We start from the raw sequence: 131,821 nt of genomic DNA, 5'->3' as shown, positions 1-131,821 counted from the left end.
GTCCCACCCCTGGCACAACATATTTACCTACCTCTATGACCACGACGTAACACCACCAGTGGGAGGCAGCAATACTCTGACAAGTCAAGAAAAGATCTTTTAACAACCGCAATGGAGGAGATGGCGGACGTTAATGCAGACAGAAGGCTCCGAAAGATGGCTGAAGAGAGAGAGCCCTGGGAGATCGAATGGGACAAGGCTGAAAGGAGCGAAATACAAACAGGAGGAAATGAAAAGAAAAAGAAAAGGAGGATTGGAACTAGTTCATCAAGTGACGAAAGTCAGTTGGAAGAGAACAAGGGAACCAGGAGACCTGGTACTGCCAGATGGTACTCGCATGACGTGTGTGCAGAGGAAAAGAGGGACAGACCGACAAAGCCTTGTGTAGGCCGACCCCCTGGGTCTGGCAATTATGCAGCTAGTAAGAATCCCACTGAGCATTTTTCGGGGCAATTAGGCATATAAAATACGTCTAAATTGTCCCCAGATGGCTAGGCTAAAACCGGGTTATAATTGGCCTAACAGTGAAAGTTTTTCTAGGTCTAGGTTTAGCCTAGCCGTTGAAACATCTTTTCAACGTCTATATATATACACACCAATAAACAATAATCCTATTGACGAAAAAGACATCAAGCCGGTACTCTGCTGCGACTTTTCTCCTCATGGTTGTCAGCAATTTGCTGTAAGCTTGATTTGCATTGGAAAATTGTTTGTAGCAAACTAACAACAACAGCGATTTCCCGACAACATCCTGGTTAATTTATAGCATATTGGAAAATATAAACTACATTTCAGCATTAGACGGGAAAATGCCTTGAATGACACATTTTAATTGAATTGAACCAAACAGATTCCAAATACATTAAATCTAGCATTAAAGACGCACTCCACCCACAACAATCGTGTTTCTTTAGTTAAGTTTTTGAAGCTTATCTATGAAAATCAAGGTGGTTTTTAGGACTCTGCTTTTCTGCAAAGCATTAATATGGATTTTTAAAGGAGGTGTGGCATATAATGCAGGTACTGAGTTAGCGTCATCTGATAAACATCTGACGTAACTGCTCTGCCTTGCCTCTGGAAACACCAACCCCCCCCAAGCTCTGTACCATGGGCGTCCGGGCCTTCTGCTTGGCCGCTCCTCGACTCTAGAAAGCCCTCCCTGACCACCTGAGACCAATCTGTTGATGCTTTTAAAAGAGACTAAAGACCTACCTTTCTAATAATTTTGTTGCTACACTTATAATGACTAGATGTGAGGGCCGCTTCGCGGCCCTCACATCTAGGCCCGATCAGCTACATCACAGCTATACAGCTATAAAGTAGGGGGAAAGAAGCCTAAGTATTAGCCAGAGCACTGATCAACAGTCTGTGGCAAGTTTGGAGGCAGGTGGAGTGATCGTACGTACTTTTACCCCGGACGTACTTTTGGAGGTCATTTCAATTGAAATGGTTACAATGGGTACAACGGGTGTTGCATAACTGAGCGGGGAATGCGTTCCCAGCCTGCACCGTCGGCCGCTGCGGTCTAGTTTTGTGAATTCATAAAGTCAGAATCCCAATCCCTGCCGATCCACCAAATCATGATACTGTACATATTTGGACGTCAATATGATGTCATATTGATGTCAGATATTATCTGGTGGAGATTTAAGAGGGAGTGTTACTTGACTTGGCCTCGTTCCTGTCTTAAGCAGAGTATTATTTTTTTGCTTCTACATGGCTCTCCAGCTGTCTTTTTCAGAGGAGGATTTTTCCTGTCCTGCGTGTCATGAGGTATATGAAGAACCTGTTCTCCTGTCATGTAGCCACAGCGTCTGTAAAGCCTGTCTCCAAGAAGGTTTCATACTAAGGGATATAAAGTATTGTCCAGTTTGTAGTAAAATACCTTCAACGGATGATCCAGCCTGTATTCGGGTTCTGAAGCACCTGTGTGAGACCTTCTTGGAGGAGAAACATAGGAAAATAGATCCCAAGGAGGAAGTCCCAGAATCATTGAAGCTCTTACAGGAGAAACTCAAAGTCTTTAATAAAGTTAAAGCAAACTGTGACCAAGTAGCAGAACACATTAAGGTCCAGACCCATAACACAGAGAGGCAGATTAAGGAACAGTTTAAGAAGCTTCATCAGTTTCTACAAGAGGAAGAGGAAGCTAGGATCACTGCACTGGGGGAGGAAGAGGAGCGGAAGATTCAGATGACGAAGGAGAAGATCGAGGGTCTGAACAGAGAGATATCAACTCTTTCCAACACAATCAGAGCCATAGAGGAGGATCTGAGAGCTGAACACGTCTCATCTCTGCGGAACTACAAGACCGCAGTGAAAAGAGTCCAGCTCACACTGCAGGACCCACAGCTGGACTCAGGAACACTGATAGACGAGGGAAAACACCTGGGCAACCTGACCTTCAGAGTCTGGGACAAGATGAGGGACATTGTCTCCTACACTCCTGTAATTCTGGATCCCAACACGGCCCGGCCAGGACTGATCCTGTCTGATGATCTGACCAGTGTGAAATGTGGCCAGGAACGGCAGCTTCCTGACAACCCAGAGAGGTTTGACTACTTTTACTGTGTCCTGGGTTCTGAGGGCTTTGACTCAGGGATTCACAGCTGGGATGTCGAGGTTGGAGAAAGTCAGCGCTGGGCACTAGGTTTGACAGTTGCTTGCTATAGGAAGGGATACCATTACCGAGACAGTCAACATTGTCATTGGGCATTAAAGTTATACGATGGTGAATACACAGCGGACTGCCGAATGTCAGGGTCAGACACTGACCTGATTCTGATTCTTTCAGGGAAACCTAAACCCCGGAGGATCCGAGTGCAACTGGACTGGAACAGAGGAGAGCTGTCATTCTCTGATGCCGATACTAACACACACCTACACACCTTCACACACACTTTCACCGACACAATCTTTCCATACATTCATATCGTTGATCATGAAGTCCCTCTGAGGATATTGCCGCGAAAGATCAGTGGTTTTAAAGGTGATGACCACACATCTGGTTCTTAAACGGCAGTACCACCATGTTGTCTAGGGCAGTCAATATGAACTAGTATTTCCACTCTAATCCAGGGGTTTTCAGGCCAAGGACCCCTTGGCTGAGAGATCAAGCAGGGGCCCCCACTACATATTGGATTCATTGTCTCCGCCAGGCCGAAGGCATGGTGGAGAGTATGTTTTACGTCTTGTGTGTGTGTCCGTCTCAGCCAAGCTATCATTGGTCAAGCTTCATGTGACATCACAATATGTAATATAAATAGGTAAGACAGGATTAATCAGGAACAGTACTCGCCTGGCGGAGACCTGTGCTCCGAGGAGCACATTTTCTAGTGTTAAATATGTTTTCAGACATTTAACTATACTAAACCCTCAATACTTTGTAAACTTGACCTTTGGCTCTGTACTTGGTCTGCTCTTTTTTACCCTGTACACCAGACCCCTTCGCTGAAAACAGACGTCTGTGACGCGTTGATTCTGACTTTCAAATGTACATATTTTTTGTTTTGATTGTATTGCTGTATTGTTGTATTATGCTTTCTGCTTTGGCAATGTAAACGTATGTTTTCTCATGCCAATAAAGCCCTTTGAATTGAATTGAATTGTGAGCTTTTAGATCGTATATTTTCGGCTCATGTTCCCCCCAGAATAGGGATGCGAGGGTTCAAGTGGTTTATGTAAAAAAAAAATATATATCACTCAAAGATTTGGCGGCCCCCCTACTGTATCTCCGAGGACCCCTTGTTGAAGACCCCTGCTCTATGGCAATGATTACTATCAGAATAGAGCTCCAGGGTGGGGGTGGGGGTCGTTATCAGTGAGAACCAGTAAAACAGGTTTATCAAGCTGTGGGCTAGCACACTCCCGTGTCCCCTAACGTAGATACCCTCACAAAAACATGCAGTAATCCTGGTCTCTATACTGCCTCCCCCTGGTCAGCCGGGGCACCTGATGGAGGGGAAAGGAACTGGTTGGAATAACGTGTTCCTTCCACGCGCTACGTCCTACCGGGGAAACTCCCCCGTCAGGTGATAAGAAGCGGTCTGCTCACTCCTCATGCATTGAAGGAAGCATGAGCTCAGTTCGGGGCTCTCCCCAGGCTGGCAGAGGGAGAGTAGCACCCAGGATTACAGCTTAAGGCAATTGGCACTGGGTGAAAAAATGGGTTACAAAAATCGTGGGATAAAAATGTTATAAAAAAAAGAGAATGCATTGAAATGGCTGGGAAGGGGGGGGGGGTGACATTAACATTGAAGTCAATGAGACCACCTGGGTGCAAATACATTTTTGCACCCAGGTGCCCCATGACTACACGGGACCCAAGAGGCAAATAGCAAGAGTCACATTCTCCGGTTTACTTCCCGTTTCTGCGTGACGTAGGTGGACGCCTGTTAAGGAGACAGGAAGCAGCTTGGAGTCTATTGATTCCAATGGAAGAGTGAACGTGAACACGACCATTCTTTAGCTCCATGGTCACTGAACTAAATATTGGACCCGATCGTCACAAGACACACAATATGTACAAGATTTTCATACTAAAATAGCTTTTCTTTAAGCCCTCTCCAGACCAATCTGAGTCGGCCCGATTTTGGGCCGAATTGGCTTCGGGAAGCGTCGGCCAGTCGGTTAGGGGTCCGTCGGGGGGTCCGTCGGGACCTTTTCGGCCGACCCAGAGCCGACCGAACATGTTCAGCTTTTTTGCCGACTGGTAGCGCAGTGGCAGTGACAACAGAGGGCTGTCGGTGTTGCCAGATTATGTGAGAGAAACAAGCGACCATGTCTATGAAAACCTACATTCACTGTTTCTTGTTGTTGCTCCCAGAGAGAGAGAGATTGATTGATTTGCCCTACTTTTGCGCTGTGGTGATTGGGAGCAGGTGTGTAAATTTGTCCAGTGACGGAGTCACATGCATCCGTGTTTATGTATAAATATGTAATGCGCAAGTATGTAAACATGTCCTTCTGAGTGGGAGTTCAAGCATTGCATGAATAGGCTCGTAAAGCAGGGAGATAGTGACAGAGGAAGAGTGGTAGAGGGGGAGAGAAAGAGGGGGGAGAAAGAGAGAGAGAGAGGGAAAGAGAAAGAGAGAGGGGAGGAAGACAAAGAGAGAAAGTGGGTGAGAGAGAGGGAGATACCAGGAGCGAGGGAGAGAGAGGAACGGAGAAAGCGGGAGGGAGAAAGAAAGGGAGAGAGACGGAGAGAGAAACGGAGGGAGGGAGAAAGAGGGAGGTAAAAAGGCAGAGAGAGAAGGAAAGAAAGAAAGAGGGAGAGTGAAAGATTGAGAGAGAAAGAGCGAGCGAGAGATTGAGGAGACGGAAAGAGGGAGAGAGAACGAGCAATTAAGTGAATTTCTTTCACCTGCTGCTGCTGCTGTGCGGAGTGTGCTACAGGGCATATCTCCGCCAAGCCAGGGTGACCTACCCAGGCTCATGAAATTCATATTCAGGCTAGCAGCCAATTAGAATGAAATCTTCAAAAACGGACTCATATACTGATACAGAACCATATATTGGCTATATATTATGGCTGTTGGGTGGAAATCTTGTATGTTCCTTTTTTTATTATTATTTAAAAACAATTTAAAATCGTGAAAATAGCCAATCTACAAGCTGTAATTATTAATAATTAAGAAATACTATATTTTAAAGAGTGAAAAATCAACTAAAGTCATTATTAGTGCAAGTTCATTCACATTTCATTTGAATGAAAATAACTTGTGGGTAAAATACATTCTGTGAATCTAATGTGATTAATGTGACCGCTACTTCAGTCAGTGAAGTCCAGGGCTGAATGTGACATATTGAGACCTATATAACTAAATATTGGTCATTTGCCAACACATTATTTTGTGAAATAAATGGGTAATATTTCACAGATAGTTATACTATTCTTATAATATATTAAAATACAATCATCCTTAACCTTCAAGCTAAATGCATTATTTCCGTGGACTTAAAAATCATTTTTGGACTTAAAAATCTTTATTATTTTTTTGGATGGCCTTCCTGCCCTGGCAGGAAGGCCGGGCAGGGCCTTTGTGCCCTCCAAAAAATTACAACACCAAAGGCCAAGTGGCCTTGCCCCTAAAATGACGAAATTCCAGGCTTGAATGCAATAGATGTACTCTGAGTCTGTTACAAGTAAAAGTCCGGAATTCAACATTTACTTGAGTAAAAGTACTAAAGTATTGGTATAAAAATGTACTTAAAGTACCAAAAGTAAAAGTACAAAAATGTTTGAAAATAGCAGATCTACAAGCTCAGAACGCGTGCATCGCAACACGTTGTGAGCTTGTAGATCTGCTATTTTCAAATAGCTTAAAAGTATAAAATAGGGCTAAAGTGGTTAATGTATGTTTCATAATGATTTATATCTGCAAAGTAACTAGTAACTAAACATTTCAAATAATTGTTGTGGAGTACAAGTATAGACAATTGGAAATACTCCAGTAAAGTAAAAGTACCTCAAAATTGTACTTAAGTACAGTACTTGAGTAAATGTACTAGTTACTTTACACCACTGCACGTCAGTGAAGAAAAAACGCTGGGAACATCCCTAAGTGGCTTTGCAGGGAAACAAGCCCAAAGTCGCTTATAATAAGCAGACCTGGCAACGCTGGCACGCTAAAAGTCAAATTAGCACATGAATGGCCAGTCGGCTGACAGACTAAAGCCCTCTCCAGACCAATCTGAGTCGGCCCGATTTTGGGCCGAATTGGCTTCGGGAAGCGTCGGCCAGTCGGTTAGGGGTCCGTCGGGGGGTCCGTCGGGGGGTCCGTCGGGACCTTTTCGGCCGACCCAGAGCCGACCGAACATGTTCAGCTTTTTAGCCGACTGGTAGCAGTGGCAGTGACAACAAAGGGCTGTCGGTGTTGCCAGATTATGTGAGAGAAACAAGCGACCATGTCTATGAAAACCTACATTCACTGTTTCTTGTTGTTGCTCCCAGAGAGAGAGAGATTGATTGATTTGCCCTACTTTTGCGCTGTGGTGATTGGGAGCAGGTGTGTAAATTTGTCGAGAGAGAGAGAGAGAGAGAGAGAGAGAGAGAGAGAGAGAGGTAAAAAGCGGCAGAGAGAGAAGGAAAGAAAGAGAGAGAGGTAAAAAGCGGCAGAGAGAGAAGGAAAGAAAGAGAGAGAGGTAAAAAGCGGCAGAGAGAGAAGGAAAGAAAGAGAGAGGGAGAGAAAAAAGGGAGAGTGAAAGATTGAGAGAGAAAGAGCGAGCGAGAGATTGAGGAGACGGAAAGAGGGAGAGAGAACGAGCAATTAAGTGAATTGCTTTCACCTGCTGCTGCTGTGCGGAGTGTGCTACAGGGCATATCTCCGCCAAGCCAGGGTGACCTACCCAGGCTCATGAAATTCATATTCAGGCATAGTAGCCAATTAGAATGAAATCTTCAAAAACGGACTCATATACTGATACAGAACCATATATTGGCTATATATTATGGCTGTCGGGTGGAAATCTTGTATGTTCCTTTTTTATTATTATTTAAAAACAATTTAAAATCGTGAAAATAGCCAATCTACAAGCAGTAATTATTAATAATTAAGAAATACTATATTTTAAAGAGTGAAAAATCAACTAAAGTCATTATTAGTGCAAGTTCATTCACATTTCATTTGAATGAAAATAACTTGTGGGTAAAATACATTCTGTGAATCTAATGTGATTAATGTGACCCCTACTTCAGTCAGTGAAGTCCAGGGCTGAATGTGACATATTGAGACCTATATAACTAAATATTGGTCATTTGCCAACACATTATTTTGTGAAATAAATGGGTAATATTTCACAGATAGTTATACTATTCTTATAATATATTAAAATACAATCATCCTTAACCTTCAAGTTAAATGCATTATTTCCGTGGACTTAAAAATCATTTTTGGACTTAAAAATCGTTATTATTTTTTTGGATGGCCTTCCTGCCCTGGCAGGAAGGCCGGGCAGGGCCTTTGTGCCCTCCAAAAAATTACAACACCAAAGGCCAAGTGGCCTTGCCCCTAAAATGACGAAATTCCAGGCTTGAATGCAATAGATGTACTCTGAGTCTGTTACAAGTAAAAGTCCGGAATTCAACATTTACTTGAGTAAAAGTACTAAAGTATTGGTATAAAAATGTACTTAAAGTACCAAAAGTAAAAGTACAAAAATGTTTGAAAATAGCAGATCTACAAGCTCAGAACGCGTGCATCGCAACACGTTGTGAGCTTGTAGATCTGCTATTTTCAAATAGCTTATAGGTACAAAATAGGGCTAAAGTGGTTAATGTATGTTTCATAATGATTTATATCTGCAAAGTAACTAGTAACTAAACATTTCAAATAATTGTTGTGGAGTACAAGTATAGACAATTGGAAATACTCCAGTAAAGTAAAAGTACCTCAAAATTGTACTTAAGTACAGTACTTGAGTAAATGTACTAGTTACTTTACACCACTGCACGTCAGTGAAGAAAAAACGCTGGGAACATCCCTAAGTGGCTTTGCAGGGAAACAAGCCCAAAGTCGCTTATAATAAGCAGACCTGGCAACGCTGGCACGCTAAAAGTCAAATTAGCACATGAATGGCCAGTCGGCTGACAGACTTAAATGGTAACTTTTGCCAACCGAATACCAGTCTGTTGCAGTCTGGAGTAGTCTGCAATAGTCTGGACGAGTCTGTTTGGTGCGGAGTTGCCTTTAAATGGCAACTTTTGCCAACCGAATACCAGTCTGTTGCAGTCTGGAGTAGTCTGCAATAGTCTGGACGAGTCTGTTTGGTGCGGAGTTGCCTTTAGAGACACAAATGAGGGGAAAATCAACCTTGTTATCGACTTTTCTCTATCCCAGCAACACACTCTTGCCAGGGCCGGACTGGGACCAAAATTCAGCCCTGGCATTTTGGTCCGGGGGGAGCGTTTCACTGTTTCAGCCCAGCCCTGCACATGAACTCTGCAGCCGCACTGAGGCCCCTGCTGGAAAGCATCCCAGCCCAAACATTAACGTAACTAATAATTGGGCCACGCGACCCTGAAATGACCGTAATAATCCTAAAACGGGAACGAAAATATTTGATTTTTTTTTTTTGGATGGCCCAGTGGCCCACTGGGCATTTGGCCGGTACGGCAAATGGCCAGTCCACCCCTGACTCTCGCGAGATTTGGGAAGCTATCTGAAGAGTCCATCTGCAGTCTGACGGACGAGACAGAGGGCTCTGTCCCGATACGATGTTCTAAAAACTGATTAACTGAGATTATATATGTGAATATAGAACGTGAAATCATTATGGACATATTAAAAATTAAATAAAATGTGTGTTCCAATGCTCAATATCATTTTCCATTATTAACTGTCTTGGTTGATGGGGTATGATTTGGGAATCATGACATTTTGCTAAACATACAACATTCATGCTAAACATAAATAAACAGGAGCACATCTAGCATAAGACTGAATAATATGTGTGTGTTTGTGGGGGGAATTTCATAGGTTTCTTAAAAGCATCTTTTCCAATAACAAACATGTAAAGCATTGATTTTCTTTAATTAAGAAAATACACAAATACACATCCATATGACGTTGTCAGCCAGGGAGAGGGGAGGGGGAGGGTGGTGGGATGGTCGGGGGAGAAGCAAACCCACGCCTACTTAGGAGACCATTTGTAGGATTGGTGTACTACTTCGCCTCTAGTGGCTCCAATGGAGATTGCGTATCTATATTAACAATCTTTGACGGGACTCTTGACCCTGATTGTGACATTCGGTAGGTGGTTTGAAGACACCACTTTTGGTATAACACCTATACAATGGCCAGTAACAGCTTTTAGAGTGACATGGTTTTTCTCTTTCTTTCTCCCATTTAGTGGGGGGCGTCGCCCCATTGTTGCACGTAATGGACGAGCAGTCACTTTATCAAACACACATAACATGCATAGCTCAAGCACAATAAAATAATGTGCCTTTGTCACAATACTGTAGCTTCACAGAAAAACGACACATACCTTCACAGAATAAATAAATATATCTTTATTTTTGGATATGGTTTACACATTTGGCATCTGTAATCGGAGATGTGATCAACATCGATTCATCTATTTATATACGCTGTGGTATTTGAACCTATGGGCCAAAATTGTGAGTGAAAGATATAATAATTATATAGATGCCTACAGCAAGTTGTCAGTCTATTTACTAACTATGTAAGTGCTCACACTATACTACAGATGGCAGTGTTGAATACATGATTTGTGTGTGAACTTTCCCAATACAGCAAGGACTAATATTCTATAAAAGTGATTTCAGTGACTTTTATTTATACTAAGTGCAATCATATTCGATTAAAACTGTTGCAATTTTACACGAGGCAAAAGTCCACCGTGGAGATAAAACCAAGGCACAAGCACCTTTTAATATATCATATGCATATTATACAACTGCTTAACAAAATGTTCTTGCAAAAACTTGCGTTTAATAGCCTTGCTATGTTACTAACTAACAGAGATCTCCATTTCCCCAACATGATGATGTAACATTATACGTTCAGTCCAAAAGCTACACAACTATTCCCATACAAAAAAAATGTACATGTGGTTCCATAATCCAATGGTTCTCAACCTGTGGGTCGGGACACCCCAGAGGGTCCCCACATGATTTGGGGGGGTTGGGGGGGGTGACAGTGAAGTGAAAATTTAACCCATTAAGACCTGGGACGCATCTGTGTCATTTTTTTGATTTGAGCTAAAAAAAAAACATTATTTTACTCTTTGGCTATTCAAAAATAGCAGATCTACAAGCTCGTAGCGCGGCACTCGAAAAATCGAGAAAATGTGCAAATTAAAGGGATATTTCACTTAAAAAAAAACGTTGGGTCATTTTATCGTCTACTCAAGCCTTTGTGAACCCCCCAGACTGTTTTTAAGTTGCTTGATTCAGTATTTAGATATTTGATATACATTTTATCAGACACGCCCCCTTCCTATACAAACCCATTATAACTTCAAACTCCATTTTTGACATGTTAGATTCATCAAAAACACCCGTCCTTGGTTCTGGTGACTCACCCTGCTCTCCTAATACGCGAGGGGGCCGTGTTTTTTTGATAACTTTTCATTTATTTTTAATATTCTTTTGGGAAAATGAAAAAAAAAAAATACAATAAAAACATTAAATAAAATAAAATAAAAAAGTAATCGAAAAAACACGGCCCCCTCGCGTATTAGGAGGGAAGGGTGAGTCAGCAGAACCAAGGACGGGTGTTTTTGATGAATCTAACATGTTAAAAATTTCGTTTGAAGTTATAATGGGTTTGTATAGGAAGGGGGCGTGTCTGATAAAATGAATATCAAATATCTAAATAGTGAATCAAGCAACTTAAAAACGGTCTGGGGGTTCACAAAGGCTTGAGTAGACGATAAAATGACCCAAAGTTTTTTTGAAAGTGAAATATCACTTTAATATATTTATATTATTTTAAAGCGAACATTTTTAACTCAAATCTTTGCTTCTGGGGGGTCCCTGGAACAAAATATTTTGAGATGGCGGTCAGCGGCCAAATACATATAATTTTGGGGGGTCCTTGACATGAAAAACTTTTGAGCACCACTGATATAAAAACATACGTTTTTTCAGAAAACTGTTGGGATTTATAGGAGACATTTGTAGAATCGGCTTCAGGTCTTAATGGGTTGAGGACTTTTAAGACATTTTTTATATTTTATACCTAAACAAAAAATAAGGAAAGACAGACAAGAAAAAGACCATTACTGCATCAAAAGTAATCAACAAACTATTGTCAAATAATATAAGAGGCAAACATTGTGAAAATAGCCGATCTACAAGCTCACAACGCGACTATTTTCACAATGTTTATCTGTGGAACCGAGTCAAACTAAATGGAATGCCTCAACTCCTACAATTCCAAGTGCTTATCAGGGTGGGGGGGTTGAAATATGATTATGTAAGGGGGGTCACGGCCTGAAAAGGTTGAGAACCACTGATGTAACATTACGTTCAGTCCAACAGCTACACAACTATTCCCATACAATAATGTAAATGTGGTTCCATAATCTAACGATGGGAAAGTCTAGTGCCCTGAAATAATTCACTTTCAACAATGGCCATTTTTCATTTCTGCACATCTGGGTGTCTGGATTACAATTTGAATTATTGTCAGTGTCAGGCAGAAAACCAGCATCGTCATATCTCATTTATATATTTTTTCATAAATTAATGCCCTATTTTATACTTCATCACATGACCATGTCACGCAAATGTAGCGGAAATAGGCAAATCTCAACGCGCTGTGAGCTTGTAGATCGGCTATTTTTGAAAGATTTTGAACGATTTCAATTAATGACAAGTGGTTAAGTGTGTGTGTGTGTGTGTGTGTGTGTGTGTGTGTGTGTGTGTGTGTGATACAGCCTGATTTTGGCTGATAATTCTATTCGTGGTTAAAAATCAACCTCGTTTTGGGGGGAAAATATGCATGGCTTTATCGCTGCATTCCTTGTGGCGCTCGTGACGACACAAACAACCCTTCGGAAAACATATTTTTTCGGGCGAAATTAATCGAAGAAAAAAAAAACTCTCCATTGTAAAGGACCTTTTAGGCCAGAGGATCAGAGTAGCAGAAGTTATCAGCAGTTTCACACCGTGAACTCAGAAATGAAAGCAGGCACGTTGTCCTTTCCTGCCTGTCAATATACTGTATCTATGTATCAAGTATCCACGACAGCAATTTCATGAATAGAAATGAGAATAATATTCAAAAGGCTCATCACACTGCACAGAGCAATGACTGCGCTCAGCACAGCCGTTAATGTTCTATTTGTCTAACATGAAATACACCACATACACCCACACATTGCTAAAGTCTATTTCACCGTCATGTCTGAAATGTAAGGCTTAATGTACAGTATACACCATCGTACGATGGAATATAAATCAGGCTGAACCCATAGACCATATATTCACACGGCGGCCATTTTGGATATTTTACCTTGAAAGTTCCACCCCGTTGCCGTGGCAACCGGGGTGGAACTTCATTGACTTGATAACATGGCCGCCGTGTGAAAATTATGGTCTATTCCCAGGGATGCGTCCGAAATTCCATACCAACATACCATTTCCTACGCCAAATGCAGTATGAGAGACTTTTTAGTATGTATAGTACGTGGAATTCATACTCAATTTGGGAAATTACAGAAACGGCAACAGTGGACACTATGCTGGCAAGATTGTCCCACAATGCAATGCGGTGACAGCGTACACGGCGACCAAACGTCCGGCGTGATGTCAATTACAACCCGTTTAGAGCGGTTTAACCGATGCGTCTTTACACCGTTCAATCCAGGACGGCGTCTACTTCATTTTAGATGTTGCTATATCGTCTCTAGTCGGGCAGAAAGCGCTTGTTTTTGAATTTGAATCCTGAAAAGTAACACTTTTGGACGTCCCACCCAGCAGAGATGATTTATAAATGATTACAGCAAACATAATTATCATTTTGTATTTATTTAAAAGAACGACGCTTTTCAGAAGACGGTCTCAGAATGGCCCTCGGGTATAAATGGGTAAAACGAGCGTAGAACGTACTTAAGTTGTTGAAAGCGAGAACGCGTCCCATAAACGAGGTTTAAACTGCTCTGTCTACAACAGTGGTTCTCAACCAGTGGTCCGGGGACCACCAGTGGTCCTTGAGGGGAGTACCAGGGGGGTCTCCCCAGCGAGATTAGTTAATAGCGTCACAATCATTTTAACCACTTAGCTTTGGGCTATTCAAAAAATAGCAGATCTACAAGCTCATAGCGCGGCACAGAGTGCCGCGCTATGAGCTTGTAGATCTGCTATTTTTGAAAATCCTTGAAAAAGTGTGCATATCTTCGAATATTTGTATTTTTTTTAAAGGGAAAATGTACTGATATCTTTGCTTCTGGGGGGTCCCTGGCACAAAACATTTTCAAATGGGGGTCTGTGGCCAAATGTATATCAATGTAGGGGTCCTTGGCATGAAAAAAGGTTGAAAACCACTGCTCTACGACACAGTGATGAAATAGGAACCTGCGCGTGTAGTACCCCCGCTTTGTCACAAGATGGGGCACTTTTCCTAACATTCCGCCCGGTCCATCTGAAATGAAACCTACTGTTGTGTATGCACTATGCAGAGAGGCTCACAGAAGTATGTGGAAAAATACCATTAAGATTGTTATGAAGCTACCGTAAGGGACGGGACGACATGAAAATTACACGTCACGATTATTGTGGCAGAAATTATTGCGATCGTGGTAATCCAAATATGCTTAAAACTTAAAATGCCACTTTTGTTAACCACTTGAACCCCCCGAGCATCCCTATTCTGGGGGGAACATTCGCCAAAAATAGCAGATCTACAAGCTATGAGCTTGTAGATCTGCATATTTTTTAAAACATTTCGTGAAAATGTGTGCAAATCTTCTGAATATATATGTACACATATACTATAAATGTTTTCTAAAACAGTTTTCTGAGAAAAACTTATGTTGCTATAATATCAGTGGTTCTCGATCTGTTTCCAATGATACTAATGAAGGCTCTGCTCCATTCTGGTCAGACAGAGGTTGACTCACTGGAAACACTCTGCTACACCAGTGGGTCTCAAAGTGTGGTCCAGGGACCCTCATGGTTCCTTGGGGGTAAAGTTCTAAATGTCCCCTTTAAAAAAAAAAGGTATGTAACTCTGGGAGTGTAAGAGGTGTTTTTCAGAAAATCCCATAGTCAGGGGGGATGGATGTGACGTTTTTTGGAATGATGTCACATCCACATACTTCTTCTCTGAGTGACGATGGATCATCACAGAGCTGTGTTACGGTGCCTAAAACAGCGTGCCAAATCTTTCGAATAGAACGACTTTACGCGTCTTGGCGGGCAAGTGGACTATTTAATAGAACGACTTTATGCGTCCATGGCGGGAAATGAGTTAAAAAGGTTTGAGAACCACTGTGCCACACGAAATGGAACAGAGCCTTCATTAGTGTCATTGGTAACACCTGTGAAGGAAGTTAGGAAGAGGCCCAATTTCTTTCCAATATGGCTGCTGTGCAGAGAGCCTATTCCGGACGCAAGCCCCCGCGTATCTCACCAAATATATCACTGAAGGAAGAAAAAAAAAAAACCAGCAGATAACCAGCGACCGGTTGCCGTTGATCCTAACATGATCCTAACATGATGCTAACATGATGCTAACATGATGCCAACATGATGCTAACATGATGCTAACATGATGCTAACATGATGCTAACATGATGCTAACATGATGCTAACATGATGCCAACATGATGCTAACATGATGCTAACATGATGCTAACATGATGCTAACAGGATGCTAACATGATGCTAACATGATCCTAACATGATGCCAACATGATGCTAACATGATGCTAACATGATGCTAACATGATGCTAACAGGATGCTAACATGATGCTAACATGATCCTAACATGATGCTAACATGATGCTAACAGGATGCTAACATGATGCTAACATGATGCTAACATGATCCTAACATGATGCTAACATGATGCTAACAGGATGCTAACATGATGCTAACATGATCCTAACATGCACATTTGCTCCTGTCCGAGGCCTCGGCGAGGTCGGGGTTGCCGCCGCCGGTCCCGTTGGCTCCGCCCCCCCCGCGGACCGTCCCGTCGGGGATCCAGGACTTGTCCACGCAGCGCTCCATCCGCTTCATGATGAGGTCCAGCAGCACGTCCACGGAGCGGATGACGTTCTGCCCGTTCGCCGCGCTCGTCTCGAAATAGGGGATTCTGAGACGAGAGAAAGAAAGGGGGGAAATGATGATGAAACCAGTGTTTAACATCCATTAAGACCGGGACAGCATCTGTGTCATTTTTTTATTTATTTGGCTATTAAGAAAATAGCAGATATACAAGCTATAAGCTTGTATATCTGCTATATATTTTTTTATCGTGAAAATATGTGCAAATCTTTGAAAGTATATGTACACAAATGTTTTCTAAATCCTAACAGTTTTCTGAAAAAAACGTATGTTGCGATAATATCAGTGGTTCTCCATCTTTTTCATGTCAAGGACCACCCAAAATGATATGTATTTGGACCCCCCCCCCCCCCCCCCATCTCAAAATATTTTGTTACAGAGACCCCCAGACGCAAAGATTTGAGTTACAAATGTTCGCTTTAAAAAAAATGATTTGCAAAAATGATTTTTCAAAAAAGGCAGATCTACAAGCTACGAGCTTGTATATCTGCTATTTTTGAATAGCCAAAGTGCAAAATAATGCTTTTTAGCTCAAATAGAAAAATGACACAGATGCGTTCCAGGTCTTAATGGGTTAAGACTTTTACAAACATGTGTTGAGGCCTCCAACAAACAGGTGAAGTAAAAATTCCGTCTGTATTCATTACAGGTGTGTCCAGTACTGTAGCTCTACAGGTGTGTCCAGTACTGTAGCTCTACAGGTGTGTCCAGTACTGTAGCTCTCGGGAGGGAGCAGGATATTTCACAGAGGCGTATAAATATTTGCCTTTCGAGGAGGACCAATCCAGTCCCAACACTCTGCCCGCACGGACCAGGGCAAACAGGACACGCACAGCCACACGGCCCGGGGCAAACAGGACACGCACAGCCACGGCCCTCTTGGCAAATGTTAACAACAGGGAGAGGTTTGGAGACGGACACCTAGCCATACTTTTATCCATCTATGTATCTATCCGTCTATCTGTAGAATAATCAATCAATCAGTCAGTCTATGCCAGTGGTTCTCAAGCTTTTTAGGGCACGACTCCCCAAAAATAATCATATTTGAACTGGGGACCCCCCCAACCTGACAAGCACTTGGAATTGTAGGCGTTAGATTTAGTTTGACTCGGTTCCACAGATAAATATTGTGAAAATAGCCGATCTACAAACTCACAACGCCTCGCAACGCGAGGCGTTGTGAGCTTGTAGATCGGCTATCTTCAAAATGTTTGCCTCTTTCTTATATTATTTGACAATTTGGCCAAATGTTTGTCTTTTTTCAATTCTTATTTTTTTAAAGGTATTACCTTGTGCCAGACTTATTCCTGGCTGTGTTGTCCCAGTGACAGAGATTTTTCAATTTATCTTAGATTTTTCAAGTAGTCACAGAATATTTATCTCCAGTATGATCGATCCCCTGGTGGTTGCTAATCACTGAGGGTTATACTGTGTGGTTTCACAAAATGTCGACGAGGTCATCGCGACCTCGTTGACATTAATTGTCTGATGTTGAAAATAACACGAGCAACAAATCTTCAGATCATGATATCTTGGGTTCTGAACGTTTTTTGTACTTTTTTTTCAAAAACACGTCAAACACGTCATTGTCACTTCACTGTCATCTGGGGACCCCCCCCAAAATCAAGTGGGGACCCCCAGGTTGAGAGCCACTGATCTATACAGTATATCGTTGTCTCTAGATCAAAAATTGCTGTCAAAATCAACACTCCGTCCATCAGAGAGAGGTTGATGGAGGTAAAACGGGTACCTACCCATATAAAACGGGTACCTACCCATACTTCTCTGCCAGCTCGCGAGCCTCCGTCTCGCTGACTGCCCTCTGCTCTGCCAGGTCACACTTATTACCACAGAGGATGACGTCTGGATTCTCGCAGTACGCATGGACCTGCAACTGGCCTGGAAAAACACACAACCAGTTCAAAACACATTTAGACCTGAGGCCCATTTTAACACTTGGGGTGCCAGAGGTTTATTAAAACAGGGTTCGTCTGGTGCCAGCATTCTTACCGTTTACGCCGCGCTGTTTACGGGCTGTAGACGCCACGAGGTGGACGCAGATGTAAACAAAAGCTGCGTGCACGATGGTCGAGGGTCCCGACTAACGCCTGGAACAATAATATTTCTAACGCGATCCTCCATTGCAGAGCGAAGGCTATCGGAAACGGCTCGTTTCCACCACGTTAAAAAAGAAATGGAGATATGAAGCTTTTTGTCAAGGAGTTTTAATGGGACATGGATCCACATCCGGCCTCTCCTTCCTAGAGACTCCTTGGATGATCCCAAAGTTGCTTAGAGCGCCCCACGTGGAAAAATAAATAAATAAATCTCTTCACGTAGATCTACGGTTTTGGCACTCAATGTGACTATTTACAAAACCGTAGATTTACGGTTTTGGCACACACTGTGTTCAAAACGGCTTCTGAATCCTAACTTAAAATCCTGTTGCTATAAACATAGCAACAGGATTTTGATTGATTTTGACTCTGCTCTCTTAGCATTTTGTGTGAGTCCTCTTCCAGTAAAGTCATATTTTTCCGTTATTCAGCATGAAATCCCTCCATAACCAAGGGGTTGTTTACGTTAAGCAGGGACCAGGGAAATGACATGAAATGCACCTAAATCGTGCCAACAGAAGCATTAACTCTTCACTTCAACACATACACTGAGGTACCTAGCAGTCAGTCTCTACTTGACAGAGCATTCTGTCAACACAAATGGAACTAGAAAAGGTGCGTCTCCGCCAGGTCAGGTAGGTTATTGTGGCCTCCTGGTGGCGCTATAATAGGCCAATGTGAAAAAGGTGTCAGGCCCTCAGGTCTTCAAGTGCTGACCTGCTCGAGGTGCCTACAATGACATATAAAAAATACGGTGTAGCAGCATTCTGCTTTTACGGACCGACAGTGTGGAATAAACTCCCATTACACTTAAGACAGGCAGCCTCTGTCGATAGCTTTAAAGCACAGCTCAAGACCTATTACTTCACTCTTGCTTTTAGCTGATTCTTTGGTTGATTTTTAATTCCTCACTGTATTGCCTATTTTAGTGTTGTTTTATGCCTTTGCTTTTATTTTATTTAATTTTTGTTTGCTTTATTGTTAAATTGGTTCTAACTGTTATTGTATTCTTGCTCTGTAAAGCACTTTGAGCTGCATTTCATGTCATGAAAGGTGCTATACAAATAAAGTTTATTATAATTATTATTCTTTCACAGCAATCGGACACTGCATTCATGATTTGAGGCATTTTGTTCCAAAAATGTGTTTTGCTAAATTAGACCTGCTGGTGGCGCTATAACAGGCCAATGTGAAAAGGGTGGCATTTCTTCCTCGGCCTAGTGGGAATGTGCGTGTGAAAATTCACGGAAATCGCACGCTGCGTTCATGATTTGAGGCATTTTGTTCAAAACGGACCAATCCTGCAAACTTTGGAAGCCAACCTTAGCCAATCAGGATGGAATATGGAAAATCGGACAGATCCGTATTGATCACATGACTATAGACATACTGTGTACCGATTTGCATGACGTTTGGATGTATCTGTAGGAGTAAATGGGTTTTGCACAAATCGGCCTCCTGGTGGCGCTATAACAGGGCTATGTGGAAACCGTTGTGTGCACCGTTTCGGAGCGAGCGGGCCAACGGTGCCGGAGATTAGCCGCTCACACACAGACGGACACACGGACGAACACAGACACGGACACACACGGACGGACGGACGGACGGACGGACGGACAGGGGGTAAAACATACTCTGAAGCCTTGACAACAGCTCATGTAAAAATTAATTTCTGCAGTCATCTGGTAAGGCAACAGTGGTTAGACCAGTGGTTTTTAAACGTTTTTGTGTCGAGGACCCCCAAATTGATATGATGAGATTTATGTAATTGTAATAATTAAAAAAAAATCGAACACTTATTCAACATTTGACATTTTTCTAAAATGTTCAAAAAGAGCTCGTAGCAGATCTACAAGCTCACAGCGCGTCCCACCTTTGGGAACCAGTGGGTCAGACTACCCCAGAAATGAACAATTGCACATAGAATTCTCGCAAAGGCACTTACTATAATTTCAACCTTTTCCATGCCAAGGACCCCTAAATGAATATACATTTGGCCGTGGACCCCCATCTGAAAATGCTTTGTGCCAGGGACCACCCAGAAGCAAAGATTTGAGTTAAAAATCTTTGCTTTAAAAAAATATACATTCAAAGATTTGCACACATTTTCAAGATTTTTCAAAAATAGCAGATCTACAAGCTCATAGCGCGGCACTCGCCATGTTAACTAATTTTGCTAGGGACCCCCGGTACCCCCCCAAGGACCACTGGTTGAAAACCACTGCTCTATACGTAAACAAATACTTGGTTGACTGGGGTCGGCTCTGTACTTGGTCCGCTCTTTCCCCCCCACTCTACACCAAATCTCTTCACCGAAAATAGCAGATAAAGAAGCTCCCAACGCGTCCTCCTCACGTTGAGAGCTTGTAGATCGGCTAAGTTAGGCATATGTTCACGAAGACCTGAGGCCCATTCTACAAATGACTTCTAAATCAGTAGTTCTCAAACTTGTTTGTGCCAAGGGACCCCCAAATTGATATGCATTTGGCTGCGGACCCCCATCTGAAAATGCTTTGTGCCAGGGACCCCCCTAAAGAGAAGATTTGTGTTAAAAAAAAAATCTAAATTATTCAAACTTTTTCAAACACTTTTTTTCAAAAATGTTCAAAAATATCAGATGTACAAGCTTGCAGCGCAGCACAAAGTGACATGCTGTGAGCTTGTATATCTGCTATTTTTGAGAACTACTGTTCTAAACCAGTGTTCTAAATCCTAAGAGTTTTCTGAAAAACATGTTTGCTATATGTAAAGCTAAAATGCTTTCCCGGTTTTAATGGGTAAATAAACAAACAGAGAAACACATAAATAAAAGGCCTTACTCATCCAGTTTCTGACGTTGAGAAAACTCTGCTCATTTGTGAGGTCAAAGAGCAGCAGGAAACCCATGGCATCCCTGAAGAACGCTGTGGTCAAACTGCGAAATCTAAAAAGACACCAAAACATCAACCTCACCATGAGTCAAGATCTGATTCATTATGAATGAAAACATTTTGTAACCCATTGAAGGTACAGTAGGGTAAGTGATTTTCTTTGGTTAAAATACGTGTTAAATAGCTCTATATTCTGATAGTACTCATTGCTATAGAGTGTTTGTTCAGTAACAGGAGTCTCCATTAAAAAGGCTCTTTATTAAACAGAAAATGCATTTTCAGGACAGGATACCAATTTTATCCAATCAGGATAGAGAACTCAAGACAGGATACAGATTAAACAAGTGAAAATGGAAGTGATAAAACAAAGAAATGAGCTGACACAACATTGGAACTGGAACACTATAAAAATGAAGCTGATAAATGGGTACTCTCTCCTGATTGGCTGAAATGATGTCACCTACCTGAACATTTATTTTCTGTTTATTAAAGAGCTGGAGAGACATGGAGACTCCTGTTACTGAACAAACACTCTATATACAATGATTACTATCACAATATAGTGCTTTAACGGTAACCTATTAACATAAAGTTTTTTGTATTAACCAAAAAATATCACTTACCCTACATCTAAGACCTGAGGCCGATTCTACAAATGTCTTCTAAATCTAAACAGTTTTCTGAAAAACTTATGTTACTATATCAGTGGTTCTCAAACCTTTTTATGTCAAGGACCCCCACAATGATATGTATTTGACCACGGACCCCCCCCCTCCCCATCTCAAAATATTTTGTTCCAGGGACCCCCAGAAGCAAAGATTTGAGTTAAAAATTTTTGCTTTAAAAAAAAAAGATATAGTTAAAGTATAGTTTGAGAACCTATTGGGAGATCCAATACAAACAATAACGCCGTGACCCAGGGGGAAAGCGCCCTCTTAATGAGAAACATCGTGGTTGTACCTCTCCTGTCCAGCCGTGTCCCACAGCTGGATATGAATCTTCTGTCCTTTGCCTGTGGTTCCATCTGGACCACTAGATTTGTATACCTGGGTGTGACAAGGGGATACAAGGGGCATGTATATTATGTATAGGCATTCACACATAAAATGTATATTCTTTATACTCCACAGCAGCGGTGCTTTGCTCATGCTGTATGGGGGGGAAAACGTTTTTTGATGCATATATGTTGTATTGAATGCTATATTGAATTGTCAGATCTGCAAGCTCGATGTCTGCTACTTTTGCCACTTTTTTATTCGAATTTTGGCTTCCACCCGACATAAGACTATATGGCATTACTGTAAACCTATTAGACGGTGGTTTAGTTTTTCCTGTCTCGTGTCATACTTGCAGGGGCTACGATCCACTTAATGCTTCACAGATTCAAGATTCTAGCGTAGATTCTGCTCTTTGCAACAAGAGCTGCCTGTGTGTCACCACTTCCTTCTGTTTAAATGCAGACTGTGGAATCACACACACAACCTGCTCAACTGCCGTCGAGATTACAGTCAATGGCAAAACAGAGCCATGCTATTAAGCAATATCTGTGATGGTTATAGTGACAGAAGCATTAAAAGGGATATTTCACTTTCAAACATGTTTGGGGTCATTTTAAACGTCTACTCAGGCTTTTGTGAACACCACTGACAGTTTTTAAGTTGCTTAATTCAGTATTTAGATATACCCGTCCTTGATTCTGGTGACTGATATTGTCATTCTAATGAGTGAGGGGCTGTGTTTTTCCAATTACTTTTTTCATTTATTTTTCATATTTTTGGGGGAAGATGATTTTTTTAAATTAAATTAAAAATAGAAATTAAATAAATGAAAAAAGTAATTGGAAAAACACAGCCCCTCACTCATTAGAATGACAATATCAGTCACCAGAACCAAGGACATGTGTTTTCGATGAATCCATCATGGTTAAAATGGAGTTTGAAGTTACAATGGGTTTGTATAGGAAGGGGGCGTGTCTGATAAAATGAATATCAAATATCTAAATACTGAATCAAGCAACGTCAAAACTGCCTGTGGTTCACAAAATCTTGAGTAGACGTTAAAATTACCCCAAACATGTTTGAAAGTTAAATATCCCTTAAACTATTGCCAATGTTCCATGACAGCTCAAGTGACATTTATGTCCCAAAGACACTGTGTGACTGCATTTGCTGTCACCTTAACCCTTTGTGGTCAAGGGAAAACCCTCAATTTGTGGTACAGGATAACATTTCAGGTTTTATAGGTTTTAACAATGAAAAACTAGCTAAGAGGTTCCACACAGTGAATACTGTGGATCAGTTTCCCAAACAGTGGGTCAGGCCCGGAGCAATTTTATGGGTTTTTATGAGTAAAGTTTCACAGCTAAAACTTAAAACATGTTTAAATTAGCTTTCAGTGGAACTGGTTTATTTATATATTGTATGCATCAAAAGGGATTGCAGCATTGTAAATGTATTTTCCGATAACTATTCCTACTCAAGCCGACCAATGTATGCTTTATTATTTAAAATAGGCTTTACATTTCAACTTTGAAATTGCACTATAAATCAAGCGTGCAGTCTCCAGAATATTCCTCCCATAAATCAGGGTCTCGGTATAAAAACATTTCAAAACCTCGGTGCTACCAGTATGTAGCAGGCCTGACCTCGACTAAGTCGACTGGTTAGTCGCGGGGGGTCCGAGTCGACTGCGTGTCTCTTAGTCGAATCTAGTCGGGCCAAAAATGATTTTAATTGTTTTTTGGCCAAGTCGGGGGTCGTCTGTCTAACGGGAAAATAGTGCTACCTCCTTTTTTGGCCTCCTGAAAAAATAAATTCAGGGCTGTTTTAAGAGAGCCCTGCGAACTGCACTTTTTGAGGGAAGGGGTTAGTTAGGCTATTCCATACCTGGGTGGCAGCGCTGTAGAAGGAGTGCTGATATACGGTATACGGCGGTGGTTAGTCGGTTTGTGCCGCTTTGTGAGCTTGTAGATCTGCTATTTTCACCCGTTTTCACTAGTTATTTTCAACTTATTTTACTTATGAAAATCCTTTTGAAAAATGTTGCAATTGTTTTTAATTGATTAAAGTGTGTAATTGTTTTGTTAAAAAAAAAGTTATCTTTTGAAATCATAATTTATATTTATATATATATATATATATATATATTTTTTTTTAAACGTAGGAAAATAAAAAAGGGGACGTTTACTCACGACCCCCCCAAAAGAATTCCGCGACCCAAACATGCGTCCCGACCAGGCCCGAAGAGACACTGGTGTCTACATATTGACAAGAAAGAGAGGGTTGCCAGATCATGTGCGCATATCCCCCCACGGGTATGGTCTAGTATTGATAAGAAAGAGACACTGGTGTCTAAATATTGACAAGAAAGAGACACTGGGGTCTACATATTGATAAAGAAAGAGACACTGGGGTCTACATATTGATAAAGAAAGAGACACTGGGGTCTACATATTGATAAGAAAGAGACACTGGTGTCTACATATTGATAAGAAAGAGACACTGGTGTCTACATATTGACAAGAAAGAGACACTGGTGTCTACATATTGACAAGAAAGAGACACTGGTGTCTACATATTGATAAGAAAGAGACACTGGTGTCTACATATTGATAAGAAAGAGACACTGGTGTCTACATATTGATAAGAAAGAGACACTGGGGTCTACATATTGATAAGAAAGAGACACTGGGGTCTACATATTGATAAGAAAGAGACACTGGGGTCTACATATTGATAAGAAAGAGACACTGGTGTCTACATATTGATAAGAAAGAGACACTGGGGTCTACATATTGACAAGAAAGAGACACTGCTGTCTACATATTGATAAGAAAGAGACACTGGGGTCTACATATTGATAAGAAAGAGACACTGGGGTCTACATATTGATAAGAAAGAGACAGAGGACAAAGTGGTACAGTCAGTCAGCTGGGGCATTAAGGCCACTGTGGACTCAGGGCATGACATTTTTTTTGACATTTTTCTTAAGGCCAAACTGAGGGTCATCGGCGGCCATGGGGCCTTCGTGGCTTCCCTGGAATTCCTGCCCTGGTGCCGACCCACCGTTTGGGAAACAGTGGCGGTATACAGTAGTGTTGCACAGTATATAAATGTATACTGAGTGACTACTGTGTGTTTGCCAATAAGGTATGAAGTGTTTGTTCTTAAGGAGGGTGCTGCTGTTACACACCATTAGTCATCCATCCTCCTAACACGTCTTTTTCCCTTCCTTCCTCATTCCTTTGTTCAGCAGCATAGTATAATCCTCTGTTGCAAGAGTCCTACTTAACGGATAGAGTGTAAGTTAAGGCAGTTAAGACTGCCACAGCGTGCTGCTGTTCGCATCAAAGCACACCAGCAGGCAGCAAGAGTGTAATATGCTTAATTAATTTATATACTCCATTGTACACATGGGATTAAAGCTAAATAAAAGATCACCACTGAAAAAAAATGTGTATGGCCAAGTCCCATTATGTGATTTTGTGAAACAGTGTCAAAGGAGCGCCCCCCCTCCCCCCCCCCCCCACACACACACACACACACACTAGCGCTGATTGCTAAACAATGAATACAATATGTAAGATTATGATATTTTAGTACTATTGTCCCTGCTGTTCTACACAGTGTTGATTTCGTATACTAGAACTATGACGAAAAATGTTTGTCGATTACCTTTTTTCACTGACGAAAACCAAATGAAACTAAGCTATGATGACTAAAACTAAGACTAAATATATTGACAATTTCGTCAACAAATAAAAACTAGACAAAAATGTTAGTGAGGGATCTAGTGGAGAAGAGATCCAGTAGAACTAAAAGACAAGTCATTTCATGTTTGTTTGCGCTCGGGTGTTGCGCTCTGAAAATAGCAGATCTACAAGCTCTTGAGCTTGTAGATCTGCTATTTTCAGCATGCAACCAAGTATAAAATCAGTCATTACGACGCCATCAAGGCACCGCCAACATACATGTTAGTCGACTACATCAACTGTAGATTTAGTCGACTGTAATCTTATGATATTTAGTCGACTAAAACTAAAGCATTTCAGATGACTAAAATATGACTAAAACTAAATGGAATTGTATTCAAAAAGACTAAAACTAGATCTGCTGTCAAAATCAACACTGGTTCTACATACTGCCAACCAGGTGAAGAAATCACAGATTGGGGCTTTAACCCCCCAGACCATTAGGGTTTTATGGAAGATGCTTCTGGAACATGTTGCTAGTTTCTTCAAATACTCTAATCTTTAAAAAATAAAAAATAAATAGCCAATCTACAGTAGCTCTCAATGCAGGGGTCTTCAACAGGGGGTCCGGGACCCCTAGGGGGTCCTCAGAGTTACTACAAGGGGTCCGCCAAATCTTTGTGCGATTTTTACATTAACCACTTCAACCAAGCATCCCTATGCTGAGGAGAACTTTAGCCAAAAATAGCAGATCTACAAGCACACAACGCCTCGCGCTGCGAGGCGTTGAGAGCTTGTAGATCTACTATTTTCGGCAAAGTGGTTGGTAAAGGGGGGAAAAAAGAGCAGACTAAGTACAGAGTGAAAGGTCAGGTTTATTAAGTATTGTTTAAGTGCATGGTTACATGTCTGGAAATACACATTAAACATGAATCCAACGTGATAGTGCTGTGAAACAAGTCTATGAAGCTGCCTATGAAATCTATGGAAAAATAAATATTTGATACAATATATAATGGGGGGGTCCCTGCTTTATCTCGCTCTCAGCCAGGGGGTCCTTGGCCTGAAAACGTTGAAGACCCCTGGTCTGTGGAATCCAAATGACTTGAAGTCAGTCGTGGCGACTGGGACCTTTAATCCACAGTAAAGTATAGTGTCACACGCCAGAAATACCAGCGTTCCCCAAGCTCACAACGCAGTGTGCTAGCCTGCAGCACGTCATGAGCTTGTAGATCTGCCATTTCCGGTTATGTGACATCAGTGTACAATAGGGGTGTGCCGATATATCGTCCCGCGATATATCGCGATACGTTTTCGTGACGATATGTATCGTTTTGGGGAAAAGAAATCGGATTTTTTTTTTCTTTTTTCTTTTTTTTTTTTACAATAATAATTATCAGGCTTGAAAACAGCCCCGAGGTGAAAAGGGTGACAACATGTTTTTTTTTCGGGTCAGTATATTAGTATATATATACACTAATGCCCTATTTGGATTCAAAACGGCTATTGTAGCTGAAAAGCTACAAGTTTGCGTCTGAATAATGCAAAAACAGAATTATTTTTTGCATTTTCTCTCCCCCATATATTTTCATAATAAAAAGGTGCGTATCGTATCGAAATCGTATCGAAGTTGTGAGCCAAATATCGTATCGTATCGTTTGGTGAAATTAGTGTATCGGCACACCCCTAGTGTACAACGACGTTGGTATCAGACGGCAAATATACACCGGCTGTGTCCCGATTTTTAACCACTTCCATCCGTTGCCAGATCTGCTTATTATAATTTCCCTGAACAATTTTATTTGAAAATAGCCAATCTACAAGCTCACATCTACAAGCTCACGTTGTGAGCTTGTAGATCTGCTATTTTCAAATAGCTGATGTATATGTTAAAGTGCACATGTGGCCGATAGCCGCTTCTTTTGGGCTGGTTTTCCTAGACCTGGTTGCTTCAACTTGCTTGTTTCTCTCACAGAATCTGGCAACACTGCCAACCTGGCGTGACCAAAGATATGTCTGCACGGTAGCCATATCCAGGTCAAATCGCTAGCATCAATCCAATCAAAGTCTGGCTGTCATCCTGTCTGAGCCGGATTTCCAAACGTCACCAATTACGTTACGGCACAAAGCAAGTCAGGAAGTGACTCGAATTTGACATTGGAAGGCTCTGACCCGCCCCGCCCGCCCACGGACCTTTACATCGGAAGCCACTCTGGTCCCGCCCCCACACCACAGACCAATCAGAAGCCACGTCTCCAGGGTTGCCTGTCCCGCTCCTACGTAAATAGCATGATTTCCAGACCGCGAAGCGAAGTGAGAGAAAAAGAAATCTGCCGAACAGATAGGGCTGTCAAATGAATATTCGAATATTATTCGAATATTGGGAAAATATGTATATTCGAATAAAAAAATATATATTCGAATTTAAAAACAAATATATATATATATATATATACACAGGGGTTGACACTAAGGTCTCGGAGGCACTTGCCCGTCGGGCAAGTACAGGTCATTTTCTACTTGCCCACAGGTCTTGCCCACTTGCCCGAAAAGTAAATCGTCCTTTATAAAATGATAGGTTAAATTTGAATTACCGTTCAATTAAACACTTATTTTTTACTTTCTACTTGCGAATTATGGGGCTGCACGATAAAAAATGGCATACCTCAATATGTATGCCAAATATCTAAATAGCTATGAATATGACTATGGGCTGAAGGTAGGGTAAGTGATATTTTTTGGTTAAAACAAAAAGGGGCTTGTTATGGGTTAAAGCGCTATATTCTGATAGTACTCATTGCTATAGAGTGTTTGTTCAGTAACAGGGGTCTCTCTGTCTCTCCAGCTCTTTGATAGACAGAAAATACATTTCCAGTTAGGTGACACCATTTCAGCCAATGTTCCAGTTCCAATTTTACATGCTCATTTCTTTGTGTCATCACTTCCAATTTCACTTGTTTAATCTGAGTTCTCTGTCCTAATTCGATGAAATTGGTATCCTGACCCGAAAAGGCATTTTCTGTATAATAAAGAGCTGGAGAGACAAAATGTGCACCTGCCCGTGGGGCAACCAGATAGCAAACTTCACCTGCCCTACCATTTTATTTACCTGCCCCGGGCAGGCGGGCAGGTGTTAGTGTCAACCCCTGTATATATATATATATATATATATATTTTTTTTTTTTTTGACAGGGACAATACAAAAAACAATGTATCAAGTTATAAAAACAAACAAAAGATATGTTTTATTGGATCCGAGCACTCTATACGTCTTTTTTTCTATGGTTGAAAAGAAAAGTTGAAAAAAAAAAAATCGGGATTTTTTTTAAAATAATATTATTATTATTAACACATTGGGTGCCAGAGGTTTATTAAAATATTATACGCCGAGTGCCTGCATTTCTTCCATCCACTTGCGTTATACGTTTCATGCTGTAGAAGCCCCGACGCGGAAGTGCATGTAAACAAAGCGTGCGTGCGAGACGGCGGAGGGTCCCGACTAACGCCTGGAACAATAATATTTCTAACGCGATCCTCCATTGCAGCGTGATCGCCGATCGAAAACGGCTCGTTTCCACCACGTTAAAAAGAAATGGAGATATTAAGCTTTTAGTCAAGGAGATAACATTGAAAACGCCGACCGGAAGGATTTTTGACATGGAGCCAGATCCAGCCTCTTCTTCTCAGAAACTCCTTGGGTGATGTCAAAGTTTCGTTTTAGCGCCCCACGTGGCCCACATGTATAAAAATAGAATTGGGTCAAAAACGGTCCGGACCGTTTTCGGCACTTCTCGTTTGGATCCTCAAAAACGGTCCGGACCGTTTTTGGCATTCAATGTGTTAATAATATTCCAATAATATTCGAATATATTCGAATATCTGCCAACTTTTAAGACCAATATTCGTTGACAGCCCTACGAATGGAGCGAATGAGTCTGGATTCCAGGCTATATCCAAATGGCAGAGTTGAAAATAATTTCAGCTCTCGCCGGTAAGCAGATAACGGCAAACGTGAACGCGCGAGCACAGCATAGACTCTCATAGGCGCCTCGTCACGCTGCTAAGGGTTTCAAAAAACGTGCTCGCTGCAATTTCAAACAATTAAAAACATACGCTGCATTCAGGAAAAATAACTTTTTTTCTTTTTAACTCAAGAGAAGTATTCCAAAACATCCCAAATAAAAACGTGAGGCTTGTAATTTCAGTAAAGAGAGGTTACGTACCACTCTCCTTTCTCTGAAGTCTATTCCCACTGTAGTGATGAACTTGGAGTTGAACTTTCCGTCTGTGTACTGGTAGAGGAAGCTGGTCTTTCCAACGCCCGAGTCACCCAGCGCCAGGAATTTGATGAGGTAATCATATTCCCCATCAGACATAGTGAACGCTTATTTCTGACACAAACACAAAAATAAAACAAACAAAAAAGAAAATAAATATCTGCATTTCTTCAAATGTCTTTGAAACTAAATATGTGTCATTAATACATGCCAATACATTTATAATGTTGAGATTTAGCCTAAGGGTCTCTTCACAAATTAAACTAGAAAGAATTCAAGCACAACTCAGTAGTAATCATTTGACCAATGACAACATCGGTGGAGTTTCCAAGCTAATAGAATCAACAGTTTCTCTCTTGCTGGAAAGTTAGCACAAAATAGAAAGAAAAAAATCACCAATTAAAAACATTTATTAAAAACTGTGCTTGCAATTACCACCAGTGGACCACAGTGGTTCTCAAAAATAGCAGATATACAAGCTCACTGCGAGCTTGTGGGCCTACAACCACGATTTGTGAGAAATCTTGAAAGTGTTAGTAATTTCCACTGATTTAGAAGGCATTTGTAGAATCGGCCTCAGGTCTTAAATGGGTTAAAAAATAATAATTTTAAATCAGTTTGATTCAATATTTTGTCTGATTTGTGCAGAGAAGAAGAAAGCCAGCACTCACGGAAGAAGAAAAACGTCCCATTTCCTAATCAAGAGCCCCAAACAACCCGCATAGAAAAACTCCACACCGCATGCCTCTCTGTATGATAGTACACTTCTTTATGATAAAACTCCACACCGCATGCCTCTCTGTATGATAGTACACTTCTTTATGATAAAACTCCACACCGCATGCCTCTCTGTATGATAGTACACTTCTTTATGATAAAACTCCACACCGCATGCCTCTCTGTATGATAGTACACTTCTTTCACAACACCGATGTCCTCTTATGTCATCATCAGGCTCTTGTAATTTAACCCATTATTCAAACCCGGCTATTCAAAAATAGCAGATATACAAGCTCATCTATGAGCTTGTATATCTGCTATTTTTGAGAAATCGTAAAAATGTTGTGCAAATCTTTGAATATGTATTTTTTCAAGCAAACATTTGTTACTCAAATCTTTGCTTCTGGTGGGGTCCCTGGAACAAAATGTTTTGAGATGGGGGTCCTCGGCCAAATACATATACATTTTGGGGGTCCTTGACATGAAAACGTTTGAGAACCACTTTAGCCAAAAGATTGCAGATCTACAAGCTCACAACGCCTCGCACTGCGAGGCGTTGTGAGCTTGTAGATTTGCTATTTTTGGCAAAGAGGTGTTTGGTGTAGAGGGAAACAAGAGCAGACCAAGTAAACAAAAAAAGTTGAATCTGAAACACAATTGTATACAATATAGAGGGGGTCCCTGCTTCATCTCTCTCTCAGCTAGGGGGTCCTTGACCAGAAAACGTTGAAGACCCCTGTCTTAATGGGTTAACAGTAAAAGAAAGAGGGTCATATTACAGCATGGGATAGCGAGTAGGCCTACCGTATCCCTATCAAAAACTATAGGCCTATATACCTAACTATTAAGTACCGTGGCTTAACAGAATGGCCTAGTACGTATATTCAATACTATAGAATTATGCACTATAATCCTTCAAATATTTACTGGGCATAACACTTTGATGTGGTAAAGAATAGGGATGGGTAACGGGCCGGGTTTTATCCGATGCCGGTGCTAAACCGGTATTTTTTAAACTGTGCCCAAAAGGTGCCAGAACAGAATACAAAAACGGTCAATGCCAATTTGAACAATGTTGTACTAAATCCCTGCTAAACTGTTAGTTAAACGGTGCCAGAACTGATACTGTTCCATAAAGATTAAAAATTAAAAAATGAATGATTTTTTTTTTTTAAACAATGTTGTACTACAGGGGGACACTTGGTTTCCTTAAGAGCCTTTGTGCTGGTTCTAGATGCAGCCTAAATCACACACACGTTACACAGCACTACAAAACGGTGCCAATTCGGGTACTATACTAGTATACGGTAGCATCGGTATCTAGTATGGTACCGGTTCTCGGTACTCAACCCTAGTAAAGAAAGACTAAACCTACATCACTTCCATGTTGGAGTATAAATAGTATTGGAGTATAAACTTAATGATGACTTTGTCAACATGTTATCAAAGCAATAGAAAAAAAACTAAACAAAAGGCAAAGACGATTGCGCTGTGATTCACAAAGATGACAGATGTCTCCAGTAACCAATGTGACAATATTCAGGAATTGAGGTTCATGGCCCGCTGGCAGCATGCACAAGAAATATATTGATCAGACAAGTTTTATGTGAGATCGACTGTGTGTCGATCACACACACACACACACACACACACACACACACACACACACACACACACACACACACACACACACACACACACACACACACACACACACACACACACACACACACACACACACACACACACACACACACACACACACACACACACACACACACACACACACACACACACACACACACACACACACACACACACCTCTCCTGGCAGAGATTAAGTGTAGATACAGTAGATAGAAATGCAAGCCTGTTCCTGCATGTCATTTGAACCGCGTCATGCTGACACACACATTAGCAGGAAGCATAAAGTCACTCACACCAAACCACCTTATTTTTTATCTACTGTGATCAAACTAGCAGCAAGAATGTGAGCCCGACTCAAGATGCAAGTAATCAAGTGTGTCATTCAGGTACTTCTATTCAGATCTGAATGGGCCCCAATCTGCCCACACTTTACAGAGTAAAGTCATACTTAGTAAAGTACACCTTTACTAAGTTCTGGCACTTTACTGTGATGATATACCAGTTCAACTCACCGTCACTTCCCAGTTAACTTCCCCCCTGATTAGCGGCAAGACTTTTCTTCATATTTTGGGGTTGATTACGGATTGACACGATGACTGAACGCTTATTACATAGTTGTATAGTCTAAAGGATAACATCTATGAGACAGAAAGTGTGAAATGAAAAAGGAACTTTTCACGTTAATTTAGTTCAGTGAGTAACCTAATGTTACACTAACGCATAGGTTTTACATGTAGAATAAAGGGACAGGTACATACACAAACACAATTATACAGATGCAGCAACAAACAAAATGAAATAAAAACCCTTCCCAAAGAAATTAATAATATGTAAAGCCCAAATATGTCTCGATTTTGGAAAGTCCTATACGACCAATTAACAATATTTTTTTGACCCATATATTTTTGTACTTTGAGCAAAGTTGTTAAAAAATCAATACATAAAGATTTGTGTTGCAATGCGACGTGTTGTGAACTTGTAGATCGGCTATTTTTGAAAATGTGTGAAAAAGGTTTTTGGAAACATTTGAAAATGAAACAATTACAACACTTGTAACGACAAGCCCAAAACAGTTAACGCTAGGTTGAAGGTATCCGCTGTATAATTGCCGATAGTGATAGTCATGAAAACAGTCAAATAATTGAATAGGCCTGTCACAATTGTTACATAATCGTCATATCGCAATTATTTTATATAGTCGCAATTATTTTTGCCTAATCGTCATAATCAATTCCATGTTAAAAAAAATCATATATTTAAAAAAAAGTAAAAAAAAGCAGATCTATAAGCTCAAAACGCGTCCCAAAATTTAAGTAATTAAATATGTGTTATTTGTCATATCTGCCCTGTGCAACTTTTGTTTACGAAAACTAAAAGCCAAACAGAAATGTCTTTTTTATTCATAACGTTCCATTCATTCATTTTCAACGACAAGGAAACACAATTAAATCGTTAATCGCAATTATTTGAGTGATAATTAATCATCAACTTACATTTGTACCTAATCGTGACAGCCCTATAATTGAACTGATGATATTTGAGTCTGTGGCTCCAATAACAAATGCAGTCAAATGATGCATTCAGTCAAATGATGCATTCAGTCGACTGGATGTTACATTATTGTCAGCATCAAGGCTGTGCTGTACATTGAGTGAAAAAGGCAGAATACGGCACATGACCCTAGCATGAAATGTCCAACATTCTTTCACAGTGGCCAGCACTATAAGCCCTTCATCTTAGGCAATAATAAGCAGCTTTAAGATCTTGCGCAAAAAAACACCAAGATCCATGATAAATATACTGTGACATAAATGGTTCCTAACGGCTTCATAAAGATACGTATGTACGCTCTCAACACACAGCTGAGAGGTCTGCTAGAGCAGTGGTTCTCAAACGTGTTAATGTCAAGGACCACACAAAATGGTAAAATGGTAAAAGGTGCATTTATATAGCGCTTTTATCCTAAGCGCTTTACATTGATTGTGCCATTAACCCATTCACACACACATATCGTGAATGGGTTCACACACACATATCGAAATCGCGGTAAAATCCGCTATTTCTACCCGATCGCTTTGAAAGGTATCACTAGTCTGTTGGCTTGTGTCTAATGTAAATGTCAAATAAAGATGTATAAACAATCATATTTTGTTAAAACTGTTGTGAAAGGTATCTTTGTTAAGTCCTCCTGGTCACTGGAACCAGCCGGTTCCAGCAGGGGGCAGTGGCAAATGCTTGGTCTCAGCGAGCATACATAACAAAGAGCCTAACCCTAACCATAGAGTTAAAAATAATAGAGAGGGCACCCGAAATCCCCTCCCATCCACTTGCATTGAGTTGCTCACTCAGCGCATGAAGCGAATTCACCCCTTCTTCCGGGTTGGAAAGTGTGATGGGCGTAGCCTATTTGGGGCCACTGTGATACGTTCTGCGTCACAGAAGTGACACGTTTTACGTCACAGAGGTGCGCGGCCCCGTGCGCAAGCTTGTGAGTCTTGAGGATCTGCTATTTTTGAAAAAGCTTGTTTTTTGTTTTTTTTCCAAAAACGGTTAGGATTTAGATTTGTTTTAGAATCTTAATGGGTTAACACATTTTGCTGGGGACCCCTTGGAACCCCCCCCCCCCCCCCAAGGACCCCTGTCTGGAGCAACATGTCAGCACTATTTATGCTGCATTAACTTTAGACACACGTGGTTTATTGGTGGACTGAAAGGTTCTTCACACCTCAGGTTAGAAAAAGCCCCTACGCTCACAGTGTCAGACTGAAAGTAACAACCACAACTAACACGCTGGAAGAGCTTTGGGTCGTGTTGTGTAGTTACCTTGCCATGATGATGCAACTCCAAAGGTGGGCAAGAAATCAGAAATGGTCCATTGACTAGTGATTGATCATTCAAATAGCCTTTGTACAGTGAAACAGCTCTCAAAGCTCTAATCCTTCTCTAGAGCAAGGGTTCCCAAACTTTTCAGGCCCCCCCCCCAAAATAATCATATTTGAACTGGGGACCCCCCAAAATAATCATATTTGAACTGGGGACCCCCCAAAATAATCATATTTGAACTGGGGACCCCCCCACCCTGACAAGCGCTTAGAATTGTAAGCATTACATTTAGTTTGACTTGGTTTCACTGTAAATACCCTATAATAAAACGGGCGGACCTCTTGACGTCCCAATGCAGCTACGCCCAAATATGGACAGTGTTGTCTAACCTCAATGTGTCGTCATGGCATCAGGCGCAAATAAATCAGTCAAGCTCAAGGGGGCATGCCCACATATGGGCATATACTGATGACGGTGCGACGTATGTGTGAGGGCCGCTGCTTAGTGTCCCGAACCTCTAGCTGCGAAAATAGCCGAACTACAAGCTCACAACGCCTCGCACTGCGAGGCGTTGTGAGCTTGTAAATCGGCTATTTTCTTTTACCATGTTTGCCTCTTTCTTATGTAATAATTGACAATTTGGCCAAGTTGGTATTAAAATGTCTTAAAGTCCTTAAATTGTCACTTTAGAAATTGCAGATACCCTGTATGCAAGGGATAATGTATGGGGAGGTAGTCATTATTGAAATTTAAAGCCCGACAGGGTGATAATGCACCGAGGCGGAGCCGCTTATTACACGGCTACTTACTACATAAATAAATAAATTGACTCAAAAGTAACAACAAAACGAAGTATTTCCTTGCTTACGGCAATGGAAGTATTCCATAAGTATTGGGCTGGGCGGACAAGTTCGCCTCGGAAAACAAATGACAGTATTGTAACGGGCAGACTCGCTCTAATACCGCCGGATTTGCCCCGGGGCGACTGTGTTTTGGGGCATTCCCCCGTTGTTGCGCCAAAATAAACAAGGAAGTGCAGTGGATCAAATAGAATGACTTTTCTGTCATTGCATCGTCTATTTCTCACTTCAAATGTTTTCAAAAACATTCTTGAGAGCAACGTTTAGTTGTAAATGACATTGTTTGTTTGTTTACATGGCTGTCATGTTGGATAAAGCATAAAACCAAGCAGCGTAGGTTGATACGAGCAGGTGCTCTGAGTCTCTGATTAGACAGGTTGATATGAGCAGGTGCTCTGAGTCTCTGATTACACAGCGGTCCGTTATAGAGCTCATCGGTCATTATCCAGAAATAATGACCGATGACTGACCAATCAGAATCGAGCATTCAACCAAGCCGTGTAATAAACACTTTATACTGTATGTTGGTTTGTTTACTGTTGAGTGAGAAAACAATGTTGCACATTAAGCTAATCATCTGGGGACCCCCCAAAATTATTTGGGGGTCCCCCTGGGGATTCCCACCCTTAGTTTAGGAACCACTGCTGTATAGTCACAAAAAACATCTCCCTTTCAGTTAGTTGTTGTTCATGTGGATGAAGATAAAGTGGGAGTAGACGCTCCTCCACAAATGTGAAGCAATCAGCCTTGAAGACAGTGGGTGCGGTCACTCTCACATGGTACACAATGAAAAGCCATGATTAAAGCTACAATCCATAACTTGTATCTCTCCCGAGTGCCGACTGAAGCTTAATTCATACTCCACAGCAGCTCACAACGCCCACGTTAAGAGGCGTTGTGAGCTTGTGGATCGGCTATTTTCACAATATTTATCTGTGGAACCGAGTCAAACTAACTGCAATGCCTCAACTCCTACAGTTCCAAATGCTTGTCAGGGTGGGGGGGGGGGGGGTCCCCTGTTCAAATCTGATTATTTTGGGGGGGTCCCTAGTTCAAATATCATCATCACTGGGCGGAACCACTGATCTAGACCAATGGTTCCCAGGTGGTGTGCCGTGAGATAAGTCCAGGTGTGCACTGGGCACAACAAGTTTGAAAAGCACTACTCTAGATAAAACTCCTGCTATCACACCTCCACTAAAGACAACATTTCCCTGCAAACAACATAGGATGCCATTTTTAAACCTACTGATGTTATTAGTGGAAAAAAAACAGTTTCTAATGTATTCCTTGATAAAGGAAGTCCTCTCTAATGGGACAGTTATTAGCAGTGGATTAGCCCCAAAAATACTACATTAAATGGCCCTCTCTCACTCCTCTAGTCCAAAGAGCTCAACTTGTATGAACACAACAGTCATATCACACTAAAGCCAGACTAATATATCAGTCTTTACAATATATTATAGGCCATACATAATGGCCATACATAATGGCCATACATAATCGGCAATTATTCAGCTGTGTCTCGATTATGAATCACATTCAACATGGTGGCCCTAACACGTGACACGTTGAAGTTGTGAGCTTGTAGATCTGCTATTTTCACAGCTTTTTGTCATTGCATTTTTATTGATGGAATATTTGATTTATTTTTCATGAAATTCCTTGGAAAATGATTTCTTTATTTTATTTTTTTGTTGAAAAAATTAAAGAAAATACAAAAATTGGAAACGAAAAAAGGCGATATTTACTTGCGACCCATAAAAATGGGTCCGCGACGCAAACATGGGTCCCGACTCACTGTTTGGGAAACCCTAGGACTCTGCGTTTGACATGGGCCGGGCTCCATATCACACTTTTCAATCTCATCTCAATGACGAGAGGAAACGGCAAAAAGACAAGATGCCAAGAGCTAGATCTTCCGCCTGCATTAGGCAACCAAACACTGTCAGTGTCACCACTGCACTGAACAATGGAGCAAACAGTTAGGAGGAAATGTCAGCTAGAATCACCATTATGAAATTGTACATGATTTATTGTCACACAATTGCGATTGGCGATTTTAATTGTGTTTTTGTCGACCAAACTCAACAAGCTTGAATTAACCCATTAAGACCTGTGTATTTGGCTGCGGACCCCCATCTCAAAATATGTTGTTCCAGGGACCCCCAGAAGCAAATATTTGAGTTACAAATGTTTGCTTTAAAAAACATATTCAAAGATTTGCACGATTTCTCAAAAATAGTAGATATACAAGCTCATAGCACGGCACTCGGTGCCGCGCTATGAGCTTGTAGATCTGATATTTTTGAATAGCCAAAGTGTAAAATAATGCTTTTTAGCTCAGAGGTCTTAAAGGGTTAAAATGAAGACCCTCACCCGACTTGATTTTCAACCTCATCCATCTACGGTGTCCTGCAGCCCACTAGCTTACAAAGACATGATAATGAGACGGGTCTGACCTAGTCTCTGGAAGCAGGCTATCTCTTCACACAATCTTTCAACGCTACAGACGTGAGAGTCTGTCATTCTGCCCCGTGAAAGTTCACAAGAGGAAGCTGTCATCTGCTCTTCAGACAGGAAGGGTAGGCTGATTTTGACCCAAAAATCACAACACGGTATTCCCAAAAAAAACTAATTTTAGAATATCCTTAAAATATATTTTTGAATTTAATTTTCTACTGCTTAAAATATATGTTTGAATTTAAATTTAAATTTCTGCTGTTAAGCAGCTAGCTATAGGCTCCTACTAATTTGTTAGTAGAGAGAGCTTCCAAAGTAAGACGGTTAGGAGGAAGCACTTGAAAATTGTGGGAGACAACAAGTTAACAAGACGTCTTTCTGGAGAGATCAGGTCTCACCTATTCACTTAACCACTTAAGCCCTACTTACTATATACTTCCCAACGTATCATATGACGGTGTCACGCCAACATAGCCAATCCGCAAGCTCACAACGAGTCACGTGACTGTGTGTTGTGAACCGCTGTTTCCGCATGCCGAAAATGTCAGGACGCCAGGTTGAATGTGTCAAAACACTGCGTATTAAAAATGCTATGAATAATATGTAAGAATAGCTCTCCTCTAAGCGCGCACACACACACACACACACACACACACACACACACACACACACACACACACACACACACACACACACACACACACACACACACACACACACACACACACACACACACACACACACACACACACACACACACACACACACACACACACACACACACACAGCAATGTCAATAGGAAGGTGGTTGGTTAAATGGTTTAACTCCGTTCCTGGAACCTGAGACTTGTAACTCTCGGAGTTAAAATCGGCCCTCACTCGTCCATTTGGTTCCATTTGTACACTCTTCAACGTGCAGCCAGACCTTAGAAAGGTCTGGCTGCACGTTGCTATCTGTTTCTACTGGCATTCCTTTTTGTTGCTTCTTAGTATGAAGGAGTGAGGAGACTTTGGCCTTCTAGAACAAATACGGACTTTAAAATGTCTTCAACCAGATGTCAGAGGAGGAGGTGCAGCAGGAGCCACCCAGGGCAGTGGTCCAAAAACATGATGCCACCTCCTCAGGGAGAAGTGCATATGAGATAAACTTAAAACAAACGACAGTCAAATCCTCACGGTTAACCTCAGGCCGTTAAGGCCTGAGGTTCCGATTCTACAAAATGTCTTCTAAATCCCAACAGTTTTCTGAAAAACGTATGTTTCTATATCAGTGGTTCTCAAACTTTTTCATGTCAAGGACCCCCAAAATTATATGTATTTTAACCGCCGACCCCCACCTCAAAATATGTTGTTCCAGGGACCCCCCCCCCCCCCAGAAGCAAAGATTTGAGTTACAAATGTTCGCTTTAAAAATATATATTCAAAGATTTGCACAAATCTTCTAGATTTTTCAAAAATAGCAGATCTACAAGCTCGTAGCGCGGCACCGAGTGCCGCGCTACGAGCTTGTAGATCTGCTATTTTTGAATAGCCAAAGTGTAAAATAATGCTTTTTAGCAATGTCTAAAAATGACACAGATACGTCCCAGGTCTTAATGGGTTAATTAAAACTATGTTTATTGATAAAGGTTAAAGCTAGTAATCATTACTATAGTGTTTGTGTACAGTAACAGAGGGGGGGGTTAGGGTCCCTGTCTCTCAGTCTCCATCTCTTTAGTAAACAGATAATACTGTACATTTTCAGGTGGGCTACAGATTTCGTCCAATCAGGAGAGAGAAGATCAGCTTGTGTTCCAGTTCCAATCTTGTCTGCTCATTTATTTGTGTCATCACTTCCTATTTCACTTGTTTAATCTGTATCCTGAGTTCTCTCTTCTGATTGGATGAATCTGGTATCCTTACCTGATCTGTTTACTAAAGAGCTGGATAGAAGAGACTCCCGTTACTAAATAAACACTAGATACTAGCAATAATTAATTCAAAATATAGAGCTATTTAACACTATTTTTAAATGTAGGGTAAGTGATTTTCTTTGTTTAAAATATGTGTTAAATAGCTGTATATTCTGATAGTACTCATTACTAGAGAGTGTTTGTTCAGTAACAGGAGTCTCCATGTCTCTCCAGCTCTTTGTTAAACAGAAAATGCATTTTCAGGACAGGTCAGGGATACCAATCTTATCCAATCAGGATAGAGAACTCAGTCAGGATACAAACTAAACAAGTGAAATTGGAAGTGATGACACAAATAAATAAGCATTGGAACTGCAACACTATAAAAATGAAGCTGATAAATGGTTAGTATCTCCTGATTGGCTGAAATTGTGTCACCTACCTGAACATGTATTTTCTGTTTATTAAAGAGCTGGAGAGACAGAGAGACTCCTGTTACTGAACAAACACTCTATAGCAATAAGTACTATATCAGAACATAGGCTAGTGCTTTAACCTTTTAACAATAGCTTTTTGTTTTAACCAAAACATAATCACTTACCCTACATTTTATAAAGTTAGTGAATAGAGGGAGGCCACCATGTTAATCTATTAAGACCGGGAACGCATCTGTGTCATTTTAGATTTCTTTGGCTATTCAAAAATTCAAAAAAATATACAAGCTCATAGCTTTGAGCACCACTGACATAGCAATATGAGTAAAAAATACAAATAAACTGTTAGGATTTAGAAGACATTTGTAGAATGGGCCCTCAGGTCTCAACAGGTTATTACGGTAACAAACCAGACAAAATATCAGCCAAGTAGAAGGTCATATTATTAGAACGCTCGGCATGTTGAACTTGTGCCTACTGTCTGCCTATTGTACTGAGGTCACTATCAAATGATTAGAATGCCTCTGTGTGTGTGTGTGTGTGTGTGTGTGTGTGTGTGTGTGTGTGTGTGTGTGTGTGTGTGTGTGTGTGTGTGTGTGTGTGTGTGTGTGTGTGTGTGTGTGTGTGTGTGTGTGCAGAGAGCATTGATAGCGATGCCAAAGAGAAACAGGCAGTATGATGATGATGATGAAGGGCTGACAGCATCATGACACACAGCAGAGCACAACACAGACATTTATGACACAAAAGGCGGTTTTATGAAGTGAAACATCTCCTCATCTAATAACCCTCAGCTGGCCCTCATGTGCTTGTTGTCCTGCTGGTCAGATGACCCCCCCCCCATAAACACCCCCCCACACACACACACACACAACCCCTCCCCCCCACACACACACACACACACCCCACACACACACAACCCCCCCCACACACACACACACTCACTCCCCCCCACACCCACACACACACCCACGTACATACACACACACACACACACACAACTTGATGTATTACTTGATGAATTGAATACACAGGACCACGATGGAAACAAGCCATTAAGGCTTTTTGTGTTATCATTTAAAAGGTTTTAGCATCATTGTATAATCGTACCACTGTACTATTTGCAAACTGTTAATAAAGTATTCAGTCAACAACTAAAAACACATTTTACATCATTATGAAATCTTTCAAAGAGTGGGGGGGGGGGGGCCACAACTTTTGGTTCTCAAAGTGGGGCCAGGGGTACTTGAGGGGGTTCCAGGGGGTCCCCAGCTAAATGATGGACAGGAACCAAATGGACCCTTATGGGTCTGTAACTCTGAGAGTGTACAAATGTGTGTAAAACATTTGTACACTCTCAGAGTTAAATTAACATTTATTTTACCATATGAATTGGGGTCCCAGAGATATAAATGCCAATAAATGGGGGTCCGCAGCCTCTAATGCATGTCAAACTGGGGGGTCCTTGAAATTAAAATGGTTGAAAATAGCCGTAAAAATCTTTTCTAATGGGGGTCCCTGGCTTATCTTTTCAAATGGGGGTCCGCGGGCTAATAAGTGTCAATTTGGGGGTCCTTGACATGAAAAAGTTTGAGAACCACTGAGATAGACTACTATTCAAAATGTCTCTGTCTGTGAAGACAACCTGGCGATCAATTATGGACATTATTATTGGGTGAATTATGGTGATATTTATTATTACTGCAATAAGGTGTTTTTCATCCAGTAATTGTGCTGCTATAAAGGACTCACTAAATGTCACACGTGTCACAATAAGGAACAGAAGAACATCATCCTTTACGTCTCTTACCGAAAAACATCAGATCTGCAAGCTAGCCTGGATACAGGATAGGTGGGCACTAGGACATCTGGGCACCTCCATGTAAAAATGGGCTATTTTTTCCACAATGTTAAAATATTAAATATTCGAAAAATGGTCCTACGTAAAGTATGGTAGATCATTATCAGACTTAATTTGATCCTTCAACTTCTTATTTATGCCCCAACATGACTGGATATACAGGTTTCATAGCAATTTGCTGCAATTGTAGAAATATTAGACCTTAATTGTCAAATGTTTATCATGTTCTAATCATGTAAACTTTACTTTAAAACATTTTCCATATATAGATAGCAGTGGTGGAAAGTAACTAAGTACATTTACTTAAGTATTGTACTTAAGTACAATTTTGAGGTATTTGTACTTTACTTGAGTATTTCCAATTTCCAATATTTTTACTTCTACTCCACTACATCTCAGAGGCAAATGTTGTACTTTTACTTTTTTACTTTTCCACTACATTTATTTGAAAACTTTAGTTACTTTTCAGATATAAACTATGATATTATGAAACATACATTAACCACTTTAGCCCTATTTTATACATAGGCTATTTGAAAATAGCAGATCTACAATGCGACGCGTTGTGAGCTTGTAGATCGGCTATTTTCAAATATTTAGTACTTTTACTTTTGGTACTTTAAGTACATTTTTATGCCAATACTTTTGTACTTTTACTCAAGTACATTTTTTATTCTGGACTTTTACTTGTAACAGAGTATTCTTATATTGCAGTATTGGTACTTTTACTTAAGTAAAGAATTTGAGTACTTTTTCCACCACTGATAGATAGATAGATAGATAGAAAGATAGATAACATTTTGGACAAAATAGCCAATTTTACATGGAGGTGCCCAGTTGTCCCAGTGCCCACCTATCCTGCAAGTTTAGTTCTTTTTGGCAAGCGACACCCTCGCACGATGCAATATATACCGTTGGTGATGCAAAAAGAAACTTTTTGAGAACGTGTTGTTTAGGTCAATCACTGTAGTATACAACCCTCGTAGACGTATTTATGATTCCGACGTTTTCAATCTACGAGAGTTGTAGGGTGCACTTCCCATGGAGAACTGGACTTTCTGCACTATGCCCCGTAGACACTCCAAACATTGTACAAAATTAAAATAAAGGTGCTTAACGCTGAGCCCCAAATGTTAACTGGGTCTACGGGGTAGTAGTGTAATGTAATAATCCATATCTTTCAATAAAGAAGTGTTTTAATGCAGTCTATGGCCGAACGCCATTTTTTCACCCTCGTTTACTTTTAGTGTAATTCCGGGTTCCACCAGATGCGCCCCGTCACTACCCGTCACTACCACCCATTGGGAACTTCCGACAGAATCGGCCACAGACGGCATTAAAACACTTCTTTATTGAAAGATATGGATTATTACATTACACTACTACCCCGTAGACCCAGTTAACATTTGGGGCTCGGCGGTAAGCACCTTTATTTTAATTTTGTACAATGTTTGGAGTGTCTACGGGGCATAGTGCAGAAAGTCCAAGTCACTATGGGAAGTGCACCCTACAACTCTCGTAGATTGAAAACGTCAGAATCATAAATACGTCTACGAGAGTTGTATACTACAGCTAGTAAATCACGGTGTTACTGCAAAATATGTGTTTTTATTTTTATTTTTTTTAGAGTAACTTGTGTTTGAGTTGTCAGGCAGAACAGAAGATACAACCAGGCTGTTTGTTTTGTTTTTTTAAACCCCGAATGACATTTCCTGAAAAAAGCCTGTAACTTACCAGATGAGCTGATCTTCTCTGGGTGTTTGTTGGTGGATTATTTAATGTAATAAACAACAGATTATATACTGTCACTAAACTGGCCCTCTGGATCACTGTGTCATCATGATGGTCGCTTGGAGATCCGTTTGATCCATGAGTTTTAATGATCTGTTGATCTAAACATGAACGTATGTTTGTTCAACTTCTTCTCTCTCTCTCTCTCTCTCTCTCTCTCTCTCTTCCTAGTGTTGCCAGGTTGCGCGAGGGGAATAAGCAACCAGGCAGTGGTGGAAAAAGTACTCAAATTCTTTACTTAGGTAAAAGTACCAATACTGCAATATAAAAATACTCTGTTACAAGTAAAAGTCCAGAATTCAAAATTTACTTGAGTAAAAGTACAAAAGTATTGGCATCAAAATGTACTTAAAGTACCAAAAGTAAAAGTACTAAAATGTTTGAAAATAGCAGATCTACAAGCTCACAACGCGTCGCGATGCGACGCGTTGTGAGCTTGTAGATCGGCTATTTTCAAATAGCCCAGGTGTAAAATAGGGTTAAAGTGGTTAATGTATGTTTCATTATATCATGATTTATATCTGAAAAGTTCTAGTAACTAATGTTCTCAAATAATTGTAGTGGAGTTAAAGTACAATATTTGCCTCTGAGATGTAGTGGAGTAGAAGTAAAAGTATTGGAAATTGGAAATACTCAAGTAAAGTACAAATACCTCAAAATTGTACTTAAGTACAGTACTTAAGTAAACGTACTTAGTTACTTTCCACCACTGCACTTTAGTTTAAACCAGTGGTTCGCAACCTTTTCAGGCCACGACCCCCCCAAAATAATCATATTTGAACTGCAGGGGACCCCCCCCCCCAAAAAACTGAAACTCGCAACTACAGTAGCAATATATATTTACAAGCGACTTTACAGAACAAACAAGCCCAAAAGTAGCTTATAAGAAGCAGACATGGCAACACTGCCAGCAGCAGCTCCTCCTCCCACCAACTTCAAGCACCTTCTGAAAAGAATGTATATTAGCCTGCCCTGCCGTACCACGGTGTCGCTCACCGACAACAAGTGGTGGTGGGGGGGGGGGGGGGGGGGAGTTAAAAAAAAGTAGTAAAAAAGTAGCATTAAATACAGCCCAATGTAGAAATGATCTGTTTACAAGTAAAATAACAAATGTGAAACATTTTAACAACACAAATCTTGTCATTGTTATGGCGGTTAACCTGTGGGTCGACTGGGGGTCCCCACACATGGTTGGGAGGGGGGGGGGGGGGGTCCCAGATGTCAGTGAAGTGACACTTTAAGGACTTTTAAGACAAAAAAGAAAGAAAGAAAAGAAAAAAAGACCATTACTGCATCAAAAGTAATCAACAAACTACTATAAAAACTGGTCAAACATTGGCCGAATTGTCAAATATAAATAAGAGGCAAAATTTGTGAAAATAGCCGATCTACAAGCTTAGGCGTTGTGAGCTGCTAGATGGGGGGTCCGCCGTTCAAATATGATTATTTTGGGGGGTCCCCAGTTCAAATAGGATTATTTTGGGGGGTCCCCAGTTCAAATATGATTATTTTGGGGGGTCCCCAGTTCAAATAGGATTATTTAGGGGGGTCCCCAGTTCAAATAGGATTATTTTGGGGGGTCCCCAGTTCAAATAGGATTATTTTGGGGGGTCGCTGCCGGAAAAGATGGAGAACCACTGCCTTAGGGCGGCACAAGATATATATTTTCATATGGTGGTCCACAGCCAAATACATATTAATTTGGGGGTCCTTGACATTACAAAGTTTGAGAACCACTGCTGTACAGAATGCTGGCCCCCCAAAGGGACCACCTGTTCAGTCAATAGACAATATCTAACATGTTTGAAAATAGCAGATCTACAAGCGATGCGACGCGTTGTGAGCTTGTAGATCGGCTATTTTCAAATAGCCTAGGTATAAAATAGGGCTAAAGTGGTTAATGTATGGTTTATAACGTAATAATGTATATCTGCAAAGTAACTAGTAACTAAAGTTTTCAAATAATTGTAGTTGAGTAAAAGTACAATATCTGCCTCTGAGATGTAGTGGAGTAGAAGTAGAAGTATTGAAAATTGGAAATACTCCAGTAAAGTAAACATGCTTCAAAACTGTACTTAAGTACACGTAAATGTACTTAGTTACTTTACGCCACTGGTTATAATGCAAGGCATACTGTTGGTTGTCTCATCTTTAGTGCAGCAGATATGTACAGTTTTTGCGTCAATAGAATGAAATGCTTCCCTCCTAAATAAACAGCTTTGTCATGGCACATCCCACACTTTGTAGTGGGATGTGGCATCCACCAGGGTTCCAAATGAACCCTTATCATCATGGGTCTGTAACTCTGAGATGGTACAAATGGAACCAAATGGATCCAAACAGACCTGTTCTATTTGTACTTTCTCAGAGGGTTGTGTAGTGTAGATTCGGGTACCAGAGATAGAAAAAACAACAACAATGATATCAAATGGGGGTCCATATCAAACTGGGGGTCCTTGGAATAGAAATAAATAGGGCTGGGAATCAATGCGTTATACAATGTTATTTGACCTGTTATCTTCCTCTGTAGTTTATAAGAGTTTGAGAAGGTTTGAGAATTGCTAGACATACTGTACCTTGGAACATAATTTGCTGGAATATGGAGCAAAAGAGGTGTTAGTGTGGACTCTTCTTTTTACATTTTAGAAATGTAACAGATGTTTTAGTCATGAGTCAGTCATATAAGCCCAAAAAATACATTTTTTTTAACAACATTTTTATCCCGCGATTTTGTAACCCTCATTTTTCACCCGGTGCCAATTTTCTAAGTGATCCTGGGCGCTACACTCCCCTCACCAGCCTAGGGAGGCCAGGGCCGAGCTCATGCCTCTTTCAATGCACGAGAGCCAACTGACCTTCTTGTCACCTGACAGGGGGGAGTTTACCCGGTTAGACGTAGCGCGTGGAAGGAACACGTTATTCCAACCAGTTCCTTTCCCCTCCATCAGGCGCCCCGGCTGTCATGGGGGAGGCGGTATAGTGACCAGGATTACTACATGTTTTTGTGAGGGTATTAACTACCCTGAGAGACACGGGGAGAACATGCAAACTCCACACATGCAGAGTAGGCCCTTTCGCCAACCCAATACGTTTTTAAGTACACACAGAACAGTAAAATAGTTAATAGCTACACGGGTCAATTCAACACACGGTGACTTTCCATTTTAGAATCTATTAAAAGAAGTGGCCTACGTACGCTGAAACAAAGAAAGTTGATATTGAGACGATAATTCAGTTAAAGGCAATTTATTAGCTATTTTAGTTTTGCACACAGAAAAAAGCAACCGCACAGAGCAGCCCAAAATCAGAAGACATTAAAAACACTTAATATCCAGTACAATTCATCTGGTTTCTGTTTGCCCTGAAGAAGGCCACCTGAGTTTTTATTGTTAAACTATATATATATATATTGTTAAAACTAGACCGTTTTTTAAACTTTGAGAAATAGTTGCCTTGGAATCTTTTTTATTCATCTGGTTTCTGTGTCGATAATTCAACTCTTTGTCTCCTCTGATGGACTCTGGTTCTTCGGCGCATTATCTTCATGTTGTGGTGGTTGTTGTGGTGGTTGTGGTGGTTGTGGTGGTTGTGGTGGTGGTTGTGGTGGTTGTGGTGGTTGTGGTGGTTGTGGTGGTTGTTGTGGTGGTTGTTGTGGTGGTGGTTGTGGTGGTTGTGGTGGTGGTTGTGGTGGTTCTCCTGGGCTCCTCCTCTGCTGGGTCTCAAAGTAAGGTCTGTAAATGTACACGCCACCAGCGACTCCAAGCACCGTGGCAAACGCCACCTGATTGAAAGGGATCCTTCGTCGAAACATTGGTCCTGTGTAGGAGGTGACCACCGGTCCTGTGTAGGTGACCACCGGTCCTGTGCAGGTGACCACCGGTCCTGTGTAGGAGGTGACCACCGGTCCTGTGTAGGTGACCACCGGTCCTGTGTAGGTGACCACCGGTCCTGTGTAGGAGGTGACCACCGGTCCTGTGTAGGTGACCACCGGTCCTGTGTAGGTGACCACCGGTCCTGTGTAGGAGGTGACCACCAGTCCGGTCCCTCTTTGTCCTCTGCTCTGCGTCACGAGACGGACCTGAAGGGACAGAGAGGAGGCGTTACCTCGGACCTTGAAGGTGGAGCCAGGAAAAGCCAAATAATGGCAGATATTATCGACCTAAAATACAATATAATATCTGCCATTATTTGATTTTTTTTGGGGCTTTTTTATGCCTATATTTAGAGAGGGATAGGGAAAGTAGGATGACGGGAAATGAGGAGAGAGATGGGGGGAGGTGACACGCTGCAAAGGTCGTCGGGAACGGGAGTCGAACCCACGACACGCGGTCAGGCTGGCATTGCAGCCCAGGGTGCCTGGACCGCCACGCTACGGCCCAGGGCCTATTTGACTTGTTTTGACCACTTTCAACATGCCGCCCTTATTTTGTCCTTATCGTGTCATTATAGGAGAAACAATTTGTTTAAACAATTGTTTACTTAACCCATTAAGACCTGAGGCCGCTTCTAAACATTTTCTAAATCCTAACAGTTTTTCGGAAAAAAATGTAAAAAAAATATTTTTCACGATTTTTCAAAAATAGCAGATCTACAAGCTCGTAGCGCGGCACTCGGTGCCGCGCTACGAGCTTGTATATCTGCTATTTTTGAATAGCCTAAAGAAATCTAAAAGTGACACAGATACGTTCCAGGTATTAATGGGTTAAGTATAAGTACCAATACTGCAATATAGAAATACTTTGTTACAAGTAAAAGTCCAGAATAAAAAAATGTATTGAGTAAAAGTACAAAAGTATTGGAATCAAAATGCACTTAAAGTACCCAAAGTGAAAGTACAAAAATATTTGAAAATAGCAGATAAAAGAAACGCGTTGCGATGCGATGCGTTGTGAGCTTGTGGATCGACTATTTTCAAATAGCCTATGTATAAAATAGGGCTAAAGTGGTTAATGTATGTTTCATAATATCATAATTTATATCTGAAAAGTAACTAGTAACGAAAGTTTTCAAATCATTGTCGTGGAGTAAAAGTACAATATTCGCCTCTGAGATGTAGTGGAGTAGAGGTAAAAATATTGGAAATTGGAAATACTCAAGTAAAATACAAATACCTAAAAAGTACATGTATTTAGTTACTTTCCGCCACTGTGCCCGGGTCATACCAAAGACTATAAAAATGGTACCCATGCAGTGCCTCCCTGCTCGTCACTCAGCATCAAGGGGTTGGGTTGGGTGGGGGGGGGGTAAGTCCCTGTGACATACTAGCGTCATGTCCAGACATCAAGCTGGGCCTCACACTACAGAAACAGGATAGGCTCCGAATGGGCCACAACATGGCTCGGTAACCGTTGGTTCCCAAGGCTATGCACTTACTGTACTTACTTTTACTTGTTGTTGAAAGGTGCTACAATTTAAAAAGGTGCCTGCCTGGCACCCAGTTATTTAATTATCTACTGAGTAAATGCTCTACAAGTTCACACAAGATCTGAGGTGCAACTTCTAGCCAACCGTTCAGCCCTCCCAGTTGTCAATCACACAACAATGGACCTATAGTATAATCTGCTTCAAGCATGGAAAGCAAAGCACGACACATGTGGGTTATTATTATTATGGAATAAAAACGACAGCAAACTTCCACAAAATACTGACATTAAGCAAAAGGTGTGTTTAGCAATATTGTGACGAGCTGGGATTTTAACTTGCAACTTTGCCACAGTACTGGACACACACAGGCACAAAACATCTCTGAAAAATGCTGAAATGTAAACATCATCTAGACTATTATAGTGTTATGACTACTTTAGGTACCGTTAGATTTATCAAAACTATTTTGATAATACATAATGATAAAGGGATAAAAGGTGGTGTACGTGATATGTTCTTGTTCAAATAAGTGTTAAATATCTATGACAGTAATCTACAGACTCAATGTTCTATAACACAGTGGTTATCAACCTTTTCAGGACGCAACCAACCCAGAATTATCATATGAACTGGGGACACCCCCCCAAATAATCATATTGAAACTGGAGACCCCCCAAAATAATCATATTTGAACTGGGGACCCCCCCCACCCTGACAAGCACTTGGAATGTACAGTAGGAGTTACCCCTACTGTAGGAGTTAACTCTTACTGCTGTACATTCCAAGTGCTTGAGGCATTACATTTAGTTTGACTTGGTTCCACAGGTAAACATTGTGAAAATAGCAGATCTACGTTGTGAGCTTATAGATCGGCTATTTTCACACATTTTGCCTCTTTCTTATATTATTTGATAATGTGGCCACAGTTTGAGCAGTTTTTATAGTATAGTTTGTTGATTACTTTTGATGCAGTGATGGTCTTTTTCTTTTCTTTTTTTAGGTATCAAAAATGTTTTTTAAAAGTCCTTAAATTGTCACTTCACTGTCATCTGGGGACCCCCCCCCCCCCAGAAATATGTGGGGACCCCCCTGGGTGTCCCGACCCACAGGTTGAGAACCACTGTTCTATAACATAACAGGGGTTGACCTTGCAGGATTATGCAAAGGCTAAAATGCAACTTAGATAGAATGTTCTGTAGACAGACCTATAGTGTGTATAGTTTCAATGTACAGGCTGATGATAGGTTCTTGGTTTACGTATGTATTAGTTATTATTAGATCATTGGTTTACTTATGTATCACTTTACTATTACTATGCATTTGCTGTATTACCTTGTGTTGTCCTTGCTTACTGTAAATCGCTCTGGATTAAGAGCGTCTGATAAATGCCTACATTGTAAACTGTGTCATTGGTTTATGTCCAAAATATAGGCAAGGTTCACATGACGCTCGTCTGTCAGAAGCGTCATGGCGCTACTTGTTCCTGGTTTTTAAAATGTCTACATTTACAACCGCTACATCTACATAAACGTTCACATTTCAAATATAAAGTGCTGACCCCACGGCCACGGATGTATCAAGTTAAAGCGCCCGGGTGTAAGTACCCGTATCTTCTGTATAGTTCAATCAAACGCATTTTAATCCGATCGGTGGCCATATGTTTAGAATTTTCTCCATATGCGTTCATCTATGCGATCCTATCGGTTGGGAGGTGTATTGCACTCTGATACATTATAACTATGAAAAAATGGCCTAAAATCGGATTTAAATGCGTTTTATTGAACAATACAGGAAGATACGGGTACTTAGACCCAGGCGTTTTAACTTGTTACATCCATGGCCGTGGGGTCAGCACTTTATATTTGAAACGTGAACGTTAATGTAGATGTACGGGTTGTAAATGTAGACATTTCAAAACACAGGAACAAGTAGCGGGCTAGTCCAAAATAGAGACAGCATGCAGGCAGAGTGAACGTGTTTAAACGTTCCTCTTAGATGTTATTGGAATTCATGCATTACAAACACACTCACCTTTTCATCCAAACCGCCTTTTACGACCCAATAACATTCAAGTATTTCTCACAAGTGATTTATAAACATAACAAACATGTGGAACAACAGAGGACATCCACCGACCACGGTGTGACGATGGGAGAAGTCACGTACGTCATGTCCGGTAGCATCGTGGGGTGTGGCGCCTGCGCAGAGAAGCATATCCGGTAATGCGTTACAGCGCATGCGCAGAGATGATAGCGTTTAAACAAAGCCAGAGCGTCGCAGTTCCCGCCCACTTCCTGTTTTTTTTGGTGCCGGAAGAAAAAACTCAATGCATTTTTCCATTGACATTTCCAAAAATATTTATATCTATTAATTTAAGCCTCGAATCAAGCCATCACGAGATGACATGAATCATGACCATAAAACGTTTTTTTCTGTGATTTTTTTTTATTTTATATTTAATTATATGATATACTATATTTAATAAATACCCTTTGTTTTGCCGTTTTCAACAAAAAAAAATCACAGAATCAAACGTTTATGGTCATGATTCATGTCATGTCATGATGGCTTGATTCGAGGCTTAAATTAATAGATATAAATATTTTTGGAAATGTCAATGGAAAAATGCATTGAGTTTTTTCTTCCGGCACCAAAGAAAACAGGAAGTGGGCGGGAACTGCGACGCTCTATATCTGTGGTTTAAGCCAGTTATATTTATTGTAAACATGTTTGTATGTCATTGCTCAACCCATACCGATATATTGTATATAACTCTATGGATGGCAGGAAATACTATATTGAGAGGAGTCAGTCTTCTGTCACTAAGAAAAACAAAACATGTTTTGGGATTACTCTCACATTAATTTGTTTGTAAAGTAACCTTATTTATTCAAGATATTCTATTTATTTTATTTCTTATGCTATTATATTATATTATATTACATTGCATTACATTACATGATATTACATTACATTACATTACATTACATTACATTACATTACATTATATTACATTACATTACATTACATTACATTACATTACATTACATTATATTATATTATATTACATTACATTACATTACATTACATTACATTACATTACATTACATTACATTATATTATATTATATTATATTATATTATATTATTGTGCACCTGTTCTACACTCCAGTCCTTAAGGTGGCGGTAATGCACCACGACAACGCTGGTTGCCTCCAGCTAGTTAACGAATGAAGAAGAACATTGTTGTCATGCATGTCATCCTATCTTGAAGTAAATAAATATACAAGAAAACAGCAACAGCTGTTTATAGAGTTGTCCGATCTGGGCTTTACAAGCTCTCCTTTCCAGACAATATTTTGGACAGAACAGAACAAAACAGAACTTGTAGGCAAAGCAGCAGGGCTGAAATATCTCCACTTTATTGGACTATAATTATGTGAAAATATTAGCCCTGAAACAACACTGTCATACCATGACAGTCATGGACCCACTTGTTCCTGGTTTTTTTTTTTTTTTTATTTACAACTCTCACATGTACATAAACGTTCAGATTTAAAATACAATGTGCTGACGCCCATGCCACTGATGTAACAAGTTGAGCCGGCCCACGATAAGTACCCGTATCTCCCGTATTGTTCAATAAAAAACATTTTAATCCAATCGGCGGCCATTTTCTATTTTTTGTAATGTATCAGAGTGCAATACACCTCCCAACCGGTAGTGTCACATAGTTAAAAGTATCTGAGAAAATTCGGAGAAAATGGCCGGCAATCGGATTAAAAAGCTTTTTATAGAACAATACGGAATATACAAGTACTTAGACCTTTAGCGGCTCAACTTGTAACATCCGTGGCCATAGGGGTCAGCACTTTATATTTGAAATATAAACGTTTATGTAGATGTAACAGTTGTAAATGTAAAAGAAAATCAAAAACCAGGACAAGTGGTTCCATGACATGTGAACCATGGCTATGAAAATATAAGAGCCATCGTCGGCCTGTAGAGGGCAGCATTACCCTTCAGCCTACAGCCTGGGCCCCGAAACCAACAGAGGAAGCAGAAGAAGAGCGTCGTCATGTCATTGGTTCCTGCAGTTTGTTGTGTCGCTGCGAAATAGTTTGTCTGGGCTGGGTGGAAAAATATGAATAATATGATACTAAATATAACTACAATATGAACATAGTGTCGGTCCTCTTATCTGTGGCGAGTTAGAGAGCGATCAGCCGCTTTATGGAGACATTTAAATGTTTTATTAGTGACTTTTATCTCATTCATTCAGATCAGAGGATCCATCTATAATAATATCATATCATAATACAGCTCAATGGGTTTGGATGGATGGAACTCAATGGGTTTGGATGGATGGAACTCAATGGGTTTGAAGAACGCAGAGGGTAAACTACTAGCCTTTGATCCAAGGCTATGATCCTCTGATCTGTTCCACACTGATCCATAGATCCTCTGATAGATCCATAGATCCTGTGATCTGTTCCACACACATGGAGAAGCTTCGTGCTCGGCTGAACTTTGGCCACAAAGTCGAACCGGTGAAGCTGAGGAAACGAAAATCACAACTTTACATCAACGAGGAAGCGTCGTCCCTAAACACTGGTAAGGAGGAAGTAGTCATGGTGCCGAGTCCCCCTGGTCTAAAGTTGTGTTCTATTTTTTCACATTGCCTCTCTCACATAAACATAAACGTTCAGATTTCAAATATAAAGTGCTTACCACCGAGCCACGGATGTTACAAGGCGATGCGGACCGCGATGAGTACCCGTATCTCCCGTATTGTTCAATAAAAAGCATTTTAATCCCATCGCCGGCCATTTTCTCCAAATTGTCTCCGATACTTTCAACCATGCGACACTAATGGTTGGGAGGTGTATTGCACTCTGATACATTACAAAAAAAATAAAAATGGCCGGCGATGGGATTAAAATGCTTTTTATTGAACAATACGGGAGATACGGGTACTTATCGCGGTCCGCATCGCCTTGTAACATCCGTGGCTCGGTGGTAAGCACTTTATATTTGAAATCTGAACGTTTATGTTTATGTGAGAGATGGCAATGTGAAAAAATCGAACACAACTTTAGACCAGGGGGACTCGGCACCATGACGCTTGTATACAAGCGTCATGTGAACCATGGCTAGTAAGGAAGTAGCTGTAGAATACTAGCCTCGCATGGCCAGACAATATCACACGACACACTGCGTGGATATTAATCTGCCGAGGGCTAAAGTGCGATGCAATTTTGCAAAGGCAGATTCGTCTGGAACCAGGCTAGTAGAATACAACTCTCGTAGACGTATTTATGATTCTGACGTTTTCAATCTACGAGAGTTGTAGGGTTCACCCCCCATGGACACAGGGACTTTCAGCACTATGCCCCGTAGACACTCCAAACATGTACAAATTGAAGAATAAATGTGTTTACCCCCAAGCCCCAAATGTTAACTCTTTCTACGGGGGTAGTAGTTTAATGTAATAATCCATATCTTTCAATAAAGAAGTGTTTTAATGCCGTCTGTGGCCGAACGCCATTTTTTCACACTTGTTTACTTCCTGTTTACATTTAGTGTAATTTCGGGTTTCACCAGATGGGGCGCGTCACTACCGCCCATTGGGAACTTCCGACAGAATCGTCCACAGACGGCATTAAAACACTTCTTTATTGAAAGATATGGATTATTACATCAAACTACTACCCCGTAGAGAGAGTTAACATTTGGGGCGTGGGGGTAAACACATTTGTTCTTCAATTTGTACATGTTTGGAGTGTCTACGGGGCATAGTGCTGAATGTCCCTGTGTCATTGGGGGGTGAACCCTACAACTCTCGTAGATTGAAAACGTCAGAATCATACGTACGAGAGTTGTATTCTACAGCTAGTAAGGAAGAATGGTAACAGGATAGGTGGGCACTATAGGGACATCTGGGCACTATAGGGACATCTGGGCACCTCATGTAAAATTGCCTATTTTGTCCGAAATGTTAAAAAATAAAATGTTGGGAAAAGTTTTATACATGATTAGAACATGACACATTCGACAAGTATTAGGTCTAATATTTCTACAATTGCTACAAAACCTGTATATCCAGTCATTTTGGGGCAGAAACAAGAAGTTGAAGGATAACATTAAGTCTGGTAATGATGTACCATCATGTTCACATTACTTTATAGGACCATTTTTCTAATATTTGATTTGTGGTGCCCAGATGTCCATAGTGCCCACCTATCCTGTATCCGGAACAGGTACTCGCATCTTTTACTTGAGGTAAAAGTATCAATATTGCGATGTTAGATATACTCTGTACATGTTTTTGTTTTTGTTTTCAAATTGTTTATATGATGTTTTACATAGTAGTGTATATCTGTCTGTCATTAAATGTGTAGATGAATTGAGTACAAAGGACCACAATGGAAACAAGCCATAGGCTTTCCTTGGGTTTAAAATCCTCTTAGCAGACCTTGTATTGAACTGTACTTCCCTGTGCTTTTTCTCTGCAAACTGCTAATAAAGTATTCAACCAATCAAAACTCTGTTACAAGTATAAGTAGTATAAGTATAAGTCCCTGTATTAAAAATGTACTTGAGGTAAAAGCACAAACGTTTCGGCATCAGAATAATACTTAAAGTGCCAAAAGTAAAAGTACACAAGATCAAAATGTATTACTTCTTTAAAAATATATATATATATACTGTATGTACTTGGTTACTCTACATCACTACTGGTAAGATAACAATAACATAACAATGTGTCCTTTTTCACCGTCGAGACACAAAGGATAGATTTATGGATGTAGCTGGTGATTGAAACCAGGTACAAAGCTAAAGATGTTAATGTGTGATATTGTGTTGAATTCCACAGGTGTGTATGGAGTTAACGTGACGGTGTTTTGCGTGCTGTTCCGTCTAGTCAACTGTTTCCTGGTTCAAACCAGCTTTGTGCCCGATGAGTACTGGCAGTCCCTGGAAGTGTCACATTACATGGTTTTCAAATATCCTTTTACAAAATAACAACATTACATTACTGTGTGTGTGTGTGTGTGTGTGTGTGTGTGTGTGTGTGTGTGTGTGTGTGTGTGTGTGTGTGTGTGTGTGTGTGTGTGTGTGTGTGTGTGTGTGTGCAGGGGTGTAGTGGAGGGGGGACGCGGGGGAGCGGCGCTCCCTCACTTCTCTAACTGCTTAAAAAAATAAAAAATAAAAAAATATGATTTTTAATTTTTGTAATTTTTTTTAAAATGATTTAAAAAAATATCATTTGCACATTTAAAAGCAACAAATTTGTAACAACAGCATAATATTGGGTTGTGCAGGTGAGATTTAGAAAACCCTGTGGGGTGGTCCACAGGCCAAATAAGCAGACTTGGCAAGAGTCAGACTCAAGCTAAGGGTGGATCAGAGGTTAACCCTAAAACCGAAATAAAGTAACAAAAAAAGACCTCCAATCCGCGCAAGACCCGAGAAATTGCTACGCATGCATGCAAAAATTGCGCGCATGCACGCGCGCTGCGTGCGCGTGCATGTGTCAAAGAGGTGCGCTCCCCCACTTCCAAAATTAGCACTACAACACTGTGTGTGTGTGTGTGTGTGTGTGTGTGTGTGTGTGTGTGTGTGTGTGTGTGTGTGTGTGTGTGTGTGTGTGTGTGCGTGTGCGCGCAATACACATAGAGTTATATAGTTATATTAGGCTCTCTTGTTGCCTATAATGACATGACCAAAATAGGGTGCCAGGTTTAAGGTGGTTAACAGCATTACTGATATTCTGTTAAATTGATCATAATGATGTGTGTGTGTACTCAGTTGTAACCTTGACAGTTTCCACCTATGGTCACCTGACATGGGAGTGGAGTGCAGGCATACGAGGATTCACCTTCCCATTGTTCTTTGCATCTATATACAAGATATTACACTTCATACGTTACGACACAGTGTTTCTCTTGGTAAGTCAATGCATTTTTTTTAGTTCAGTGATTCTCAACCTTTTTATTTTTTTTATTTCAAATTCCCCCAGTTTAATATGCATAAGGCCACAGACCCCCCGTTTGATATCATTTTTAATCTCTCTGTCACCCCAATCTACAGTGTGAAAACCTCAGTGTTAATTGTACTCTGTCAGTCAGCTCTCATTCAAGGCACACATTGCAGCGTTCACTCGATTCTATAGGTTTACACTCTATAACAGGGGTGATGCAACTTTGATGATGTAGAGGGACACTACATTTCCACACTCACTCCAGAGGGCCACTACATTTACACACTCACTCCAGAGGGACACTACATTTCCACACTCACTCCAGAGGGCCACTACATTTCCACACTCACTCCAGAGGGCCACAGTGCATATACTGTCGGGCAATTCTATGTCACACAAAAGTAGCAAAACTAGCAGATCTACAAGCTCAAAACTGTGACGCGCTTTGAGCTTGTAGATCTGCTATTTTTGCTTTCTGAATTGGAATTCAGATATATATTTTTGCAATGTTTTAAGGAATCCTGAAAATATTTGTATTTTTAAATTTCAAATGCATTTAGTTATAGTTATGTTAACTATGAACTTAAATACAAATACATTGGACATAAAATAGACAATAGAATTTTAATACTAGTCATTCAGCTATTAATATAGATAGACTGAAGTAATTAAAACGGGTCATGATTGCAATTGTAACAGCTGAAATCAATAATATATCACTATTCCGATTTCCGATATTAACCTGCGGGCCGCATTAAGTGAAGGTGGGGGCCGCATGTGGCCCCCGGGCCGCCAGTTGCCCATGTATGCTCTATAACATTGAAGGATCAGACCCTTCCTCACCCAGGAGTCAGCCCAGCTCCTTATCCAGACCTCAGTCATATCAAAACTTGACTACTGTAACTCGCTCCTCACTGGCCTCCCAGCATGTGCACTTAAGCCTCAGACGCAGCACGCTTGGTCTTCAACCAGACAAAACGTTCACACCTCTCCCCCCTTCTCCGCTCCCTCCATTGGCTCCCAGTTACTGCCCTCACAGAGTACAAAACACTGATGTTGGCCTAGAAAGCAACCAAAGGTATGACACCCCCATATCTCCAAAGCCTGATCCAACCCTACAGCCGCTCCCGCTCACTCAGATCTATAGTTTGTATAGTTTCAATGTACATATTATTTATTGATATTATGATGTTTAAACGGATGATAGGTTCTGGGTTTACCCATGATCCTAGATTACTGAGGCACAAGAGTCTCTATGTATTTGTTGTATTACCTTGTGTTTACCTTGTTTACTGTAAATCTCTCTGGATTAACCCACATTGACTGCCAGAATTATTACATATTGTTTTAGCCAGTGCCAGAGTTTTTCATTGGAAAAAAGAAAGTACTCAGGAGCCGAAATACAGAGTTTTTAAGTTTTAAGTTAACAAGGAAGTGGATAGGAGTCTAGATCTTCAACTAATCATATCTCCTTGGTCTTTGGGTGAAATTGAAAAAAAAAAACATTAACATTTTTTTTTATATATTTTTTTCACTTCACGTAGATCTACGCGATTGGCACGTGGCGGCTTTTAAGCGGTTCGCGTAGATCTACGTGATTGGCAGTCAATGTGTTAAGACCTGAAGCCGATTCTACAAATGTCTTCTTAATCCCAACTGTATTCTGAAAAAAAACTATGTTTCTATATGAGTGGTGCTCAAACTTTTTCATGTCAAGGACCCCCAAAATTATATGTATTTGGCCGCGGACCCCCATCTCCATTTTGGACCCGTGGTGGTCTCAGGACACGGCGATGTGAAACAGTATTTTAGTATGATCTTCTTTCTTGAGCTGCTGTTGTTTTTCTAAAACTGGTTCCGGTGGGTTTTTACAGATATGGCTTCCACGAATCGCTCAAGCACTCCTTGCTGCGCTGGCGGACGTCAAACTCTACACCCTCATCCACACGTTGGAACGTCCTGATGTTGCCAAATGGACGGTAAAGATTCAGCTCGTCTGTAGACAGTGCTAATGTAGTTATTATCAACGTTTTCAGGCCAAGGACCCCCTAGCTGAGAGAGAGATGAAGCAGGGACCCCCACTACATATTGTATAAAATTGTGTTTCAGATTAAAACCTTTTTTTGGGCGGTTAAACCGCCCCTATAAGTGAGGTTTGGATATTTGTACAACAAGTCCTGCGCTGTGATTGGCCAAAAATGTACAAAAATGTACCCCGCCTAAACCTGCACCGTGATTGGCCAATCACAGTCTATTCAGGACTGTGATTGGCCAGTGTCACATGATACATGTGCATAGCCCTATATAAGAAACCATAACTTTAAAAAAAACATAAGTTTTTTTTTTTTAAAGTTATGGTTTCTTCCATCATAAAGAGTGTTTCAATAAATGTATTTATTTTTTGTACATGATTGGTTGACTCCATTCAGTATTGTGATTAGCTAGCAAGACACCGCCCACTTCACACAGGGTGTGATTTTTTTACTTGGTCTGCTCTTTTTTCCCTCTACACCTATACCTCTTTGCCAGAAATAGCAGATCTACAAGCTAGAGCGAGGCGTTGTGAGCTTGTAGATCTGCTATTTTTGGCTAAAGTTCTCCTCAGAAAAGGGATGCTAGGGTTCAAGTGGTTAATGTAAAAAAGAAAAGTAAGAATCATATGACACAAAGATTTGAGACTCACAAAGACTGAGGACCCCCTGTTGAAGACCACAGATCTACACACATTGTGAGCTTGTGGATTGACTATTTTTGTTCATACGTAAGTGTTTTATTCCCATAACACAAGAACAAAACCCATAATAAAAACGTTACAGAATTAGAATACAGACATATTTTTTTATATTAATCCATGAAAAGTGGGGGAAAAAAGCTAATTTGTCTTTATAGTTTATAGACCGAGGTTGAAAAAAACAGGATTTAACCACTTAAACCCTGTATACTTAGTTGACCGGTGTCCCCCAGGCCACTATACGAGATCCACCTCTTTTCTCCCTCTACACCAAATCTCCTCGCCGAAAACAGCCGATCTAAAAGCTGCTTATAGATCTGCTATTTTTTGCCGAATGCCCCCCCCCCCCCCCTCCCAGAATAGGAACCCTTAGTGTTCATGATGTGGTTTATGATATTTCTTGTCATGTTCCCGATGCACCTGCCAGCTACGATAGGACAATGGTTCTCAAACTGTTTCATCTCAAGGACCCCCTTAAAATGATATGTATTTGGCTGCGGACCCCCATCTCAAAATGTTTTGTTCCAGGGACCCCCCCCTCCCCACAGAAGCACAGATTTCTTTACAAATGTTCGCTTTAAAAATGTACATATTCAAAGATTTGCACCAATTTTTACGATTTTTCCAAAAATAGCAGATCTACAAGCTCATAGCGCTATGAGCTTGTATATCTGCTATTTTCGAATAGCCAAAGTACAAAATATGGATAAAGGGGTTAAAATAATAGACGCTTTATTAACTAATTGACCCCCTGGTATCCCCAAGGACCCCTGGGGGCCACTTTAAGAACCATTGCGATAGGAGATGTTTGACTTTGCCTTGCTCCCCCCCCCTCAGCTGTTCTGCCAGCTGTGCTCCTGGTTCACTTGGTATTGTTGCACCAGAACGCTGACCAACAGCATGGAGACCACTCTGACCACACTGGCTCTGTGCTACTACCCTCTGCCTGGATCCAAGACACACAGCAGGTCAGTGCTATGTGTGGTGTGATGTATTGATACTTTTACTTAAAGGAGAATTTTGGACTAAAGTTTTCTTACCTTTTCTATGACGTTATGATATCTTAGGATGAATGGTACAGTAGAACATTTTCATAACTCCACCCCTGAGCCGCCACAGCTTAAAAGGTGCGCGGATAGGCCTTAGGTTAGATCACATATTTTAATAGCTTTTTTTTTTTTTTTTTTTTGATCTGACGTTCATAGTGACAGAACACTGTCCCAAAAAAAAAAGAAGAAAAAAAAAACAAGTCTGCTAGACGAGATCTTTTTTTTTTTTTTTTGGGTTGCATCGTGTTCTGTCACTATGAACGTCAGATCTCACCAAAACAATAATAAAAAAAAGCTATTAAAATATGTGATCTAACCTAAGGCCTATCTGCGCACCTTTTAAGCTGTGGCGGCTCAGGGGTGGAGTTATGAAATTTTTCTACTGTACCATTCATCCTAAGATATCATAACGTCATAGAAAAGGTAAGAAAACTTTAGTCCAAAATTCTCCTTTAAGTAAAAGTATCAATACCGCAATGTAAATATACTCTGTTACAAGTAAAAGTCCGGAATTAAACATTTACTTGAGTAAAAAGTACAAAAAGACCAGTGGTTCTCAATCTTCTCAGGCCTCGACCCCCCGAAAGAATCATATTTGAACAGGGGACCCCCCCCCCCCCCCCCTGACAAGCACTTAGAATGAAGGAGCTGAGACGTTACGTTTTCTTTGACTCGGTTCCACAGATAAATATTGTGAAATACGCCTCGCGTTTCGAGGCATTGTGAGCTTGTAGATCGTCTATTATCAATTTTTTTTGCCTCTTTCTTATATTCTTTGACAATTTGGCCAATGTGGCCAATGTATAGTTTATTGATTACTTTTGATGCAGTAATGGTCTTTTTCTTTTCTTTTTTTTTGGGGGGGGAATTAAAAAGGTCTTAAAGGGATACTTCACTTTAGGGCCGGGGACACATTTAAAAAAAATATTAAAAATAAATGAAAAAAGTTATGGAAAATTCATGGCCCCCTCACGCATTAGAGTGTCCTACTAATGTGTGAGGGGGCCATGAATTTTCCATAACTTTTTTCATTTATTTTTAATATTTTTTTTAAATGTGTCCCCGGCCCGAAAGTGAAGTATCCCTTTAAGTCCTTAATTGTCACTTCACTGTCATCTGGGAACCCCTGCAAAATCATGTGGGGACCCCCTGGAGGTCCTGACCCACAGGTTGAGAACCACTGCTGTAGACTACAAAACCCCAGTAGTGTCTCAGGTTAGATTGAGATTGAAGACATACATGTTCCCTCCCTAATCCTCCATGTCCTCTTCTATCTGACCAGCCAAAAACACTGTTGTTGTTGTTGTTGTTGTTGTTGTTTTTTTTACAGTACAAAATACCTGTCCTTGGTTGCCTTGGCAGTCATCGTTCGCCCGACAGCCTTGATTGTGTGGCTCCCTCTACTGGTCAGCCACTTCTGGCGGGAAGAGGACAAACTAAGACTCATAAGTCATCGCTGCGTTCCCATAGGGTTAGTGACGTCTTTGTGTTGTTTACGACAGAGTCTCGCGAGCCAGACCGTTGCCAGGCCCCCATCTCACTGTAGATTGTTCCAGGGACCCCCCAGAGGCAAAGATATAAGATTTTTCAAAAAATAGCAGATCTACAAGCTCATGGCGCGGCACTCGGTGCAGCGCCATGAGCTTGTAGATCTGCATTTGGTTACCAACTCTCCATCCATTTAGCTTGGGACCCCCTGGAACCCTCTCAAGGACCCCAGGGGGTCCCCGGACCCCACTTTGAGAACCACTGTACTACATCACTACTTACAGTCATTTGCTTGCTTGCAGTTAATTGCCTAATATATAATTCTCCTCACTTGCAGGGCTTTGACTCTGGTGATTTCAACTATAATTGACTGTGCGTTTTATGGGAAGGTAAAAAAAAAACAATAATTCTGGAAATGTTAAAAATGTGCAAATTGATGTCTGTAATATAGTTGTTATAGTTTTGAACTATTCATTAGTTTGGTGTTTGATTTTAGTGTAGTTTTAGTTTGTTGCACTTGTGCATGAGAAGTTTTAGTCTCACAGTTTTAGATTAGTTTTCATTAATTTACGAAAAAACACAAAGTCAGAATCTAGAGATAAGAGGTTTTTTTTGCCCCGACAGCAAACAATATTCATGTTTATTTTCTCTCTCTCATCTCATAGTGGACTCTGTTCTCTCTCTCATCTCATAGTGGACTCTGTTCTCTCTCTCTCTCATCTCATAGTGGACTCTGTTCTCTCTCTCTCATCTCATAGTGGACTCTGTTCTCTCTCTCTCATCTCATAGTGGACTCTGTTCTCTCTCTCATCTCATAGTGGACTCTGTTCTCTCTCTCATCTCATAGTGGACTCTGTTCTCTCTCTCTCTCATCTCATAGTGGACTCTGTTCTCTCTCTCTCATCTCATAGTGGACTCTGTTCTCTCTCTCTCATCTCATAGTGGACTCTGTTCTCTCTCTCTCATCTCATAGTGGACTCTGTTCTCTCTCTCTCATCTCATAGTGGACTCTGTTCTCTCTCTCTCATCTCATAGTGGACTCTGTTCTCTCTCTCTCATCTCATAGTGGACTCTGTTCTCTCTCTCTCATCTCATAGTGGACTCTGTTCTCTCTCTCTCATCTCATAGTGGACTCTGTTCTCTCTCTCTCTCATCTCATAGTGGACTCTGTTCTCTCTCTCATCTCATAGTGGACTCTGTTCTCTCTCTCTCTCATCTCATAGTGGACTCTGTTCTCTCTCTCTCATCTCATAGTGGACTCTGTTCTCTCTCTCTCATCTCATAGTGGACTCTGTTCTCTCTCTCTCATCTCATAGTGGACTCTGTTCTCTCTCTCTCATCTCATAGTGGACTCTGTTCTCTCTCTCTCTCATCTCATAGTGGACTCTGTTCTCTCTCATCTCATAGTGGACTCTGTTCTCTCTCTCATCTCATAGTGGACTCTGTTCTCTCTCTCTCTCATCTCATAGTGGACTCTGTTCTCTCTCTCATCTCATAGTGGACTCTGTTCTCTCTCTCTCATCTCATAGTGGACTCTGTTCTCTCTCTCTCATCTCATAGTGGACTCTGTTCTCTCTCTCTCATCTCATAGTGGACTCTGTTCTCTCTCTCTCATCTCATAGTGGACTCTGTTCTCTCTCTCTCATCTCATAGTGGACTCTGTTCTCTCTCTCTCATCTCATAGTGGACTCTGTTCTCTCTCTCTCATCTCATAGTGGACTCTGTTCTCTCTCTCTCTCATCTCATAGTGGACTCTGTTCTCTCTCTCTCTCATCTCATAGTGGACTCTGTTCTCTCTCTCATCTCATAGTGGACTCTGTTCTCTCTCATCTCATAGTGGACTCTGTTCTCTCTCATCTCATAGTGGACTCTGTTCTCTCTCTCATCTCATAGTGGACTCTGTTCTCTCTCTCATCTCATAGTGGACTCTGTTCTCTCTCTCTCATCTCATAGTGGACTCTGTTCTCTCTCATCTCATAGTGGACTCTGTTCTCTCTCTCATCTCATAGTGGACTCTGTTCTCTCTCTCATCTCATAGTGGACTCTGTTCTCTCTCTCATCTCATAGTGGACTCTGTTCTCTCCCTCTCATCTCATAGTGGACTCTGTTCTCTCTCTCTCTCATCTCATAGTGGACTCTGTTCTCTCTCTCATCTCATAGTGGACTCTGTTCTCTCTCTCATCTCATAGTGGACTCTGTTCTCTCTCTCATCTCATAGTGGACTCTGTTCTCTCTCTCATCTCATAGTGGACTCTGTTCTCTCTCTCATCTCATAGTGGACTCTGTTCTCTCTCTCTCATCTCATAGTGGACTCTGTTCTCTCTCTCATCTCATAGTGGACTCTGTTCTCTCTCTCATATCTCATAGTGGACTCTGTTCTCTCTCTCTCATCTCATAGTGGACTCTGTTCTCTCTCTCATATCATAGTAGACTCTGTTCTCTCTCTCATCTCATAGTGGACTCTGTTCTCTCTCTCTCTCATCTCATAGTGGACTCTGTTCTCTCTCTCTCATCTCATAGTGGACTCTGTTCTCTCTCTCATCTCATAGTGGACTCTGTTCTCTCTCTCATCTCATAGTGGACTCTGTTCTCTCTCTCATCTCATAGTGGACTCTGTTCTCTCTCTCTCTCTCTCATCTCATAGTGGACTCTGTTCTCTCTCTCTCATCTCATAGTGGACTCTGGTTCAGTTCAACTTCATCAAGTTGAACATCTTCCACGGAGTGTCAGAGTTCTACGGCTCTCACCCGTGGCACTGGTACCTCACACAGGGCTTCGCCGTGGTCGTCGGCCCCCACCTGCCCTTCTTCCTCCATGGATGCACTCTGGCTGCTAAGAGATACAGGATATTGTTGGTGGCGGTGGGCTGGACTGTAGCGGTTTACAGGTACGTTGGTGTTGTTGTTGTTGTTGTTGTTGTTGTTGTTGGCAGTGGTGGAAAAAGTTTTTTTTTTTAATTACTTAAAGGGACATTTCACAGATTTTGCATCAAACCCCTATTTTTTATCTAAGTCTAGGACCCATAAACATGTTTTTTGTGTTTTATCTGTATTTTTAGATTTGTATCCATATCCTCAGAGACTATGAGTCATTTGACTCATAGTCTCTTTATCTCACCTTATTTCCTGACTACAATGTAGACCACACCCCCACGCAGCCTCCCCTCCCCACAAGGAAGGGCAGTGCCCCAAAGCATTATGGTCATTGTAGTAATGCAGCAGTCCAGTCAAACCCCAGTCAAACACACAGACTTCTATATTTTTCTGGCCATAGGGTGCAAATTTCAAATTTTGCTACTGTTATCTACTACAAATATTATTAACATTGAGTGACTAAGTTCTTCCAGGGGTGAAATACTCCTTTTTAAAGCGATATTTCACTTAAAAAAATTATAATTGGGTCATTTTATCGTCTACTCAGGCTTTTTCAGTATTTAGATATTTGATATTCATTTTATCAGACACGTCCCCTTCCTATACAAACCCATTATAACTTCAAACTCCATTTAACAACACATTCCATGCCAGACGTTAATCTCATAATGTACTCACCAGTGCCAACGTGTTATTGTTGTTTTTTTGTTTTTTTCACGTCGCCATAGACCTTGTTAAAATCCTTAAGATTGAGCTGTGCACTGTTTGTAAACATCGCGGACATCTCCCTGCTTCTACCAGTGAAGACCACGTGTCAAACGGGGCATCCATGTTGTAGTTGGAACGGTTTACGTTAAACAGTGATATGCGAGGAGAAAAAACTACAAGGAGAAAATGGAGTTTCAGTTTCGTCATTAGAACGGGGGCCGACGGGATCGGCAAAACCGGATCCCAAATAATTCCGTTTCCGGTGGTGCTACAATGAAATGTGCCGTACCAAAAATTGAAAAAAGTATTTTTTTTTGAAAAAAATGAAAAAGCACCGGTTCGCGTAGATCTACACGATTGGCACGTGGCGGCTTTAAATAGGTTCGCGTAGATCTACGCGATTGGCACTCAATGTGTTAACCATGATGGATTCAAATTGGAAACACCCGTCCTTGGTTCTGGTGACTGATGTTGTCCTTCTAATATGTGAGGAGACCGTGTTTTTTTCAATTACTTTTTTCGTTTATTTTTTATATTTTTGGGGGAAAAGGAAAAAAAAAATACAATAAAAAAATGTAATTAAATAAAAGGAAAAAAAAAGAAAAAACACGGCCCCTCACGTATTAGGAGGGCAGTATGAGTCACCAGAACCAAGGACAGGTGTTTTCGATGAATCTATCATGGTTAAAATGGAGTTTGAAGTTACAATGGGTTTGTATAGGAAGGGGGGCGTGTCTGATCAAATTAATATCAAATATCTAAATACTGAATCAAGCAACTTAAAAACGGTCTGGGGGGCTCACAAAAGCCTGAGTAGACGACAAAATGACCCACATTTTTTTAAGTGAAGTCTGGAAATCACATTTTACTTGAGTAAAAGTACAAAAAGTATTGGCATCAAAATATACAAAAGTAAAAGTACTCATTATGCAGAATGTCCTGTTTCACAAAATGTATACAAATCTTTTGAAAATAGCAGATCTACAAGCTCACAATGTGCCGCGACGCGTTGTGAGCTTGTAGATCGGCTCTTTTCAAAAAGCCAAAGTTTAAATAGGGCTGAAGTGGTTAATGCATGTTTTGTAGTAATAATCGAACTCTACAAAGTAACTAAAGTTTCCAAATAATTGTAGTGGAGTAAAGTTACAATATTTGTCTCTGAGATGTAGTGGAGTAGAAGTATTACTTTTATTTGACTTTTATTATGTCAAATCGTACAGTACCTGAGTAGATGTACTTAGTTACTTTCCACCATGGGTTGTTGGTTACATATATCGTTGTTGTTGGTTGGAAACCTTATATGACCAAAAGTTAAAGGAATAGTTCACCCAAGAAATTACTTTATTTCTATGGTTTACCGTCTTTGACACACGCAGAGTTTTAAGACCTGAAGCCGATTCTACAAATGTCTCCTAAATCTCAACAGTTTTCTGAAAAACGTATATTTCTATATCAGTGGTGCTCAAACTTCCACATGTCAAGGACCCCCAAAATTATATGTATTTGGCCGTGGACCCCCATCTCAAAATATTTTTTTCCAGGGACCCCCTAGAAGCAAAGATTTGAGTTAAAAATGTTCGCTTTAAAATAATATATATTGAAAGATTTGCACACATTTTCACAATTTTTCAAAAATAGCAGATCTACAAGCTCGTAGCGCGGCACTCGGTGCTGCGCTATGAGCTTGTAGATCTGCTATTTTTGAATAGCCCAAAGTGTAAAATAATGCTTTTTAGCTCAAATCTAAAAATGACACAGATGCGTTCCAGATCTTAATGGGTTAATGTTGATATCGTTTCGCTGTTGTTAATTTGGGTCTATAGCATTAATCAGTTTTCATTCATCAGTTTTTTCCTTAATTCTTTGGATTCTGGATTTCACTTTCAAAATGTTGCAAAGAAAATTGCCAATCTGCAAGCTCACACGTTGTCCGTGACAATCGTACAATGAAATATGGAATTAATTTACGGAGATACAAGGTTTCTGTTCGGTGATAATAAAGTGTCATTTATGTTTTGTCGTAACTGTACAACAAAGAGATGAAAAGGTGTTCCTGTTCTTATTCCAGTTTGCTCGCTCACAAGGAGTTCCGTTTCATCTACCCCGTGCTGCCCTTCTGCATGGTGTATTGTGGTAGGTCAACTTTATCTACCCCGTGCTGCCCTTCTGCATGGTGTATTGTGGTAGGTCAGCTTTATCTACCCCGTGCTGCCCTTCTGCATGGTGTATTGTGGTAGGTCAACGTTTACTTGTCCATGGAAACCAATGCCCAACAATTGTGTTTTTTCTTCTAATTAACCACTTTAAACCTGGTGTCACTATTTTGGGCATTGGTCATTAAAGGACATGTTTTTTTCGAGATCTACAAGCTCACAACGCGATGCATTGCGAGCTTACGGATCAGCTGTCTTTGCTGGTCTTGTGTCTCAATGAAAGAGCAGGGTTAGTTATGTTGTATTAACCTACTCTACCATAGACACCATACAGATTGTTTTAAACAATTAAAACCGGAATGCATCATGTGTCATTTTAGATTTTTGTCAAGGACCACCCCATTTTGGGTGGTCCTTGACCTTGTCCTTGTCCTTTTATACGTATTTGGCCGTGGACCCCCATTTCAAAACATTTTGTTCCAAGGACCCCCCAGAAGTTGTAACAGAGTTAAAAATGTTCACTTAAAAAAATATACATATTCAAAGATTTGCACAAACGTTCATGATTTTTCAAAAATAGCAGATCTACAAGCTCATAGCGCGGCACCGAGTGCCGCGCTATGAGCTTGTATATCTGCTATTTTTTAATAGCCCAAAGAAATATAAAAATGACATTCTTTCCCGCTCTAAATGGGTTTAATGTGGTTAATCTTTGCAGGGATATCGTTGGCACACCTCAAAACATGGAGGCAGACGGCTGCGTATGGCCTGGTTCTGTCCAACCTGCTGCCCGCCCTGTACACGGGTCTGGTCCACCAGAGAGGCACGCTGGACGTCATGGGTCACCTCCACCAGCTGTGTGACACCACCTCCTCCTCCTCCACCTCCTCCTCCTCCACCTCCTCCTCCTCCTCCTCCACCTCCTCCACCTCCTCCTCCTCCTCCTCCACCACACAGCCTGATGTCCTGTTCCTCATGCCCTGTCACTCCACACCATTCTACAGGTACACTGTGCCCACTAGGGCCGGTAACTTTCCTCAGAAATTATATTCGAATATTGGTCTTAAAAATGTGTAGATATTCGAATATATTCGAATATTACACAATATTTTTGTATACTATTACAATATTTTTGTATTGTTCCATTCAAATAAACATGAGAAAAAAAAGAAAAAACTTTTTAAACTTTTTATTTTGAATATTAATTTTCATATTCGAATATACATATTTCCCCCATATTCGAGGAATATTTGAAATTCAAATATTAATTTACCAGCCCTACTGCCCACATCCCACAGCTTAACCCTTTAAGACGGGAAAGCATCATCTGTGTCATTTTAAGATGTCTTTGGCTGTTCCAAAATAGCAGATATACAAGCTCATAGCGCGGCACTATGAGCTTGCATATCTGCTATTTACAATTTGCGTTTCCTTCCCGGCCTTAATGGGTTGTTCACACTGGCAGAGCCAAGTCCAGTTTTTTGATTGGAATCGGATTGGATTCATTCATATATGAAGCACGTTCCTATGTGGTTATCAGGGCTGTGACTCTTCTGCTATCTCACCATTCGATTGGGGACACGATTCGATTAAAAGATTTTTTTTTATTCAAAGCAATTCTCGGTTCAAAAAACGATTCTCGTTTAAAAATGATTCTCAATCAGTTTGATCTATTTTAGTTCACAACAGTCATAGTGTTGTCGTCTGGACTTTAACTACCAAGTGTAGCCTAGTTATTTCCAACAGCTCAAACAAAAAAATCTTGATGGAATCTTTAGCTGTAGTTCTATTTGATGCAGAAACACAACATAATTGCCTTGATTCAAGTAACATTAACGAGAGTCAGCGAGCGTCAGCTGGACACAGACACGGGCAAAGATTTGAGTTAAAAAAAATGCTTGAAAAAAAAAATATATATATATATTCAAAGATTTGCACAAAAAAAATCTCAATCAAAATAAAAGAAAATCAGATCTACGCACTATGAGCTTGTAGATCTATTTTTAAATAGCCCAAAGTATGAAATAATGGTTTTAAGAGGTTACACATAAAAACCATTCATTCATTCATTCATCCACTGTCATTTCAGCCACATGCACTGTCCAGTGAGGATGAGGTTCCTGGAATGCCCTCCTGACCTTGGAGCCGAAGGCTACAGTGACGAAGCAGAGCGCTTCTATGAAGAGCCTCTGCACTGGCTGAGGAACGCCTTCCCATACAAGACTTCACTGCCAACGCACCTGGTCCTGTTCGATGTCCTGGAAAAGGTCATTTATACACTTTAGACATATTATTATGTATAGCTATAGGGTGACCAGACGTCCTAACCCGACTCCGCCAGGTGGAAGAAGCTTTGCGTCACAGTTGTTTCACTGTATTGTGAACCCGTGAAGTCAATACCGCCCCCATCTGGGGCGGAGTCAGGTTACAGACGTCCTGGTTTGGCCGAAATCAGGACCAGGCAAAAAATGCAAAATTATTCAAACGCTTCAATTTTTTTTCAAAAATGTTAAAAAATAGCAGATGTACAAGTGATGCGCAGTGAGCTTGTATGTCTTCTATTTTTGAGAACCACTGTTCTACGTAAATCCTAAGAGTTCTCTGAAAAACGTAATGTTGCTATTATATACTTTTTGTATATAGCTCAAATCTAAAATGACACAGATGCTTTCCTGGTTTTAATGGGTTGAAGAATCCGTACTTCTTTCACCACTGTTTTTATGCATCATAAAACACATGGTTTTATATTTTAAATATTTGTTCTTGTGAACATTCCAGGAGATCTCTGCCTTCCTGGACGGGAACAGATACAGGAGAACGGCGGAGATATTCCACAGCCACGTTCCTGAAGGAAGAGTTGGAGGAGAAATATTTATCTACGAAAGACACTGACCAAAAATACTCCTTTATTCACTGTTTGACTGTTATGTCTGATTAGCATTTAACTCTGTAATAAATTATTCTATTTTTTAATGCCGAGATGTTTATGGTTCTTTAAAAATGCCACATGCATGGATTAAAGCAAAGTAAAATCTCACAACAGATTTTTCTGTTTGTTTGGCCTATGTCCCTAATTAGACCCTTCTGAAAAACGCGGGCAAAAATCCTTGATTATGCGATGAAATATGCTGGTTTTTTTTGCAAATTTATGCAGTGAAATTGCGAGAAGTTGCGAAATATGCAGAAAGTTGCAAAATATGATTTTCTACGATCGCATAATCGCATTTTTCTGGAGGGTCTACCTAATATGTGATTTATGAAACAGTGTGAAAGGAACCCCTCACACACTAGCGCTGTGTTTCATAAACAATTAGCACAATATGTATAATTATGTTTTGATGGCCATACAGCCAACCAGTTGAAGAAATACCATACCAGCCCTGCCAAAAAAAAGGATAATTTTGTATTTTATAGCACAATTTCAGACTCCAGAGGGTTAACCTTTGCTTATATGAATATCCGAGATAATTAGTATTTTCTGGAAGATTGAACTATGTATTATATTGCTAGTTTGACCACTTCAAATACTCTTTAATCTTACTATAAAGAAAACATCACATGGATGCACCTGGGACGTATCATCAGTGTTGTAGCCTGGGGTCATCGGGTGTTTGGGGTCTCGCAACAACATACACCCTCGCCTCGCCCAGGTGACCCAGCCGGGGTTGATCAAGCCCCGACTTACGTCCCAGTAGCTACTGTACCCACGGTCAGTCCTCTTAGGGAAAGACAGGGCCACTCAGTCTGCTTCTCCGGAACTACTCTGCCGGGACTCGGGGAGGCTCTGGCACGTGGAGGGACTAGGCTCTGTGGGTTGTCTCCTGGCCGGGCTCCTCCTCCGTCTCACCAGGTCCAGGACCTGAGCGCTGCACCAGATCCTCTGCACCACCCCGATCCAAACATTTCCTTCTGACGTGATGGTTCCTTGGGCCGTGGTGGTACTGCAGGCTCCACTTAAAATAACGAATAACCCAAAATAAGTATCTACAGGCTTACAACATGTCGCTCTGCGATGTGTTTGTAAGCTTGTAGATCTGCTATTTTCGGTGCACGACATGCTTCCATAGAAGACATAGATGTTGGCTTCTATGGAATGAACATGTCAAGTCAGAAAAGTTGAAGGAGTCTGTTTTTCATGTTTTCATTCCGTTAAGATGAATCTTTATTGGGAAGCAGCAACTCTTTCTCAACAACACATCTGAACAAAATGAAATAATGTTCTATTAAAAAACAAAAAAGTCAATGTTGGAATGTTGAAAACAGCATTTAACCACTTAAGCCTTATTTAAAAGAAATTTGCGAAAATAGCCAATCTACAAGCTCAACGCGTGAGCTTGTAGATTGACTATTTTAGCTATTCTTTGAAAATATTCTCTTATGACATGCCCAAAACTTGCAACTACAACAATATGGAACATTGATGTTGTAGCAGAAAATAAAACATGAAACAAACATTATTTTAAACACCCAAACATGATGCATCATTGAACTTCAGTGGTTTGTCTATTTGTGAAAGTTTATTTGGGGTAAAACTTTGTTTTTTAATCTGTCTTTTTTTTAATGTAATAAGTGCTTCAGCATTGGAACCTTATGCAAGCCCTTATTGTTTTGGTCATTACATTTCCTACACGTCTGTTGGGCAGAAATCTTTATCTATATAATCTCTTATGATTTTTCACAAATGAATGGCCTATTTTATACTACTACAAAATAACAGAGCTTGTTGCTCTGTTATTTTTGTAAAATATAGATTTTTGCCAATTTTGTCCTATACTGACACGCCCAAATAGGTACAACAGGTTGAAAGTGGTTAAGTGTGTTCGTGGGGTTTTATAAATATGAAACCAAATAATGAAAAGTATCAACAAGATGCTTGTTACTAAATAATAACTACATTGGATCCATTGGAACGCCGGTTTCTTTTTTTTCCCCCATTTCCTGAAAAGAAACCATTTTGGACGCAGGTTTCCACTAGACAGTGACAATGCCTCCATTGCATCATCACATAGAAAGAAAAAAAAAGATGCTAATCTGATCTACCGCCTGATTCGGATGCTATCAATGCATTGAATGGGACATTATCACCTTTTATTAGACCATTGAATGGGCGAAGTAGGCGACATACTGACCTACCCGCGATTTATCAGACCATTCATTGGGTGTTATCAAGACATACTGACCTACCAACGGAGATGACTTAAATAGTTCAGTTTCGGTTTTGGTTTTGGTTTCGGACCATGACGGAGGCGCGCAGTCTCAGGCGAACTGTCACCCCGTGAAGGACCACCGAGGGAGCTAAGGCGACCGAGTTGCCGTCCTGAACGGTGTGACGTTCGCCTGAGCCTAACTCAGCGCCGTTGGAGTTATGTACCGATAGGCACAGAATGGTAAATCATGTTGTGGGGACTGCTCCGCCTCCAAGTAGGTCAGTAGCTCCTGCTTACGCCCCATGAATGGTCTGACAAATCGCGGGTAGGTCCGTATGTCGCCTACTCGCCCATTCGATGGTCTAACTAGGCAACTACCGTAACATGTTTTTATATACTGTACGAACCTCTAGCTTCATATTTTAAGACAATAACTTAAAGGTAGGGTAAGTGATATTTTTTGGTTAAAACAAAAAGTATTTTGTTAAAAGGTTAAAGCACTATATTCTGATAGTAATCATTGCTATAGAGGGGTTTTTCAGTAACAGATGTCTCCCTGAGTCTCCAGCTCTTTAATAAACAGAAAATACATTTTTCGGTAGGTGTCAAAATCTCAGCCAATCAGGAGAAAGTACCCATTTTTAAGCTTAATTTGTATAGTGTTCCAGTTCCAATTTCTTAGTGTCATCACTTCCAATTCCACTTGTTTAATCTGTATCCTGATTGAGTTCTCTGTCCTGGTTGGATAAAATTGGAAATGAAACTGAAACTGAAACGAAAATGCATTTTCTGTTTAATAAAGAGGTGGAGAGACAAGGAGACTCCTAATACTGAACAAACACTCTATATCAATGAGTACTATCAGAATATAGAGCTATTTAACACTTATTTTAACCAAAGCAAATCACTTACCCTACCTTTAACGATGACGGCTATTCTTTGTGCAGGTGGAAGAAGATGGAACATAAACGCCACAATTTCAGCTGAAAACTAAAAGGCTAGAGAGGACATTCAGTAGCATTTGGAATAGTCAACGTTGTGCAAAATAACAATAACGGAAAGAAGTTAAACTTTAAGCAATACAAGACGGAATGTATAACTATGATAATAAGGTTAAATCACTGTACAAATGTGTTAACCACTTGAACCCTAGCTTCCCTATTCTTGGGGGGGGGGGGGGGGCATTTGCTGAAAAATGGGTGATCTTCAAGCTCCACAACGACGCTGCGACGCAACACGTTGTGAGCTTGTAGATCGGCTATTTTCGGGCGAAGAGATTTGGTGTAGAGGGGGGGGGGGGGGGGGGGAAGGAGCGGACCAAGTACAGAGCCGACCCCAGTCAAGTCAGTATTTCGTCTTTTGTCGGGTGGAAACCTCATATGTCCAAAACGGTTACTTTTCAGGATTCAAATACAAAAGTAGCAGATCTACAAGCTCGAAACGCGTCGCTTCGCGCCGCGTTTCGAGCTTGCAGATCTGCTACTTTTGACACTTAACTCTTATACTGCCAAAAACGTTTATAAACGTTTTTTATCAAAAACAAAATTAAAATAAATTTAAAATTATTATTATTTTTTTGTGTTTTTTTGTTTTTCTGTTCTTCACAAAGAACCAGGAGATAACATTTTCCTAAAAGTTTCCGCTCCATTCACTTCAATGTTAAAAAATAAACAGAGGAAAAAAATAACGTATAATGTTTTACCTGGAAACATGCTAACAGAGGTGGCAAAGTATTTTTTTAAAAACCCTGGCAGTTTAAGAGTTAAGTGTGTAGTATGATCAAGTATGGCGTTAATTTACAAAAACACAAAAAGTTAAACTAGGAGATGAGAGGTTTCTGCCCGACAACCGAGGATTTACTAAAACATGGAACGTTTTGAAGTGGTTAATATTTAGGATCAAAGGGCATGGGGCCTAACTCTATTTTAATATTTAGGATCAAAGGGCATGGGGCCTAACTCTATTTTAATATTTAGGATCAAAGGGCATGGGGCCTAACTCTATTTTAATATTTAGGATCAAAGGGCATGGGGCCTAACTCTATTTTAATATTTAGGATCAAAGGGCATGGGGCCTAACTCTATTTTAATATTTAGGGTCAAAGGGCATGGGGCCTAACTCTATTTTAATATTTAGGGTCAAAGGGCATGGGGCCTAACTCTATTTTGACGTCGGCCATTTGTCTGTCCGCGGTCCTCCCCGACCGGCTCCACTTCCTGTTGTCTCTGTGCTGTCGGGTCCTGGCGGCGCGCTGCCGCTTGCACCCTTGCTGCTTCCTCACCGCCTCCTCTTTACCGCCCGGGGGGTCCGGGCCCTCAAACGGCCTGCTGTGTGTGCGGACGGACGGACACAAAGGAAATGCAAGGATTATTAACACATTCCATGCCAGAGTTTAATCTCATAATGTACTCACCAGTGCCAGCGTTTTATTGTTGTTTTTTAGTTTTTTTCATGTCGCCACAGACCTCGCTAAATAAGTTAAAAGTGCGCGTTCATTTGGTTCCAAACACACAGCGGATCCGTGAGAAACGGCCAGCGAAAACAGTTTCCAAATCCGTGCGGCCATCTTGAAGATACAGCCGATCAACGGTAAACAGTGATCAGCGAGGAGAAAAACAACAACCGAGAAAATCGAGTTTTAAACAGGATCCCAGACAGGAAGCGGATACGATCGAAAAAACCGGAACCCGAATAATTCCGTTTCCGACCGGAAACCGGAAACGGAAATGGATCAAAAAAATTCGGAAAGTGCACCTGGGGCGATTACAATGGGAATCGGCGGTTCGCGTAGATCTACGCGACTGGCACGCTGCGGCTTTAAATAGGTTCGCGTAGATCTACGTGACTGGCATTCAATGTGTTAAGACCCGAGGCCGATTCTACAGATGTCAAGTTTTCTGAAAAACCTATGTTTGATAACACTAGGTAAGGTTGTCTCCAATGCTGAAGACCTTCATGTCTATTCAGGAGTTTTTACTTGCCCAAAGCTACCCCTTAACCCATTGAGACCTGAAGCCGATTCTACGTGTCTCCTAAATCCCAACAGTATTCTGAAAAACGTACAGTATGTTTCTATATCAGTGGTGCTCAATCTTTTTCATGTCAAGGACCCCCAAAATTATATGTATTTGGCGGCGGACCCCCATCAAAATATTTTGTTCCAGGGACCCCCCAGAAGCAAAGATTTGAGTTAAAAATGTTCGCTTTAAAAATATATATATTTCAAAGATTTGCACACATTTTCACGATTTTTCAAAAATAGCAGATCTACAAGCTCGTAGCGCTATGAGCTTGTATATCTGCTATTTTTGAATAGCCCAAAGCGTAAAATAATGCTTTTTAGATCAAATCTAAAAATGACAGTTCCAGGTCTTAATGGGTTAACTGATAAGAGAGATGAAGCAGGGACCCCCTGATACATCGTATAACATTGTTTGGCATAGTATTACTACTGTTGGCCTCAGTCCCTCCATCTTCTTTTTTTTTTAGAAACCGGGTGGGTGGCTACTCAGTTGAGTTTCCTACCGGATAGCCTCAGCCGGTCATCAAATTATTGACCTAGGAATGCGACCAACAACAAAAAAAAAGTCTCCATGAATTCAAGGCTTCATGGGGTGAGTAATTGATAAGAGAATAAGATTATTTTTGGGTGAACTACTCCTTTAATGTCTCACTGTACCACATGACATGCTGTTTACATTTCAGACTAATTAGGTATTCAATCAATCAGTCAATACTGTAACTGTATACTATATGGAATATCGTTGCTGTCGGGTGGATCGCCGATCTACAAGCTCAGTAGACTATTTGTGGAAACATTTTGATAAATGTTGACTAATCCTCTCTTATGGGGGTCCCCTGGCACAAAATCTTTTCAAAAAAATTACAGATCTACAATCTCACTGCGAGCTTGTACGTCTGCTATTTTTTTTTCTTTCTTTCATCTTGAAAGTATTGGATAATTGAATAATTAAGGTTTCTTCTTTACACAAATCTTCTCTTCTGGGGGTCCCTGTCACAAAACCTTTTCAGATGGAGGTCCACATCAAATACATATCAATGTGGGGGTCCTGGACATGCAAATGTTTGAGAAACACTATAAGAGACATTTCGTCTCATATGTCCAAAACTGTGTCTTTTCAGGATTCATATTCAAAAATAGCAAAAGTAGCAGATCTACAAGCTCGAAACGCGACGCTTTGCGCCGCGTTTAGGCCTTGCAGATCTGCTACTTTTGTGACGGAGTAGTATGATCAAGTAGGGCGTTGATTTACGAAAGAATAAGACGTTTTTTCATTCTGTCCGACAGCAGGGATTTGAATGAGCGTGTATAACCGTCACCTTGGCCCGTACTGTTCAGATCTACTGTCTCCGAAGAAGTGCTTGTAGACGTAATCGTCCAGGTCCTCGAACAGGTCGTCGCCCAGGCCGTGGTACTCGTGCATGTCCTCCAGGTAGTCCTCCACGCCGCTCACAAAGTCGGTGAACAGCATCTGGTCGTGGATGAACACGCCGTTGCGGAAGAAGCCGTTGACGAACTTCTCCAGCTCGCTCCAGTGGCGGAAGTGGTCCACCTGGGTTTATGGATTCAATACCTTATTAGTCACACATGTAAACCGTGCGTGGTACAGTCAGACATTAAAGCTAAAGGGGTAACATTAAAAAAAAAGTCCTGGGGACTTGTTTCCATTGTGGTCCTATAAGGTATGTATTCAATTCATCAACAAAGAATACAAAATTAACACAATAATACATGTCATCAACAAATACAAACACTATGTACAAAATAGATGGGAAAATTACATCTACCTCCCCTTGTGGTCTCCTGATAGATGATTTTTTAAGGCCAGTTTAGAAATAACCCAGTGTTACACCTCCTTTAATGGAGTGTGTCAGGACATTCCACATTTTGGTGTCAGAGCAGTAGAATGAGAACTCTCCCATGTTTGTTCTAAATGTGGGTGGTACCAGATCATGGTGGCTCCCTCTAGTGGTGTGGCTGTGGATGTCACTCACTTTGGAGAAGTAGTTAGACAGGTATGAGGGTATTGAGGTCTATTTAACTATCTTAAATACCAATCCCAGTGATATTTGCTTAACCCTGTCTTCTACCCTGACCCATCCCAAACTAGCAAAGTGTGCTGGAATCAGGTGGGTCATGGGCTTAAGGCCGAGAAGTAGTCGTATCAGTTCGTTTTGGGAGGTCTGAAGCTCAGTTTTTTTGTGACATTGAGATGTCGGAGAACCAGTGGTGTAAAGTACATTTACTCAAGTACTGTACTTTACTGGAGTATTTCTAATTTTCAATACTTTTACTTCTACTCCACTACATCTCAGAGGCAAATATTGTACTTTTACTCCAGTACAATTATTTGAAAACTTTAGTTACTAGTTACTTTGCAAATATAAATGATTATATTATGAAACTTACATTAACCACTTCAGCCCTATTTTATACCTAGGCTATTTGAAAATAGCCGATCTACAAGCTTGTAGATCTGCTATTTTCAAACATTTGGTACTTTTACTTTTGGCACTTCAAGCATATTTTGATGCCAATAAATACTTTGGTACTTTTTTTCTCAATTTTTTTTTTAACCCAGGCCTTTTACTTGTAACAGAGTATTGTTATGTTGTGGTATTGCTACTTTTATTTAAGTAAAATATCCGAGTACTTATTCCACCACTGAGGTGCAAGCATGATCAAAACGTCATCGGCTAAAAAAAATACCTCTTGCTGCAGGTAGCTCTGCAGGAGCTGGTGGAACTCGTCGGCTCTCACGGGCCCCATGGCCTTGTTGAAGAGACTCATGGACTCCTGGTAGGCACAGTCGAAAACTCCCGAACAGCTCTTGGGGTCCGCCGCTCCCGCTCCTGCCCTCTGGTGGTCCGTCTCTCCTCCTCCTCCTCCTCCGTCGTCCTGGACTTTGGCCCCCGACTTGCGGGTGTTGTGAGGGCCGTGGCGGGAGGAACCGTCGTCGCTGCTGGGTTTGTGCGGTGGGTGTGGTTTGTGGTGAGGCTTGTGGGGCTTGTGCTGCCACGACTCCCCCCCAGCGTCTTTCTGGTTAAACCTCCTGTGGGGGTTGTCACGCAAAATGATTGTGATTCATATTTTTATTGCAGTTTTTTTTGGTATTTGACTTTTGAAAGGATTCTAAATAAGCCTGCTGGCTTCTTCCTTAGTTTAACTTGTTTTCGTTGAAATGTATCATTTCAATTTTTTTCAATGTGCTAATGAACTATACTAAACTAGACCTATGAATACTTTTAGGTGTTGTAAACTAAATACTACATTTTAGGCTTTGTAAACTAACTACTAAATTCCACAGGGTGGATATGACAAATTACTGAGATATACCAAGAGAGGACTGACAATGACCGGTAACAATAATCTAAATGAATAATGTACCATGGCCAAAACAGGCCATATATTTATACTTTAGAAATGTTTAAAAAATAGCTAAAATAGCAGATCTCCAAGATCACAACGCGTCGCAGCGCCACGTGCTGTGAGCTTGTAGATCGGCAATTTTCGCTACTTGACTATTTATGGAAATATATGAACTTTTCAACATTTCTGAAAATGTTGAAAAACATTTTTTGCCCTAAATGTCAAAATGATGGACACTAGGGGTGGGACGATATGGGTACCTCACGATACGATATATATCACGATATTAGGCCCACGATAACAATATATATCACGATATTCGACGATGTTCGATATATTGCGATATCACGATATTCGATATATATTGCAAGAAATTTCACCAAAGATATATCACGATATCCGAAAATATCGATATATTGCGATATCACGATATATTGCATGAAAATTCACCAACGATATATCACGATAGTCCTTGTATTCAATTCATAAACACATAAAATAGCACCAAATGGTTCAAAATCATCATTACACAAATACAGAGTAGGAAAAACAACGTATCACAAACTAAAAAAAAAAAATTAATCGATATTTTTCGGCAGTATATCGATTATTTATCGCGGGAGAAAGTATCGCGATAAATCGATATATCGTCCCACCCCTAATGAAACACCAGGTTGAAAGCAGTCAAAAGAGCATGGACAATGATGTGGAAATAATGATGGAAATATGACATTTCTGTTCATTTCTTCCAAGTGTTTTTATACAGATGAATGAACACTAAGTATAATAAATAATAATAGTATTACTATGTCGTCCCTGTCGGGTGGTCCAACACGGTTACTTTTCAGGATTCAAAAGCATCACAAGTAGCAGATCTACAAGCTCAAAACGCGGCGTGAAGCTTGCAGATCTGCTGCTTTTGATGCTTTTGTGTGACGCTGTAGTAGGATCAAGTAGGGCGTTAATTTATGGAAAAAAAACACAAATACGGAGATAAAAGGTTTCTGCCCGACAGCAACGTTACGTAATAATTGCGTCAGGCCTACCTACCTGCAGTGGTAGATTTTACTTAAAGGGGTAGTTCACCTCCAAAATAACTTTTTTTCTATTGATTACTCACCCCATGGAGCCTTGAATTCATAGATTTTTTTTTGTTTTTGTCACATTCCTAAGCCAATAATTTGATTATAATAAATGTGTCCCCATTGATTCCGGTAGGAGACACAAATGCATTTGTGTCTCCTACCGGAATCAATGGGGCAAAATTTATTATAATCAAATAATAGAGGAAGGAATGCGACAAAAACAAAAAAAAATCCATGAATTCAAGGCTCCATGGGGTGAGTAATCCATAGAAAAAAAGTCATTTTGGGGGTGAACTACCCCTTTAAGTAAAAGTATCCATACTGCAATGTAGAAGTACTCTGTTACGAGTAAAAGTCTGGAAGTAACAAATTTACTTGAGTAAAAGTACAAAGGTGTTGGTATCAAAATGTACTTAAAGTACCAAAAGTAGTATGTACTCATTATGCAGAATGTCCGGTTTCACAAGTTTTCAAATGTATAAAAATCTTTTGAAAATAGCAGATCTACAAGCTCACGATGCGTCGCGATGCGACGCATCGTGAGCTTGTAGATCTGCTATTTTCAAATGGCCAAAATGTATATAGAGCTGAAGTGGATAATGTGTGTTTTGTAATAATAATCAAAATCTACAAAGTAACTAAAGTTTTCAAATAATTGTAGTGGAGTAAAAGTGCAATATTTGCCTCTGAGATGTAGTGGAGTAGAAGTAAAAGTACTGAAAATAGGAAACACTCCAGTCAAGTAAAAGTACCTCAAAAATGTGTACTTACGTACAGTACTTGAGTAAATGTATTTAGTTACTCTACCTGTTGTCCGTCGCTCGGGCCTTGTTCATGAACGTGGAGGCCGAGTCCTTGAAGTGGCGGAACGTGGACTTGACCGAGTCGGAGAACTTCCTGAGGTTCTCCTTCACGGCGTCCTTGGCCTTCTTGATCTGCTCCTTGTGGTGGTGCACAAACTCCTTGGTGGAGTTCTTCACCGCGTCCAAGGTCTCCTTCACCTTCCCGATCACGCCCTCTTTGGCCTTTTCATGGGAACCAAAAGCAGAACAAAACGTCATGAATGAAACGTTTTCTGTTAGAATTAAAGTTACGGTATTATCATTCTAAAGCAGTGGTTTTTCAACAGGTGGTCCGGGGACCACCTGTGGTCCGGGGACCACCAAATGGACCCTTACGGGTTTTACCATTTGGTTTCATTTTACGCTCTCAAGAGTTAAATTATTGTTAAACATCTGCGTTACTTAATTAAATAACTGTTATTTTTGATCAACGTTTGCCTGTTATCTCTCCTATTGGTACCAACATCAATACAGTAGGGGTGTGCCGATATATCGTCCCGCGATATATCGCGATACGTTTTCGTGACGAGATGTATCGTTTTGGAAAAAATTAAAAAATTAAATAAATAAATAAATAAATAAAAAAGTTTTCTTTTTTTTTTTTTACAATAATAATAATCAGGCTTGAAAACAGCCCCGAGGTGAAAAGGGTGACAACATGTTTTTTTTCGGGTCAGGTGTCACACTATTGCCCTATTTGGATTCAAAACGGCTATTGTAGCTGAAAAGCTACAAGTTTGCGTCTGAATAATGCAAAAACAGAATTATTTGTTTGCATTTTCTCTCCCCCATATATTTTCATAATAAAAAAAGTGCGTATCGTATCGTATCGAAATCGTATCGAAGTTGTGAGCCAAATATCGTATCGTATCGTTTGGTGAAATTAGTGTATCGGCACACCCCTACAATACAGCATGTGGAATTGTGGACAAAATCGTATCCAACATGTCGCAGCGCGACGTGTTGTGAGCTTGTAGATCTGGCTATTTTCGGTGCAGGACAAGCTTCCATTAGAAGACACGCTGGCTTCATATGGAATCCAAAATGACATATATCAGTGGTACGTTAATCCGTGCCTTCTTGACTTTGGGCTGCGTGTCTCCTTTGGCTCGCTCCTCTTTGGTCTCCACGTACAGACGCTCCCACAGGTCCGACCGCTGCCGCTCAAAGCCCAGCTTCCTCTCCGCCTCCGACAGGCGAGACTGCAGCTCCCCCAACGTCTCCGAATCCGCCTCTTCCTCCCCGACCCTGTTTGTAAGAGTTATCATAGTTAAAGGGATATTTCACTTTCAAAAAAACTTTGGGTCATTTTATCATCTACTCAGGCTTTTGTGAGCCCCCCAGACCGTTTTTAAGTTGCTTGATTCAGTAATTAGATATTTGATATTAATTTTATCAGACACGCCCCCTTCCTATACAAACCCATTATAACTTCAAACTCCATATTTAACATGTTAGATTCATCAAAAACACCCGTCCTTGGTTCTGGTGACTCACCCCGCCCTCCTAATATGCGAGGGGGCCGTGTTTTTTTTATTACTTTTTTCATTTATTTTATAGATTTTTTTTATTGTATGTATTTATTTTTATTTTCCCCAAAAAATATTAAAAATAAATGAAAAAAAGTTATCAAAAAAACACGCCCCCCTCGCATATTAGGAGGGCGGGGTGAGTCACCAGAACCAAGGACGGGTGTTTTTGATGAATCTAACATGTTAAATATGGAGTTTGAAGTTACAAAAGCATGAGTAGATGATAAAATGACCCAAAGTTGTTTTGAAAGTGAAATATCCCTTTAAAAAGGTAAGGTAAGGAGTGATTTTCTTTGGTTAAAATAAGCGTTAAATAGATCTATAATGCTGATGGTACTCATTGCAATAGAGTTCAGTAACGGGAGTCTCCATGTCTCTCCAGCTCTTTGATAAACAGAAAATGCATTTTCAGGTCAGGATATCAATTTGATCCAAATCAGGACAGAGAACTCAGTCAGGATACAGATTAAACAAGTGAAATTGGAAGTGGTGACACAAAGAAATGAGCAGACACAACATTGGACCTGGAACACTAAAAATAAAGCTGATCAATCGGTACTCTCTCCTGATAGGCTGAAATTCGGTCAACTACCTGAACATTTATTTTCTGTTTATTAAAGAGCTGGAGAGACAGGGAGACTCCTGTTACTGAACAAACACTCTAAATAAAACTAACCAAATGAACACGAGAATTTTATAAATATTTTTTGTTAACTCATTCACTGCCACTGACGTAAAAAACGTAATTTGTCCCGTTTACCAATCCTGCCACTGACGTAAAAAACGTATTTTTTTTTTTTTTTTTTTTAGTTTTTTTTTCAAATTTGACCCAAAGACCAAGGAGATATGATTGTTTAAAGATCTACACTCCCATCCACTTCCTTGTTAACTTAAAACTTAAAAATTCTGTATCTCGGCTCCTGAGTACTTTTTTTTTTGAATGAAAAATCTCTGGCAGTGGGCAAACGCGGCCAGCAATAATTGTGGCAGTGAATGAGTTAAAGGGGAAAGAAAAAAAAAGAGAACTGAAAGTGTATTGTGTTTTTTTTACAAAATGTATTAAAATATACTACAATCAATCATAGAGAAAATATCCATAGTGTTAAATCTTTGCATAAGCCTAGTATTTTGGGGTGATCTAACACTAAAACTAGTAAAGAAAACTAAAACTAAGCCTTTGAAAAAAAAAATTGAGAAAAAAAAGAAACCAAGGCAGCCAAACCCTCATAAAAAAAAACGGAATAAATAACGAAACAACGGAATAAAAACTAATGCAAAATTCTAAACTATTGGTTCTCAAACTGGGGTCCGGGGACCCCCAGCGGTCCTTGGGGGGGTACCAGGGGGTCCCCAGCTAAATTAGTTAATATAGCGTCACAATCATTTTAACCACTTTAACCATATTCTATACTTTGGCTATTCAAAAATCATGACAATTTGTGCAAATCTTTGAAAACATATATATATATTTTTTTTTAAAGCAAACATTTTTAACTGAAATCTTTACTTCTGGAGGTCCCTGGCACAAAACATTTTCAGATGGGGGTCGGCGGCCAAATATATATCAATTTGGGTGGTCCTTGCCATGAAAAAAGGTATGAGAACTAACTGTTCTAAAGCAGTGGTTTTTCAACCCCTAAATTGATATACATTTGGCCGCGGACCCCCATCTGAAAATATGTTGCGCCAGGAACCCCCAGAAGCAAAGATTTGGGTTACAAATGTTCGCTTTAAAAAATATATATATTCAAAGATTTGCACACATTTTCAAGATTTTTCAAAAATAGGTGCCGCGCTATGAGCTCGTATATCCGAATAGCCAAATGATCGTGACGCTATGTTAACTCATTTAGCTGGGGACCCCCTAGTATCCCCACCAAGTACCCCTGGGGGTCCCCGGACCCCACTTTGAGAATCAATGTTCTAAACCATAATGACCTGCTGTGACTGAGGTCGTCCAGCTCCGTCCTCAGCTGCCCGGCGGTCCTCCTCTCTTGGTCCAGCTCCGTCCTCAGTGTGAGGGACTCCGCTGCCATGGCCTCTCTCTGGCTCCTCACGCTGGTGAACGCCATCCTCTCCTCCTCCAGTTCACCTTTCAGTAGAGGAGTCATCATACACACATTTAACCATACCATCCTCTCCTCCTCCAGTTCACCTTTCAGTAGAGGAGCCACCATACACACATTTAACCATACTCTTTTTTTATTCTATTTTTGGGCGGTGAAACCGCCCCTATATGTGAGGTTTGGATATTTGCACCCCCCAATTCTGCGCTGTGATTGGCCACCAATGTACCCCCCTAACTCTGCACCGTGATTGGCCAATCACAGTCTATTCAGGACTGTGATTGGCTAGTGAAACATGACACATGTGCATAGCCCTATTAATAGGACTATGCACTTAAAAAAAACACATTTATGGTTTTTTTTAAGTGAATCACACATTGTCACACAATCAGTATTGTGATTAGCTAGCAAGACACCGTCCACTTCACACTGGGTGTGATTTTTTTTATTCCAATTATCATAAAAAATGTATCATATATTATATATATATATATATTATATTATACAAGCTTAACCCATTAAAACCGGGAAAGCATCTGTGTCACTTTAGATTCTAACCACTTTAACCATTATATTATACTTTGGCTATTCAGAAATAGCAGATCTACAAGCTCATAGCGCGTCACTTCGTGCCGCGCTATGAGCTTGTAGATCTGCTATTTTTGAATAATCTTGAAAATGTGTGCAAATCTTTGAATATATATATATATTTTTAAAGTGAACATTTTTTACTCAAATCTTTGCTTCTGGAGGTCCCTGGAACTAAATGTTTTAAGATGGGGGTCCGGGCCAAATACGTATAATTTCGCGGGTCCTAGACATGAAAAGCTTTTGAGCACCACTGATTATAGCAACATAAGTGTTTCAGAAAACTGTTAGGATTTAGAAGACATTTGTAGAATGGGCCTCAGGTCTTTAAAGGGTTAAGGGACATAAACCTCATAGTCATATTGTTGTAATCTCTGGTTCTTAAAGGGTTAAGGGACATAACCTCATAGTCATATTGTTGTAATCTCTGGTTCTTAAAGGGTTAAGGGACATAACCTCATAGTCATATTGTTGTAATCTCTGGTTCTTAAAGGGTTAAGGGACATAACCTCATAGTCATATTGTTGTAATCTCTGGTTCGGGAGGACGCTCTGCTTCCAAATTCCGCCGAATTTCGCCGTTTTTTTTTTCACTCACGCTGTTTGGTGAACAACGCACCTGTATGTATGTCTGTCTGTTTTTTTGAAAAATGTTTTAGCAACCCATATATTTGAACGGAAATGTATATTTTTATCCTGTGCTTAAAAAAAAAAAAATAATAACTTTTTTTTTTTTTTTTTTTGACCATGAGGGGGCCGCCAAGACGCTGCGATCGGGCCGCATGCGGCCCGCGGGCCGCGGGTTGAGTAGCGCTGTTCTAAGTGAACAGGGTGTGGCAGTCAATGTACTAATGGCTCATTGGAGAGCACCTGGGGCCGGTGCCTCCAGGAGGCTATAAAAGCCAGCCCATGATCAGTCCATGGAGAGATCCAGAGGAGAGAGGACTGCCGTCCTCTTCAGCTGCTCCCCATGCTTTTGTCCTGTTCCATTTGATTATTCTTTTCATCCATACACACACCCTGCACTACACCATGTTTCACTCATCCACACTTACACTACTGATTTACTGACTCCACACCTCATTCCTTTATTGTTATGATTTCCTTGTATGTTCAGTTATTCCTCAGTTGTTGGTTAGTTTCTTAGTTAATAAATATCTTTGTTATACTTTCCGTTGGTCTCCCTCCCCTATTATTTGTCGTGGCAAGAGCCAGCCATGACAGTAGTGATATAATGATAGATAAATAGCAGCCGGTCATTGACTGCCCCCAGTCAACTTCTGTGTTTTGGTTCGATTGGGTTTCACCAAGATTAACGTGACTATGGTAATCTCACACTTCATATCACACACAATACAGTAAGAGCTCCTGTAACTTTCACCAGCTAAAACATTTGAATAATAGCGTAAAAACACGTTCTTCTAACCCATTAAAACCGGTAAAGCGTCCGTGTCATTTTGGATTTTAGCATTGGCTATTCAAATATAGCAGATCTACAAGCTCGCAGCGCGGCACTAAGTGCCGCGCTGCGAGCTTGTACATCTGCTATTTTTGAACATTTTAGAAAAATCTTGAAAGTGTATCATTTAGAGAACTACTGATTTAGAAGTAGTTTTTAGAATCGGCCTCGAGTCTTAAAGGAGGAGTTCACCCAAAAAATGACTTATTTTCTATCAATTGCACACCCTATGAAGCCTTCTTTTTTGTTTTTGTCGCATTCTTAAGCTAATAATTTGATTCCCGTCTCCTATCGGCTAATGTATCCGGTAGGAGACACAAAGTAGATTATTTGTGTCTCCTACCGGAAATACACACGGTCATCAAATGATTGTCTTAGGAATGCCACAAAAACAAAAATAAATCTATGAAATCAAGGCTTCATGGGGTGTGTAATTGATTGAAAATAAGTAATTTTTTGGGTGAACTCCTCCTTTAACATCGCGATAGATGGTGGGACGATGTATGGCGACGCCCCCTACCTTTCAGTCTCTGGTTCTCCAGCAGAATGGCGTCTGTGCCGCCGCGGGCCTCGAGGTGGGCGACCTGAGAGCGCAGGGTCCTCAGCTCGTCCTGGAGGCCGGACAGAGAGGTCTGCTCGCGCCCCAGAGAACTCTTCAACAGCCCGTTCTCCGCCGTCAGCTTCTGCCGCTCGTACTCCATGACGGCCGTCTTCTCCGAGCTCCGTTTCAGCTGCGAGAGCAAATCGTCTCTCTGGGCCTTTTGTTTGTTGTTGTTGTTGTGGAAATGCAGACAAGAAGAGACTTAGATCAGGAGTTGGACAACTTTGATGATGCAGAGGGCCACTATATTTATATTTATATATGATGATGTAGAGGGCCACTATATTTATATTTATATATGATGATGTAGAGGGCCACTATATTTATATTTATATATGATGATGCAGAGGGCCACTATATTTATATTTATATATGATGATGCAGAGGGCCACTATATTTATATTTATATATGATGATGCAGAGGGCCACTATATTTATATTTATATATGATGATGCAGAGGGCCACTATATTTATATTTATATATGATGATGCAGAGGGCCACTATATTTATATTTATATATGATGATGTAGAGGGCCACTATATTTATATTTATATATGATGATGCAGAGGGCCACTATATTTATATTTATATATGATGATGCAGAGGGCCACTATATTTATATTTATATATGATGATGTAGAGGGCCACTATATTTATATTTATATATGATGATGCAGAGGGCCACTATATTTATATTTATATATGATGATGTAGAGGGCCACTATATTTATATTTATATATGATGATGCAGAGGGCCACTATATTTATATTTATATATGATGATGTAGAGGGCCACTATATTTATATTTATATATGATGATGTAGAGGGCCACTATATTTATATTTATATATGATGATGCAGAGGGCCACTATATTTATATTTATATATGATGATGTAGAGGGCCACTATATTTATATTTATATATGATGATGCAGAGGGCCACTATATTTATATTTATATATGATGATGCAGAGGGCCACTATATTTATATTTATATATGATGATGTAGAGGGCCACTATATTTATATTTATATATGATGATGCAGAGGGCCACTATATTTATATTTATATATGATGATGTAGAGGGCCACTATATTTATATTTATATATGATGATGTAGAGGGCCACTATATTTATATTTATATATGATGATGCAGAGGGCCACTATATTTATATTTATATATGATGATGTAGAGGGCCACTATATTTATATTTATATATGATGATGTAGAGGGCCACTATATTTATATTTATATATGATGATGCAGAGGGCCACTATATTTATATTTATATATGATGATGTAGAGGGCCACTATATTTATATTTATATATGATGATGTAGAGGGCCACTATATTTATATTTATATATGATGATGTAGAGGGCCACTATATTTATATTTATATATGATGATGTAGAGGGCCACTATATTTATATTTATATATGATGATGTAGAGGGCCACTATATTTATATTTATATATGATGATGTAGAGGGCCACTATATTTATATTTATATATGATGATGTAGAGGGCCACTATATTTATATTTATATATGATGATGTAGAGGGCCACTATATTTATATTTATATATGATGATGTAGAGGGCCACTATATTTATATTTATATATGATGATGCAGAGGGCCACTATATTTATATTTATATATGATGATGTAGAGGGCCACTATATTTATATTTATATATGATGATGTAGAGGGCCACTATATTTATATTTATATATGATGATGTAGAGGGCCACTATATTTATATTTATATATGATGATGTAGAGGGCCACTATATTTATATTTATATATGATGATGTAGAGGGCCACTATATTTATATTTATATATGATGATGTAGAGGGCCACTATATTTATATTTATATATGATGATGTAGAGGGCCACTATATTTATATTTATATATGATGATGCAGAGGGCCACTATATTTATATTTATATATGATGATGTAGAGGGCCACTATATTTATATTTATATATGATGATGTAGAGGGCCACTATATTTATATTTATATATGATGATGTAGAGGGCCACTATATTTATATTTATATATGATGATGTAGAGGGCCACTATATTTATATTTATATATGATGATGCAGAGGGCCACTATATTTATATTTATATATGATGATGTAGAGGGCCACTATATTTATATTTATATATGATGATGTAGAGGGCCACTATATTTATATTTATATATGATGATGTAGAGGGCCACTATATTTATATTTATATATGATGATGTAGAGGGCCACTATATTTATATTTATATATGATGATGCAGAGGGCCACTATATTTATATTTATATATGATGATGTAGAGGGCCACTATATTTATATTTATATATGATGATGTAGAGGGCCACTATATTTATATTTATATATGATGATGCAGAGGGCCACTATATTTATATTTATATATGATGATGTAGAGGGCCACTATATTTATATTTATATATGATGATGCAGAGGGCCACTATATTTATATTTATATATGATGATGTAGAGGGCCACTATATTTATATTTATATATGATGATGTAGAGGGCCACTATATTTATATTTATATATGATGATGTAGAGGGCCACTATATTTATATTTATATATGATGATGTAGAGGGCCACTATATTTATATTTATATATGATGATGTAGAGGGCCACTATATTTATATTTATATATGATGATGTAGAGGGCCACTATATTTATATTTATATATGATGATGTAGAGGGCCACTATATTTATATTTATATATGATGATGTAGAGGGCCACTATATTTATATTTATATATGATGATGTAGAGGGCCACTATATTTATATTTATATATGATGATGTAGAGGGCCACTATATTTATATTTATATATGATGATGTAGAGGGCCACTATATTTATATTTATATATGATGATGTAGAGGGCCACTATATTTATATTTATATATGATGATGCAGAGGGCCACTATATTTATATTTATATATGATGATGTAGAGGGCCACTATATTTATATTTATATATGATGATGTAGAGGGCCACTATATTTATATTTATATATGATGATGCAGAGGGCCACTATATTTATATTTATATATGATGATGTAGAGGGCCACTATATTTATATTTATATATGATGATGTAGAGGGCCACTATATTTATATTTATATATGATGATGCAGAGGGCCACTATATTTATATTTATATATGATGATGTAGAGGGCCACTATATTTATATTTATATATGATGATGTAGAGGGCCACTATATTTATATTTATATATGATGATGTAGAGGGCCACTATATTTATATTTATATATGATGATGTAGAGGGCCACTATATTTATATTTATATATGATGATGTAGAGGGCCACTATATTTATATTTATATATGATGATGTAGAGGGCCACTATATTTATATTTATATATGATGATGTAGAGGGCCACTATATTTATATTTATATATGATGATGTAGAGGGCCACTATATTTATATTTATATATGATGATGTAGAGGGCCACTATATTTATATTTATATATGATGATGCAGAGGGCCACTATATTTATATTTATATATGATGATGTAGAGGGCCACTATATTTATATTTATATATGATGATGTAGAGGGCCACTATATTTATATTTATATATGATGATGTAGAGGGCCACTATATTTATATTTATATATGATGATGTAGAGGGCCACTATATTTATATTTATATATGATGATGTAGAGGGCCACTATATTTATATTTATATATGATGATGTAGAGGGCCACTATATTTATATTTATATATGATGATGTAGAGGGCCACTATATTTATATTTATATATGATGATGCAGAGGGCCACTATATTTATATTTATATATGATGATGTAGAGGGCCACTATATTTATATTTATATATGATGATGTAGAGGGCCACTATATTTATATTTATATATGATGATGTAGAGGGCCACTATATTTATATTTATATATGATGATGTAGAGGGCCACTATATTTATATTTATATATGATGATGCAGAGGGCCACTATATTTATATTTATATATGATGATGTAGAGGGCCACTATATTTATATTTATATATGATGATGTAGAGGGCCACTATATTTATATTTATATATGATGATGTAGAGGGCCACTATATTTATATTTATATATGATGATGTAGAGGGCCACTATATTTATATTTATATATGATGATGCAGAGGGCCACTATATTTATATTTATATATGATGATGTAGAGGGCCACTATATTTATATTTATATATGATGATGTAGAGGGCCACTATATTTATATTTATATATGATGATGCAGAGGGCCACTATATTTATATTTATATATGATGATGTAGAGGGCCACTATATTTATATTTATATATGATGATGCAGAGGGCCACTATATTTATATTTATATATGATGATGTAGAGGGCCACTATATTTATATTTATATATGATGATGTAGAGGGCCACTATATTTATATTTATATATGATGATGTAGAGGGCCACTATATTTATATTTATATATGATGATGTAGAGGGCCACTATATTTATATTTATATATGATGATGTAGAGGGCCACTATATTTATATTTATATATGATGATGTAGAGGGCCACTATATTTATATTTATATATGATGATGTAGAGGGCCACTATATTTATATTTATATATGATGATGTAGAGGGCCACTATATTTATATTTATATATGATGATGTAGAGGGCCACTATATTTATATTTATATATGATGATGTAGAGGGCCACTATATTTATATTTATATATGATGATGTAGAGGGCCACTATATTTATATTTATATATGATGATGTAGAGGGCCACTATATTTATATTTATATATGATGATGCAGAGGGCCACTATATTTATATTTATATATGATGATGTAGAGGGCCACTATATTTATATTTATATATGATGATGTAGAGGGCCACTATATTTATATTTATATATGATGATGTAGAGGGCCACTATATTTATATTTATATATGATGATGTAGAGGGCCACTATATTTATATTTATATATGATGATGTAGAGGGCCACTATATTTATATTTATATATGATGATGTAGAGGGCCACTATATTTATATTTATATATGATGATGTAGAGGGCCACTATATTTATATTTATATATGATGATGTAGAGGGCCACTATATTTATATTTATATATGATGATGTAGAGGGCCACTATATTTATATTTATATATGATGATGTAGAGGGCCACTATATTTATATTTATATATGATGATGTAGAGGGCCACTATATTTATATTTATATATGATGATGTAGAGGGCCACTATATTTCCACACTCACTCCAGAGGGACACATTGCATATACTGTCGGGCAGACACCTCTTATCTCCGTATTTAAACTTTTTTAAATGCCATTCTATGTCACACAAAAGTAGCAAAAATAGCCGATCTACAAGCTCAAAACGCGTCACAGTGTGACAGATATATCTGCTATTTTTTTTTAATCGTGAAAATGTGTGCAAACCTTTGAATATATATATTTTTTTTTAAGCGAACATTTGTTGCTCAAATCTTTGCTTCTGGGGTCCCTGGAACAACATATTTGAGATGGGGGTCCGCGGCCAAATACATATCATTTTGGGGGTCCTTGACATGAAAAAGATTGAGAACCACTGACTTAGACCAATAACTACACTAACTATTATTGTTTGGTCACAATGATCACTCACAATTGTACATAGTGGTATATATGTTTTCCTCTGTATTCTTATGTTGATTTTTGAACTGTTTGGTTGCTACTATATATGTCTATGAAATTAACTCAAGGACCCCAACGGAAACAAGCCCGCAAGGACTTTTTTGGCCGGACCTTTTAGACAAAAGCATTATAAATGTAACTGTGTTGTTTTACATTCTTTTGCCTAATAAAAATTTCAATCAATCAATCAATTCAATCAATCAAAAACAATCAATTCATCTCATTACTATGACATATTACAATATTAGTACTGTGCTCCTACTATCCATATTTGAACTGTTTGTGTTTTTTTCATAAATTAGCGTCGTACTTGATCATACTACAGTCACAGAAAAGCATCAAAAGTATCAGATCTACAAGTTCGAAACGCGGCGCGAGCCAGATTCATTTTGTCAATTAATGGACAAAATCATCGTACAGGGGTGTCACAAAAGCTTGTGAGCTTGTAGATCGCCTATTTGGGGAAAATAATTGAAATTGATATAGTGAAAGTCCTTAATTGTGTCTGTGGGGTTTTATAAATATTAAACAAATTAAAAGTATTAACAAGAGCTTACGACTAAATCATAACTGCATTGACCACTGGTTTCTTTTTTCTTTTTTTATGAAAAGTAAATACGTTTTGGGTATAAGGTTTCTACCTGACAGAGACCACAACGATATCCCAAAACTGTTACTTTTCAGGATTCAATTTCAAAAGCATCAAAAGTATCAGATCTACAAGCTCGAGCTTGTAGATCTGATACTTTTGATGCTTTTGTGTGATCAAGTAGCAGGGAATTCATTTACGAAAAAACACACGTTAAAATACGGAGATAAGAGGTTTCTGCCTGACACCAACAATATGCTTTTTTAGTTGAATCCTCTAAGGGGAAACTAGACATTGCATTGTACCTTTAAGAGGGAGTGCTTGACGCTGAGCTCCTGGTTCTCCGTGGTGATGGACTCAACCAGTCCCGACAGGGTGTGCACCATGTCCAGCTCATCCTCGTCCTCTCTGAGGTCCTCAACCACCTCCTAACATGTATGTGTGTGGAAAAACATCATCACAACCACCTCCTAACATGTATGTGTGTGACAAAACATCATCACAACCACCTCCTAACATGTATGTGTGTGACAAAACATCATCACAACCACCTTCTAACATGTATGTGTGTGACAAAACATCATCACAACCACCTTCTAACATGTATGTGTGTGACAAAACATCATCACAACCACCTCCTAACATGTATGTGTGTGACAAAACATCATCACAACCACCTTCTAACATGTATGTGTGTGACAAAACATCATCACAACCACCTTCTAACATGTATGTGTGTGACAAAACATCATCACAACCACCTTCTAACATGTATGTGTGTGACAAAACATCATCACAACCACCTTCTAACATGTATGTGTGTGACAAAACATCATCACAACCACCTCCTAACATGTATGTGTGTGACAAAACATCATCACAACCACCTCCTAACATGTATGTGTGTGACAAAACATCATCACAACCACCTCCTAACATGTATGTGTGTGACAAAACATCATCACAAACACATCAGCTAAACACACTGTCTTGTACTTGAATGAATACGCGAATAATAAGTGTTCTCTGCCACCAAAATGTGGAATGCCCTGACACCATCCATTAAAAGGATGTGCAACACTGGTTTCTTTCTAAACTGGCCTGAAAAAACATCGGCTGGATGATGATGGACAAATTCAAATATCACGATATATATTCTTGACCAAATACCAAGATCAGACGGGCACCTCCCGTAAACGTATAGCCAATCGGAATGGGATATGAAACATGTGACTGAGACCTACAGAGATAATGTGTAGAGATTTGTTTTAGTATTAGACAAAAACTGTGGGAGTAATGGCAATGTGCGCTTTGAAGAGAACGCTAAATGGGCCAATCAGAAGAGGTGGAAAGTAACTAAGTACATTTACTCAAGTACTGTACTTAACTTAGGTATTTTTACTTTACTGGAGTGTTTCCAATTTTCAATACTTTTACTTCTACTCCACAGGGGCAAATATTGTACTTTTTACTCCACTGCAATTATTTGAAAACTTTAGTTACTAGTTACTTTGTAGAGTTTTGATTATTATTACTAAACATACATAAACCACTGAAGCCCTATATATATACTTCGGCTATTTGAAAATAGCTGATCTACAAGCTCACAACACATTGCATCGCGACGCTTTGTGAGCTTGTAGATCTGCTTTTTTCAAAAGATTTGAATACATTTTGTAACAGAATATTTCTACATTATGGTATTGATAAAAGAATAGTACTTCTTTCATCACTGCCGATCGGTCTAGCGGTATCCAAGTGTAGCTGTACAACAACATGCACACACACACACACACACACACACACACACACACACACACACACACACACACACACACACACACACACACACACACACACACACACACACACACACACACACACACACTTTAAAACCCCAGGATATTGACTTATGAGCATCTCACTCACCTTGCCAATGAACCGTCTCTGAAAACTGCTCAGAAGCACGTCCCTGACATCTTCACGTTCGTTCTCTCTGATCTGCTCCACTATCTTATGCCTTTCTTGAATCTGGAAGGTGGCTGTAAGAGATGGAGATGCAGAAAATGTCTAGATTTCTACAAAACAAGAGCTATTGACCGTTTGAAACCTATAGCATACCTTTTCTTGGGGCGAAAATACGGCATAAATTGTCTTGTCTGCAAGCTTGTAGATCGGCCAATTTTGCGCGAAGAGATTATGTGTAGAGCCGTGTTTCTCAAATGGGGTACATGTATCCCAAACTTTTTAATGTCAAGGACCCCCAAATTAATATATTTATTTGGCCGCGGACCCTCATCTTAAAATCTTTTGTGCCAGGGACCCCCAGAAAAGATTAATGTAAAAACATTCATCTAAATTATTCTAAAAATTCTAAACAATATTTTTCAAATATTTTCAAAAATAGCAGATGTACAAGCTCGCAGCGCAGCATGAAGAGACGCGCTGTGGGCTTGTAGATCTGCTATTTTTGAATAGCCAACATATAAATAGATAAAGTGGTTAAGATAATTGTGATGCTAGGGACCCCCTGGAACCCCCACAAGGACCCCACTCTGAGAACCAATGCCCAAGGGGAGTGTGGAGCTACTACAGGAAACAGAAAACATGGTTCTACTGTTATGACGATGAACCTTTGAATAACTTTGTGTGCACCTGCTGATCTGTGAAAGGTTAAACCAAATTAAATTAAACATTTAAAAACTTGACTAGCACAACTGTTATTGAATAGAAAACAATACTTGTTTTCATATTATTTGAACATATTGTATCAAAACTCGACTTGACCCATTAAGACCAGGAACGCATCTGTGTCACTTTAGATTTCTTTGGCGCGCTATGAGCTTGTAGATCTGCTATTTTTGAAAAATCTTGATTTTTTTTTTTTTTTTACTTTTAGGATTGCCTCAGGTCTTAATGGGTTAATGAAATGTTACGGCCACAACTGTAGTTCAAATAAATTGTCATGTTATATTCAAAGTTGTGTTCAAAAGGGGCGTTACTTATCATTCATTCATAAGCATGCTAACTGTGGTTTTCTCTTAAACGGTGTAGTCTGAGTAAAGGTGCTTGGATTCAGAAATCAGGAAAAGGGGGAAGTGTAGCTAAAAAACATTGAGAACCACTGGTGTAGAAGAGCAAACTCTTTCATGTCAAGGACCCCCAAAAGGATATGTTTATGAGTGCCAACCCCCATCTCAAGAATATTTTGTGCCAGGGGCCTCCAGAAGCAAAGATTTGAGTTAAACATTTTTTAAAGTGGTTCAAATGATTGTGACGCTACATTAACTCATTTATCTGGTGTGTATATTAACTCATTTATCTGGTGTGTATATTAACTCATTTATCTGGTGTGTATATTAACTCATTTATCTGGTGTGTATATTAACTCATTCATCTGGTGTGTATATTAACTCATTTATCTGGTGTGTATATTAACTCATTTATCTGGTGTGTACATTAACTCATTTATCTGGTGTGTATATTAACTCATTTATCTGGTGTGTATATTAACTCATTCATCTGGTGTGTATATTAACTCATTTATCTGGTGTGTATATTAACTCATTTATCTGGTGTGTATATTAACTCATTTATCTGGTGTGTATATTAACTCATTTATCTGGTGTGTATATTAACTCATTCATCTGGTGTGTATATTAACTCATTTATCTGGTGTGTATATTAACTCATTTATCTGGTGTGTAGAGTACATAACCCAGAGGCATTTACCATAGAAGTGTCCAAATCCCATGCTGGTGGCTACAACCAGAGCCAGGAGGATGCACCTGTTGAGGGTGCTGCTGCTGACCCGGTGGCCCTGCGCCGGCCGCCGGGAGGAGGGGGGCTCCTCCTCCTCCTCCTCCTCCTCCTCCTCCATCTGTTCCTGGGACTGGAAGAAGGCACGGCGCTCCTCGGGCTCCGGCGGCAGCAGCTCCTCCTCGTCTTCCTCCTCCTCCTCCTCGTCCTCCTCCTCCTCGGGCTCGGTCACGCTGCTGACGGTGTTCTTCCTTAACCTGCGTCTCCGTACCGCCGGCGCCGCCACCGGGGTGGAGGAGCTGCCCGCCGTGTCGTCCTCACTGCTGCTGCTGGAGTCGTTTAGCACCGCCGCCTGCTGCTGCTGCTGCTGCACCGCAAAAACTACCACACACAAAAAATAACACACCCTGTGTGAAGTGGGCGGTGTCTTGCTAGCTAATCACAATACTGAATGGAGTCAACCAATCATGTACAAAAAATAAATACATTTATTGAAACACTCTTTATGATGGAAGAAACCATAACTTAAAAAAAACAAAATTATTGTTTTTTTTAAGTTATGGTTTCTTATATAGGGCTATGCACATGTGTCATGTGACACTGGCCAATCACAGTCCTGAATAGACTGTGATTGGCCAATCACGGTGCAGGGTTAGGCGGGGTACATTTTTGGCCAATCACAGCGCAGGATTTGTTGTACAAATATCCAAACCTCACTTATAGGGGCGGTTTCACCGCCCAAAAATAACACAAAATCTGTGATTTACCCATTATACTGTACTTTAATCACTTTAACCTATTAAGATGTTAGCTTCTCTTTTAATCCAGTGGACCACAAAAGGAACCAAACGTACCGTCACTCACCACCACACACGTTTAGTTACAGTATATTAATTATGGGAGTTGCTTGCAAGATGCTTCAGAGGAACACAAACTGGTTGACATCTTCAGACGTCTCCAGGCAACACATCGTCTCTGTGACGGGTGGAAACCTCATATGTCCAATAGGGCTGGTGAATTAATATTCAAATTTCGAATATTCCTCGAATATGGGGAAAATATGTATATTCGAATATGAAAATTTATTTTCGAATATTACATTTTTATTATACATGTTTATTTTACAGGGACAATACAAAAAACATATGTATCAAGTTATAAAAACAAACAAAATATATGTTTTATTGGATCCGAGCACTCGATACATTGTTTTTTGTATTGTTTGTCCAAAAAAGAAATTGGAGGGAAAAAATCATATATTTTTTTATAATAATAATAATAATATTCGATTATATTCGAATATCTGCCAATTTTTAAGACCAATATTCAAATATAATTTCTGAGGAAAGTTGACAGCCCTAGATCAAGTAGGGCGTCGATTTTACGAAAAAACACAGAAAGCTAAAATATGGAGATGAGAGGTTTGTGCTCCACAGCTACGATATCAGAAGGAGCCGTGCACTGCAGCCAACAAGACCAGCAGCATTATTATTATTATCATGAATTCACTCCAAACAGGTTTCAGACCACCTGCCTGGGAAACAGCCACGTCCAGTAAAGTGTCTTTTCAGATGGTGACCTATAGGTCCCACAGACTGTGTGGAACAGCTCTCCACTGACTCATCAAACCTGCTGTCATGAGGGGACACACAGGAAGACCCATGCTATTAGAGCCTAGGCCTGTCCCCGACTAAGGATTTGTATAGTCCAATCTGATTGGCGACTAATTGCCAATAATGACACCCAAAAAATAAATATTTATTTCTTTTTATTATTATTATTAATTTTTTCGCATGATTCGACTGAGATTGTCAGTGGAATCAGTCTGATTCGAATGCCAATCTCTCAGTCAAATCATGCAAAAAATATGTTATATAGAGGAACATTCCATTTGGGCTGTAGGGGTGCTTAGTGTCTGATTTAACATATACTATTGGTTTCTCCCAATAAATCATGATGTATATCCTATTTTTGGCAAACTATTAGTTTATTAATATAAGTCAAATAATAAAATAATTAAAACATTTTTTTTAAATGATTCGATTTTATGATTCGAATAAGAGATTGGCAGTTGACTCAGACACCCCTCGACTAATTATTCGACTACTAGAGGTCAGGCCTATAATAGAGCCCCAGGCTTTTGGGTTCCGCTGCCGATTCAACGTTCTGAATCGGGTCCTATACACCAATATTTGCATGCGGTGTAACCTTCAGTTTTTATCATATCTCTGCTGTCGGGGCAGAAACCAGCTAACTCCAAAATGTTCATTTTTCAGGAAATGACAAAAACAAAACACAAAGTGGAGTTAGGAGGTTTTGTTCATCATTGATAAGAACAGCTGAATGGACCTCCAAGCCCACAATGAGGTTGGAGGTCAAAAGGGGGCGGAGCCTGGAGTAAGCAAAACCGGGTGGAGTTAGCACAAAGTGGAAAGTTTGAGGAACCAATGGAGTTAGCTGGTTTTGTCAGAAGTGCCTTTTAATACTTTTTTTTTTTTTAAGTGTCAAAATGGAGTTAGCTGGTTTCTGCCCGACAGCAACAACAATATGATACTTCTATGGATTTGGAATTCTATTTAGAAACTTGGGGTTGTGGTCAGTGGTGGAAAAGGTACTCGCATCTTTTGTAAAAGTATCAATACTGCAGTGTAGAAATACTGTAAAAGTCCCGTAATAAAAAATTGATCGAGTAAAAGTACAAAAGTATTGGCATCATAATATACTTAAAGTACCAAAAGTAAAAGTACTCATTGTTCAGAATGTCCCATTTCACAAGCTCATAATGTATATAAATATTTTGAAAATAGCAGATCTACAGGCTCACAATGCGTCGCATCGCAACGCATTGTGAGCTTGTAGATCTGCTATTTTCAAATGGCCAAAATAGGGCTGACGTGGTTAATGTGTGCTTTGTTATAATAATCTAAATCTGCAAAGTAACTAGTAACTAAACCTGTCAAATAATTGCAGTGGCGTAAAAGTACAATATTTGCCTCTGAGAAGTAGTGGAGTAGAAGTAAAAGTATTGAAAATGGGAAATAGTTCAGTAAAGTAAAACAAATCCTCAAAAGGGTACTTAAGTACAGTACCTGAGTAAATGTACTTAGTTACTTTACACCACTGGTTGTGGTACTTGTCACAAGTACCACAACAACCCCAAGAAACTAAAAGGTAGAAAAATTCTAGTCGAAAATAAAATAAACTAGAAAAAGTGCTCCTCGGAGCACATGTTTCCGGCAGGTGGCGCTATCATAGGGAAATATGTGAAAAGGGTGTCATTTCTTCTTAGACCTTTCAATCGGACACTGGATTCATGATTTGAAGCATTTAGTTCCAAAAATGTGTTTTGCTAAATTAGACCTGCTGGTGGCGCTATAACAGGCCAATGTGAAAAAGGGTGCCATTTCTTCCTCGGTCTAGTGGGAATGTGCGTGTGAAATTTCACGGAAATCGCACGCTGCGTTCATGATTTGAGGCATTTTGTTCAAAACGGACCAATCCTGCAAACTTTGGAAGCCAACCTTAGCCAATGAGGATGGAATATGGAAAATGGGACAGATCCGTGTTGATCACATGACTATAGAGATACTGTGTACCGATTTGCATGACGTTTGGATAAAATCTGTAGGAGTAAAATAAAAAAATGGGTTTTGCACAAATCGGCCTCCAGGTGGCGCTATAACAGCCCCATGTGAAAAATGAATTGGCATCCAGGGAGTGTGTGTGCACAGTTTCGCAGCGACCGGGGCAACGGTGCCGGAGATTAGCTGCTCACACACGGACAGACAGACAGACGGACAGGGGGCAAAACATACTCTCTCGCCCTGCCTTTCGGCCTGGCGGAGACAATAAACAGACACCTACCAGTCTCTACTGCATTGAAGGTGTACTGGCTGCTGGAGGACGTTCCCAGGTAGAAGTCCTCCTCGCTGGCCGCCGCCCTCTCCTCTGGCTCCGCCTCCGCCGCGGCGCGTTCGTCCTCCCGGGCGTCCCCTAAGGTCACGATGTCCGAGTGGTCGTCCTCCCGGGCGTCCCCTAAGGTCACGATGTCAGAGTGGTCGTCCTCCCGGGCGTCCCCTAAGGTCACGATGTCAGAGTGGTCGTCCTCCCGGGCGTCCCCTAAGGTCACGATGTCAGAGTGGTCGCTGGACGAGAAGAGGGTCACCTGCTCCGTCCCCCCCGCCTGCAGGAGGACATGCTGACAACGTGGCTGGCATAAAGCACAAACGTTTTCATGTCAAAGACCACCCAAAATGATATGTCTTTGGTCGCAGAACCCCACCTGAAAGTGTTTTGTGTCAGGGACCCCCCAGAAGAGAAGATTTGTGTGAAAAGAAATTAAAAAAGTATTAAAAAATTTCCAAACGTTTTTTTTAAATACCATGTGTACAAGCTTGCAGCATGGCACGACGCGCTGTGAGCTTGTAGATCTACTTAATTTTAATAGCCAACGTATAATTGGATAAAGTGGTTAAAATTATTGTGATGCTATGTTAACTACTTTTGCTGGGGACCCCCTGGAACCCCCCCCCCCCCTAAAAACTATATACTAGCGAAATAACAATCTGTACATTGAAACTATAGGATACCAGGTAAACGATGAACCTAGACATCATCAACCATATAAAACCAATGCTTTTATATGTTGTGATGCGACACCTTCTGAGCTTGTAGATCATCTATTTTTTTGGTGAGCCACACCATAGTACAAAGTACTTTAGAGTCCAGAATGAGATTTGAATCACATTTCAAACCACATAGGAATGTGGCTCAAAACTGTTGATGGTCCATTGTGAAACCTTGGGCCGTCAACCTTTACGTTCTAGAGTGTGGAGCACAGAAGCTGTGCTCCAATTAGAAGGCCGAACGTGCCATCCACTGTTTTTGATATACTGAATGCTAAAGATAAGAACCTCAGAATTCTCCAGGCGCTCAACCGAACGCTTGTTTGCATGCAGACCTAGATGTGGTATCAGGTCGTATTTTGTTTTATCATTGAATCTGCTGTTTGTGTAATTCACATTTCATAGAGGGAACTTCCCATGTAATCAATAAATTGCCCTTTTAACTGGTTGATTATGTTCTCTGTATTGTCGTCTATAAACTGGACTTTAGGGTTTATTGAACCTTAGCGACAGGTCTGCCACGGCACATCAAAACTAATTATAAAAAGATCAGTTGCCAGATTTCTGTTCAGACTTGATGATTAAACTAAACTATCTGATTCCGATCTGGAAAGGCCAAACATCTGATTTGGTGTGTATGATATTAAAAGCCTCACTATGTATGTAGTATTATGCCAGTGGTTCTCAACCAGTGGTCCGGGGACCACCAGTGGTCCTTGAGGGGGTTCCAGGTGGTCCCCAGCTAAATGATGGAGAGTTGGTAACCAAATGGACCCTTATAGATCTTTAACTCCAAAATGGACCCTTGCGGGTCCATTTGGTTTCATTTTTGTTAAACATCTGCATTACTTAATTCACAAGAAGTCTAACACAAATAGGGAACGTAGAATAAATGTTATTTTGATCAACATTTGCCTGTTATCTCTCCTCTATGGTACAACATCAATACAGCATGGATGGAATTGTGGACAAAATCTTATCCAACGACAACAAAATACTCTAAGTTTTGGGTCTGAGAGTCTAAATCTCAAATGGTGGTTCTGTGACTCAAATGCCGAATAAATAATGGGCTTCATATGAAAAGGGTTGAAAACCACTGTATTATATTATATACTGTACAGAGATATGGGAGTTGTGGCGCTCATAGGTCCCTTTTTTCGGGTTGAGCCAGGTCCGTTCTTTTTTCCCGCCTAATTTTTAACCAGTTTAGAGCGTTTCCACTGAGAAATGGGTTCAGAATCCTAAAGGTTGGTTCGGAACTGGCACCAAAAAATACTTGTTTTTTGACGAACTACAGACGAAACTCTGCCTGTGGTTCTTCCACCACCCAGTGATGTTAAAATGCACCACAGGGTGGCGCCACGCGCCAGTACACTAGGCTGCTAGAGCTCGCCATACAGGGAAAATTTGACAGATCTTGTGGAAACTATGATGATAAACGTCTATACTCTATACCATACATGGGCAACTGGCGGCCCGGGGGCCACATGCGGCCCCCACCTTCACTTAATGCGGCCCGCAGGTTAATATCAGAATTCTGATATATTATTGATTTCAGCTGTTATGATTCCAAACATGCAAACATGACCCGCTTTAATTACTTCAGTCTATATTATAGTAGCTTAATGACTAGTATTAACATTATATTGTCTTTTTTATGTCCAATGTATTTGTATTTAAGTTCATAAAGTTGACATAAGTATAACTAAATGCATTTGAAATGAAATAAAAAAAAGTTTCTTTTCAGGATTCCAGTTAAAAAATAGTACCAAAAGAAATCAGGATTCCAATTCAAAAACATCAAAGTTGCATCACCCATGCTCTATACTTAGTAAACTAATACTAAGTTGGTCCACTACTCTTATTATCTTTTGGCCAAAAACAGCCGATCTACAAGCTCACAGCTATTTTCAGCAAACATTCCCCCCAGAATAAAGATGCAAGGGTTCAAAGTGCTTAAAGCGGCACTACGTTTAACTTTTCTTTAATGAATAAAATGTAATTTTGGCCAATCTCTATGGTAGAGTACGTTAATACAATATAACTTATACAGTTGGGGTGGTTTTATTTGGTCTCCCTGCTCTGCTATTGAGACATTTAGATCGTGTCAAAGAAGGTCATGTCTCACCTAGACACAGGATCTGACATGCATGCATTTTGACCTGATGGTCAAGAAAGGTTCCATTTATCCCCTGAGCCAGCAGGCAGGCTCTATTAGCTCTGAAAAGCAGACACTAAGCGTATAATGTGTATATTATTGTGACGGTTTTCTCACCTCAGAGACAGTGAACGTCTCCTCTAAGGTTTCCTCCTTCAAGCTGTCGTCGTGTGTATCACCCCCGTCTTCCACACACCCAGCTGAAACACATAAATATCAGATATAATAAAAGCTTGTGTAATAATTAATGGGAAAAAAACGCATTGTAGATATAACCACACACGTAAAGTTGTCAGGTTATTCAACAACTATCAACGCAAAAACATTGTCTTGATATATTAACATGCAGGAAAAAGACATTTGTGTTAGATGCACTGGTATATCAGAAATGTGTTTCAATTAGTGCTCTACAAATAAATGTTACTTTTCAGATTCAAAAGCATCAAAAGTAGCAGAGCTGCTACTTTTGATGCTTTCGTGTGACGCTGTAGTATGATCAAGAAGGGCGTTAATTTAACCCATTAAGGCCTGAGGTTCCGATTCAACAAATGTCTTCTAACAGTTTTTTTAATAAACTTATGTTACTACGTCAGTGGTCTTCAAACTCTTTCATGTCAAGGACCCTAAGAATGATATGTATTTGGCCACGGACCCCCATCTCAAAATATTTTGTTCCAGGGACCCCCAGGAGCAAAGAATAGAGTTACAAATGTTCGCTTTAAAAATATATACATTCAAAGATTTGCACACATTTTCTCGATGTTTCTAAAATAGCAGATCTACAAGCTCATAGCGCGGCACTCGGTGCCGCGCTATGAGCTTGTAGATCTGCTATTTCTGAATATATTATATATTATACATTATATATTATATATTATATATTATATTATAATATATTAGTAGATCACCATACCAGATAAGGAGGTGGCTAGGTCCTGTAGATCTGGCTCTATCACTGGAGCTCTCTCTCGGGCGTCGGTCCCATTATACTCCAGTGGATTCTCTGACCCCAGAGTCTCAATATCCGACCCCTGGCAAACAATACAGTCGTCCACATTAAAGGACAACTTTGTTTTTTTACAACAAGGGTTATTTTATTAGTTTGTAATGATAGTAATTCAAAGATGATATTGCATGTATTGCTTTCTATAGTTTTTTAATGATTTAGTGATTTTTAACAAACAAACAAACAAAACAAACTCTTGCTGATTTTTAGCTGATATTTAACTGCATGAAACCCATCATTCTACAGTGAGGAGGACATGAGTAAATCACTGCCACATGGATTATCTCTGTCATTTGGATTCCAGAGAAGCCAGCGTGTCTTCTATGGAAGCATAGTCATGCACCGAAAATAGCAGATCTACAAGCTCACAACGTGTCGCAGCGCGACACGTTGTGAGCTTGTAGATCGCCTATTTCCGGTTATTAGTTAGTTTAAGATCAAAGAGTATTTGAAGTGACCTGGCCTAGCGGTCCGAGCACTTAGGCTCTAATGTAGCCTGACAGCGCGTCGTGGGTTCGAGTCCCGTTCCCTGACGGCCTTTGCTGCGAGTCACTCCCCATCTCTCTCCCCCCGTTTCCTGTCTAACTTCACGTCACTATCAATAAAGGCATAAAAAGCCCAGAAATAAATGTTCAATCTTCCAACGCTAATGGTCTGGGATATTTCATAAAAGCATTAAAAGGTTAAAAAGCCTCAATATGCAATTTCTTCAACCGGTTGGCTGTATGGCTACCATGACATCATCATTTTATTTTACATATTGTGATGATTATTTATGAAACACAACACTAGTGTGTGTGTGTGTGTGTGTGTGGTGGTTCCTTTTTTTATCTCAACCCGACTCGACTACTGTAATGCACTTTATGTTGGCATTAGCCAAGCCTGCTTGTCAAGACTACAGTTAGTCCAAAACGCGGCCGCTCGACTCTTAACAGGGGCACGGAAGTATGATCACATCTCCCCGATGCTTGCCTCCCTACACTGGCTCCCTGTTTGTTACAGGATTCAGTCTAAGACTTTAATGTATGTCTTTAAGTCTTTAAATAGGCTGGCACCATTATACATATCCGAACTTCTACCTCCCAAAAAACGCTACAAGGGTCTTGAGGTCTACTGACCAGTCACTCCTTAAGGTCTACTGACCAGTCACTCCTTAAGGTCTACTGACTGACCAGTCACTCCTTAAGGTCTACTGACTGACCAGTCACTCCTTAAGGTCTACTGACTGACCAGTCACTCCTTAAGGTCTACTGACTGACCAGTCACTCCTTAAGGTCTACTGACTGACCAGTCACTCCTTAAGGTCTACTGACTGACCAGTCACTCCTTAAGGTCTACTGACTGACCAGTCACTCCTTAAGGTCTACTGACTGACCAGTCACTCCTTAAGGTCTACTGACTGACCAGTCACTCCTTAAGGTCTACTGACTGACCAGTCACTCCTTAAGGTCTACTGACTGACCAGTCACTCCTTAAGGTCTACTGACTGACCAGTCACTCCTTAAGGTCCCATCAACAAAGTTGAAAACACGGGGAGATAGATCATTTTCCTCCATGGCGCCCACACTGTGGAACGAGCTGCCACCCCATGTTAGAGCGTCTCAAACCCTGCCTGTGTTTAAATCACGTTTGAAAACTCACTTGTTCTCCTTGGCGTTTGAAAATTCAGACTGAGAAGCTGCTGTTTCCTCCAGGGCATTGTGACAAATATTGTCCTGTTTATTGTGTGTGTTCTCTTGTTTATTTTAGTATTTTACTGAGTGTTACAGCACTTTGGTTCAACACTGTTGTTTTTAAATGTGCTCTATAAATAAAGTGGATTGGATTGGATTGGATTCCTTTCACACGGTTTCACAAACAGATTGGAGCTTGGCTTAACAGCATTTTTTTTCATTTGCGACATTTAATTTAGCTTCAATCCATGCAGCCAGCGAGCCTACATTAAAGTCAGAAATCCTTTTACTTATTAGGCCAGTGGTGCTATTCCAAAACACTGGGGTCACACTGGGAAGCTTTTCTGTCAGATTTTCACATGTTCTCCCCCTCACAACAGAACTATATGATTCACATTAAATATCAGCAACGTCCCCTTTTAATGTTCTGGAAAACACAAGTCACTTAAGGCTCAAGCATGAAACGTAACAACGCACCAGTCAAAAATGTTGTTTAAACAAGAAATAAATGTGTGTTTTAGCATACAGTGAACTTCACATGAGACACTCCTACCCGTCTTAAGAGATAACATGAGAAAACTCTTTTGTTATAACATAATATTTCTCGCTTATTAACCCATTAAGACCGGGAACGCATCTGTGTGGCATTTTATAGATTTATTTGGCTATTCCAAAACAGCAGATCTACAAGCTGAGTGCCCCGCTATGAGCTTGTAGATCTGCTATTTTGAAAAATTGTGAAAATTCGTGGCAAAATCTTGGGATTATATATTTTTTAAAGCGAACATTTGTAAAATATTTTGTTCCAGGAAACCCCCAGAAGCAAAGATTAGATTTACAAATGTCCGCCAAAAAAAAGAAACAATTGATTTTTCAAAAATAGCAGATCTACAAGCTCATTGCGCGGCACTCGGTGCCGCGCTATGAGCATGTAGATCTGCTATTTTTTTTTTATCATGAAAAGTTGTGCAAATATTTGATTTTTTTTTCTTTTTTTCGTATATCTGCTATTTTTGAATAGCCCAACGAAATCTAAAAACGACGATCCCGGTCTTAAAGGGTTAATGGACAGAATAATGATTCTAACCTCGTTACTTATGATGGTCCAGCCACAGGACGACTCCGTGTCACTGGACGACTCCGACATTGTTCTGGCAGTCCAGGCAGCGAGGAACTACAGTGAGACACATGAATGGATAATGACATTTGCATAACATTTGAATATCATTATTGGACAGCTGGGGGTGTATCAAATAGTGATCAGTCAAATAATGTCAGTTGTTGGTGGCCAGGAAAGGCTAAATAATTTTGTATTTCTATCTATGTTAAGCCCTGGGGCTGGGCAATATATGTATGTTATATCAATATTGTGATATGAAATTAGATGTTATCTGGGAGTTTGATATTGTAATATTGCGATATGGCATAGGTGTGTTTTCCTGGTTTTCTAAAAGAATAGCAAAATATCCTATCTACAATCTTGTAGATCTGCTATTTTAGCTATTTGGTCAAATCTAAGACGTGGTGATATCTGGTCAAATTGAAACAACCATTAAGTAGGTTCTTTAGACCAGTGGTTCCCAAACTGGGAGCCGGGACCCCCAGGGGGTCCCTAAATTATGTTGGGGGGTCCCCAGATGATTAGCTTAATGTGCAACATTGAATTTCTGACTCAACAGTAAACAAACCAACATACAGTATAAGTGTATACGGGGTATCTGCACATTTATAAAGTTACAATTTAAGGACTTTTAAGACCTTTTTAACACCAAATTGACCAACTTGCCAAATATTAGGTAAGAAAGAGGCAAACATTGTGAAAATAGCAGATCTACAAGCTCACAACGCCTGGCAGTGAGCTTGTAGATCGGCTATTTTCAAAAGATTTTTGCTCCAACTTGTGAAATGGGACATTCTGCATGATGAGTACTTTCTACCAATACTTTTGTACTTTTACTCAAGCACATTTTGAATTCCGGACTTATACTTGTAACAGAGTATTTCTAGATTGTGGTATTGATACTTTTACTTAGCAAGTTTTTGAACTGTTTGGTTGCTACTACTATACATGTCTATGAATTGAATACCAAGGACCCCAATGGGAACAAGACCGAAAGGGCTTTTTTGGACAGACCTTTTAGTCAAAGTATTATAAATGTAATTGTGATGTTTACATGTTTTGCCTTATAAATAATTAAATCAATCAATCAATCAATATTCAAAATATTCAATCAATCAAGTATCATAGCGCCCCCTGGTGGTTGGCAGGGGCATAACCTGGCCGTAACATAATGGTTAGATGCTGCAGCCTATTATTATTACTGTCTAATAATCAGTGGTGGAAAAAGTACTCAAATTCTTTACTTAAGTAAAAGTACCAATACTACTACTATATAAAAATACTCTGTTACAAGTAAAAGTCCAGAATTCAAAATTTACTTGAGTAAAAGTACAAAAGTATTGGCATCAAAATGTACTTAAAGTACAAAAAGTAAAAGTACTAAATGTTTGAAAATAGCCTATAAAATAGGACTAAAGTGGTTAATGTATGTTTTATAATGTAATAATTTATATCTGAAAAGTAACTAGTAACTAAAGTTTTCAAATAAATGTAGTGGAGTAAAAGTACAATATTTGCCTCTGAGGTGTAGTGGAGTAGAAGCAAAAATATTGGAAATTGGAAATACTCAAGTAAAGTACAAAATACCTCAAAATTGTACTTAAGTACAGTACTTGAGTAAATGTACTTAGTTACTTTCCACCACTGCTGTCTAATAATAATGACCACATCATGTTAACGTTAACTTACATTAACAACAGTCACATCATAGGGTCGCGTGTGTGTAGTGTAGCGACCTGACAACTTTACAGTGTTGCAGACGACGTTATAACGTCGTTTATAGCGTTATAAATAGCGTCATGACATAATTGTAGCTTCTTTCCGGGGTGTTTTGAACGTAAACACACTGGATATGATGTAACCATGGTTTCTATCGTCTCACTTCAATACAAAAAAAACGACCCTATTAAACTATCTTACCCTTTACTTTGATGCTATCACGTCAGAAAGCCGTGTTATTGCAGCATGTCCGCGGCTTTAACTTGTCTATTAACAACAAAAACACTGCAACGCCGACGCTCTGCCTGGTGGCCGCGCCCGGTGCATGCTGGGAAGTGTAGTTTGGCGTCTCGCGTAGACACCGGCGTCTGTGACGTCCGAGACTACGCTTCCCGTCAAGGGTTGATGCCGAGTCACGTGACCAAACAAATCCTAGTCAGTCAAGAACCGTTGGTGGACGTCAGGAGCGGTGTTGCCATGTCCGCTTATTATAAGCGACTTTGGCCTTGTTTTTCCTTGTAAAGTTGCTTGGAAAATATTGGTAGTTGCGGGACCGGTTTTGTGGGCTTGTTTCTAAAGTGTAGTTGCCTATTTTGGGCTTGAGCTTCCAAGTTTTATTAAATTATCATGTAAACCAGCGGTTCTCAAATATTTTTATGTCATGGATGGACCCCCACAGTAATGAACCCCCATCTGAAAATGTTTCACATTGTATCTCAAATCGTTTTTGTTGAAAATAGCAGATCTACATGCTCACAACATGCGACGCGTTGTGAGCTTGTAGGTCAGCTATATTTTCAAATAGCCGATGCATAGGTTTAAAGTGCTCATGTCATGTGGCAGGCATTGGCTTCTTTTGGGCTCGTTTTTCTAGAAGTGGTTGCTTGTTTCTCTCACAAATTCTGGCAACACTGGTTAGGATTCACAGTGAAAGTAAACTTCAGGGAACATTCTACAGGAGGGACCAGTGCCATCTATTAGAGAGTTGCGCCAATGAGGGGTCAGAAACAGCGTCGGTCACGTGGTTTATGTAGCTGGAAATAGTGACAAGGAGCCGTCCACTTCAGTGCATTCCATGTACTTCCGGTTCAGGGATTTGTCACTATTCGCCAATGTAGAAGAGCTGGCCCGAAGAAGTGAACGGAGTTGGCGTAACTCTCTAATAGATGGCACTGGGAGGGACTGCCTGAGTGTTTGTAGCTTCACTCTCAGAGACAAAGTGGCTTCCACCAAGTCATGTCTTTCAGTGGATGGTTTCTCCTGCCCTGTGTGCCGAGGTTACAGGAGAAACTGGAGGTGTTTAATAAAGCTAAAGGCTACACGTGACAACGCAGCAGAACACATTCACAAAGGCCAGACCACACCAATATGCAACTCCTTGCAACGTGCAACTATTTGCAATCATTATCCTGTTTTGTTGCAAGAAGTTGCGACTATTCGCATTTGTGCGGTTTTGGCTCATCCTGGACCCCAACACTTGCTTAAAATGCATTCCTGTCTCTGTCTGATGATATGACCAGATTGACCACATGACGTGACAAGCCAGAGAGTACTGACTTCCATGACTATATCATGGTAATGATCTGACCAGTGAGACTTGAACAATTCATGTATGGGGTGCATGCTAGCCATGGTTCACATGACGCTTGTATACAAGCGTCATGGTGCCGAGTCCCCCTGGTCTAAAGTTGTGTTCGATTTTTTCACATTGCCATCTCTCACATAAACATAAACGTTCAGATTTCAAATACAAAGTGCTTACCACCGAGCCACGGATGTTACAAGGCGATGCGGACCGCGATGAGTACTCGTATCTCCCGTATTGTTCAATAAAAAGCATTTTAATCCCATCGCCGGCCATTTTCTCCAAATTGTCTCCGATACTTTCGACCATGCGACACTAATGGTTGGAAGGTGTATTGCACTCTGATACATTACAAAACAAAACAAAAAAAACAAACAAAATGGCCGGCAATGGGATTAAAATGCTTTTTATTGAACAATACGGGAGATACGGGTACTCATCGCGGTCCGCATCGCCTTGTAACATCCGTGGCTCGGTGGTAAGCACTTTATATTTGAAATCTGAACGTTTATGTTTATGTGAGAGATGGCAATGTGAAAAAATCGAACACAACTTTAGACCTGGGGGACTCGGCACCATGACTGTCATGGTATGACAGTCATGTTTCAGGGCTAGGGTGCATGCATGCATGCTTCCTCACTCACGACCCAGAGAGGTTTGACCACTGAGGGCTTTAACTCAGGGACTCACTCACAGCTGGGATGTCGTTTAGATCAGTGGTTCTCAACCTTTTCAGGCTGTGACCCCCCCAAAATATAATATATATAGTAAATATTTATAGTGTAGTGGGTCCCAACCCACTGCTGCCCACCACCAGTACAACCACAGTCTATACCAGCTGTTTCCCAAACAGTACCAGTGGTATAGACTGTGGTTGTACTGGTGGTCGTCAGTTCCAAGGTTTTAGTGTGTGTGTGTGTGTGTGTGTGTGTGTGTGTGTGTGTGTGTGTGTGTGTAATCTCCACATTGTAGCTCAGGCTGTAGCTGCTCATTTACAAACAGCCTGATTTCGAATAACAAATGACTGAAAACAGGGCACCGTTACCCTGTCTGGCTTCACGTGTAAATTCAATTGTTTCACTTGTAAATTGTATTTCTAGAGAAGCCTTTTCAGGAGGGTCGTCACTGGTTGTCCAGCTCCAATCTAAAAACCTTAGCGTTTTGCATCTGTATGCAGGTGTAGTCTTTGCACTAGACCTGTTCGTCAAGAACCAGGGTCACTATGAAGGAGTCATTCGGCTATTTTCTGAGAATTCATCTAACATTCATGTAGACATTATAAATGCACAAATATAACATAGCTGTGCCTATGTAAGTGGTTAGGGTACAATAAATATATATCGTATTTAGGTAGTAGGCCTACACCAGAGTGTAATTCAGTTTGTAGATGTAGCTCATTCTGATATCTGCTCAACATCTACATGCTGCCTACCTGTGCCCACATGACTCACTGTGTTCATTGTGTTTTTGTGAATGAAGCTGTTGCTTGTTGTAAAGGACTGGCCCAATAAGCAGCTGGAAATCAGCACAGAGTCAAGATGTAGATTCCAATCCAACCCCATATATGGTGCCCGGGGACAGAACAGAAGCAGTAAGTATTTAGTATTGCATCACAATCAAACATCACATATATATTGCCATTATATTATATACCCTGAAACATATTGCACTTCTCTCTTATGTGAATTGCACTGAATATATTGCACTTTCCCATCACGACCAAAATGTCTTTGTTTCCCTAGGTGGTACTGTCTGACTGGCTGACTGACCATCCTGCTGGCTAGGAAACGAACGCACATGTTTTAATACATTCAATAAACCAATTAAAATCATTATTAAAAATGTTTTTTCCTTTGTATGCATGTATACTGTGCAAATGAGTAAAGTGCATACGGTATGCTGTGCAAATATTTAAAAAAAATCAATAGACACTGGTGGTACAATATATATGTGCAAAATAAGTTAAGTGTGTAAATAGTCCATTTCTACTGTACCATTTTGCATGAAGGTTCTACTGAACGATTTAATTAATACATTTTTGATATTGCCTGTCGGCCATGGTACAAAATAATTCAGGAATAATTACTGATTTATTTTGGTTTCAAAGAAGATTCAAATAAACGTCTCTAGCACACATCTATGTTTTGGTTTGAGTTCAGTTGCACCAGATAAATATTTGTTAAATATCTTATGACATTGTATGATGCTAGCAGAGATCAATATTTAAAATAGAACAGCATATGTTGGGTTTTTGGGCAGAGTTGTTACCACTCTAGGTTCGGACTCCCGTTCATACCAATATACAGAGTGAATGACACGACACCGTATATATATGTATAAAAATATAGACCTTTTATTATACCACTAAACATACATTTCATGCAAGGGTGCCCTTTTCATAACACCACATCAATGGATCAATATTTAAAATAGCAAGCAACTTCAATTCATATAACAAGCAACTTCAATTCATATAACTGTGGAGGGAAGCAAGTCAGTGGATTAGGTGGGTGAGAGATACCGATCGAGTTTGAATCAGTCCGAGACAGAGATCCGAGTCAGAGATCCGACCCACGGTGTGGTGAGGAGAAGAGGTCTGGTCCACGGGCACAGCGTGGAGAGAAGAGGAGATCTTGCCTACATCATGTAGGGAGAAGAGGAGGTCTGGTCTACAGCATGTAGGGAGAAGAGGAGGTCTGGTCTACAGCATGTAGGGAGAAGAGGAGGTCTGGTCTACAGCATGTAGGGAGAAGAGGAGGTCTGGTCTACAACATGTAGGGAGAAGAGGAGGTCTGGTCTACAACAGTCTGGCGTGACCCGACGGCAAAAGTGGCAGCAGGAAACTGTCTGGGTCACTGGTGGCGAGAGAGAGCCCGAGGTAGGAACCTGGTGTCCCTTTTATATGGGCGTGGAGTTTTCCTGGCGAATGAATGCCTTGATATCAGTCATGTGTCTGATGCACACGCCTCTGTCACAGCACCTGACAGGTGAACAATACTGTGGCATACAAGTTCATTGTCCATCACGTCAAATATAACACACAGTAATCAATAAAACACAGCAAGCATAATCAAAATCACAGCAAACTATAAAACTCACAATTTAAAGTAAACCTGTCTATGACACAAACTAAATGGCATTATTCACTCTATGACAGTGGTTTTTAACCTTTTTCATGCCAAGGACCCCTAAATTGATATACATTTGGCCACTTACCCCCAATTGAAAATGTTTTGTGCCAGGGACCCCCAGAAGCAAAGATATCAGTACAATTTCGCTTTAAAAAAGATATGCACACTTTTTGAGGAGTGACCCACAGAGAGGCCCATTAGAGACTCATTAGCACAAGGGGCCCTTGCTATACATATTAAGGGCCCCACACACACACACACACACACACACACACACACACACACACACACACACACACACACACACACACACACACACACACACACACACACACACACACACACATACATAGATAATTACAGGTTCAGTATGCTAAACTTGATCACACCTGAAACGCGTTGTGCTTTGTAATGTTTCTGAATGGCTCAGGTCATGTATATGACTGTTACAGTCCCACACTGTTTCCTCATGGTGGTGTTTGTACAGACTGTTGGTCTCCTACACTTAGAGATCATTCACTGAAAGTATCTAGTCTACCAACCCACATATTTTTGATTGATTGATTGAATACTTTATTAACAGTTTGCAAAAAAAGGTACAGTGGTACGAATTTATACTAAAGGTCCTAAAAAAGTATAACGCAAAAAGCCCTAAGGGCTTATTTCCATTGTGGTGCTGTGTATTCAATTCATTGAGACATTTAAAGACAAACAATAATATACAATATTATGCAAAACATCATCTATACTAGTAGCAATAAAAAAAGAAAAATATGGACAGTAAACACTAAACAGTTGGGTGGGGTCATTTCTGGTGATAATAAGCTTAGACTTTTTACAGGGACCATGCAGTCACAAATTGCAGACACCTGTAGATGCTCTTTTGTGGCGGTTTTGAAGGAGGGTAAGGGGAGTCACACTTTTTATTAGCCTGGGACCAGACGAATATGCCAAAAGAATATGAATACGAATAAAAAAGAATATGAATACGAATATGCAAAAAGAAAAATTTCCCTCTGCGATTTGGGACATTGTGAATCCATCTTCCCTGTAGGTTTTGTTAAGACACTCTGGACTATAACCTACCTACCTACCTAGTGTTGTTGCAACAGTTTGTGTAGACAAAATGTCCATGTTTGGTTGGAGTTGTTTGCTGCAGTCTATCTGCTATAATAAATAAAAGACTGTGCTCACTTTGATACATCTCATTCAATGAATTCACACGCACCCGTCTGTCTGTCTGTCTGTCTGTCTGTCTGTCTGTCTGTCTGTCTGTCTGTCTGTCTGTCTGTCTGTCTGTCTGTCTGTCTGTCTGTCTGTCTGTCTGTCTGTCTGTCTGTCTGTCTGTCTGTCTGTCTGTCTGTCTGTCTGTCTGTGTCTGTCTGTGTGTGTCTGTGTGTGTGTGTGTGTGTGTGTGTGTGTGTGTGTGTGTGTGTGTGTGTGTGAGAAATTTGCACCATGTCTTTGGTCTGTCAAGCTCCGCCCCCCCCGCCAGCCCGCCCCCCACCAAAATATAAAAGATTCACCTTCAGACCGACCAAACACACTAACTTCTTGCAGTGAGGAGGACAGACTGTCTTTCTACATCCACAGGAGGGAAGGGAATACTGACCCAGACGAGACCACTGGAATCTGCTGCTAAAAGGACTTCAACAAGAACCAGGTTTCACAGTGAAAGTAAACTTCAGTGAACATTCTACTAGATTAGAAGGAGTGTTCTCAAAGCTTCATTCAGAGACTAAATGGCTTCCACGTCGTCTCTTTCAGAAGAGGATTTTTCCTGCTCTGTTTGTCATGACATCTTTAAAGATCCTGTTGTCCTGGCATGTAGCCACAGCTTCTGCAAAGCCTGTCTGCAGGAATGGTGGACACATAAGGGAACAAATGAATGTCCAGTTTGTAAGAAAATAAACCAAAATAAATCTCCACCCTGTAACCTGGCTCTGAAGAACTTGTGTGAGGCCTTCATACAGGAGAGACATCAGAGACCTTCAAAACGTCAGAGAACTTCCTCGAGGCCTGAGGATCTCTGCAGTCTGCACGCTGAGAAACTCAAGCTCTTCTGTCTGGAATGTCAACGGCCAGTGTGTGTTGTGTGTCGAGATTCTAAAAAACACACCAACCACAGTTTCAGACCCATCGATGAAGCTGCACTGGACCACAAGGAGGAAGTCCAGAAATCACTGGAACAACTGAAGGTATTTAATAAAGTTAAAACTACATGTGACATAGCAGCAGAACACATTAACTAAATTGTGATTCTGGTCTATAGTCTTATTGCATGAAATGCAGGCAACGTTTAATTGCATGAAATGCAATAAGCTAGTTTACTAAAACTGCTGTGAACCACGTTTGGAGAAGCGCTATGTGAAAAAAAACAATGATTTGTATAACTTAACTTAACCTCCTGTAGTAGTGGTCCAATTGGGCATAGCCTATAATGATAATAATAACATTGTTATTCATTGTAGCCTACTGACCAAGGCATTTGCATAGACTAGCCAGATTCAATTCAAATGAGCTTTATTGGCATTAGAAAACATACATTTACATTGCCAAAAGTGTCAATAAAAACAGCCAACCTGCACTGTACCGTTTAAATCTCACGCCATTTTCTCATTTCTCATTTACAGGCTTATACCTTGGAGCTCGGTGATGGTGAAATGGAGGAGTCACATGGCCTGAACACACAGGCACTGGACGCCATTTTGATGCACGGAAAGAAGATTCGAGAGTTAACGGAGCGTCACCAGGCGGAGATCGCAGAGTTGAAAGCAGCTCACGCGGTGGAGGTCTCAGGTTTACAGGGAGACTTATATTCACTGAGGCAAAGCATTGTGAACACGCGTATGGCAGATCAACAAGCTGCTGTTGACCTTGAACACAGAGAGAGACATTTGAAGGAGAGAGAGGAGGCGTTGAGGCGGAGAGAGACCGCTATTGCTGCCGCAGCGCCGTCACCGACACAGGCAGCGCCTACCCAAGGATATTGGAAGCTCAAATGTCTAGAAGCTCAAATGGAACTCAGGTTCAAGGACATGGAGATGCAGCTGGAAATACGTTTCAGTGAGAAGGAGAGGCAGTTGGAGAAACAGACGGAACAGAGAGGGAGACAGCTGGAGGAGAAAGAGAGGCAGTCAGCGCAGAGAGAGAACGCAGTCGAGGGGAGAGAGAGACGGATCGAGCAGAGAGAGACCGCAGTCGAGGGGAGAGACAGACAGATCGAGCAGAGAGAGGTGACACCAGCGACACCAGGGACAACAGCGTTACCAAAACAACTGGCAGACATTCAGCTGTGTGTAATATCGCATTATCAACAGGCAGAAATCAGTCGCATGACACAACTGGACGATAACCACCCAGAACGCTATGCTGCACTGCTGTTCAGTTACGCGACTCCTCTACACATGTATCATTCTTGGGTGAAAAGGGTCAATTGGTACGGCACTGGGCCAAAGTCCATCCTCCCACAGAACCTGAAAGACTACATTATAAGCTGTTGCCAGGAAAGGTTCTATTCCGATGGCAACGAAATGACTGCTGCTGACCGGCAGTCCATTGTTACCAAAATTAACGACATTCTCCGTAAGAGAAGAGATTGGACTAACCGAGTCTGATTGTTCACAATTTCACCTCATTTGGCAAGCAGCCAGGCAACGTTTAATTGTATGTGACATGCTGTACTGTAACCTTCTAAAAGACAAATAAAGAACTTTGATTGAACAAGCTTGATTTTTCTTTTCATAATATGCATATCATAAAATCATGCTCTCAGACTCATATAGTATTCTACTGGTTAATGTCAATGACAACACCAGGAGGCCTACATGATTGTCATCTCCGCTCACCAGATCGAGTCCCATGCGTCCGTCCAGCCATTCCGTTATATAATGCCAAAAATGTGCCGTATCTAGTTTAAACTATTCCCAATGATCTGTCTTTTTTTTTTATTATATATCGAATTAGCTGGGAAGTGTAGTTTCGTGTAGTTGTTGGATGTTTGCAGATGTTTTATGAAACAAGGTGCACTACACGTAACACGCTTAATACACAATCTCTATTATATGAGGATTAAATATGATCTCTATTAAATTCACAGAGATTTGTCCAATCCTTTGGAAATCAATACATTTGTCTTTAATAAGCTGGACTGAGGTGAACAGATCCAAAATGAGCAGTGACCCACAGAGAGGCCCATTAACACCAAGGGGCCTTAATAAACATATCAAGGGCCCCACATACCGTATGCATATGGTAAGTGCAGTTTCACTATGCTAAACTTGACCACACCTGAAACGCTTTGTAATGTTTTGGAATGGCTCAGTCGTGATGAATCGGGTCATGAACTGTATATTAGGGGGTCTCAGGGGTTCTTTTTTTAACTCATGTGTCAAGATTGCCCAGGCCCACATACGGAAATCATACTTCAAATTGTCATCAAATTGGCGAGTCCTAGTGTTCCCAAAGAAGGCAGCAATAGAGGAGGGGGACCACTGTATAATGTAAAATTATGCAAAATGATTGGGTCAAGACCTCAACGACTAAGAAACTTGTTTGGAGTAGAATAACTCTTCCTCAGGCAGCAACGGTAAGCGTGTGAAATCATGTCAATTATACAATATATAATAATAATAAACACATTACCATTAAGCCAACCACTGGTCGATAGTCTATACATATCCAGATGTACACATGCTTGCATGCACACGTATATTATATGCACGTCACATATACCTGCATACAACATCATTATGTTGTGATAAACTCAACAAGATGCTTCTTCACAAAAAAAAACAGTAGGTGTTAAAACAATGAAAACTCCCTGCTGGCCTGAGATACTAGATATATTCATAGTCCTGGAAGATAGCAGAATGAGAGAGGAAAGCATATGACCCACCTCTTTAGAATACTCTGAAACCTTTTGTCACTCTCCATGTTCCCACTTTCAGTAAGATTTTGGTCTAAAAACAAAAATTTAAATCACATTTTCAGTTCACTAAACTATTTTTACTGGTTCAACACACATACACAGTATTATTTCCTATAAGACAAATTAAAACAAAAAGATTAGGACAATTTCAAGAAAATTTCAAACTTTTTACAAAAGAATGACGAAGAAGAATAAAAAAATCAAAACATTTTCAAAAATAAAACAAATAGTTAAAATAGCAGACCTACTAGCTCACAACACGTTGCGATGCAACACTTCTATTTACACTATTGAAATACTACTGAAATAGGGCATAAGTTATTAATTCATAATGTATTTTTATAAGTTTGGGTCCCGTGGAGATACCAGATGTCTCTTTTGGTTCTCCAGATGAAAAAGTTTGGGAACCCTGCTGTAGATTCCCTCTGCCAGCACTGCTGCCATGACAACCATCCTCAGTTGGGTGCAGTACTCATGCATACCACAAGGGCAGTAGTCTGGACACCATGCCACAATATAATTGCTGTATGGCTGTGGATCTAATTAGCTTATAATGCCTATCAGTGGCAATAGACCGGTTTAATTATGGTGCCCCCTTAATTCTTATATCTCTTTATGCTCATTGGGCTCATAACATGAAAATATCTTCACTATAATTGTCTTCAATCATAGGATACCACTCTACTGTACCTCTATATATCATCCACTAAAGCTGTCATAATAATTACAGTAAGTGTGTTGATAGTACATCCAATAATTTTGGGCATACATAAGAAGTTGAAGTCTAATAATGATTTACCATGCATGTATACTTTACCTTACTAAAGACTATTTTTAAATATTAAATTATTTTCACATTTTGGACTTAATTGCTAATTTTACATTAAGGTGCCCACTCTTCTTGTATCCGAATATACAATATGCAAGTGTAGTCGCTTGCTGCAAAACAAATTAAATGATTGTGTAAACCAGTGGTCCTCCTCAGACATTTGTGTTAAACCTTTTTTCCCTAAGATTTTATTTGTGAAAACAAGCTCACAACGCTTCGCATTGCGGCGCATTGTGAGCTTGTAGATCGTCTATTTTCAAATAGCAAATGTACATAGGTTTAAAGTGCTGATGTGGTGGCCTACAGTCGCTTCTTTTGGCCTTGTTTTCATAGACGGCTGCTTGTTTCTCTTGCAAAATCTGGCAACACTGCGTCATTTGCCCTCTGATGTGGACCACAGATCAGCTGCTTACTGCTCTTGCTTCCTCTATTTGTCTCATCCTGCCAAAGCATGGGGCAACGAACGCCAACCACAAAGTTCCTCTAACTCGAGCTAAGAAAATGACAAAATGCAATGTCCCCTCCCTTCGACATGTGTTCCTGTCTAAACCAGTTTAGGCCTTGTGTTGTTAAAAGCTCAATTTGACTTAACTTGCCGTTTCTTTTTTTCGGAATAGACTGAAAAGCCTCTAAGCGTCAGGTATAAAAGTCAAAGAGATACATTGATCATACATTTAGGAGAATTGTAACAGCTTGAGAAGGGAAAGATGTTCAAAATGGTGACTTGCTGTCCGTTGCCTCCCCTACTGTTGATGTTTATTTACATTGGTTCAGTCACAGGTAAGACAAACATCATTTATTGCTGTTGCTTATTCACTGATTATTAATTCTTTCCACTGGAATTTGTGGAAACTACATTTTAGTGCAGCTTGCTCTCAATGATGTGTATTTAGTTTTGTCGTCTAATCTATCATAATATTAATTGCAAGCAATTTCAACTTGCTTTTATGTTTTAATCTCTATTATTATTGCACTTTACAAAAATATGTGTTTTATACTTTAGTTGTGACATAAATGCGCAAGCACATATAAGCCCCAGCATATAAGTGTATGTGACATGACATCCATTATTTATTTTATGCAGTGGTGGAAAGTACCAAGTACTGTATTTTTAAAGTATTTTTTTACTTTGCTGGAGTATTTCCAATTTTCAATACTTTTACTTCTACTCCACTACATCTCAGAGGCAAATATTGTGCTTTTACTCCACTACAATTATTTGAAATCCTAAATCCATGAATATTGGTTATCATTACAAAACATACATTAACTTTAGCCTTATATCGCGCGTTGCGATGTGTTGTGAGCTTGTAGATCTGCTATTTTCAAAAGATTTGTATACATATTGAACCTGTGAAATGGGACATTCTGCATAATGAGTACTTTTACGTTTGGTATTTTGATGCCAATAATTTTGCACTTTTACTCAAGTAAATTAGAGTGTGGTATTGATACTTTTACTCAAGTAAAAAATTACAGTACTTTTTCCACCACTGATTTTCAGTGGTCATCACCATGCCAACTGGTGATGGACATTTTTTATCAATATTACATTTTTGTCAAGGACAAACAAAATAACTGGTCAATAATTTTACCAGAAACACACATGACTAGCCCTAAACGTAAACTAGTGGACTTGTAATGTGTCATAGTGTCTATACCAGTAGTCTAATTTTGGGCATGAGATCTATATTTAGCCACTGCCTTTTCATCTTATAGATCGCAAATTTAAATAATGCAAATAGAATAAGTCAATATAGTTTAATATGAATGAAAAAATATAAATTAGGAAAAAAGTGTAAACAATAATTCAAAAAATATTTATGAGACTTAAAATCCTGATGATTGCAGCTTGACTTGATCTTTTTGATTAGATTTTTTATTATTATTTTTTTATTTCAGTTCCTAAGTTTGTTTATTTTTCTCAGTTCCCTGTCTGCTGGAAATGTTTAGTCAAATGGTTTGTCCGCAAGTGTCTTTCCAAGTTCCCTTTCTTCACCATCAGGTTGCTCAGATTATGGAAAACAAACAAAATAAGCTACCATAGTTATGCAGACGATACACAAATCTACATAACCATTATCACTAGAGGATGGTCCAATAGAAACACTGAGTAAATACATTGAACAAATCAACAATTGGATGCGCCTTGATGTTCTTCAATTAAACAAAGGCAAAACTGAAATAATAGTTTTTGTAGCCAAGGAAGATAGATTGAAAGTCAGAGCCCAGCTCCAATCGACCAATCGGTTATGTTAAAAACCTCTAGCCAAGTCAAAAACCTTGGTGTAGTCATGGACTTAGACACTTAGACACATTTTAACCAAAATAAAAAATGTGCCATGGACATGGACAAGTCTAGCCACGGACACGTTTGTCGGTGTACGGACATGTTGATGATCCCTGCTGATTTTATGTTCTCCTTCCAATTGTCTGTTTGATCCTGAAACTCCACCTCGTATTTGCAGTCGTTGAGGCACAGGGAGTCAGAGTCCAGAAAGAAGTGACAGGATACCTGGGCCAGGATGTTACATTGCCATGCCGGTTCATCAGTGAAAGCTCCAGCGTTGTCACTCAGGTGATGTGGACACGGACGCCAATCGGAGAAGAGAGAAAAGAAAGCATTATTGTTTTTAATCCTCAGTTTGGACTAAGTATTCGTGACAGTCCTCTGAAGGAGAGAGTGTTATTTGCAAACTCATCCAAAGATGATTTCTCCTTGATTGTAAAGGCTGTGACAAAGGATGATGAAGGGGAGTTCACATGCACTTTAACAACCTTTCCCAGGGATATTCTGGAAAGAAGCAGAACCATCAACCTCAGTGTTCTAGGTAGGATACCATTAACCCTATGGAATGGTTGTGATATTACATACATTTCATGTATTATACAGTACTGTATACACAGCCATAGAACACCCCCATGGTTAGGCAGCCATGTCGGCCGGCATTCTAACTTGTAGCGTTGTGCCGCCGTGTACCGATATATTATAACTCTATGCCTTCTATGTACTCATCCAATAATGAATTGCTGCGACTTGGGCTCAGCTCTTGTTATCTTAGTTTCTTGTCCATTTGAACATTGTGGCAGAACTTTGTACACTCCACCATTCCCATAATGTTTGTAAACCATTCTTATTAATAAAGTGTTTTCCGTACAACAACAACATCATCGTCTCTCTCTCTCTCTCTCTCTCTCTCTCTCTCTCTCTCTCTCTCTCTCTCTCTCTCTCTCTCTCTCTCTCTCTCTCTCTCTCTCTCTCTCTCTCTCTCAGAAGAAGAAGTCCAGAAGAAGAAGAAGAAGATCCCTGTCCTTGTTGTGGTGGTAGTTGTGTGTGTGAGTGTGTCTGTAGTTGTGTTCTTGGCGTGTGTACTGCTCATGTACAGACCGAAGACAAGGAGAGTGTCTGGAGGTGAGTTACCTTAATGCACATAATATGTGTTGTTTAAAGCGGCACTATGTAACTTTTTTAATGAATAAAATGTAATGTTGTCCAATCTGTATGGTAGAGTATGTTAATACAATATAACTTATACAATCTGTATGGTAGAGTATGTTAATACAATATAACTTATACAATCTGTATGGTAGAGTATGTTAAACCTCCTATAATTTGACAAACCTCCTTAGCTCTGTCTGTAGCTCTGTCTGTCATGGTGAAGCTGCCCGGTTCTCCTCAGTGGCTGGAGCAATTGATCTGATTTTGCACACAGCCATTGACCATTACCATCTGAACGCAACTGCGAAGCCCGTTTTTCAATTTCATCAAATCTCAGCTTATTATTAGCGCTTATGTGTCAAACAATGGGAGAAACAAGGAGCAAGGTCTATGAAAACAAGGCCACACGAAACGAGCCCTACAAGCAACAAGGTCTATGAAAAGAAGGCCAAACGAAGCGCCTTCACACATATACATTGCCTCTTGGAAAACAGCCGATCTACAAGCTCACAACGCGTCCCCACACCCACCTGCAATTTCACAACCAACGCCAAAACACACTACCACTAATATTGCCCCTAAACCGCTTACAATAGGCCAACATGGCAACACCAACGTCTGTCACGCTGTCACCCCGCCCACTCTGTGAGTGAATTCTTAGGATCTCTCTTAGTCCATGAGCCAGACAAGATTTCATTATCGAAAGAGTGGGCAAAACCATACCTATATTAAATTGTTCATAGGGTCAATACGAGTAAATAAATATATGATAACCTCTCCACAGGAGCAGCTTTTTCATGGTTATCACACATTTTGTTATTTTCCCCATACGTACATGACAGGTGAAAAAATTACAAAATTTAAAAAAGAGTTATCATAATGAAACTTCCTGAGTTGATTACTTACATGAAGACAATGATTTATCGTATTACAAGTTTTCTGAAATGTTATATTTAAATATGCAAATTAGGCATTACGAAAATATGCCCGAATTTGTAAAGCCAGAGTCAACATTCTTATTTCATTTTGTTAAGATGTTGGAGTCAAAGGTTTTTAACGAGGGAATATTCAATATCTGGCTCAATTTTGGGGCTCTGGCTCATGGACTAAATGCCTAATTTGCATATTTAAATATACAATTTCAGAAAACTTGCAATACGATAAATCATTGTCTTCATGCAAGTAATCAACTCAGGAAGTTTCATTATGATAACTCTTTTTAAAATTTGGTCATCTTTTCACCTTTCATGTACGTATGGGGAAAATAACAAAATGTGTGATAACTATGAAAAAGCTGCTCCTGTGGAGAGGTTATCATATATTTATTTACTCGTATTGACCCTATGAACAATTTGATATAGGTTTGGTTTTGCCCACTCTTTCGATAATCATTGCTCAATTTTGGGGCTCTGGCTCATGGACTATCTGTGTGTGTGTGTGTGTGTGTGTGTGTGTGTGTGTGTGTGTGTGTGTGTGTGTGTGTGTGTGTGTGTGTGTGTGTGTGTGTGTGTGTGTGTGTGTGTGTGTGTGTGTGTGTTTGCGACGGGGGGGGGTTGCCGCGACGGGACCCGTGACGGGACCCGCGACGGGGGGAGGGGGGACGGCACGACGGGACGCGCGGGGCGGAGAAACCGCGCGACAGGACATGCAATAACCCCAAGTTTGCAACTACTTTCGCCCGCGCCCTTCACCAGGGCCGGACTGGGACCAAAATTCAGCCCTGGCATTTTGGTTCCCAAACATTAACGTAACTAATAATTGGGCCACGCGACCCTGAAATGACCGTAATAATCCTTTTTTTTTTGGCCCAGCGGCCCACTGGCCCAGCGGCCCACCGGGCATTTGCACGGTACGCCAAATGGCCAGTCCGCCGCTGCCCTTCACCGGGTATGGTCTAGTACAATATAACTTATATAATTGGGGTGGTTGTATTTTGTCTCCCTGCTCTTCTATTGAGATAGGCCTATTTAGATGGTGTCAAAGGTCATGTCTCACCTAGACAGGATCTGACACGAATTTTGACCTGATGGTCAAGATTCAATTTATCCCCTGAGCAAGCAGGCAGGCTCTGTTAGCTCAATGGTAAAAATGTCAGCACTTGCACAGGAAACCGGGTTCAAATCCGGGGTAGAAGAGGGAACTTACATAGTGCAGCTTTAAGCCTCTGTGTGTCTGTACAACTGACATCAGAGAGGTTGGACTGGTGGAGGTGACGTCCACAAAGAAGACCTTTAGCCACTTAAACCCTATAGTTAGTGTCCCTATTTTGGCCGTTTGGCAAAAATGTATTCAACGAAAATAGCCGATCTACAAGCTCCTCCTGGATTATTGTCAAAGTGGGTTAAATGCATTTGATGAATTCCAGGTGTGTGCACTTTGCAAACACCCCAACAAAAAATATTTGACGGCAGCTACCTATAGTAGTTACATCCTTTGAAGGCAAATACTGGCACTTTTGACACAAACGCAAGCAAATGTTTCATTTTATTTTATTATTATTATTATTATTATTATTCAAGTAACATTTATATTTGCTGCACTGTTCAGTTTGAGTTTAGCACAGGCAAATGATATATTATTGCAGGTTGAATTTAAACCTAAGGGAGTTAACTGGTACCAGCAGTACCAAGGCTGTGTCTGTAGGCCAGTGGTCTACTTGCATTGCATTGCATTGCATTGCATTGCATTGCATTGTGTTGTATTGCATTGCATTGCATTGCATTGCATTGCATTGCATTGCATTGCATTGCATTGCAATGCGTTGTGTTGTGTTGTGTTGTGTTGTGTTGTGTTGTGTTGTGTTGTGTTGTGTTGTGTTGTGTTGTGTTGTGTTGTGTTGTGTTGTGTTGTGTTGTGTTGTGTTGCGTTGCGTTGCGTTGCGTTGCGTTGCGTTGCGTTGCGTTGCGTTGCGTTGCGTTGCGTTGCGTTGCGTTGCGTTGCGTTGCGTTGCATTGCATTGCATTGCATTGATATGTCTGTTTTTAACAGCCTGCTCAGGGACTACAAATGGAAATGAGCTTCTGGCTAACTCTGGCTCATTTACATGGATGTGAAAACCGACATGATGATTAATACTGTCCCTGGTAAATAAATAAAATGTCTTGGTCATTCTGCGTCTGTGACAATGGCTTGTTTCCATTGGGTCCTTAAAGGCATACTAGGTAACGTTTTCAACAAAACTAAAGTTAAATTGTATATCTTTTGTGAGTGGCAAAAGTTTCACAACACCCACTCCATGAATTTCACCCCCGGAAGCCTTTTATTTATATATTTTCTATTGAACGTGGACGGGGGGGACTTTCCTGGGAAAATGACGTTCCTGGCCAACGTCATGACGTCGTGGCCGACGTCCTGGCCGACGTCATGACGTCGGCCAGGAACACTGCAACGGTTTCCTGTTTGGCCAGGAACTACCGCGCTAATAACAAAAAGGAACCTCACGCTGATTTTAAGAGAATGTAGGATTGGAAGATCGAAAAAGAACAGAAAAAGAAAGCACAGCTCATGGTAACTAATGCTCCACTGGCTAAGAGAAACGATCCGTAGATAGTATAAAACAATTAAAAGATCGCTTTTTGAAACGCCGGTGAAAACGAATGGAATTCTGGGTAATCGAGGACTACGGAAATTGTATGCAGTGACGGTAGTGACCAGCAGAGGTTGCTAAAAATCGTTATTTGTGATTCTGCATTGTACAACTTTAAGTAATAGAGTTACTAATAAGGTTTCAGCAATCAAATATATCAAGTGCAGTTCAACTTTGGCAAGAATGACCTTAAAGACGAGGTGCCGTGATTTTCAGTGATCCCCCCCCCCCCCCTAAAACATAATCATCAGGCATTATGGTTATACTCGGAGGAAGATTTTTTTCAAAAAAAGTGTACAGAAATTGTTAAAATTATGTTTTTATGTGGACACGCCTCCAGTTCAATAAGTATACCTGGTTCTCACCTTAGCACCTCCTCCACCACCTTAGCACCACCCACCTGTCCTAGTCCCTCCTCCTCCTCATGCCAACACCTGTTGTGTTATGATAATGAGGGGGAGGGTATGTTTTTACTATGTCACTAAAGTGCTGTTTTTCTATTGGCACGTTTGACCCTCAAGGTTTCAGCCTCCAGGTAGAAACTCAAAATAGTCAGAGAAGACATAAAACACCATAAAAACACCACCAGGGGGCTTAATGAAGTTCTATCAACCTCATAGACACATGAAAAAGTGCAAAACCATGGCACCACCTCTTTAACTATGTGTGTGTTCCACAGGTTCCAGCACCAAAAGAGAAGCAGACACTAGAGATTCCATGCAGGTCAAACATTTATCTCTTTATTCTTCTCTCACATACTCTCATGCAACGATGATTAATGCAGTAGTCATAACGGTAAGACTTTATATTAAGGTCGGGTCTATAATGTGTTATAACCACATTTATAATGCATTATTATGCACTTATAAGGCATTATAACACTTGTTATAAATGTTTATAATTATGCATAACAACGTATAACAAGGTTTATGATGTATTATAACTTAACATAATTTATAAGAGCTGGTCTTAATGCGTTATAAACTTAGTGGAACAGCACATTATAACTACCGGGTATACACATTTCTTAAAGGTTGGGTATATAATGCATTATAATCACATTTATAATGCACCATAATGCACTTATAATGCTTCATAACACTCATTATAAATGTTTATAATTATGCATAACAATTATGCAATAACAACAAGACACTTTATAACTAAGTTAAGTAGTTATAATTTGCTGTTCCACTGAGCTTATAAAGCATTATGACCAGCATAAAACGTTATGCAAGTTGTCATACATGATTATAAACATTCATAACAAACATTATAATGCCTTATAAGTCAATTATAATGCATTATAAATGTGATTATAATGCATTATAGATCCGACCTTTAAGTAAAGTGTTACCGTAATGTCAATAGATGGAGCACTTCTACCACAGTTACTGCTGTAGTGCTGATAGCAGTAGTGATTATATTACTAGCAACTTCTAATTCAGGCAAACATCTTGTAGTCTGAACTTCACATTACAGCAGGGGGGGCAGAACTTCAGAAGAGAGAGATCGATGAGGTGATTTTGATGAATAATTGTCTACATACACACAGGCCTGTCACATTTATTACATAATCGGCTAATCGCAATTATTTGAGACTAGTCCATACCCGTGGGGGGATATGCGCACATGATCTGGCAACCCGGGAGGCAGTTCGTCCCATAGCTCGCGGGGCCATCCCACAGCTGGGCAGCCGTAACCATGGCGACATTCTTTTACACAAAAACGCTAATAAACAGCTGAGATTTGGGGAAAAACGGGCTTCGCAGTTCCGTGCACATGGTAATGGTCAATGGCTGTGTGCAAATTCAGATCAATTGCTCCAGCCACTGAGGAGAACCGGGCAGAAGAGATTTTAGCCTCACCACGCACTACAGAGCTTTGTAGAATTATAGTAGGATAATCGCAATTATTTGATCATCACAATCATTTCCATGTTGAAAAGTGATCATACATTTAAAAAAAAAGCAGAAATAGCTGATCTACAATCAACGCATCACTTTGTGCTATTTGTTTGCGAGTATTACATTCTTAAATATATGCATTTTTAAGTTATTTGTCAGATCTGCCCTGTACAATTTTTGATTACGAAGCCTAAACAGATTTTTAAGCAATCTTTATTCATATCTTCCAATAATGTATGACAATTAATCTACAACCCACATTTGTAATCGTGACAGCCCTACATACAGTAAACACTATTAATGCTGTTGTTTACAGTGATGGAAGAAGTACTCACATTTTTTACTTAAGTATCAATACCCTATTGTAGAAATAGTCTGTTACAAGTACAAGTTTGGTATCCAAAATTTACTTGAGTAAAAGTACGAAAGTATTGGCATGAAAATATACTTAAAGTACCAAAAGTAGAAGTACTCATTATGCAGAAGGTCCCATTTCACAAGTTCTCAAATGTATACAAATCTTTTGAAAATAGCAGATCTACAAGCTCACAACGTGTTGCATTTGCGACACGTTGTGAGCTTGTGGATCTGCTATTTTCAAATTGCTAAATTAAATATATAGTATATCTGAAGTGGTTTTGTAATAATAATCCAAATATACAAAGTAAATAGTAACTCAAGTTTTCAAATAATTATAGTGGAGTAAAAGTACAATATTTGCCTTTTGAGATGTAGTGGAGAAGTAAAATTATAGAAAAATGGAAATACTCCAGTAGTAAAAGTAAAAAAATACCTGAATATTTTTTACTTAAGTACAGTACTTGAGTACATGTACTTTGTTGTTTACCTCCTCAGATGGCCACCTATGAGAACTGTCCTCCAGCTGGCTCCAGATCAGAGTTAGACTCCACCTACCAGAGTCTGAATGCAGCCACCATGGAGCAGAACGCACTGTATTCTACAGTCACACCCATTCACACATAGTGTGCACAGCAATGGTTCCCAAACCGGGGGTCGGGACCAACAGGGGGGACCCCAAAACGATTTAGGGGGGGGGGGGGGTCCCAGGAGCCAGTTGCACCACCTCACACTAAGTTCAAACTTAGCCTAGTTATAGCTTAAATGGCTTTTAAAAGAACATTTAGACCAGGAAAGTATCTGTGTAATTTTTAGATTTATTTGGCTATTCAAAAATAGCAGATCTACAAGCTCATAGCGCGGCACCGAGTGCCGCGCTATGAGCTTGTAGATCTGCTATTTTTAGAAAATCGTGAAAATTTGTGCAAATCTTTAATTATATATTTACACTTAAAAAAAAAAAACTAAAAAAAAACATATTTTTGTTCCAGGGACCCCCAGAAGCAAAGAGTTATATACAGTATATATATCCAAAGATTTGCACACATTTTCACGATTTTTCAAAAATAGCAGATCTACAAGCTCATAGCACGGCACTCGGTGCCGCGCTATGAGCTTGTAGATCTGCTATTTTTGAATAGCCAAATAAATCTATAATGACAGAGATGCGTCCCCAGATCAAATGGGTTAAGCTATAACTAGGCTAAGTTTGAACTTAGTGTGAGGTGATGCAACTGGCCCCTGATGATTAGCTTAATGTGCAACATAGTTTTGTCACTCAACAGTAAACAAACCAACATACAGTATGAGTGTATACAGGGTGTCATGCACATTTATAAAGTGACAATTTAAGAACTTT

The 131,821-nt window shown here is 40.0% G+C and overlaps 3 protein-coding genes across 4 annotated transcripts; 1 reads left to right on the top strand and 2 right to left on the bottom strand.

Annotated features, from left to right (window-relative positions):
- Positions 1-14,899: 14,899 nt before the first annotated feature.
- rab27a (RAB27A, member RAS oncogene family) lies at positions 14,900-44,337 on the bottom strand. The gene is made up of 7 exons (XM_080427530.1): positions 44,149-44,337; positions 29,662-29,829; positions 21,709-21,794; positions 20,698-20,801; positions 17,537-17,660; positions 15,576-15,789; positions 14,900-15,528 (listed from the first exon to the last, which is right to left on the bottom strand). The coding sequence occupies exons 2-6, from the start codon at positions 29,812-29,814 to the stop codon at positions 15,576-15,578; spliced, it is 681 nt and encodes a 226-aa protein (XP_080283656.1). The 5' UTR covers positions 29,815-29,829; positions 44,149-44,337; the 3' UTR covers positions 14,900-15,528.
- A 9,330-nt stretch (positions 44,338-53,667) lies between these two features.
- pigb (phosphatidylinositol glycan anchor biosynthesis, class B) lies at positions 53,668-71,527 on the top strand. The gene is made up of 12 exons (XM_080424916.1): positions 53,668-54,182; positions 56,446-56,575; positions 57,403-57,520; positions 59,427-59,531; positions 61,121-61,251; positions 62,663-62,803; positions 63,158-63,209; positions 65,496-65,707; positions 68,470-68,534; positions 69,273-69,558; positions 70,644-70,821; positions 71,333-71,527. Exons 1-12 carry the CDS (start codon positions 54,071-54,073, stop codon positions 71,444-71,446), a joined length of 1,644 nt encoding a protein of 547 aa, XP_080281042.1. The 5' UTR covers positions 53,668-54,070; the 3' UTR covers positions 71,447-71,527.
- Positions 71,528-72,698: 1,171 nt separating this feature from the next.
- Positions 72,699-111,044, bottom strand: ccpg1 (cell cycle progression 1). 2 transcript variants are annotated; one of them, XM_080434961.1, is made up of 15 exons: positions 110,899-111,044; positions 108,946-109,032; positions 106,093-106,210; positions 105,297-105,379; positions 102,261-102,606; positions 98,370-98,777; positions 96,567-96,679; positions 94,943-95,065; positions 88,184-88,421; positions 85,490-85,643; positions 83,096-83,267; positions 81,985-82,202; positions 79,433-79,775; positions 78,043-78,275; positions 72,699-76,028 (listed from the first exon to the last, which is right to left on the bottom strand). In XM_080434961.1, exons 2-15 carry the CDS (start codon positions 109,003-109,005, stop codon positions 75,827-75,829), a joined length of 2,811 nt encoding a protein of 936 aa, XP_080291087.1. In that variant the 5' UTR covers positions 109,006-109,032; positions 110,899-111,044; the 3' UTR covers positions 72,699-75,826. The 2 variants fall into 2 exon arrangements, with proteins under 2 accessions (XP_080291087.1, XP_080291088.1); XM_080434962.1 differs by having other exon boundaries at positions 102,261-102,579.
- Between the last annotated feature and the right edge of the window lie 20,777 nt (positions 111,045-131,821).

This window comes from Gymnoscopelus braueri (genome assembly GCF_963280865.1).
Source record: "Gymnoscopelus braueri genome assembly, chromosome: 1".
Lineage (NCBI taxonomy): Eukaryota > Metazoa > Chordata > Actinopteri > Myctophiformes > Myctophidae > Gymnoscopelus > Gymnoscopelus braueri.
The sequence above is the reverse complement of the archived record's forward strand: the minus strand, read 5'-3'. Positions and strand labels throughout refer to the sequence as shown.

Excerpts from the sequence above, each read along its gene's own strand:
- rab27a (XM_080427530.1), bottom strand. The coding sequence starts at position 29,814 with ATGTCTGATGGGGAATATGATTACCTCATCAAATTCCTGGCGCTGGGT. Across the intron at positions 20,802-21,708 it reads GACACGGCTGGACAGGAGAG|ATTTCGCAGTTTGACCACAG; the intron begins GTACAACCACGA and ends GTGTCTTTTTAG. Across the intron at positions 15,790-17,536 it reads GAGCTGGCAGAGAAGTATGG|AATCCCCTATTTCGAGACGA; the intron begins GTAGGTACCCGT and ends CTCTCGTCTCAG.
- pigb (XM_080424916.1), top strand. The coding sequence starts at position 54,071 with ATGGAGAAGCTTCGTGCTCGGCTGAACTTTGGCCACAAAGTCGAACCG. Across the intron at positions 59,532-61,120 it reads CTGATGTTGCCAAATGGACG|CTGTTCTGCCAGCTGTGCTC; the intron begins GTAAAGATTCAG and ends CCCCCCCCTCAG. Across the intron at positions 63,210-65,495 it reads ACTGTGCGTTTTATGGGAAG|TGGACTCTGGTTCAGTTCAA; the intron begins GTAAAAAAAAAA and ends CTCATCTCATAG.
- ccpg1 (XM_080434961.1), bottom strand. The coding sequence starts at position 109,005 with ATGTCGGAGTCGTCCAGTGACACGGAGTCGTCCTGTGGCTGGACCATC. Across the intron at positions 98,778-102,260 it reads CTTCAATGCAGTAGAGACTG|TTTTTGCGGTGCAGCAGCAG; the intron begins GTAGGTGTCTGT and ends TGTGTGTGGTAG. Across the intron at positions 83,268-85,489 it reads GACGACCTCAGTCACAGCAG|GGTCGGGGAGGAAGAGGCGG; the intron begins GTCATTATGGTT and ends TCTTACAAACAG.